We start from the raw sequence: 142,913 nt of genomic DNA, 5'->3' as shown, positions 1-142,913 counted from the left end.
CCATAGTTTTTTCCCACTAGACAGCCATCCAAAAAGAAAAAGGCCTTCAGCCAATTATTTCCTTACACTCTGAAGGGGTGAAATTCAGTCCTGTGCAGACAGCCAGGGCAAGGTCTGTGCATCACAGCGGGTTTAAGTGGCACTTCACTGCACAGGTACTGTGAGATTTCAGTGGCACAGTTTTCCTCCTGGATTGGAACAGCCGGCTGGAATCCTGCGAGGTACAGAGCAGAGAGAGGTTTGGGCCACAACGTTCACCTCAGAGGATGAGCTTCTGCAGACTTTTGGGATGTTCCCATCTGAGGAGGATGCTTTTGGCCAGCCCCAGTTCAGAACTTTCAGTCACCTCAACCGGTGATTCTCTGGCACAACTCATCTAAAGTAGCTGAACTTTTTAGGCCTTGCCCCCATCTCCGACAGCCCTTGCACCTCGCATTGCCCTCTAATAGCCCCGTCCCTTCTCTTGATCCCTGCCAAGCCGAAATACAGAGCCTAGCTCATGCTCCTCCTCTCTTAGACCCTCCCTTTACATGATCCTCCCCTACCTCTGACAGACTGCTCACTGTGCCCTTTACCCAGCTCCTGGAGGAATCATGGCTCCTCAGAACAACCTGGGAATGGGCGGTTCCTACCTCTGTGTGGGGTGCGTGGTTTTCCGTCTAAGCATCACTGAGAGCCAGCACATCTCGATTTCACAGGATGAGGCTATGGCTCCCCAAGCTGGGCCAGCTGCAGGCTGCATTGCTGTGGACAGATCCCAGACATTGGAAGACAGAGGGGGAGGAAGCCCCTGCTCATTTCCGGTTCAGAGATCCCCATCGAAGATGGGCCAAGAGGGGAGGAGAGAAGGAAGGGCAGAAAGTGAAGCTGCCTCTGTGGGGAGGGCACTCCTGTAAAACCCAGTCCAGTTCCCAGATCTCCTCCACATTTCCAGGTGTGACTTTGGAGAGGTCATTTCATCACCTTCATTCCCTGTCTGTAAAATGGGGGTAGTAGTCCCCCCCACAAGGAGGAGAAGGGAGGACAGTCCCATTGTCTGTGAGGGGCTCGGTCACTCTGGGCACGGATTGTGCCAGAGTGAGGGAAGGGACCCAGAGTTTGCTCCCTAGAGCCAGGGGAGGAGGATGGGATCAGAAGGTCATCCAAGGGGGATGGGTCAGGAACTGCTGCAACAGACCGGGCTTAGGGATTCGGTCAGTGCCAGGGACTTGCTACCTCCCTTCAGCAAATGGCTTCCCTCTTGTCATCAGCAGTCCGTATAATATCTGACTCCTTCCTAGTGTCCTCGAGGGGCTCCCTTCATTCTTCTTGAATGTAATGGATTTGTTGACCCAGGTCGATAGCTGGGAAGTTCGGAGAGGCCATTAGTAGTGTGGCATGAAATCAGTGGGAAATCTATAGTTAGCAAAACAAAGGTGTCATTGGCCTTTGGAAATTTGGAGCTGATCTGTCCTCTTAGCCGAAGGTACTCGTGCACAGAGGGATGAAGCTCGCCGTCTTGGTCAGGTGATCTAGGAGAGTCAGTTCCATCATGTGGCCATTTGAATGAGTGAAATTCTTGGCAATGGCTGCCATGGACGGAGCAGGGTCTTCAGAGGCCTGAGATGCCAAACAGTTAGGTGCGTGGTGCCTTGGTGAAAGCGCAGAAGTCACGTGAGTCAAGCTAAGTCTGAATTTCAGCCCACATCTGGCAGCACCAAACAAAGCAGGCCCTGGTGGTCATAGTAGATGCGTCTACTTCCATGATGAATGCTGTGCGTCAAAATAGATGCAGTGGTGAAGGCAATTCTGAGCTGTTTGCGGGTTTGTTGGAACTTGGATGACCAAACGAATGTGGCCATTTTGTGGAGGAGAGCTCTCGTGGGGTTTACTGGCTCTGAGAACCCTGGGCCGACGCAGCAGTAAAGCTGGTGAAGTCTAGGAAGCGCTGCTCTTCTTGAGGACTTCAAACTTTGTCCCATTTATGAATGGCTTCCACCTTATTTGCCTCAATCGTATCACCTTCTGGGGAGAGGATGTACCCCCAAAACTCTGTGGAGAGTTGGCTGGAGGTACGCTTTTCCAATTCTGTGTTGAGACCACGCTGCCAAAACCTCTCCAGGTCCAGATGAGGTGTGTGTGCTGCTCTGGATTCTCCGAAAAGAGGAGTATGTCACCTGAATAGATGACACTGCTCCCAGATACATCACTGATAAAGGGTTGCAAGGTCAGGGGACCTTTAGTTAGCTCCAATAGCATATCAGACAATTAAAATGTCCATAGTGTGTTTTGAAATCTGTCTTCCATTTGTCCCTTGCCCAAATGAGTGTTAGATTGGAAATCCTTGCAGATGAAGTTTGATGAAAACCTTTGCAGATTTCCTGGGAGCCAACAATTGTGAGATTCACAGCAGGGGGTAATGGCCTGGACTTGGACACTGGCTCTGGTTCTGCTTCTGCTTTGTTGATGGACTCTGATCTCGGTTTTGATCCTGGTGTGTCCCTGGATCTTGATTCTAGCACCAGTCTTAGCCTAGGTGCCATCCTGCACCTCGCTGCGACCTAGGCTCCTACCACTGGACCTAATTATCAGTTGCAGCATGTGACATCAGGTTGTGCAACTTTTTGCATAAAAGCAGGCTCTCCGCAAGTAAGTGGCCAGATCACTCCAGGTGTGAACCATGGCTTCACTACATGAGCCTGGTCCGGTTCTGCCCCTACTGGAGTTGTGCAATGGAAATGTAGGGGTTCCTTTAACCAACCTCCGTCCACCATTCTTGACTCGGACACCCGGCAGTACTATAAGGGTCCTACCATCAATCAAACCCTAACCCCCGCCTCTTGACCCCTTAAGCCCCACCCCTTGTCCCTTAGTCCCTCCCTTCTGTCACTGGAAGTCCCACCCCATGGGGGTGTTACTTCCGGGGTCAAGGTGACCACATGACCGGAAGCAAGGTGTGTCATGTGACCCCTCTAAGAACTCCTCCCACCACCCTCTACCAATCAGGATGGGTTTCATCCCGAAAGGACCACCCCGAGAGGAGATTTGACCAATCAGGGTGAGTTCCGGAGTGGGGTGACCCGTCCGGAAGTGGCTTGTGTGATGCCTCTAAGAGCTCCCCCCACCGCCCTCTACCAATTAGGATGTGTTTTGCCCCGATAGGACTGCCCCAAGAGGAGAATTTGACCAATCAGAGCGAGATCCGGGGCGGGGTGACCCATCCGGAAGTGAGCCGTACGATCCCACTAAGAACTCCTCCCAAAGCCCTCTGCCAATCAAAGTGCAGCACCATTACCCCATAAGTCCCAACGCCGGACAGAGGAGGCCATCTCTTACCAAGGACACGTGTTTTAGAAATCATGGAAAGGCTGCTGAGTGGAAACATGGACTCCTTCACTACCCCCGTGAGAACTTTGGACTTTGTTTTAGCCCCGAGGCCTCTCTTTGTCCACCCCCTTACAGGTGGAATGCGATCACGGCTTGGGGGAGTCACCGGCGGACAAGGTGAATGGAAAAGACGTCGCACAGGTAAATGAATGATTAAGAATCGACGGTCGAGGAGGAGGTGTAATGGGTTAGGAACTGGGGGTTGTGTAAATCTAAAAACAAGCAGTGGGGTGCTTACACTATTTCTTTTCTGAAAGTTTTAATGAAGCATCTTGGTTTGTTTTCAAGGAGCTGTATGTCTTTTAAATAAAAAAATAAATTGTTTGTGAGAACCTAGCTCTTGTGGGGGTTTTTGTGTAAAAGTGACCCATTTACAGCAAAAAGCTGAAATGTATGTTGTGGGAGGGGGAAAAAAATCCTAAAAAAATGTGCTTACAATAAAACAAACAGGGCTTGTTCAGACATGTGTTTGAGTACAATAGAGTGGCACTGAATGGGTTTAACTACACCTCCCCCCCTCACTGAATAGCCAGGGTGACTGCGATTACTTACCCTTGTTGCCATAGGGTTAAATTTGATGGGGGTGCACCCATAGTAAGGGGCGTGGGTGGGTGTGGATGGTGAGTTCTGATTAATATGAAATGAAATAAAACCTCAGGAATTCGCAGATGCGATTGGACAGTTTAAATATAACCCCTGGAGTTGGCAGAACTCTATTGGACAGTTTAAATATGACCCCAGGAGTTGGTGGGACACTATTGGACGGTTTAAATATGGCCCTGGAGTTGGTTGATTGCTATGGGTCATTCTTTCTAGAACCCCCCCCCCCCCCAACCTTTAAGCATGAAAGAAACATGTTTAATTAAAAAAAACCCAAGCCCCAAGACATTCATTGATATCTGCAAAGGGCCCCCCACTTGGAAATGGGTACTGTTCAATACTGTAAGAAGGCCCTACAGAAAAATTTATTTTAACTTACAGGAAAAAAAATAGCCCTGTTGTGCAGACAACTTGGTTCCCCCACCCCAGATCACAAAAGGGTGTGCTATGGGAGAGGTGCCTAAAGTCCTTAACGATCTATTCTTTCAGAGCTGTGGTGATTAAATTAACCGGCTAGCTACTATGTTGAAGTCTGTTTGAAACAATGGGCTAAGATGCTATAAAAAGCTCAGGTATGTTGGAGACTGTCCTTTTCAACAGAAACTTTCTTGAATGGCTGCTGGACTTCAGAAAGAGGTAAGGCTTGCTGTCTTTAACTCTGAAATGCCACTCTTTGCCCATGCTGTCTTAGGAAAATAATGGTGTCTAACTTCATTGCAGTGTGATCTGCTTAGCATGGAACCAGTAACTTTAAGCTGCAGTTCACCAACAGGCCAAGGTAAAAACCATTTTAACTATAGTTGTACTTAATACTGTTTTAAAAAACTTTAGGTATTACACAGGTTGTATAGGGATTTGGTGGCAATACTAACTACAATTTGTTCTTGTTCTTTAACCTGAAGGCCCAAACACACATGGGGGGGAACAGAACAAGCATGTGCTTGCAACACTTTATCCCATAGTGAAAGGGAACTTTTTTGAAATTGGCTTTTAAATGCGTGGGGGCGTTATTGAAAAGTATTTTTTTAAAAAATGTGCTGTTTTATGTGAGAGGGGGTCTGTGCAAGGCATAGGTGTAGGTTTTTTAAAAGTACTTGGTTTGTTTCAAACTAACAGGTTTTTTTACTGTGGATAATGTGATGTGTTTTTAAAATGGGTTTGAGGCAATTGGGGGAATAATACTAACTAACCCAAAGGCCCAAGCACACATGGCTGGGGGACAGAACAAGCATGGGCCATTTAAATGCATGGGGGGGGGGGGGCGGGGATTATTGAAAAGTATAGGGCTGCACATTTGGTTTGGTGTGTTTTATAAAGCTGCTGTTTTGTGTGAGAGAGGGGTCTGTGCAAGTCATAGGTGTAGGTTTTTAAAAAGTACTTGGTTTGTTTCAAACTAACAAGGTTTTTTACTGTGCAAAATATGTTTTAAAATGGATTTTAAAAGCAGTTTGGTTTTTTATTCTGCAAAATGAGATGTATTTTTAAAAAAAATGTTTGTGGGTTTTTTGTTGTTTGTTTGTTTGTTTTGTTTTCTTTTTTAAGTGGTAGAAATAAACTCAAAACCTGTGTTTGTTGTACAGCCTGAAATGGATTATTTGTTTTAAAGCTGTGACTTTTTAAATAGAAAAACACCTTAATGAATATTTTATTTTTTAAGTTTACAAGATGGTTTCATGTGTTTTATAATAATGTTGTTTGCTCCGCAGTATGGTCAAAACATGAGAGATCCTTAGACCAGAGGGAAAACAAGCTCAAAAGAAAAAGGAAAGAGACATCTGAAAAGGAAAATTCACCAGCATCAGTAATTGATGGATGGATGAAGCCCCATAAATATATTTTGCTTATTGGTTTGGTTGTTCTATGAGGTTTTGTATTTTAAGTAAATACATAGGTGTGGGTGAGAAGGATGGTAAAGTTCAGTTTTGTAAAAAAAATTTTTTTTTGTCCTCCCCGAGGTATTGCAACAACACAACCACAACTCCAGTTCCTTAGCGGCCACTGCCACACCAAACCCTGAGGAAACTGTGAGTGAAAACACCCACATTCACAAACCCAGAGCATGCGCTCTAGGGGCTCTGAAGGTGCGCAGAACCACACACATTCACAAACCCAGTGCATGCGCTCTAGGGGCTCTGAACGTGCGCAGAACCACACACATTCACAAACCCAGAGCATGCGCTCTAGGGGCTCTGAAGGTGCGCAGAACCACACACATTCACAAACCCAGAGCATGCGCTCTAGGGGCTCTGAATGTGCACAGAACCACACACATTCACAAACCCAGAGCATGCGCTCTAGGGGCTCTGAACGTGCGCAGAACCACACACATTCACAAACCCAGTGCATGCGCTCTAGGGGCTCTGAATGTGCACAGAACCACACACGTTCACAAACCCAGAGCATGCGCTCTAGGGGCTCTGAATGTGCGCAGAACCACACACATTCACAAACCCAGAGCATGCGCTCTAGGGGCTCTGAATGTGCGCAGAACCACACACATTCACAAACCCAGAGCATGCGCTCTAGGGGCTCTGAATGTGCGCAGAACCACACACATTCACAAACCCAGAGCATGCGCTCTAGGGGCTCTGAATGTGCGCAGAACCACACACATTCACAAACCCAGTGCATGCGCTCTAGGGGATGTGAATAAAAAATGAAGGACTGAAAACTCCTGCGATGCTGGAGTTTGTCAGGGAAAAAAGAGTCGCACGATTAACCTAAACACAAAGTACATGGTTCTGTTCAAAAACCCCAGGGATCAATGACAAATCGCTACGCTCGCTCGGCAAATGTACCCCGGCAAAGCTCAATTCTTTCTAGAAGCTTTTGAGGATGCTACCAAAAGACCTTATGGCTACCTGGTGGTGGATTTAAATCCTTCCACACCAGAAGCTTATAGACTAAGAACTGGTCTTTTCCCTCCAGACTGGCCGGCGGTTTATACTTTGAAAAGAACAACAGCCGGGTATAAAAAGAGATGAATTATTGGCAGGCCCCCTTTTAACAGCCGGGGCTGCTGACCGAAAACCTGTCTAGCTGCGTGAAGAGAAACCTGGGCCTTTTAAAATGACTTAGCAAATCGTCCCCGCAGCAAAGGAGGGCTATACTGTGTTAGGCCTCTGACGATGTAGTAGTGGCCATCTCAGAAATAGCGCTCAATACCTTCAAAGGAAACGTACCTTTAACACAGAATCAAGTGCGCGTGCTGAAAAAGAGACGCACGCTTATAAAAACTTTATGTAATAAAAGGGTTTCACTTAAAAGAAAGAAGCATCTGGTGAAGCAGTCTGGGGGGTTTATCGGCCCTCTGTTAAGTTTTGCTATCCCTCTGATAACGGGGCTTTTAACTAATCGATAATGGAGTATGCAGAAAAAATGTACCTGGTGCCCAGCCGCCAGTTGGAGCAATTAAGGGCTCTCCCTCTGGCAGAGGAAAATATTAGAACGACCGCAACTCGCTTACTGGATGCTGAAATGAAGTCTGTTCTTCAAAGAACTGACTTAGCCGAATACGAAAAGGCTAAACTTTACAGCGCCGGGCTTCAAAAGTACCTAATGTACGTGAAGCAGAACGATGCGGATAAAGGGAAAATAAGTCTGTTTCTACCAGAACAGGAACAGAGTGTAACTGCCAAACCCCCAGAAACACCAAAGACCTCAGACTCTGTTGCTCAGGAGGTGTTGGATCACGTGAATAAGCGTTATAAGAAAAATGCATTAGTATTGCTAAATAAACTGGGCCAGGATGAAAATATCTCTTCATGGAACGATAAAGGGGCTTTTGTGTATAAAAGCTCTGTGGCTAATGGTTCTAACATGCTCAACTTAGGCAGGGCCGTCACCCAGACGCGCTCTGTTCCTAGCAGACATGTACCTAAACGATGGGGCGTCTTTCTGAATGCCATGGCAGAACTGAACGTACCATCTTCCGTCATGGGCAGTGAGGTGTTCCAAAAGATCTATGTTGGCCGCAAGACCTCGACCGTCTCTTCTTAATCGTTCATTTACCTGAGCGCTGTCTTTTCCCTTCACCTTGTCCGCCGGTGACTCCCGCAAGCCGTGATCACATTTCACCTCTAAGGGGGTGGACGAAGAGAGTGCACCATGCTCATCGGGGTGTCTCACAAGCAGTTTGGTTTTGGGTTCGGGTTCCGGCATATGCATCAACGGCTGGGCCAAAGGGCTCCCCTCGGTCGCTCCCTCCTCCTCCTCGAACTGTTGCTGATGTAGCGCTTTCTCTGCGTATGGTCAAAGACATTTGGGGCTAAAACAAAGTCCAAAGTTTTCACGGGGGTGGTGAAGGAGTCCATCTTTCCTCTCAGCAGCCTTTCCACAATTTCTAAAACATGTGTCGTTGGTAAGAGATGGCCTCTTCTGTCCAGCGCTGGGACTGATGGGGTAATGGTGCTGCACTCTGATTGGCAGAGGGCCTTGGGAGGAGTTCTTAGTGGGGTCATACGGCCACTTCCGGACAGGTCACCCTGCCCCGGAACTCGCCCTGATTGGTCAAATCTCCTCTTGGGATGGTCCTTTCAAGACAAAACCCATCCTGATTGGTAGAGGATGGTGGGAGGAGTTCTTAGAGGGGTCACACGGCCCACTTCTGGACAGGTCACCCCACCCCGGAAGGCACCCTGATTGGTCAAATCTCCTCTCGGGGTGGTCCTTTTGGGATGAAACCCATTCTGATTGGTAGAGGGTGATGGGAGGAGTTCTTAGAGGTGTCACATGACACACCTTGCGTCTGGTCATGTGGCCGCCTTGACCCCGGAAGTAATACCCCCATGGGGCGGGATTTCCGGTGACAGGTGGGAGGGACTAAGGGGTCAAGGGGTTGGGCTTAAGGAATCAAGGGGGGGGTTAGGGTTTGATTGACGGTAGGGCCATTATACTACGGCCGGGTGTCCAAGTCAAGAATGGTGGTGGAGGTTGTTTAAAGGAACCCCTACATTTTCAGTCATTTCCATTGCACAACTCCAGTAGGGGCAGCACCGGGCCAGGCTCATGTAGTGAGGCCATGGTTCACACCTGGTGTGATGGGTCCCCTTTTGCATATGGATGGCACCTAGGCTAAGAGTGATGCTAGAATCGAGGTCCAGGGACACACCAGGATCAAAACTGAGATCAGAGTCCATCAACAAAGCAGAAGCAGAACCAGAGCCAGTGTCCAAGTCCAGGCCAGAGGTCGAAGCCGGGTGGTCAGACCAAAGATCATCCAAGTCCATGCCCAAGCCAAAGTCCATAGACACGCCGAAGGTCAAATCCGGGGAGTCAAAATCCGAGGGGTTGGTGAAGATCAGGAGGAGGAGGCAATGCTGGAGCGGGTGGGTGGAGGGACTGGAGCGAGGCTAGAGAAAGGCAAGGAAAATACTGAGCCGGGGTTCATAACCAAAATCTGGAGCCAAGAAGGGTCATGCCAAAGTCATAGCCAGAGACCTGAGTCAAGAGTCAAGCCAGAGGCAACAGCGAGGAAACCGGAGGGCAGGGCAGGGCAGGGTGGTACATGCGGGCGGGAATGAGGATGGCTTACTGGAGCCCTACAGACCCCTCACCGGTGGACTCCCTTCCTAGCAATAAAAGAAGGACAGCAGGATGACCAAGATGTCTCTGACCCTGGGGTCCAAGCCAAGGGGAGCTCCCATCCAGGCTATGTGCCAGGACCCCATCACCCTCCCTGTTCCTTTCACACTCACAGACCCCCTAGCTGGAGGGGAGAATAAAGGGCAGAAAGTGAAAGTGCCGCTGGGGGAAAGGCTCTAGGCTGGGACCCAGTCCACTTCCCAGATCTCCACCCAGGATTGTGTGACCAGGCCCACAGCCCTTCCTCTACGTCTCAGTTCCCACCTGCCAGATGGGGAGGATCCTTCCCTGCCCCAGACTTTTAGGGGCGAGTTTCATTCCTGGCTGGGAAGGGTTCAGATACCAGGTGGGTGGATTGGGCCCGAGGTGGGGGATGGTCAGACATTCGCTGCGTCAGGGGTGACACGGGCCCTGGGAAGGTCTGAGCAGTGACGACAGGGGAGGGGCTCCATGTCAGGCCACCCCTCCCAGACTGCAATGGCTATTGAGCATAACCCTTGGTTCTGCGGATGCTCTCATTTCTGGGCCAGCCCCACAGCCTGATTCTTCCGAACCATTATCTGGCCTGGCCCCAGCTCCAGGGGTCGGGGTGGGGCAGGGTGTTGAGAGTGAGGTGCTCAGCCTTGGTTTCTCTCAGTGCTGTGGGCTCTATGGCCGCTCCCCCCAGCCCTTCTCCCCCAGGCACAGTGAGACAGAGCAGTACCTGCGGCAGGGGCTGGGAGCTTCTGGTCATGTGTAGCGGGGGGGGGAGATCTTCAGGTCTGCCCCAGAGCACAGCCCCTCCAGTGCTTTGGGCACCTGGCGCATGATCTTGATCTCAAAGAGCTCATGCATCACATTTTCTGCAATCTCCTCCTGTTGCAAGGGAACAAGGATCAATCAGAGACTTGGACACCCACGAGAACGAAGGGTATTAACGGCACCGGGAGCCAGCAACATTTCCTCCCCACCCCTCCCCATGTCTGAGGCACGGATTCCCCCACCCAACCCCCGAGGAGAAATCTTGTCTCTTCTCTAGTGACTCCCATCCCCTCTCCCACCATTGTGGAATGAACTCCTGCCCCCACTCCTCTCAGTCCCCCCCGAGAGCTGTTCTACCTCCCAACCCAGCTGGGGCTTCAGCTCCGCTCCCCAGAATCCCCTCAGCCGCCCTCGCCCCCTCCAGCTGAGGGGGTGGGAGGCTTTGGGCAGTAGTGCCGGGGGGTGAGAGGAAGTGGACACCTTTCCCCAAGGGACCCCCAGTCCTTAACCTGATGCCATGGACAGTAGCTCTGGGGAATGGGGCACTTGAGCAGCCTCTGCTGACTGACTCGTCCAGTTCTCCCAGAGCAGGTGGGGGCTGTGATAACACGATACCAGAGCACTAGGAACTGGCCTGAGGCCCGGAGGGGATGGAAGGCTCACAGAGGTGGCTAGGGGAGTTGGCAGCCCCTAGCATGAGCAATGGCAGCGTGTCGTGTTGATGTGATGCCTGATAGGAAATAGCCTTGCTGGAGAGCTGGGTCTGCCCTGCTTTGAGCTGCTCAGGGGACAAGCTGGCACCTACCAATGGCACCTGCCTGGGTTCATCCTCTCCTTGCTCCCTGGTCAGCGCATGGGGATGGGATGGGAGTGATTTTCAATGGCCTGGAGGTGAAAGGCCCTGGGGTTCCCTCCCCAGTTGATCCCTCTTTGGTTACCTCGTCCCCTATCAGCTGGCCGGCTTTCCCCAGGATCGAGTATGTGAGCATCAGCCCAGGCTGGCTGACACGGATCTGGGGGTGGTCTATGGCCTGCAGCGCCGCCTGGAGAAAAGTTTTTTTCTGATCTTCCGTGAAGATCTCTCCAAAGACCTAAAACCAACAGAACCAGAGCCCTTGCAATGGCTCAGAACCAGGCTCCAAATCCCTCTGGTGGCTCACAAGGTGGAGAAGAGTCCTGGGGCAGCCAACCTTTGGGGTCCCATGGACCAAGGAACCCCCTTCAGTAAGAGGCTGCAGGCACTGAGGCCTCCAATAGCTCTTTCTGGAGCAGGATTCACCGCAGGTGCCATGAGATGCTGGGAATGTGTCTCCGCACTCTGAAACCAGCTCACCCAGACACTCTACTGCTCCCAGCAGCGATATCTCCTGCAGCTCACCAGCTAGAGGTGAGGGGTCTTTTAGATCTGGTTCATTCCCACGCCTCACCCCACTGACATTCCCAGGAGCCTCACATACTCTGCTGGAAATAAGTAGCAGGCTCTTGCCCTGTGTCCATGACACACTCACTGCAGGGGGAGACAGCTCCACACCTGAGCTGCTGCAATGCACCGGCAGAGAGTCCTTACCTCTCCCACCCTGGCCAGGTTTTTGTACCGCACACGCTCGGTGTCCTGGAGCTTGTCCTGGCACCACAGCTCTCTTCCCACAGTGATGTTGAGCCCTGGGGGAGAAAGACACACCCATTGGGGAGGTTTGGCATTCCGCTTTCACTGCCGCTTTCCTTCTGGGTGCACACTGGCCAGGGTCCTCGTGGCATCCACGGCCCAATGGAATCGCAGGGTCCATACCAGGCAGTTTAGTACCAGAAGGGGGATTTGTTTCAGTCATTACAGTAATCATGTGACCCTTAGAGTCATTGTGCTCTGGGAGTGGGTGCCTGTTAATGGTGGTGTCTAATACTGAGGACCCCCCACACCCACTGAAGTCAGGATCTGGCCCTGACTACCCAACTGGTGACACCCTACAAGCTTTGTGTCCATCCCCTGTGGTCCCTGCTCCTGCCCCTGCCCTCATGATGGGCTCTTTCCCTCCATGTGTCTCAATAGCTCCGTTCCTGTCCCCTCACGAGCTGGCTGCCCTGTGGGTGGGCTATTTCCCTGGGCTGGGGGACAGAGCCGGGCTCTGAAATAAAGCAGCCAATTTCCCTGGCACTTTCACACTCATCTCCCTAATTCAGAGAGAGGGGAAGAGAAAGAGTCATCATCTAAGGTGGGATCGGTCTCAGAGGAGGGGGCTTCTTACTGTAGGGCCCCATTGCCCAGCAGAGGGAGTCTCAAAGGAGGGGCCTTGTTTCTATTGGGGTTCCTCTTCCGCGCTACAGTGGGTCTAAACAGAGAGGCCTTAGTTCTATTGGCGTCCCAATGGCCAGATGGAGCTAGTCTCCGAGAGGCTTGTTTCCATGGGGTCCCATTGCCCAGCTGGGTTCTTACCCCTCTTCTGCACCAGGAGCCTGTGCAGCCCATGTATCCCAACCCTGGCTTGCTGGCTGATGTCGTTGGCTGGGTGGGCTACATGGAGACCCAGCTGCAGCACAAAGTCGCCTGCCTTGGAGAAGTCCGAGGAGGTCTGGTGGAAGGAGGAGGAGAGGGGAATCCATCAACATTCTCCCTTCAGCTCCCCAGCGCCCCTGGGCCAGAGCTCTACTCCCACCCCTCTGTAGGAGGCGCTGGGCGAGAGGAGCGAGAGCTCTCTGCCCCCAAGGGAGCTTGGAGCAAAGGGACCAGGGCAAAGGCCCTCTATGAGCACTCACTGCCTAGCTGCTCCAGAATAACAAGGACCCTGAGGCCAGGCACAAATCTGCCAGCCAGTGGCCTATGGAACGCAGTCCCTTGCAGACCCAGGGGGGACCAATTAGCCAGAGGATGAGGAACTTGACTCAAGCCCTGACTCTGCAGGATGCTAGGGTCAAAGGTCACTTACGTCAAATCCAGGCAGGGAGCTGGCAAATTCAAGCAGCGCAGCGCTGCTCCGTATGGCCCTAGCTCTCTCCCGGGCCCTTTTTGATTGGAGCCAGACATGGACGTGCTGCGGGAGAAGGAGGCAGGGGAGGGTCAGCGGTCAGGCGTACATGCTCTACAAACGAGCTTCTCCCACTCCCCATGGGGCTTAGACCTTGTGCTCAGGGTGGAATAGCTGACCCCTGGTCGCAGAGCTTGAAAAGGGGGTCCATGACACTGCCCACATCTTGCTGGGCACAAGCTCATCGTCTCTCCAGGCTGGGACAATGGTCAGTCTTGGGGCTGGTCCATTTGCCCTGAACCCCTGATCCATGAACAGCACGTCAGGATCAAGGCACATGCCCTGGACCCCAGACCCCAGCTGCACAGGCCTTGGTAGCATGGATGGAACGGCCGTGAGAACAATCCCTCCGGGAACTGCAGTGTCCCTAGGACAGAAGAGCTGATTCCCTGAGGCTCCTCCTGTATCTCAGGGTCTCCCTAGAGAGGAGCCAGAGACTTTTCTCAGAGGCCCATGTCCTGCATCTCACAGGGGTTTCAGTCTCTCAGTCCCCAGCCAGGCCTGGTGCTCACTGTTAGTGCTTAATGCAATCGGGCAGAGCTCTGGCTGACAGTCCCAGCTCCTTCCCCCTGCACTGGCAGCTCTGGGAAAGTGTGGCCGGCTGGGTCCAAGCTGGAAGGAAACAATGGAAATGTGGCTCTTCTAATCTCTCCTTTGCTGCCCTCCCACGGGGTTCAGGGGCAATTCCACCCCAGACCGTCCCACTCTACTCACCTCCAAGAGGTGCTGCAGCTTCTCCAAGCTGGGGGTCTCGGTCAGCAGGCCCCTGAGCATGATGTCCAGGCTCTGCGAATAGCTCTTGTGCAGAGCCTGCAAGAGGAGAGAGCACCCGCCAGTCAAGGGACATGGGGCCACACCAGTCAGGGGACAATTAGGAGGATTCTCTAGGAGCCCTGGCAAGACTCAAAAGGCACATCCTGGCCTCTCCCATTCACATCACTCCAGGGACACTAAGCAAAAGTTCATGGCCGGATGCCTGCTGCCTCTTCAATCCTTGCTCTTAGCAGTTCTCTGCGCAGGGCCTGGTACCCAGCAGACTATGGAACAGCCAAACTGCAGTGGGTGGGAAGTAGGATCCCCGGGAGAGTCCAGGCAGCAGAGCACAGAATGAGGAGAGGAGGAAAGTCTGGGATCAGCCACGGAGGGGTAATGCAATCCCCTCTGGAGGGAAGGGGCCCCCACTGCCAGTTTCTTGCGGGCCTGTTCCCAGCTCTGCTCACCCCTCCCCTATTCTCAGCAGCTCTATCAAAGTGAGGGAGCAGGGACCAGAGCCTGCTCCTGCTCCTGGGACAGAGAAGTAGGATCAGGACCTACCCGGAAGTGGGTGGTGTCGTTCCCAGTGCCCATGGTGAAGGTCTGGTGCAGAAGAGCCCGCAGGAGGCGAGATTCCAGCTCCAGGGACAGTGGCGGCTTCAGTTTGCTGGCAGAAGAGAGGAGCCTGTCGTACACTTTGCAGCACCAGCGTGGTGCTGGCACTGCCATGGACATGACCCTCTCCCCCACAGTGATCCCCTCCCTACGGCCACTGTAACCTTCCTGGAGTGAAATCAACCCCCCAGCCAGGAAAGAGGGGACGTTCCCGCCTCCTCTGCTGGGGGTGGGAACAGCCACAGCTGGGGGTAACCTAGGCGGAGGAGGATCTGTGACTCCCAGCTCTGGGCCCGATCAGCACCAGGGTTAGGGCAGCTGGACGGGAGGGTCCTGGTACCTGAGTTTGTAAACCGCGGCCATGGAGCTGGAAATGACGGAGCTCGGCTCTGCCAGAACAGGGAGATGTTCAATCAGCTCCTGGGAGACCCCAAGGAAACAAAACCGTGTGTGAGACCAGGCCCCGCAGACCCACAGGCACTTCCCAGGGAGGAGCCCAAAGTGCTCTGCAGAAACAGCCAGTGTCACCCCTACCCCCAACCAGCTGGGCCCCCCCATTCCTCCCATCCATCAAACTTCCTTCCCCCTCTCCCACCCAATTCCTCCCTCCCCTCCCCTCCCTTCCCCTCCGGGCTTACAATTCCCCACTGCCAGCTCCTGATCAGTGTCACAATTATCCCCTTCCCTGCTCCCCAGCCCTCAGCCCCAGGAACCCCTGTCCTCTGCTTCCCCCTCTGGCCCCACTAACGCTTCCTCCCATGTCTGGCTCCCTCGCCCCAGGGGCCGGGCACGGGGTCCCACTCACCGCAATGGTCTCCACAAGGGCCTCTTTGGACATATGGGGCTCCAGGGTGTCCCGCCCCTGCTGCTGTGCCAAGACACACAGACTCAGCACAGCATCGAGGAAGCGGAGCTGATTGGCCCTGTCCTGCACCAGCTAGGAGTGGGGTGGGGGGAGAGAGAGAGAGCCTGTTACATAGGGACCTCCCCGCCCAACCCAAACCAACTCCAGGGCTCAGGACCTCCATGGGGTTGGACAGGGAAAGCCGCCCCTTCCTGAAACCAGTGTTGCCCGGCACAGACCGGGGTTGTAACTTGGACAGTGTCTGCGGGGAGCGGAAACCTTGGCCTGTGTGGGACAAATGTCCCCACTTTGGGGTGCCAGATAACAGAGGAGACGTGTCCCCCCATTGGGGGTGAGGGATTCTCTGGGACAAAACCCCCCTGCCTGGTTGGGGATGGAACAAGGGGCAGGACGGACTCGGTGGCAGTGCAGCTGGGGGATTTTTGTACCTCATCTCTGCCCTGGAGGTACTGCTGGATCTCTCTGATGGTCTCTTCTTCAAGGGACACATCCTCCTCCTCCTCCTCGTCCTCATGGGCACTGGGGGGCTCTGCACCAGGGAGGGAAGGAGAAAGTATAATCCCTTCTGCTGCTGGGGGGATGCAGTGGACAGAGAAGGCTCCATGTTTCCCCCTTCTCTGTAAGGAGCCCCATGGCAGCGAGGGCCCCACCCTGCCCCTGCGAGAGACGCCCTCAGCCCCATGAGCCTCAGGGCCCCGTGGCAGTCAGCCCCCCCTCCCCCAACATGATCAGGGGAGGCTGGAGATCCCCAACTCCACCCAGCATCCCCTGCCGTGGGGTGTGGCTGTGCCCCCCCCCCCACTGGTGTTAGTGGGGCTCACATGGGTCAGTCCCGGCACCTTGGCGAGCCGATGGGCACAGGGTGTTACTAGTCCCCCACCGCCCCAGTCCCCCTCCCTTTCCCCTGGGTCTCTCCTCACCTGCAAAGAGGGAGCCTTCAACCTCAGGCCTGTGAGACTCCGCGGAGGAGCTGCTGGCCCCTCGGGAGTATGCGGAGCTGCAGGGGTTTGGTCCGCAGTTGCTCATCTCCTGCTCTGGGCTGGCAGGAGACTCCTGAGTGGCCAGGGTGGGGCTGGCAGGGGGCTCCTGAGTGGCCAGGATTGGGCTGGCGCAGGGCTCCTCAGGTGCCATGGTGGTGGGTGGCTGCTGCTGGGCCCTGGGGTGCAGCTCCTGGCTACTTGGCTTCCTCTGAAGGGAACCCCAGAGCTGCCTTGCCCGGCTCCTGCCCTCTCCTGGCTCCCTCCTCCGTAGCTGTACCAGGGGCCACCTGCATTTGGGCCCAGAAGGTGCCTCAGGGTCAGCTAGGGGAGCTGGTGTCGTCCACCTGCTCCAGCATGCCAGGCAGCTCCTCTCTTTATGCTGGCCACCAGCCTCTTCCCCGCCCGTGGGGACAGAGGGGCCGCTCGCCTCCTGGGAAAGCCGGATGTTCTTTCCCTCTGGCTCTGGAGCCACCTGCCCGGCCTTCCTTCTGAGCATCTGCCTCAGCCGCTCCATCCTGGAACTGAGTGGGGAGGAGCCATGAGTCTGGCTTCAAAGCAGCCTCTCATTAATGGGGCCTGCCTGCTCCCCTGCCCACCTCCCCTCTGCTGAGGCAATTCCTCCTCCCCACACATCCCACCCCAGGGCACAGGAACCCTCAACCTGGGGAACAAACTCTGCCAAGGGACGGGCTGGGAGCCCTATTGGTGGGATATTTCCACCACACTGGGGATGGCTCTGGAGAACTCCACTTACTTACTCTAGATGGGATGGAGCTGGATGGCAGATGCCTGCTCTTGGTCCTACCTTTACCCTCCTCCTCGATCTCCTGCACCCAGGTGGCCTATAAGGGGTGCTGCAGAATCCCCTGCCAGCAGGGCAGGGGGTAGAAGTCGGGAGATCGAAAGTGACTGTGAAAACAAGACAATGTTTTATTGCCAGGGGATGGATAAACTCAGGCGAGCAGCCAGGGATTCACAACACTGACCGACGGCCAGAAGGACACCTCCCATCTCAAGGTCTCCTAGTATCTCACGCACATTCCTGAAATGTGATGGCCCAAGGGCTCTAGGGGAGTGTCTCCAGCCCCACTGATGGAAACAGAGGCCTTGGCAGGAAAAGCCACTGCCTCAGGGTTGCACTGGGAGTCAGGGATAGAGCCGAGGATGGAGCCCAGGAGTCCTTTGTCCAGGCTCCCGCACTAACCGCTAGAGGAACACTCCCTTTCAGAGCTGGGAAGTGCCAGTCTCCCTGGCTCCGAGGGTGACCTGTTGTAGTGACTGACGCATTTGCTACTTGTCCCCCATCCAAAGCCAATAACACATCTCTGTGTTGGCAATCATGAGTTAGACCTTCTCAGCACCCCTCTGTCTCCCGCAGCTGTCAGGTATTCCTTCGATTATGGAGGCTTGGATGCTAACAGGACTGGAATTTGTTACTGGCTCACTGGGTGGTTCTAGCCAATGAGGATCTCAGTCTAGCCTCAGAGGCCCACACCCCCAGACACTAAAGATCAAGGTGGATTGATTTCATTCCAAATGTTTTGTATTTGTATTTTTGAGTTATTTTCCTAATGACAGATTGATTCTCATGAAATTCTAAGTGGTGGCTGATGACAGAACACAGAGCAATGGTCTCAAGTTGCAGTGGGGGAGGTCTAAGTTGGATATTAGGAAAAACTTTTTCACTAGGAGGGTGGTGAAGCACAGGAATGGGTTACCTAGGGAGGTGGTAGAATCTCCTTCCTTACAAGTTTTTAAAGGTCAGCTTGACAAAGCCCTGGCTGGGATGATTAAGTTGGGGTTGGTCCTGCTTTGAGCCGGGGGGTTGGACTAGATACCTCCTGAGGTCTGTTCCAGCCCTAGTCTTCTATGATTCTATGAATAGGTAACCATTAAAACATGCTGGTTTTGCAGGATACATAAGAACAAAAAGGTTAACTGAAACATTTTTTTTCATTTCAAACACACTGAGGTAAAGAAGTATCTCTAGTTCGTGCATTGAACTGATTGTTCCTGGTCATAAACCTCCTTCCAGATTTTAGAAGTAGTAGCTCACATCTCCTCCTCTCTAGCGTTTATTCATATATTACAAGAGGAAAAGAAGCTTTCATCCTTTTTCAACTCCCAATCAGTTTCTTAAATTTGAATGAAGTAGCTGCATCAACTGAAATGAAGAAAATATTCTTTTTGCACCTGCAGAAGAGGCTATTGCTGCCAAAATCTGGCTGAGTATTTCAACAACTTCTGCACCCCCAGGTGCTTAGGCAATGACTTCCAACAGTTCAGTGGTTTGGCTTCCTCTGAAACTTGGCAGCAAACATGGACTTCTTCATAGAGGTATTTATTTAAATTACTTTAATAGGCTAGAGCAACTATAGGCCTTAACATAGCTTGTCATAGTTTCAAATTTTATACTTGATTAGGTTTGTTTAAAAAAAAAAAACTTTTTAAATTTAAATTTAAAAAATCCAGTTTAAATTAAAAAAAATCTCTTTTGGGGGTTTTTGGTTCTGAAAAAGCCATTGATTGGTATTCCCCTTGATTTTAGAAGAACTACTTCATTTGAGAGAATCATAAACTGCTCATATTCTCTTCAAGGAGAGGAGGCAGCAGAATTCATCATATCAGTAATTTGTTGTGCCTTATTTGCTCAGTCTTAAACAAACAAGTGTACAAAACTCTAGTTAGTCTCTTTTATGTAGGCCCAGCTAAGAGGTGGTAGGAGGGGCAGGAATGCTGTCTCCATCCCTGAACCAGTATTAATTGCACAGGATATTGCCACAAAACCTACATTTTACTGCCAAATTGTCTAAGCCATTCCTCTTCTGCGCTTCCTGGTTTATAAGTTTCAAATCTACAAAACCTTCCCCTTGACCGTCACTGCCCAGGCGGTGCAGCAGGCAGAGGAACGCGAGCAGTAACACTGTGACCCCAGAGGTAACTCAGCCCCCCCGTCACTCACTGACTCCACTAACCCTGAGCATCAACCCGAAGCCTGCGGCCTGCCTTGGGCATCGCTCCCACGGAAACCTGCAGGCTCATTTACTGACTTATGCAAATCACCTGTGGAGAGTTAGCACTGACTGGCTGAATTCACTCTAAAGTCACAATGCCCTTCAGCTTACAGCACCAATGTAAGGGACAAGAGGGAAGGAGGAAGAGGGAAGCAAAATGGTCAAATTCCAAACGCCCCCAGCGAGTCACAGATTCATAAATTCCAAGCCCAGAAGAAACCACTGCAGTCTGACTTTCTGTTTTGCTTCGGCCATAGAACGTCCCTCAAAATAATTCCCATAGGAATTAGAGCAGATTTTTTAGTAAAACACCCAATCTTGATTTTAAAACAGGCCAGTTGTGGAAAATCCAGCACAAGCCTCAGCGAATTGCTCCAAACTCTGATGTTAAAAATGCTCGCCTTTTTTCCAGTGTGTATTGGTCTAGCTTCAACTTCCAGCCATTGTCTGCTCATAACCTTTATCTGGTAAAGTGAAGAGCCCATTAGTAAATATTTGTTCCCATAGGCTCACCGCTTAACCTTCTCAAAGGCCTGGTCCCCACTAAGCCCCCACTTCGGACTAAGGTACGCAAATTCAGCTACGTTAATAACGTAGCTGAATTCGAAGTACCTTAGTCCGAACTTACCGCGGGTCCAGACGCGGCAGGCAGGCTCCCCCGTCGATGCCGCGTACTCCTCTCGCCGAGCTGGAGTACCGGCGTCGACGGCGAGCACTTCCGGGATCGATCCGGGATCGATTTATCGCGTCTAAACCAGACGCGATAAATCGATCCCAGAACATCGATTGCCTGCCACCGGACCCTCCGGTAAGTGTAGACGTACCCTCAGGGCTGGTCCACACTGGGGCGGGGGATCGATATAGGAAACACAACTTCAGCTACGAGAATAGCGTAGCTGAAGTCGACGTTTCCTATATCGAACTAAAAGTACTTACTTCGGGTCCACGCGGTGCAGGCAGGCTCCCCCGTCGACAGCGCTTCCTCCTCTCGGCGAGCAGGAGTTCCGCAGTCGACGGGGGAGCGCTTCTGGGATCGATCTATCGCGTCCAGATGAGACGCGATAAATCGATCCCAGAAGATCGATCTCTACCCGCCGAATTAGGCGGGTAGTGTGGACCAGCCCTTAGATTGAGCTCCTGTAGTCTGTCACCACAGGGCAGGTTTTCTAATCCTTTCCTCGTTCTTGTGGCTCTTCTGTGAACCCTCTCTGATTTATCAGCATCTGTCTCAAATTGTGGACACCAGAAATGGACACAGTATTCCAGGAGTGGTTGCACCAGTACCCAGTACAGAGATATCGAACCTCTCTACCTCTACCTGAGAATCTGCTAGGACAGAGTCCCCTATCTTGTACTTAGAGCCTATATTTTTTCTTACCTTCTACACAGATGACGATTTCTTTAAAAAAAATCCACACTGATATGAAAAAAAATTCCTCAGAATGTCCTCCACAACAACCGTCTCTTGGTCCTCTGAGAGAGACCGCGAGATGAGACTTGCTGCAGCAAGGCTACAAGGGGTCTCCGAGGTTCCCCCTGCCCCGCATCCCTGTCCTGCCTGGCTGTTGTCAAGGGAGCTCTGTGAGGTCACCGACGCTCATCATCTTTGCCCAATAGGCTGAGTTCCTGCCAAAGGCCTTTGTGACGTCACTGCCACACTCATCATTCCCTGGCAGGCCTGCCCCTGGCCAGCCTGGTTGGATGTTTGAGCTGCACCCTGGATCTCCCCACTTGCTCATTATTGATTCTGGGGAGCAACCAGGCCACCTGGTAAAACAGCAGAGTCTGTTCCTTACCCCACACTGAGTTTATCATAGAGGCACAGATTGTGAAACAATTCCATCTCCTAATGTGGCCTCTATTTCACGGGCTATGAAATGTCACACACTTTGCACCATATTAAGCCCAATTCTTGTTGTGCCTTTCTTGGCTAGATCGAATTAGCCCTGCCCCATGATATCCAATCTCCCCGTCCTGCTGGGAGCCCCCCAGCCAGGAGCACCCCAGTAGGGGCCTCCTAGCTGTTTGTCTGCCGGGCTGGTGACAGGACTTCCTCTGCGTGGGGATATCAGATGCACCTGCAGAGGCAGTGCAGAAGTGAGTGCGCTGCATCAGCCCAGCGTTGGGCTCAGGGCTTTGGCCTTGGCAGCTTCTGCTCCAGTCACGTCTCTGGATGCCCGGACTCAGAGCTTCTGGCCCCCTGTGGCTGCAGCCAGTGCTGGGGAACTGGGCTCAGGACTTTTATGCCCCTCCCCACTCCTGCTGGCGCTCTGGGTGCCTGGGCTCGGGGCTTCTGCCCGGCATCTGCAGCTGGGGCTCGGGGCTTCCCTTGCAGTTCCTTCTGGGGCTCAGGTGTCCATTTTTCTAGATGTCCCGAAAATGGTAGGAGCCGAGGTGCTCCCAAGTAGTAGGTAGGAGCTGAGGTGCTCCCAACAGCAGGGACCCTCCTGCACATCTGGGAACCTCCTCTAGCTTCAGAAAGGTTGCTGGCTGCTGCCCTTGGAGCCCAGGTCTGAAGGCACCACACACGTGAGGGTGGCCATGCTGTGACCCCCTACAACAACTGCTTAACTCCCCTATTCTCCCATTTTGGTCGGGACCCCCATGGTTACAATACCATGACATTTCAGATGGAAACACTGGTCAATTTCAAGGCCAGAGGGTTTTTAAATTAGTCAAAGTGAGCCCTGAATTTGGTAGGGACCTGGCTATTATGGAAGTCCTAGCAGGTTTGCACTCCCGGTTCTCCTGAAAGGCCATTGAGAATTCATGCTGCCTGAGAAACTTCCCAGAATAAGCTACCAGGACTGAGGGGAAATGAAGGAAACCAACCAAAGCCTGAGCTAGGATGGCGAGCATTGATCCAAGCGGTGTTTGAACCCCTCCACCCCCACCTGCCTGCCTGCGGTGAAACGGACAGAGGGGCACTGATTTCTATTTGTGAACTTGCTAAAGACCATGGGCTTCAGCACAAGCTGTACAGCCCATACTCTGACCTCTTGGATAAACAGCAAAGTTGGCTTTTTAGAAACCTTTCCCCCCAGTGCTCTGCATCCACTTGGGATTGTGCCAAGCAGAGGCTGGTGGAGGGGAGGGGAAGGTAGAGGAGGCCATGCAAATGTTGTGGCGTCTGCACTTCCCCACAGACACACACACAGCAATGCATGGCATAATATCCAGGACAGTAAATTATTTGGCCATAACCTACAAAATCCTCAGTGTTGAAAGTACAATTTATCTAGAAAACAATGGGAGGGAGGGGTTAGAGAGTTGCAGTAACCACCTGGATTTCCAGTCTCTGGCCAGGCACATCCCCCTCTCCAGAGTTTTCACTGATATCTTCTCCAAACTGGTCCTCCTGATATAATGTGAGGTCACATCCTGGCCTTTAGGGACATTGGCAGGATCTTCACTGTTCCCAGCTGCAGCATCACCCTTGTTATCCTGCCTGATAAGGATCCCGCCAGGGCTCAGCTAAATGGCATGTGGCATGACAGGCTCTTTGCTGAGGGCCCTTGACAGCACCTCCACCCAAACCCCTCAACCCCAGCCCCACCCCAGAGCCTGCACCCCCAGCCGAAGCCCTCAGTCTCTCCCACACCCCAACCCCAATTCTGTGAGCATTCATGGCCCTCCATACAATTTCTATACCCTGATGTGGCCCGTGAGTCAAAAAGTTTGCCCATCCCTGGTCTAAGGCCACCGAATGTTCGCAGTTACATGGCCCATGATGCTCGCCTCCATCACTCACTGGTTAAATCTTCAAACAAGCCCCTTTGTGCTTTCTCCCATTCTGCCCCCCACACTCGGGAGGAGCTCCCTGTAAACATCAGCAAAACGACCTCCTCATCCCAGGGACTGTTTGACTCTTCAATTATTCCCATGTCCAGCAGGCTTGCCAGCTCCTTCTGAACCTGCTGCTGCAATGTACCAGTTCTGTGGGGTGCTTTGCTGGGTGCAGGTTGTGATCCCACAGTGTTAATCTTAGGCAGCTTTTGTGAGTCAGGCCTGGCCTGCTAGATAATACCTGGCAGTGACTTTGCAGCACAGTCATAACCTCTGTCTTTTCAGTTACGGTGACCTCTTCACACACCTCAATGCTCTCGAGTGGGATATCCCTGTGGAATTCAGGCATCAGATCCGTAAGGGGCTGTCTTACAATCCTCTGCACAGAATATCATCTTGACAACAGCTTCACTATTGTGATGCACTTTTAACAGCCCGAGGTGCATCCCTGCTGCAGGGCCTGTGTACATTGCAGGTAACAGCGTGACCCCTCCCTACCACCTCCGAAGGCCCCTCCCATCAGTTTTGCAATTTGTACTTTTCCACGAGGAGTAACAACTGCAGCAGATCACCTGCATCAAATGATCACTCACAAGGACAGCAGGACCCCGTTTATCCCATCTAATTGGGACCAGGGCCAGATTGGTTAACCAAAACTTCGGATAATCGGATGAATGGGAAAGTGCGAGGCTGCAGCGCCATCTAGTGACCATAGCAGATACTGCTCATTTCTGGACCTGTGTGTTCTGGTTGTTGGGTTAATATGGAGAACCGGATAATGGAGGGTCGGATAAACAGGGTTCTACTGTATTGTGCGCATACCATTCTTTCCGAGCTGCTTGGCTTTTAGTGAGGCTTCGCTTCGCTATTCCAATCATGGATTTAGGGAAACCTAATTTAGGCTCCTCCCTGTGAAAGGGAAAGGAAAAGTGAAGTGCTTCGATAAGATCAACCTTACCAGAATGAAATGGTTCCATTTTTTTCTGTTTCAAAAGGGCATTTGGCTTCAGAATTTTATTTCATTTTTTATGAGATTGTGTCTTTTATGTTTTGTGGCACACAAGCAGAGAAGTTAGAGAAAACATAAAATACTCCTGCTGGAAGTTCGCAATGTCTTGCTAATTTGTTTCTTAGGAGCCAGAACAATAATACATAACAACCCAAAAATCAGAGGGAGAGAACATAGACTACTGCCAATTACAGAGAGGCACAACTCACTGGGTACCTGCTGACTGACTGCTGCTAAGCCCTGATTGTGTGCTGCCCTACTGAGCTCCCTAGCATGCAAGCAGGTCCAGGAAACGTGCCCAAAATTTAAAGTCACAGTATTCAATTTTTAACACAACCACAAATACAGCAGAGCATCAAAATTTTCTGTTTTACAAGGTTTCTCCTTTTTTGGAACCCTTGCTTCTAAACATGCCATTCGGGATTTGAATCAAATTTCAGCTACTAATTATCATGTGTGTGGAATCATCATTAATGTGTATTCTGTGTAGTTATGTTGTTGGCTTCTTTAGGAAATTTGCAAAAAGAGGAGCACTGGGAAAGCCTGTCCCCCTCCCATCCCCCCCCCCACACACACATACGCACTGCACATTTGCTGCCCACTGGTGCTGCCTGAGCAGTAGCATTGTGACATCAGAGATAATCCACCACTCAGCACTCCCTCCCTCCAGTTCATTTTCATACTTGGGGAGAAGGCTAGCAACCTGTCTACCATGGCAACAGTTACCTTTGACAACTGATTGCCCCCAGAACATCATCACAGAAAGGAAGTTTGTAATGAAACAGGGCCAGATTTGGATAAGCAGGACAGCCTCCTGCTGTGCTCATTTGGGTTTGTACTGTGATAGGGTACAGTGTTTTTTTCGAAAGGGCAGTTGTTTGCTACTTTCCTTAGTAAGGGCTAGGTGAAAATAAGATGCAAAATTCCAGCTCTTTTTCTTGGATATTGTTTATCTGCTTCTTACACATTCAGGGTTATAGCTTAGAACTTTCACTGAAACAGAAGTTGCATAAAATGAGTTTTGTTTTAATACAGTTTAATTTAATTACTTTCAATACTCTGATCAATACAGCACTGAGTGGTGAAACAGGCATTGTCACAAAGATAACAATGGCAATCAAATATATAATGAAAACAACACATGAGTAAGAGCTTCATTGTTTAAACAGCACATAAATAAAATATTTTCTTTCTATTAAATACAAAGGAAATTAACAAACAAAAAACCCTTCATTTAACTTTACTTAAGTTTGCTTTCATCAATAAACTAATTAGGAAATACAAAGTCAAGGTTTTAAAAAGGATTAAAAGGTTACAAAGTTTTCCATTCTCAGGTTAGCAAATGTCCAAAGAAGTGTTGCCCTGGCACACTTAATTCAGTCCTCTTGTCATTTCCATGGTAATGCAGACTTTAATGACATGATCCCATATTTATTTTTCCACGGGACCCCTTCCTTATTCAGTGCACAGGATTGTCTGCTCTGGGGCTGTGTATTGAAGGAGTCTGTTGTCTGTAGGATCCCTGCCTCATTTATTGCAGAGTTAATGTTGCGTGGGCAATGCTCAGTCTGGTACTTCCTAACTTGAGAGTGCTTGACTTTGCAGCCTTTTAGTCCTTTGTGCATTTCCTAATTTTTATAGCTTACTTTACTGATGAGACCAACCTTTATGACAAAAGGATTTGGGTTTTGTGTGTGTGTGTGTGTGTGTGTGATGTATCCATTATTTATCTGTTCAGTGTCAATAGTATGTGCTTTACAAGACAGAAAAAGTAAGGACACTCCCTAATACAAAGACCCTATGATCTAAGGAAGACAGACACATACAAAAAAAGCAGGATATGTAAGAACTAGGAATTTCTTTCTTTCTTTCTTTTGATGAATAGTCAATTATTTATTAATTATTATTATTATTATTATTATTATTAAAGAAAGGGTGGTGGATTGGGGAACTTGCATGGAGAGGATGTTCCATGCAGAAGGAGCAATATGTAAACACACGAAGAATGGAATGGGAGAAAGAAACACTCATGGTATTGGTGCTACCTGTACTGGTAAAACAGAGAGGGAGGGAGGTGATGTAGAAAAGGACTAGATTTTTGATTATGGCCTGTCCCTGTAAATAGCCCCGTCATGGGATGGCTTGGCATTTTAAAAACTGGAGGCCTGAGCTCAGCCAACCCTAGCTGCTAAGAAGCCCCACCTGAACAGGGATCAGCTGATTCTCTTACTGATCAGCAAGGAGCTGAAGAGGAAGTGACCGAGAGAGTTGCAGGAGCTGCAGAGAAAGGAAGGAGCTGCAAGGACGGCTAGAGACAGAGTTTGGCAATAACCTTGGGGGAAAGACCCAGAGAGCAGAGACTAAGGCCAGCAGTGAAATTGCCTTATGCTGTTCTTCTCCTTTTGGTTTGTCTCTTGGAAAATAAACAAAACCCGTCTGGCAAGCCTGATCTGTTGTGAGTGCTGCTGGGGAGCCTGGAGGAGGGAGAGATGGATGGCAGGCTGCTGCAGAACCACTCAGACCATGAGGGGGTGCTTGGGAGGAGGTCATGAGCAGGGGAGGAGTGCGGGTTTGAGAGGAGACAGCTCTAGAACCAAGGCCAAAGGGGAACCCTGAACATGTGCACCCACCAGCTTTCCTGGTATTTCAAGTTCTAGACTCCAGTCTGGTCGGAAGGCGGCTGTTCAGAACCATCCATAAATCACATTTAATTCAGCTGTGAAGTTTCACAGGCATAAGGTCATGCTCTCAGAGTTCAAATAAATTGGAAAACCAGCATCATACATTGCAAGTAGCACCCTGGCCCGGCAAACAGGATGGAACATGGCAGGTACCATTGCTGGAGCAGATGCTGCATGCCAGGGACCAAGTCACGCTCTCCGCCGTGCTGTTACAGCCCCTTGGGAATCAGTGATGAGAATGATGTTAAACCTACTCCAGGCCATTCCACCAGCACAGTATAACCACACCCTGTCCTTCCCCTGGATTGCTCCAAGCTGCCTCCTATAGCAGGTGCTGGGTCGGGGAGGCAAGGGATGGGTTCTACATCAGGCACAGAGCCCATATCCCCCCAGTGGCAAAAACCTTCGCAAAACTTTTAAAGATAATGCATCTGCATGTGATTATCCCCTGTCCCCTAGAGAAATACACTGTATTTTAATGAGTCTGCCCATATCAGACAATTGGTGAAAGCGCAGAAGTCACGTGAGTCAAGCTAGGTCTGAATTTCAGCCCACATCTGGCAGCACCAAACAAAGCAGGCCCTGGTGGTCATAGTAGATGCGTCTACTTCCATGATGAATGCTGTGCGTCAAAATAGATGCAGTGGTGAAGGCAATTCTGAGCTGTTTGCGGGTTTGTTGGAACTTGGATGACCAAACGAATGTGGCCATTTTGTGGAGGAGAGCTCTCGTGGGGTTTACTGGCTCTGAGAACCCTGGGCCGACGCAGCAGTAAAGCTGGTGAAGTCTAGGAAGCGCTGCTCTTCTTGAGGACTTCAAACTTTGTCCCATTTATGAATGGCTTCCACCTTATTTGCATCAATCGTATCACCTTCTGGGGAGAGGATGTACCCCCAAAACTCTGTGGAGAGTTGGCTGGAGGTACGCTTTTCCAATTCTGTGTTGAGACCACGCTGCCAAAACCTCTCCAGGTCCAGATGAGGTGTGTGTGCTGCTCTGGATTCTCCGAAAAGAGGAGTATGTCACCTGAATAGATGACACTGCTCCCAGATACATCACTGATGAAGGGTTGCAAGGTCAGGGGACCGTTAGTTAGCTCCAATAGCATATCAGACAATTAAAATGTCCATAGTGTGTTTTGAAATCTGTCTTCCATTTGTCCCTTGCCCAAATGAGTGTTAGATTGGAAATCCTTGCAGATGAAGTTTGATGAAAACCTTTGCAGATTTCCTGGGAGCCAACAATTGTGAGATTCACAGCAGGGGGTAATGGCCTGGACTTGGACACTGGCTCTGGTTCTGCTTCTGCTTTGTTGATGGACTCTGATCTCGGTTTTGATCCTGGTGTGTCCCTGGATCTTGATTCTAGCACCAGTCTTAGCCTAGGTGCCATCCTGCACCTCGCTGCGACCTAGGCTCCTACCACTGGACCTAATTATCAGTTGCAGCATGTGACATCAGGTTGTGCAACTTTTTGCATAAAAGCAGGCTCTCCGCAAGTAAGTGGCCAGATCACTCCAGGTGTGAACCATGGCCTCACTACATGAGCCTGGTCCGGTTCTGCCCCTACTGGAGTTGTGCAATGGAAATGTAGGGGTTCCTTTAACCAACCTCCGTCCACCATTCTTGACTCGGACACCCGGCAGTACTATAAGGGTCCTACCATCAATCAAACCCTAACCCCCGCCTCTTGACCCCTTAAGCCCCACCCCTTGACCCTTAGTCCCTCCCTTCTGTCACTGGAAGTCCCACCCCATGGGGGTGTTACTTCCGGGGTCAAGGTGACCACATGACCGGAAGCAAGGTGTGTCATGTGACCCCTCTAAGAACTCCTCCCACCACCCTCTACCAATCAGGATGGGTTTCATCCCGAAAGGACCACCCCGAGAGGAGATTTGACCAATCAGGGTGAGTTCCGGAGTGGGGTGACCCGTCCGGAAGTGGCTTGTGTGATGCCTCTAAGAGCTCCCCCCACCGCCCTCTACCAATTAGGATGTGTTTTGCCCCGATAGGACTGCCCCAAGAGGAGAATTTGACCAATCAGAGCGAGATCCGGGGCGGGGTGACCCATCCGGAAGTGAGCCGTACAATCCCACTAAGAACTCCTCCCAAAGCCCTCTGCCAATCAAAGTGCAGCACCATTACCCCATAAGTCCCAGCGCCGGACAGAGGAGGCCATCTCTTACCAAGGACACGTGTTTTAGAAATCATGGAAAGGCTGCTGAGTGGAAACATGGACTCCTTCACTACCCCCGTGAGAACTTTGGACTTTGTTTTAGCCCCGAGGCCTCTCTTTGTCCACCCCCTTACAGGTGGAATGCGATCACGGCTTGGGGGAGTCACCGGCGGACAAGGTGAATGGAAAAGACGTCGCACAGGTAAATGAATGATTAAGAATCGACGGTCGAGGAGGAGGTGTAATGGGTTAGGAACTGGGGGTTGTGTAAATCTAAAAACAAGCAGTAGGGTGCTTACACTATTTCTTTTCTGAAAGTTTTAATGAAGCATCTTGGTTTGTTTTCAAGGAGCTGTATGTCTTTTAAATAAAAAAATTAATTGTTTGTGAGAACCTAGCTCTTGTGGGTTTTTTTGTGTAAAAGTGACCCATTTACAGCAAAAAGCTGAAATGTATGTTGTGGGAGGGGGAAAAAAATCCTAAAAAAATGTGCTTACAATAAAACAAACAGGGCTTGTTCAGACATGTGTTTGAGTACAATAGAGTGGCACTGAATGGGTTTAACTACACCTCCCCCCCTCACTGAATAGCCAGGGTGACTGCGATTACTTACCCTTGTTGCCATAGGGTTAAATTTGATGGGGGTGCACCCATAGTAAGGGGCGTGGGTGGGTGTGGATGGTGAGTTCTGATTAATATGAAATGAAATAAAACCTCAGGAATTCGCAGATGCGATTGGACAGTTTAAATATAACCCCTGGAGTTGGCAGAACTCTATTGGACAGTTTAAATATGACCCCAGGAGTTGGTGGGACACTATTGGATGGTTTAAATATGGCCCTGGAGTTGGTTGATTGCTATGGGTCATTCTTTCTAGAACCCCCCCCCACCCCACCCCAACCTTTAAGCATGAAAGAAACATGTTTAATAAAAAAAAACCCAAGCCCCAAGACATTCATTGATATCTGCAAAGGGCCCCCCACTTGGAAATGGGTACTGTTCAATACTGTAAGAAGGCCCTACAGAAAAATTTATTTTAACTTACAGGAAAAAAAATAGCCCTGTTGTGCAGACAACTTGGTTCCCCCACCCCAGATCACAAAAGGGTGTGCTATGGGAGAGGTGCCTAAAGTCCTTAAGGATCTATTCTTTCAGAGCTGTGGTGATTAAATTAACCGGCTAGCTACTATGTTGAAGTCTGTTTGAAACAATGGGCTAAGATGCTATAAAAAGCTCAGGTATGTTGGAGACTGTCCTTTTCAACAGAAACTTTCTTGAATGGCTGCTGGACTTCAGAAAGAGGTACGGCTTGCTGTCTTTAACTCTGAAATGCCACTCTTTGCCCATGCTGTCTTAGGAAAATAATGGTGTCTAACTTCATTGCAGTGTGATCTGCTTAGCATGGAACCAGTAACTTTAAGCTGCAGTTCACCAACAGGCCAAGGTAAAAACCATTTTAACTATAGTTGTACTTAATACTGTTTTAAAAAACTTTAGGTATTACACAGGTTGTATAGGGATTTGGTGGCAATACTAACTACAATTTGTTCTTGTTCTTTAACCTGAAGGCCCAAACACACATGGGGGGGAACAGAACAAGCATGTGCTTGCAACACTTTATCCCATAGTGAAAGGGAACTTTTTTGAAATTGGCTTTTAAATGCGTGGGGGCGTTATTGAAAAGTATTTTTTAAAAAAATGTGCTGTTTTATGTGAGAGGGGGTCTGTGCAAGGCATAGGTGTAGGTTTTTTAAAAGTACTTGGTTTGTTTCAAACTAACAGGTTTTTTTACTGTGGATAATGTGATGTGTTTTTAAAATGGGTTTGAGGCAATTGGGGGAATAATACTAACTAACCCAAAGGCCCAAGCACACATGGCTGGGGGACAGAACAAGCATGGGCCATTTAAATGCATGGGAGGGGGGGCGGGTTATTGAAAAGTATAGGGCTGCAAATTTGGTTTGGTGTGTTTTATAAAGCTGCTGTTTTGTGTGAGAGAGGGGTCTGTGCAAGTCATAGGTGTAGGTTTTTAAAAAGTACTTGGTTTGTTTCAAACTAACAAGGTTTTTTACTGTGCAAAATATGTTTTAAAATGGATTTTAAAAGCAGTTTGGTTTTTTATTCTGCAAAATGAGATGTATTTTTAAAAAAAATGTTTGTGGGTTTTTTGTTGTTTGTTTGTTTGTTTGTTTGTTTTGTTTTGTTTTTTAAGTGGTAGAAATAAACTCAAAACCTGTGTTTGTTGTACAGCCTGAAATGGATTATTTGTTTTAAAGCTGTGACTTTTTAAATAGAAAAACACCTTAATGAATATTTTATTTTTTAAGTTTACAAGATGGTTTCATGTGTTTTATAATAATGTTGTTTGCTCCGCAGTACGGTCAAAACATGAGAGATCCTTAGACCAGAGGGAAAACAAGCTCAAAAGAAAAAGGAAAGAGACATCTGAAAAGGAAAATTCACCAGCATCAGTAATTGATGGATGGATGAAGCCCCATAAATATATTTTGCTTATTGGTTTGGTTGTTCTATGAGGTTTTGTATTTTAAGTAAATACATAGGTGTGGGTGAGAAGGATGGTAAAGTTCAGTTTTGTAAAATTTTTTTTTTTTTTGTCCTCCCCGAGGTATTGCAACAACACAAACCACAACTCCAGTTCCTTAGCGGCCACTGCCACACCAAACCCTGAGGAAACTGTGAGTGAAAACACCCACATTCACAAAACCCAGAGCATGCGCTCTAGGGGCTCTGAAGGTGCGCAGAACCACACACATTCACAAACCCAGAGCATGCGCTCTAGGGGCTCTGAAGGTGCGCAGAACCACACACATTCACAAACCCAGAGCATGCGCTCTAGGGGCTCTGAATGTGCGCAGAACCACACACATTCACAAACCCAGAGCATGCGCTCTAGGGGCTCTGAATGTGCACAGAACCACACACATTCACAAACCCAGTGCATGCGCTCTAGGGGGTGTGAATAAAAAATGAAGGACTGAAAACTCCTGTGATGCTGGAGTTTGTCAGGGAAAAAAGAGTCGCACGATTCACCTAAACACAAAGTACATGGTTCTGTTCAAAAACCCCAGGGATAAATGACAAATCGCTACGCTCGCTCGGCAAATGTACCCCGGCAAAGCTCAATTCTTTCTAGAAGCTTTTGAGGATGCTACCAAAAGACCTTATGGCTACCTGGTGGTGGATTTAAATCCTTCCACACCAGAAGCTTATAGACTAAGAACTGGTCTTTTCCCTCCAGACTGGCCGGCGGTTTATACTTTGAAAAGAACAACAGCCGGGTATAAAAAGAGATGAATTATTGGCAGGCCCCCTTTTAACAGCCGGGGCTGCTGACCGAAAACCTGTCTAGCTGCGTGAAGAGAAACCTGGGCCTTTTAAAATGACTTAGCAAATCGTCCCCGCAGCAAAGGAGGGCTATACTGTGTTAGGCCTCTGACGATGTAGTAGTGGCCATCTCAGAAATAGCGCTCAATACCTTCAAAGGAAACGTACCTTTAACACAGAATCAAGTGCGCGTGCTGAAAAAGAGACGCACGCTTATAAAAACTTTATGTAATAAAAGGGTTTCACTTAAAAGAAAGAAGCATCTGGTGAAGCAGTCTGGGGGGTTTATCGGCCCTCTGTTAAGTTTTGCTATCCCTCTGATAACGGGGCTTTTAACTAATCGATAATGGAGTATGCAGAAAAAATGTACCTGGTGCCCAGCCGCCAGTTGGAGCAATTAAGGGCTCTCCCTCTGGCAGAGGAAAATATTAGAACGACCGCAACTCGCTTACTGGATGCTGAAATGAAGTCTGTTCTTCAAAGAACTGACTTAGCCGAATACGAAAAGGCTAAACTTTACAGCGCCGGGCTTCAAAAGTACCTAATGTACGTGAAGCAGAACGATGCGGATAAAGGGAAAATAAGTCTGTTTCTACCAGAACAGGAACAGAGTGTAACTGCCAAACCCCCAGAAACACCAAAGACCTCAGACTCTGTTGCTCAGGAGGTGTTGGATCACGTGAATAAGCGTTATAAGAAAAATGCATTAGTATTGCTAAATAAACTGGGCCAGGATGAAAATATCTCTTCATGGAACGATAAAGGGGCTTTTGTGTATAAAAGCTCTGTGGCTAATGGTTCTAACATGCTCGACTTAGGCAGGGCCGTCACCCAGACGCGCTCTGTTCCTAGCAGACATGTACCTAAACGATGGGGTGTGTTTCTGAATGCCATGGCGGAACTGAACGTACCATCTTCCGTCATGGGCAATGAGGTGTTCCAAAAGATCTATGCTGGCCGCAAGACCTCGACCGTCTCTTCTTAATCGTGCATTTACCTGAGCGCGGTCTTTTCCGTTCACCTTGTCCGCCGGTGACTCCCGCAAGCCGTGATCGCATTTCACCTCTAAGGGGGTGGACGAAGAGAGTGCACCATGCTCATCGGGGTGTCTCACAAGCAGTTTGGTTTTGGGTTCGGGTTCCAGCATATCCATCAACGGCTGGGCCAAAGGGCTCCCCTCGGTCGCTCCCTCCTCCTCCTCGAACTGTTGCTGATGTAGCGCTTTCTCTGCGTATGGTCAAAGACATTCGGGGCTAAAACAAAGTCCAAAGTTTTCACGGGGGTGGTGAAGGAGTCCATCTTTCCTCTCAGCAGCCTTTCCACAATTTCTAAAACATGTGTTGTTGGTAAGAGATGGCCTCTTCTGTCCAGCGCTGGGACTGATGGGGTAATGGTGCTGCACTCTGATTGGCAGAGGGCCTTGGGAGGAGTTCTTAGTGGGGTCATACGGCCCACTTCCGGACAGGTCACCCTGCCCCGGAACTCGCCCTGATTGGTCAAATCTCCTCTTGGGATGGTCCTTTCAAGACAAAACCCATCCTGATTGGTAGAGGATGGTGGGAGGAGTTCTTAGAGGGGTCACACGGCCCACTTCTGGACAGGTCACCCCACCCCGGAAGGCACCCTGATTGGTCAAATCTCCTCTCGGGGTGGTCCTTTTGGGATGAAACCCATTCTGATTGGTAGAGGGTGATGGGAGGAGTTCTTAGAGGTGTCACATGACACACCTTGCGTCTGGTCATGTGGCCGCCTTGACCCCGGAAGTAATACCCCCATGGGGCAGGATTTCCGGTGACAGGTGGGAGGGACTAAGGGGTCAAGGGGTTGGGCTTAAGGAATCAAGGGGGGGGTTAGGGTTTGATTGACGGTAGGGCCATTATACTACGGCCGGGTGTCCAAGTCAAGAATGGTGGTGGAGGTTGTTTAAAGGAACCCCTACATTTTCAGTCATTTCCATTGCACAACTCCAGTAGGGGCAGCACCGGGCCAGGCTCATGTAGTGAGGCCATGGTTCACACCTGGTGTGATGGGTCCCCTTTTGCATATGGATGGCACCTAGGCTAAGAGTGATGCAAGAATCGAGGTCCAGGGACACACCAGGATCAAAACTGAGATCAGAGTCCATCAACAAAGCAGAAGCAGAACCAGAGCCAGTGTCCAAGTCCAGGCCAGAGGTCGAAGCCGGGTGTTCAGACCAAAGATCATCCAAGTCCATGCCCAAGCCAAAGTCCATAGACACGCCGAAGGTCAAATCCGGGGAGTCAAAATCCGAGGGGTTGGTGAAGATCAGGAGGAGGAGGCAATGCTGGAGCGGGTGGGTGGAGGGACTGGAGCGAGGCTAGAGAAAGGCAAGGAAAATACTGAGCCGGGGTTCATAACCAAAATCTGGAGCCAAGAAGGGTCATGCCAAAGTCATAGCCAGAGACCTGAGTCAAGAGTCAAGCCAGAGGCAACAGCGAGGAAACCGGAGGGCAGGGCAGGGCAGGGTGGTACATGCAGGCGGGAATGAGGATGGCTTACTGGAGCCCTACAGACCCCTCATCGGTGGACTCCCTTCCTAGCAATAAAAGAAGGACAGCAGGATGACCAAGATGTCTCTGACCCTGGGGTCCAAGCCAAGGGGAGCTCCCATCCAGGCTATGTGCCAGGACCCCATCACCCTCCCTGTTCATTTCACACTCACAGACCCCCTAGCTGGAGGGGAGAATAAAGGGCAGAAAGTGAAAGTGCCCCTGGGGGAAAGGCTCTAGGCTGGGACCCAGTCCACTTCCCAGATCTCCACCCAGGATTGTGTGACCAGGCCCACAGCCCTTCCTCTACGTCTCAGTTCCCACCTGCCAGATGGGGAGGATCCTTCCCTGCCCCAGACTGTTAGGGGCGAGTTTCATTCCTGGCTGGGAAGGATTCAGATACCAGGTGGGTGGATTGGGCCCGAGGTGGGGGATGGTCAGACATTCGCTGCGTCAGGGGTGACACGGGCCCTGGGAAGGTCTGAGCAGTGACCACAGGGGAGGGGCTCCATGTCAGGCCACCCCTCCCAGACTGCAATGGCTATTGAGCATAACCCCTGGTTCTGCGGATGCTCTCATTTCTGGGCCAGCCCCACAGCCTGATTCTTCCGAACCATTATCTGGCCTGGCCCCAGCTCCAGGGGTCGGGGTGGGGCAGGGTGTTGAGAGTGAGGTGCTCAGCCTTGGTTTCTCTCAGTGCTGTGGGCTCTATGGCTGCTCCCCCCAGCCCTTCTCCCCCAGGCACAGTGAGACAGAGCAGTACCTGCGGCAGGGGCTGGGAGCTTCTGGTCATGTGTAGCGGGGGGGGGAGATCTTCAGGTCTGCCCCAGAGCACAGCCCCTCCAGTGCTTTGGGCACCTGGCGCATGATCTTGATCTCAAAGAGCTCATGCATCACATTTTCTGCAATCTCCTCCTGTTGCAAGGGAACAAGGATCAATCAGAGACTTGGACACCCACGAGAACGAAGGGTATTAACGGCACCGGGAGCCAGCAACATTTCCTCCCCACCCCTCCCCATGTCTGAGGGACGGATTCCCCCAGCCAACCCCCGAGGAGAAATCTTGTCTCTTCTCTAGTGACTCCCATCCCCTCTCCCACCATTGTGGAATGAACTCCTGCCCCCACTCCTCTCAGTCCCCCCCCCCGAGAGCTGTTCTACCTCCCAACCCAGCTGGGGATTCAGCTCCGCTCCCCAGAATCCCCTCAGCCGCCCTCGCCCCCTCCAGCTGAGGGGGTGGGAGGCTTTGGGCAGTAGTGCCGGGGGGTGAGAGGAAGTGGACACCTTTCCCCAAGGGACCCCCAGTCCTTAACGTGATGCCATGGACAGTAGCTCTGGGGAATGGGGCACTTGAGCAGCCTCTGCTGACTGACTCGTCCAGTTCTCCCAGAGCAGGTGGGGGCTGTGATAACACGATACCAGAGCACTAGGAACTGGCCTGAGGCCCGGAGGGGATGGAAGGCTCACAGAGGTGGCTAGGGGAGTTGGCAGCCCCTAGCATGAGCAATGGCAGCGTGTCGTGTTGATGTGATGCCTGATAGGAAATAGCCTTGCTGGAGAGCTGGGTCTGCCCTGCTTTGAGCTGCTCAGGGGACAAGCTGGCACCTACCAATGGCACCTGCCTGGGTTCATCCTCTCCTTGCTCCCTGGTCAGCGCATGGGGATGGGATGGGAGTGATTTTCAATGGCCTGGAGGTGAAAGGCCCTGGGGTTCCCTCCCCAGTTGATCCCTCTTTGGTTACCTCGTCCCCTATCAGCTGGCCGGCTTTCCCCAGGATCGAGTATGTGAGCATCAGCCCAGGCTGGCTGACACGGATCTGGGGGTGGTCTATGGCCTGCAGCGCCGCCTGGAGAAAAGTTTTTTTCTGATCTTCCGTGAAGATCTCTCCAAAGACCTAAAACCAACAGAACCAGAGCCCTTGCAATGGCTCAGAACCAGGCTCCAAATCCCTCCGGTGGCTCACAAGGTGGAGAAGAGTCCTGGGGCAGCCAACCTTTGGGGTCCCATGGACCAAGGAACCCCCTTCAGTAAGAGGCTGCAGGCACTGAGGCCTCCAATAGCTCTTTCTGGAGCAGGATTCACCGCAGGTGCCATGAGATGCTGGGAATGTGTCTCCGCACTCTGAAACCAGCTCACCCAGACACTCTACTGCTCCCAGCAGTGATATCTCCTGCAGCTCACCAGCTAGAGGTGAGGGGTCTTTTAGATCTGGTTCATTCCCACGCCTCACCCCACTGACATTCCCAGGAGCCTCACATACTCTGCTGGAAATAAGTAGCAGGCTCTTGCCCTGTGTCCATGACACACTCACTGTAGGGGGAGACAGCTCCACACCTGAGCTGCTGCAATGCACCGGCAGAGAGTCCTTACCTCTCCCACCCTGGCCAGGTTTTTGTACCGCACACGCTCGGTGTCCTGGAGCTTGTCCTGGCACCACAGCTCTCTTCCCACAGTGATGTTGAGCCCTGGGGGAGAAAGACACACCCATTGGGGAGGTTTGGCATTCCGCTTTCACTGCCGCTTTCCTTCTGGGTGCACACTGGCCAGGGTCCTCGTGGCATCCACGGCCCAATGGAATCGCAGGGTCCATACCAGGCAGTTTAGTACCAGAAGGGGGATTTGTTTCAGTCATTACAGTAATCATGTGACCCTTAGAGTCATTGTGCTCTGGGAGTGGGTGCCTGTTAATGGTGGTGTCTAATACTGAGAACCCCCCACACCCACTGAAGTCAGGATCTGGCCCTGACTACCCAACTGGTGACACCCTACAAGCTTTGTGTCCATCCCCTGTGGTCCCTGCTCCTGCCCCTGCCCTCATGATGGGCTCTTTCCCTCCATGTGTCTCAATAGCTCCGTTCCTGTCCCCTCACGAGCTGGCTGCCCTGTGGGTGGGCTATTTCCCTGGGCTGGGGGACAGAGCCGGGCTCTGAAATAAAGCAGCCAATTTCCCTGGCACTTTCACACTCATCTCCCTAATTCAGAGAGAGGGGAAGAGAAAGAGTCATCATCTAAGGTGGGATCGGTCTCAGAGGAGGGGGCTTCTTACTGTAGGGCCCCATTGCCCAGCAGAGGGAGTCTCAAAGGAGGGGCCTTGTTTCTATTGGGGTTCCTCTTCCCCGCTACAGTGGGTCTAAACAGAGAGGCCTTAGTTCTATTGGCGTCCCAATGGCCAGATGGAGCTAGTCTCCGAGAGGCTTGTTTCCATGGGGTCCCATTGCCCAGCTGGGTTCTTACCCCTCTTCTGCACCAGGAGCCTGTGCAGCCCATGTATCCCACCCCTGGCTTGCTGGCTGATGTCGTTGGCTGGGTGGGCTACATGGAGACCCAGCTGCAGCACAAAGTCGCCTGCCTTGGAGAAGTCCGAGGAGGTCTGGTGGAAGGAGGAGGAGAGGGGAATCCATCAACATTCTCCCTTCAGCTCCCCAGTGCCCCTGGGCCAGAGCTCTACTCCCACCCCTCTGTAGGAGGCGCTGGGCGAGAGGAGCGAGAGCTCTCTGCCCCCAAGGGAGCTTGGAGCAAAGGGACCAGGGCAAAGGCCCTCTATGAGCACTCACTGCCTAGCTGCTCCAGAATAACAAGGACCCTGAGGCCAGGCACAAATCTGCCAGCCAGTGGCCTATGGAACGCAGTCCCTTGCAGACCCAGGGGGGACCAATTAGCCAGAGGATGAGGAACTTGACTCAAGCCCTGACTCTGCAGGATGCTAGGGTCAAAGGTCACTTACGTCAAATCCAGGCACGGAGCTGGCAAATTCAAGCAGCGCAGCGCTGCTCCGTATGGCCCTAGCTCTCTCCCGGGCCCTTTTTGATTGGAGCCAGACATGGACGTGCTGCGGGAGAAGGAGGCAGGGGAGGGTCAGCGGTCAGGCGTACATGCTCTACAAACGAGCTTCTCCCACTCCCCATGGGGCTTAGACCTTGTGCTCAGGGTGGAATAGCTGACCCCTGGTCGCAGAGCTTGAAAAGGGGGTCCATGACACTGCCCACATCTTGCTGGGCACAAGCTCATCGTCTCTCCAGGCTGGGACAATGGTCAGTCTTGGGGCTGGTCCATTTGCCCTGAACCCCTGATCCATGAACAGCACGTCAGGATCAAGGCACATGCCCTGGACCCCAGACCCCAGCTGCACAGGCCTTGGTAGCATGGATGGAACGGCCGTGAGAACAATCCCTCCGGGAACTGCAGTGTCCCTAGGACAGAAGAGCTGATTCCCTGAGGCTCCTCCTGTATCTCAGGGTCTCCCTAGAGAGGAGCCAGAGACTTTTCTCAGAGGCCCATGTCCTGCATCTCACAGGGGTTTCAGTCTCTCAGTCCCCAGCCAGGCCTGGTGCTCACTGTTAGTGCTTAATGCAATCGGGCAGAGCTCTGGCTGACAGTCCCAGCTCCTTCCCCCTGCACTGGCAGCTCTGGGAAAGTGTGGCCGGCTGGGTCCAAGCTGGAAGGACACAATGGAAATGTGGCTCTTCTAATCTCTCCTTTGCTGCCCTCCCATGGGGTTCAGGGGCAATTCCACCCCAGACCGTCCCATTCTACTCACCTCCAAGAGGTGCTGCAGCTTCTCCAAGCTGGGGGTCTCGGTCAGCAGGCCCCTGAGCATGATGTCCAGGCTCTGCGAATAGCTCTTGTGCAGAGCCTGCAAGAGGAGAGAGCACCCGCCAGTCAAGGGACATGGGGCCACACCAGTCAGGGGACAATTAGGAGGATTCTCTAGGAGCCCTGGCAAGACTCAAAAGGCACATCCTGGCCTCTCCCATTCACATCACTCCAGGGACACTAAGCAAAAGTTCGTGGCCGGATGCCTGCTGCCTCTTCAATCCTTGCTCTTAGCAGTTCTCTGCGCAGGGCATGGTACCCAGCAGACTATGCAACAGCCAAACTGCAGTGGGTGGGAAGTAGGATTCCCGGGAGAGTCCAGGCAGCAGAGCACAGAATGAGGAGAGGAGGAAAGTCTGGGATCAGCCACGGAGGGGTAATGCAATCCCCTCTGGAGGGAAGGGGCCCCCACTGCCAGTTTCTTGCGGGCCTGTTCCCAGCTCTGCTCACCCCTCCCCTATTCTCAGCAGCTCTATCAAAGTGAGGGAGCAGGGACCAGAGCCTGCTCCTGCTCCTGGGACAGAGAAGTAGGATCAGGACCTACCCGGAAGTGGGTGGTGTCGTTCCCAGTGCCCATGGTGAAGGTCTGGTGCAGAAGAGCCCGCAGGAGGCGAGATTCCAGCTCCAGGGACAGTGGCGGCTTCAGTTTGCTGGCAGAAGAGAGGAGCCTGTCGTACACTTTGCAGCACCAGCGTGGTGCTGGCACTGCCATGGACATGACCCCCTCCCCCACAGTGATCCCCTCCCTACGGCCACTGTAACGTTCCTGGAGTGAAATCAACCCCCCAGCCAGGAAAGAGAGGACGTTCCCGCCTCCTCTGCTGGGGGTGGGAACAGCCACACCTGGGGGTAACATAGGCGGAGGAGGATCTGTGACTCCCAGTTCTGGGCCCGATCAGCACCAGGGTTAGGGCAGCTGGACGGGAGGGTCCTGGTACCTGAGTTTGTAAACCGCGGCCATGGAGCTGGAAATGACGGAGCTCGGCTCTGCCAGAACAGGGAGATGTTCAATCAGCTCCTGGGAGACCCCAAGGAAACAAAACCGTGTGTGAGACCAGGCCCCGCAGACCCACAGGCACTTCCCAGGGAGGAGCCCAAAGTGCTCTGCAGAAACAGCCAGTGTCACCCCTACCCCCAACCAGCTGGGCCCCCCCATTCCTCCCATCCATCAAACTTCCTTCCCCCTCTCCCACCCAATTCCTCCCTCCCCTCCCCTCCCTTCCCCTCCGGGCTTACAATTCCCCACTGCCAGCTCCTGATCAGTGTCACAATTATCCCCTTCCCTGCTCCCCAGCCCTCAGCCCCAGGAACCCCTGTCCTCTGCTTCCCCCTCTGGCCCCACTAACGCTTCCTCCCATGTCTGGCTCCCTCGCCCCAGGGGCCGGGCACGGGGTCCCACTCACCGCAATGGTCTCCACAAGGGCCGCTTTGGACATATGGGGCTCCAGGGTATCCCGCCCCTGCTGCTGTGCCAAGACACACAGACTCAGCACAGCGTCGAGGAAGCGGAGCTGATTGGCCCTGTCCTGCACCAGCTAGGAGTGGGGTCGGGGGAGAGAGAGAGAGCCTGTTACATAGGGACCTCCCCGCCCAACCCAAACCAACTCCAGGGCTCAGGACCTCCATGGGGTTGGACAGGGAAAGCCGCCCCTTCCTGAAACCAGTTACAACCCCGGCACAGACCGGGGTTGTAACTTGGACAGTGTCTGCGGGGAGCGGAAACCTTGGCCTGTGTGGGACAAATGTCCCCACTTTGGGGTGCCAGATAACAGAGGAGACGTGTCCCCCCATTGGGGGTGAGGGATTCTCTGGGACAAAACCCCCCTGCCTGGTTGGGGATGGAACAAGGGGCAGGACGGACTCGGTGGCAGTGCAGCTGGGGGATTTTTGTACCTCATCTCTGCCCTGGAGGTACTGCTGGATCTCTCTGATGGTCTCTTCTTCAAGGGACACATCCTCCTCCTCCTCCTCCTCCTCCTCATGGGCACTGGGGGGCTCTGCACCAGGGAGGGAAGGAGAAAGTATAATCCCTTCTGCTGCTGGGGGGATGCAGTGGACAGAGAAGGCTCCATGTTTCCCCCTTCTCTGTAAGGAGCCCCATGGCAGCGAGGGCCCCACCCTGCCCCTGCGAGAGACGCCCTCAGCCCCATGAGCCTCAGGGCCCCGTGGCAGTCAGCCCCCCCTCCCCCAACATGATCAGGGGAGGCTGGAGATCCCCAACTCCACCCAGCATCCCCTGCCGCGGGGTGTGGCTGTGCCCCCCCCCCCCCCACTGGTGTTAGTGGGGCTCACATGGGTCAGTCCCGGCACCTTGGCGAGCCGATGGGCACAGGGTGTTACTAGTCCCCCACCGCCCCAGTCCCCCTCCCTTTCCCCTGGGTCTCTCCTCACCTGCAAAGAGGGAGCCTTCAACCTCAGGCCTGTGAGACTCCGCGGAGGAGCTGCTGGCCCCTCGGGAGTATGCGGAGCTGCAGGTGTTTGGTCCGCAGTTGCTCATCTCCTGCTCTGGGCTGGCAGGAGACTCCTGAGTGGCCAGGGTGGGGCTGGCAGGGGGCTCCTGAGTGGCCAGGATTGGGCTGGCGCAGGGCTCCTCAGGTGCCATGGTGGTGGGTGGCTGCTGCTGGGCCCTGGGGTGCAGCTCCTGGCTACTTGGCTTCCTCTGAAGGGAGCCCCAGAGCTGCCTTGCCCGGCTCCTGCCCTCTCCTGGCTCCCTCCTCCGTAGCTGTACCAGGGCCACCTGCATTTGGGCCCAGAAGGTGCCTCAGGGTCAGCTAGGGGAGCTGGTGTCGTCCACCTGCTCCAGCATGCCAGGCAGCTCCTCTCTTTATGCTGGCCACCAGCCTCTTCCCCGCCCGTGGGGACAGAGGGGCCGCTCGCCTCCTGGGAAAGCCGGATGTTCTTTCCCTCTGGCTCTGGAGCCACCTGCCCGGCCTTCCTTCTGAGCATCTGCCTCAGCCGCTCCATCCTGGAACTGAGTGGGGAGGAGCCATGAGTCTGGCTTCAAAGCAGCCTCTCATTAATGGGGCCTGCCTGCTCCCCTGCCCACCTCCCCTCTGCTGAGGCAATTCCTCCTCCCCACACATCCCACCCCAGGGCACAGGAACCCTCCACCTGGGGAACAAACTCTGCCAAGGGACGGGCTGGGAGCTCTATTGGTGGGATATTTCCACCACACTGGGGATGGCTCTGGAGAACTCCACTTACTTACTCTAGATGGGATGGAGCTGGATGGCAGATGCCTGCTCTTGGTCTTTCCTTTACCCTCCTCCTCGATCTCCTGCACCCAGGTGGCCTGTAAGGGGTGCTGCAGAATCCCCTGCCAGCAGGGCAGGGGGTAGAAGTCGGGAGATCGAAAGTGACTGTGAAAACAAGACAATGTTTTATTGCCAGGGGATGGATAAACTCAGGCGAGCAGCCAGGGATTCACAACACTGACCGACGGCCAGAAGGACACCTCCCATCTCAAGGTCTCCTAGTATCTCACGCACATTCCTGAAATGTGATGGCCCAAGGGCTCTAGGGGAGTGTCTCCAGCCCCACTGATGGAAACAGAGGCCTTGGCAGGAAAAGCCACTGCCTCAGGGTTGCACTGGGAGTCAGGGATAGAGCCGAGGATGGAGCCCAGGAGTCCTTTGTCCAGGCTCCCGCACTAACCGCTAGAGGAACACTCCCTTTCAGAGCTGGGAAGTGCCAGTCTCCCTGGCTCCGAGGGTGACCTGTTGTAGTGACTGACGCATTTGCTACTTGTCCCCCATCCAAAGCCAATAACACATCTCTGTGTTGGCAATCATGAGTTAGACCTTCTCAGCACCCCTCTGTCTCCCGCAGCTGTCAGGTATTCCTTCGATTATGGAGGCTTGGATGCTAACAGGACTGGAATTTGTTACTGGCTCACTGGGTGGTTCTAGCCAATGAGGATCTCAGTCTAGCCTCAGAGGCCCACACCCCCAGACACTAAAGATCAAGGTGGATTGATTTCATTCCAAATGTTTTGTATTTGTATTTTTGAGTTATTTTCCTAATGACAGATTGATTCTCATGAAATTCTAAGTGGTGGCTGATGACAGAACACAGAGCAATGGTCTCAAGTTGCAGTGGGGGAGGTCTAAGTTGGATATTAGGAAAAACTTTTTCACTAGGAGGGTGGTGAAGCACAGGAATGGGTTACCTAGGGAGGTGGTAGAATCTCCTTCCTTACAAGTTTTTAAAGGTCAGCTTGACAAAGCCCTGGCTGGGATGATTAAGTTGGGGTTGGTCCTGCTTTGAGCCGGGGGGTTGGACTAGATACCTCCTGAGGTCTGTTCCAGCCCTAGTCTTCTATGATTCTATGAATAGGTAACCATTAAAACATGCTGGTTTTGCAGGATACATAAGAACAAAAAGGTTAACTGAAACATTTTTTTTCATTTCAAACACACTGAGGTAAAGAAGTATCTCTAGTTCGTGCATTGAACTGATTGTTCCTGGTCATAAACCTCCTTCCAGATTTTAGAAGTAGTAGCTCACATCTCCTCCTCTCTAGCGTTTATTCATATATTACAAGAGGAAAAGAAGCTTTCATCCTTTTTCAACTCCCAATCAGTTTCTTAAATTTGAATGAAGTAGCTGCATCAACTGAAATGAAGAAAATATTCTTTTTGCACCTGCAGAAGAGGCTATTGCTGCCAAAATCTGGCTGAGTATTTCAACAACTTCTGCACCCCCAGGTGCTTAGGCAATGACTTCCAACAGTTCAGTGGTTTGGCTTCCTCTGAAACTTGGCAGCAAACATGGACTTCTTCATAGAGGTATTTATTTAAATTACTTTAATAGGCTAGAGCAACTATAGGCCTTAACATAGCTTGTCATAGTTTCAAATTTTATACTTGATTAGGTTTGTTTAAAAAAAAAAAACTTTTTAAATTTAAATTTAAAAAATCCAGTTTAAATTAAAAAAAATCTCTTTTGGGGGTTTTTGGTTCTGAAAAAGCCATTGATTGGTATTCCCCTTGATTTTAGAAGAACTACTTCATTTGAGAGAATCATAAACTGCTCATATTCTCTTCAAGGAGAGGAGGCAGCAGAATTCATCATATCAGTAATTTGTTGTGCCTTATTTGCTCAGTCTTAAACAAACAAGTGTACAAAACTCTAGTTAGTCTCTTTTATGTAGGCCCAGCTAAGAGGTGGTAGGAGGGGCAGGAATGCTGTCTCCATCCCTGAACCAGTATTAATTGCACAGGATATTGCCACAAAACCTACATTTTACTGCCAAATTGTCTAAGCCATTCCTCTTCTGCGCTTCCTGGTTTATAAGTTTCAAATCTACAAAACCTTCCCCTTGACCGTCACTGCCCAGGCGGTGCAGCAGGCAGAGGAACGCGAGCAGTAACACTGTGACCCCAGAGGTAACTCAGCCCCCCCGTCACTCACTGACTCCACTAACCCTGAGCATCAACCCGAAGCCTGCGGCCTGCCTTGGGCATCGCTCCCACGGAAACCTGCAGGCTCATTTACTGACTTATGCAAATCACCTGTGGAGAGTTAGCACTGACTGGCTGAATTCACTCTAAAGTCACAATGCCCTTCAGCTTACAGCACCAATGTAAGGGACAAGAGGGAAGGAGGAAGAGGGAAGCAAAATGGTCAAATTCCAAACGCCCCCAGCGAGTCACAGATTCATAAATTCCAAGCCCAGAAGAAACCACTGCAGTCTGACTTTCTGTTTTGCTTCGGCCATAGAACGTCCCTCAAAATAATTCCCATAGGAATTAGAGCAGATTTTTTAGTAAAACACCCAATCTTGATTTTAAAACAGGCCAGTTGTGGAAAATCCAGCACAAGCCTCAGCGAATTGCTCCAAACTCTGATGTTAAAAATGCTCGCCTTTTTTCCAGTGTGTATTGGTCTAGCTTCAACTTCCAGCCATTGTCTGCTCATAACCTTTATCTGGTAAAGTGAAGAGCCCATTAGTAAATATTTGTTCCCATAGGCTCACCGCTTAACCTTCTCAAAGGCCTGGTCCCCACTAAGCCCCCACTTCGGACTAAGGTACGCAAATTCAGCTACGTTAATAACGTAGCTGAATTCGAAGTACCTTAGTCCGAACTTACCGCGGGTCCAGACGCGGCAGGCAGGCTCCCCCGTCGATGCCGCGTACTCCTCTCGCCGAGCTGGAGTACCGGCGTCGACGGCGAGCACTTCCGGGATCGATCCGGGATCGATTTATCGCGTCTAAACCAGACGCGATAAATCGATCCCAGAACATCGATTGCCTGCCACCGGACCCTCCGGTAAGTGTAGACGTACCCTCAGGGCTGGTCCACACTGGGGCGGGGGATCGATATAGGAAACACAACTTCAGCTACGAGAATAGCGTAGCTGAAGTCGACGTTTCCTATATCGAACTAAAAGTACTTACTTCGGGTCCACGCGGTGCAGGCAGGCTCCCCCGTCGACAGCGCTTCCTCCTCTCGGCGAGCAGGAGTTCCGCAGTCGACGGGGGAGCGCTTCTGGGATCGATCTATCGCGTCCAGATGAGACGCGATAAATCGATCCCAGAAGATCGATCTCTACCCGCCGAATTAGGCGGGTAGTGTGGACCAGCCCTTAGATTGAGCTCCTGTAGTCTGTCACCACAGGGCAGGTTTTCTAATCCTTTCCTCGTTCTTGTGGCTCTTCTGTGAACCCTCTCTGATTTATCAGCATCTGTCTCAAATTGTGGACACCAGAAATGGACACAATATTCCAGGAGTGGTTGCACCAGTACCCAGTACAGAGATATCGAACCTCTCTACCTCTACCTGAGAATCTGCTAGGACAGAGTCCCCTATCTTGTACTTAGAGCCTATATTTTTTCTTACCTTCTACACAGATGACGATTTCTTTAAAAAAAATCCACACTGATATGAAAAAAAATTCCTCAGAATGTCCTCCACAACAACCGTCTCTTGGTCCTCTGAGAGAGACCGCGAGATGAGACTTGCTGCAGCAAGGCTACAAGGGGTCTCCGAGGTTCCCCCTGCCCCGCATCCCTGTCCTGCCTGGCTGTTGTCAAGGGAGCTCTGTGAGGTCACCGACGCTCATCATCTTTGCCCAATAGGCTGAGTTCCTGCCAAAGGCCTTTGTGACGTCACTGCCACACTCATCATTCCCTGGCAGGCCTGCCCCTGGCCAGCCTGGTTGGATGTTTGAGCTGCACCCTGGATCTCCCCACTTGCTCATTATTGATTCTGGGGAGCAACCAGGCCACCTGGTAAAACAGCAGAGTCTGTTCCTTACCCCACACTGAGTTTATCATAGAGGCACAGATTGTGAAACAATTCCATCTCCTAATGTGGCCTCTATTTCACGGGCTATGAAATGTCACACACTTTGCACCATATTAAGCCCAATTCTTGTTGTGCCTTTCTTGGCTAGATCGAATTAGCCCTGCCCCATGATATCCGATCTCCCCGTCCTGCTGGGAGCCCCCCAGCCAGGAGCACCCCAGTAGGGGCCTCCTAGCTGTTTGTCTGCCGGGCTGGTGACAGGACTTCCTCTGCGTGGGGATATCAGATGCACCTGCAGAGGCAGTGCAGAAGTGAGTGCGCTGCATCAGCCCAGCGTTGGGCTCAGGGCTTTGGCCTTGGCAGCTTCTGCTCCAGTCACGTCTCTGGATGCCCGGACTCAGAGCTTCTGGCCCCCTGTGGCTGCAGCCAGTGCTGGGGAACTGGGCTCAGGACTTTTATGCCCCTCCCCACTCCTGCTGGCGCTCTGGGTGCCTGGGCTCGGGGCTTCTGCCCGGCATCTGCAGCTGGGGCTCGGGGCTTCCCTTGCAGTTCCTTCTGGGGCTCAGGTGTCCATTTTTCTAGATGTCCCGAAAATGGTAGGAGCCGAGGTGCTCCCAAGTAGTAGGTAGGAGCTGAGGTGCTCCCAACAGCAGGGACCCTCCTGCACATCTGGGAACCTCCTCTAGCTTCAGAAAGGTTGCTGGCTGCTGCCCTTGGAGCCCAGGTCTGAAGGCACCACACACGTGAGGGTGGCCATGCTGTGACCCCCTACAACAACTGCTTAACTCCCCTATTCTCCCATTTTGGTCGGGACCCCCATGGTTACAATACCATGACATTTCAGATGGAAACACTGGTCAATTTCAAGGCCAGAGGGTTTTTAAATTAGTCAAAGTGAGCCCTGAATTTGGTAGGGACCTGGCTATTATGGAAGTCCTAGCAGGTTTGCACTCCCGGTTCTCCTGAAAGGCCATTGAGAATTCATGCTGCCTGAGAAACTTCCCAGAATAAGCTACCAGGACTGAGGGGAAATGAAGGAAACCAACCAAAGCCTGAGCTAGGATGGCGAGCATTGATCCAAGCGGTGTTTGAACCCCTCCACCCCCACCTGCCTGCCTGCGGTGAAACGGACAGAGGGGCACTGATTTCTATTGGTGAACTTGCTAAAGACCATGGGCTTCAGCACAAGCTGTACAGCCCATACTCTGACCTCTTGGATAAACAGCAAAGTTGGCTTTTTAGAAACCTTTCCCCCCAGTGCTCTGCATCCACTTGGGATTGTGCCAAGCAGAGGCTGGTGGAGGGGAGGGGAAGGTAGAGGAGGCCATGCAAATGTTGTGGCGTCTGCACTTCCCCACAGACACACACACAGCAATGCATGGCATAATATCCAGGACAGTAAATTATTTGGCCATAACCTACAAAATCCTCAGTGTTGAAAGTACAATTTATCTAGAAAACAATGGGAGGGAGGGGTTAGAGAGTTGCAGTAACCACCTGGATTTCCAGTCTCTGGCCAGGCACATCCCCCTCTCCAGAGTTTTCACTGATATCTTCTCCAAACTGGTCCTCCTGATATAATGTGAGGTCACATCCTGGCCTTTAGGGACATTGGCAGGATCTTCACTGTTCCCAGCTGCAGCATCACCCTTGTTATCCTGCCTGATAAGGATCCCGCCAGGGCTCAGCTAAATGGCATGTGGCATGACAGGCTCTTTGCTGAGGGCCCTTGACAGCACCTCCACCCAAACCCCTCAACCCCAGCCCCACCCCAGAGCCTGCACCCCCAGCCGAAGCCCTCAGTCTCTCCCACACCCCAACCCCAATTCTGTGAGCATTCATGGCCCTCCATACAATTTCTATACCCTGATGTGGCCCGTGAGTCAAAAAGTTTGCCCATCCCTGGTCTAAGGCCACCGAATGTTCGCAGTTACATGGCCCATGATGCTCGCCTCCATCACTCACTGGTTAAATCTTCAAACAAGCCCCTTTGTGCTTTCTCCCATTCTGCCCCCCACACTCGGGAGGAGCTCCCTGTAAACATCAGCAAAACGACCTCCTCATCCCAGGGACTGTTTGACTCTTCAATTATTCCCATGTCCAGCAGGCTTGCCAGCTCCTTCTGAACCTGCTGCTGCAATGTACCAGTTCTGTGGGGTGCTTTGCTGGGTGCAGGTTGTGATCCCACAGTGTTAATCTTAGGCAGCTTTTGTGAGTCAGGCCTGGCCTGCTAGATAATACCTGGCAGTGACTTTGCAGCACAGTCATAACCTCTGTCTTTTCAGTTACGGTGACCTCTTCACACACCTCAATGCTCTCGAGTGGGATATCCCTGTGGAATTCAGGCATCAGATCCGTAAGGGGCTGTCTTACAATCCTCTGCACAGAATATCATCTTGACAACAGCTTCACTATTGTGATGCACTTTTAACAGCCCGAGGTGCATCCCTGCTGCAGGGCCTGTGTACATTGCAGGTAACAGCGTGACCCCTCCCTACCACCTCCGAAGGCCCCTCCCATCAGTTTTGCAATTTGTACTTTTCCACGAGGAGTAACAACTGCAGCAGATCACCTGCATCAAATGATCACTCACAAGGACAGCAGGACCCCGTTTATCCCATCTAATTGGGACCAGGGCCAGATTGGTTAACCAAAACTTCGGATAATCGGATGAATGGGAAAGTGCGAGGCTGCAGCGCCATCTAGTGACCATAGCAGATACTGCTCATTTCTGGACCTGTGTGTTCTGGTTGTTGGGTTAATATGGAGAACCGGATAATGGAGGGTCGGATAAACAGGGTTCTACTGTATTGTGCGCATACCATTCTTTCCGAGCTGCTTGGCTTTTAGTGAGGCTTCGCTTCGCTATTCCAATCATGGATTTAGGGAAACCTAATTTAGGCTCCTCCCTGTGAAAGGGAAAGGAAAAGTGAAGTGCTTCGATAAGATCAACCTTACCAGAATGAAATGGTTTCATTTTTTTCTGTTTCAAAAGGGCATTTGGCTTCAGAATTTTATTTCATTTTTTATGAGATTGTGTCTTTTATGTTTTGTGGCACACAAGCAGAGAAGTTAGAGAAAACATAAAATACTCCTGCTGGAAGTTCGCAATGTCTTGCTAATTTGTTTCTTAGGAGCCAGAACAATAATACATAACAACCCAAAAATCAGAGGGAGAGAACATAGACTACTGCCAATTACAGAGAGGCACAACTCACTGGGTACCTGCTGACTGACCGCTGCTAAGCCCTGATTGTGTGCTGCCCTACTGAGCTCCCTAGCATGCAAGCAGGTCCAGGAAACGTGCCCAAAATTTAAAGTCACAGTATTCAATTTTTAACACAACCACAAATACAGCAGAGCATCAAAATTTTCTGTTTTACAAGGTTTCTCCTTTTTTGGAACCCTTGCTTCTAAACATGCCATTCGGGATTTGAATCAAATTTCAGCTACTAATTATCATGTGTGTGGAATCATCATTAATGTGTATTCTGTGTAGTTATGTTGTTGGCTTCTTTAGGAAATTTGCAAAAAGAGGAGCACTGGGAAAGCCTGTCCCCCTCCCATCCCCCCCCCCACACACACATACGCACTGCACATTTGCTGCCCACTGGTGCTGCCTGAGCAGTAGCATTGTGACATCAGAGATAATCCACCACTCAGCACTCCCTCCCTCCAGTTCATTTTCATACTTGGGGAGAAGGCTAGCAACCTGTCTACCATGGCAACAGTTACCTTTGACAACTGATTGCCCCCAGAACATCATCACAGAAAGGAAGTTTGTAATGAAACAGGGCCAGATTTGGATAAGCAGGACAGCCTCCTGCTGTGCTCATTTGGGTTTGTACTGTGATAGGGTACAGTGTTTTTTTCGAAAGGGCAGTTGTTTGCTACTTTCCTTAGTAAGGGCTAGGTGAAAATAAGATGCAAAATTCCAGCTCTTTTTCTTGGATATTGTTTATCTGCTTCTTACACATTCAGGGTTATAGCTTAGAACTTTCACTGAAACAGAAGTTGCATAAAATGAGTTTTGTTTTAATACAGTTTAATTTAATTACTTTCAATACTCTGATCAATACAGCACTGAGTGGTGAAACAGGCATTGTCACAAAGATAACAATGGCAATCAAATATATAATGAAAACAACACATGAGTAAGAGCTTCATTGTTTAAACAGCACATAAATAAAATATTTTCTTTCTATTAAATACAAAGGAAATTAACAAACAAAAAACCCTTCATTTAACTTTACTTAAGTTTGCTTTCATCAATAAACTAATTAGGAAATACAAAGTCAAGGTTTTAAAAAGGATTAAAAGGTTACAAAGTTTTCCATTCTCAGGTTAGCAAATGTCCAAAGAAGTGTTGCCCTGGCACACTTAATTCAGTCCTCTTGTCATTTCCATGGTAATGCAGACTTTAATGACATGATCCCATATTTATTTTTCCACGGGACCCCTTCCTTATTCAGTGCACAGGATTGTCTGCTCTGGGGCTGTGTATTGAAGGAGTCTGTTGTCTGTAGGATCCCTGCCTCATTTATTGCAGAGTTAATGTTGCGTGGGCAATGCTCAGTCTGGTACTTCCTAACTTGAGAGTGCTTGACTTTGCAGCCTTTTAGTCCTTTGTGCATTTCCTAATTTTTATAGCTTACTTTACTGATGAGACCAACCTTTATGACAAAAGGATTTGGGTTTTGTGTGTGTGTGTGTGTGTGTGTGATGTATCCATTATTTATCTGTTCAGTGTCAATAGTATGTGCTTTACAAGACAGAAAAAGTAAGGACACTCCCTAATACAAAGACCCTATGATCTAAGGAAGACAGACACATACAAAAAAAGCAGGATATGTAAGAACTAGGAATTTCTTTCTTTCTTTCTTTTGATGAATAGTCAATTATTTATTAATTATTATTATTATTATTATTATTATTAAAGAAAGGGTGGTGGATTGGGGAACTTGCATGGAGAGGATGTTCCATGCAGAAGGAGCAATATGTAAACACACGAAGAATGGAATGGGAGAAAGAAACACTCATGGTATTGGTGCTACCTGTACTGGTAAAACAGAGAGGGAGGGAGGTGATGTAGAAAAGGACTAGATTTTTGATTATGGCCTGTCCCTGTAAATAGCCCCGTCATGGGATGGCTTGGCATTTTAAAAACTGGAGGCCTGAGCTCAGCCAACCCTAGCTGCTAAGAAGCCCCACCTGAACAGGGATCAGCTGATTCTCTTACTGATCAGCAAGGAGCTGAAGAGGAAGTGACCGAGAGAGTTGCAGGAGCTGCAGAGAAAGGAAGGAGCTGCAAGGACGGCTAGAGACAGAGTTTGGCAATAACCTTGGGGGAAAGACCCAGAGAGCAGAGACTAAGGCCAGCAGTGAAATTGCCTTATGCTGTTCTTCTCCTTTTGGTTTGTCTCTTGGAAAATAAACAAAACCCGTCTGGCAAGCCTGATCTGTTGTGAGTGCTGCTGGGGAGCCTGGAGGAGGGAGAGATGGATGGCAGGCTGCTGCAGAACCACTCAGACCATGAGGGGGTGCTTGGGAGGAGGTCATGAGCAGGGGAGGAGTGCGGGTTTGAGAGGAGACAGCTCTAGAACCAAGGCCAAAGGGGAACCCTGAACATGTGCACCCACCAGCTTTCCTGGTATTTCAAGTTCTAGACTCCAGTCTGGTCGGAAGGCGGCTGTTCAGAACCATCCATAAATCACATTTAATTCAGCTGTGAAGTTTCACAGGCATAAGGTCATGCTCTCAGAGTTCAAATAAATTGGAAAACCAGCATCATACATTGCAAGTAGCACCCTGGCCCGGCAAACAGGATGGAACATGGCAGGTACCATTGCTGGAGCAGATGCTGCATGCCAGGGACCAAGTCACGCTCTCCGCCGTGCTGTTACAGCCCCTTGGGAATCAGTGATGAGAATGATGTTAAACCTACTCCAGGCCATTCCACCAGCACAGTATAACCACACCCTGTCCTTCCCCTGGATTGCTCCAAGCTGCCTCCTATAGCAGGTGCTGGGTCGGGGAGGCAAGGGATGGGTTCTACATCAGGCACAGAGCCCATATCCCCCCAGTGGCAAAAACCTTCGCAAAACTTTTAAAGATAATGCATCTGCATGTGATTATCCCCTGTCCCCTAGAGAAATACACTGTATTTTAATGAGTCTGCCCATATCAGACAATTGGTGAAAGCGCAGAAGTCACGTGAGTCAAGCTAGGTCTGAATTTCAGCCCACATCTGGCAGCACCAAACAAAGCAGGCCCTGGTGGTCATAGTAGATGCGTCTACTTCCATGATGAATGCTGTGCGTCAAAATAGATGCAGTGGTGAAGGCAATTCTGAGCTGTTTGCGGGTTTGTTGGAACTTGGATGACCAAACGAATGTGGCCATTTTGTGGAGGAGAGCTCTCGTGGGGTTTACTGGCTCTGAGAACCCTGGGCCGACGCAGCAGTAAAGCTGGTGAAGTCTAGGAAGCGCTGCTCTTCTTGAGGACTTCAAACTTTGTCCCATTTATGAATGGCTTCCACCTTATTTGCATCAATCGTATCACCTTCTGGGGAGAGGATGTACCCCCAAAACTCTGTGGAGAGTTGGCTGGAGGTACGCTTTTCCAATTCTGTGTTGAGACCACGCTGCCAAAACCTCTCCAGGTCCAGATGAGGTGTGTGTGCTGCTCTGGATTCTCCGAAAAGAGGAGTATGTCACCTGAATAGATGACACTGCTCCCAGATACATCACTGATGAAGGGTTGCAAGGTCAGGGGACCGTTAGTTAGCTCCAATAGCATATCAGACAATTAAAATGTCCATAGTGTGTTTTGAAATCTGTCTTCCATTTGTCCCTTGCCCAAATGAGTGTTAGATTGGAAATCCTTGCAGATGAAGTTTGATGAAAACCTTTGCAGATTTCCTGGGAGCCAACAATTGTGAGATTCACAGCAGGGGGTAATGGCCTGGACTTGGACACTGGCTCTGGTTCTGCTTCTGCTTTGTTGATGGACTCTGATCTCGGTTTTGATCCTGGTGTGTCCCTGGATCTTGATTCTAGCACCAGTCTTAGCCTAGGTGCCATCCTGCACCTCGCTGCGACCTAGGCTCCTACCACTGGACCTAATTATCAGTTGCAGCATGTGACATCAGGTTGTGCAACTTTTTGCATAAAAGCAGGCTCTCCGCAAGTAAGTGGCCAGATCACTCCAGGTGTGAACCATGGCCTCACTACATGAGCCTGGTCCGGTTCTGCCCCTACTGGAGTTGTGCAATGGAAATGTAGGGGTTCCTTTAACCAACCTCCATCCACCATTCTTGACTCGGACACCCGGCAGTACTATAAGGGTCCTACCATCAATCAAACCCTAACCCCCGCCTCTTGACCCCTTAAGCCCCACCTCTTGACCCTTAGTCCCTCCCTTCTGTCACTGGAAGTCCCACCCCATGGGGGTGTTACTTCCGGGGTCAAGGTGACCACATGACCGGAAGCAAGGTGTGTCATGTGACCTCTCTAAGAACTCCTCCCACCACCCTCTACCAATCAGGATGGGTTTCATCCCGAAAGGACCACCCCAAGAGGAGATTTGACCAATCAGGGTGAGTTCCGGAGTGGGGTGACCCGTCCGGAAGTGGCTTGTGTGATGCCTCTAAGAGCTCCCCCCACCGCCCTCTACCAATTAGGATGTGTTTTGCCCCGATAGGACTGCCCCAAGAGGAGAATTTGACCAATCAGAGCGAGATCCGGGGCGGGGTGACCCATCCGGAAGTGAGCCGTACAATCCCACTAAGAACTCCTCCCAAAGCCCTCTGCCAATCAAAGTGCAGCACCATTACCCCATAAGTCCCAGCGCTGGACAGAGGAGGCCATCTCTTACCAAGGACACGTGTTTTAGAAATCGTGGAAAGGCTGCTGAGTGGAAACATGGACTCCTTCACTACCCCCATGAGAACTTTGGACTTTGTTTTAGCCCCGAGGCCTCTCTTTGTCCACCCCCTTACAGGTGGAATGCGATCACGGCTTGGGGGAGTCACCGGCGGACAAGGTGAATGGAAAAGACGTCGCACAGGTAAATGAATGATTAAGAATCGACGGTCGAGGAGGAGGTGTAATGGGTTAGGAACTGGGGGTTGTGTAAATCTAAAAACAAGCAGTAGGGTGCTTACACTATTTCTTTTCTGAAAGTTTTAATGAAGCATCTTGGTTTGTTTTCAAGGAGCTGTATGTCTTTTAAATAAAAAAATTAATTGTTTGTGAGAACCTAGCTCTTGTGGGTTTTTTTGTGTAAAAGTGACCCATTTACAGCAAAAAGCTGAAATGTATGTTGTGGGAGGGGGAAAAAAATCCTAAAAAAATGTGCTTACAATAAAACAAACAGGGCTTGTTCAGACATGTGTTTGAGTACAATAGAGTGGCACTGAATGGGTTTAACTACACCTCCCCCCCTCACTGAATAGCCAGGGTGACTGCGATTACTTACCCTTGTTGCCATAGGGTTAAATTTGATGGGGGTGCACCCATAGTAAGGGGCGTGGGTGGGTGTGGATGGTGAGTTCTGATTAATATGAAATGAAATAAAACCTCAGGAATTCGCAGATGCGATTGGACAGTTTAAATATAACCCCTGGAGTTGGCAGAACTCTATTGGACAGTTTAAATATGACCCCAGGAGTTGGTGGGACACTATTGGATGGTTTAAATATGGCCCTGGAGTTGGTTGATTGCTATGGGTCATTCTTTCTAGAACCCCCCCCCACCCCACCCCAACCTTTAAGCATGAAAGAAACATGTTTAATAAAAAAAAACCCAAGCCCCAAGACATTCATTGATATCTGCAAAGGGCCCCCCACTTGGAAATGGGTACTGTTCAATACTGTAAGAAGGCCCTACAGAAAAATTTATTTTAACTTACAGGAAAAAAAATAGCCCTGTTGTGCAGACAACTTGGTTCCCCCACCCCAGATCACAAAAGGGTGTGCTATGGGAGAGGTGCCTAAAGTCCTTAAGGATCTATTCTTTCAGAGCTGTGGTGATTAAATTAACCGGCTAGCTACTATGTTGAAGTCTGTTTGAAACAATGGGCTAAGATGCTATAAAAAGCTCAGGTATGTTGGAGACTGTCCTTTTCAACAGAAACTTTCTTGAATGGCTGCTGGACTTCAGAAAGAGGTACGGCTTGCTGTCTTTAACTCTGAAATGCCACTCTTTGCCCATGCTGTCTTAGGAAAATAATGGTGTCTAACTTCATTGCAGTGTGATCTGCTTAGCATGGAACCAGTAACTTTAAGCTGCAGTTCACCAACAGGCCAAGGTAAAAACCATTTTAACTATAGTTGTACTTAATACTGTTTTAAAAAACTTTAGGTATTACACAGGTTGTATAGGGATTTGGTGGCAATACTAACTACAATTTGTTCTTGTTCTTTAACCTGAAGGCCCAAACACACATGGGGGGGAACAGAACAAGCATGTGCTTGCAACACTTTATCCCATAGTGAAAGGGAACTTTTTTGAAATTGGCTTTTAAATGCGTGGGGGCGTTATTGAAAAGTATTTTTTAAAAAAATGTGCTGTTTTATGTGAGAGGGGGTCTGTGCAAGGCATAGGTGTAGGTTTTTTAAAAGTACTTGGTTTGTTTCAAACTAACAGGTTTTTTTACTGTGGATAATGTGATGTGTTTTTAAAATGGGTTTGAGGCAATTGGGGGAATAATACTAACTAACCCAAAGGCCCAAGCACACATGGCTGGGGGACAGAACAAGCATGGGCCATTTAAATGCATGGGAGGGGGGGCGGGTTATTGAAAAGTATAGGGCTGCAAATTTGGTTTGGTGTGTTTTATAAAGCTGCTGTTTTGTGTGAGAGAGGGGTCTGTGCAAGTCATAGGTGTAGGTTTTTAAAAAGTACTTGGTTTGTTTCAAACTAACAAGGTTTTTTACTGTGCAAAATATGTTTTAAAATGGATTTTAAAAGCAGTTTGGTTTTTTATTCTGCAAAATGAGATGTATTTTTAAAAAAAATGTTTGTGGGTTTTTTGTTGTTTGTTTGTTTGTTTGTTTGTTTTGTTTTGTTTTTTAAGTGGTAGAAATAAACTCAAAACCTGTGTTTGTTGTACAGCCTGAAATGGATTATTTGTTTTAAAGCTGTGACTTTTTAAATAGAAAAACACCTTAATGAATATTTTATTTTTTAAGTTTACAAGATGGTTTCATGTGTTTTATAATAATGTTGTTTGCTCCGCAGTACGGTCAAAACATGAGAGATCCTTAGACCAGAGGGAAAACAAGCTCAAAAGAAAAAGGAAAGAGACATCTGAAAAGGAAAATTCACCAGCATCAGTAATTGATGGATGGATGAAGCCCCATAAATATATTTTGCTTATTGGTTTGGTTGTTCTATGAGGTTTTGTATTTTAAGTAAATACATAGGTGTGGGTGAGAAGGATGGTAAAGTTCAGTTTTGTAAAAATTTTTTTTTTTTGTCCTCCCCGAGGTATTGCAACAACACAACCACAACTCCAGTTCCTTAGCGGCCACTGCCACACCAAACCCTGAGGAAACTGTGAGTGAAAACACCCACATTCACAAAACCCAGAGCATGCGCTCTAGGGGCTCTGAAGGTGCGCAGAACCACACACATTCACAAACCCAGTGCATGCGCTCTAGGGGCTCTGAACGTGTGCAGAACCACACACATTCACAAACCCAGTGCATGCGCTCTAGGGGCTCTGAACGTGTGCAGAACCACACACATTCACAAACCCAGTGCATGCGCTCTAGGGGCTCTGAACGTGTGCAGAACCACACACATTCACAAACCCAGTGCATGCGCTCTAGGGGCTCTGAACGTGCGCAGAACCACACACATTCACAAACCCAGAGCATGCGCTCTAGGGGCTCTGAATGTGCACAGAACCACACACATTCACAAATCCAGAGCATGCGCTCTAGGGGCTCTGAATGTGCGCAGAACCACACACATTCACAAACCCAGTGCATGCGCTCTAGGGGCTCTGAACGTGCGCAGAACCACACACATTCACAAACCCAGAGCATGCGCTCTAGGGGCTCTGAATGTGCACAGAACCACACACATTCACAAACCCAGAGCATGCGCTCTAGGGGCTCTGAACGTGCGCAGAACCACACACATTCACAAACCCAGAGCATGCGCTCTAGGGGCTCTGAATGTGCACAGAACCACACACATTCACAAACCCAGTGCATGCGCTCTAGGGGGTGTGAATAAAAAATGAAGGACTGAAAACTCCTGTGATGCTGGAGTTTGTCAGGGAAAAAAGAGTCGCACGATTCACCTAAACACAAAGTACATGGTTCTGTTCAAAAAGCCCAGGGATAAATGACAAATCGCTACGCTCGCTCGGCAAATGTACCCCGGCAAAGCTCAATTCTTTCTAGAAGCTTTTGAGGATGCTACCAAAAGACCTTATGGCTACCTGGTGGTGGATTTAAATCCTTCCACACCAGAAGCTTATAGACTAAGAACTGGTCTTTTCCCTCCAGACTGGCCGGCGGTTTATACTTTGAAAAGAACAACAGCCGGGTATAAAAAGAGATGAATTATTGGCAGGCCCCCTTTTAACAGCCGGGGCTGCTGACCGAAAACCTGTCTAGCTGCGTGAAGAGAAACCTGGGCCTTTTAAAATGACTTAGCAAATCGTCCCCGCAGCAAAGGAGGGCTATACTGTGTTAGGCCTCTGACGATGTAGTAGTGGCCATCTCAGAAATAGCGCTCAATACCTTCAAAGGAAACGTACCTTTAACACAGAATCAAGTGCGCGTGCTGAAAAAGAGACGCACGCTTATAAAAACTTTATGTAATAAAAGGGTTTCACTTAAAAGAAAGAAGCATCTGGTGAAGCAGTCTGGGGGGTTTATCGGCCCTCTGTTAAGTTTTGCTATCCCTCTGATAACGGGGCTTTTAACTAATCGATAATGGAGTATGCAGAAAAAATGTACCTGGTGCCCAGCCGCCAGTTGGAGCAATTAAGGGCTCTCCCTCTGGCAGAGGAAAATATTAGAATGACCGCAACTCGCTTACTGGATGCTGAAATGAAGTCTGTTCTTCAAAGAACTGACTTAGCCGAATACGAAAAGGCTAAACTTTACAGCGCCGGGCTTCAAAAGTACCTAATGTACGTGAAGCAGAACGATGCGGATAAAGGGAAAATAAGTCTGTTTCTACCAGAACAGGAACAGAGTGTAACTGCCAAACCCCCAGAAACACCAAAGACCTCAGACTCTGTTGCTCAGGAGGTGTTGGATCACGTGAATAAGCGTTATAAGAAAAATGCATTAGTATTGCTAAATAAACTGGGCCAGGATGAAAATATCTCTTCATGGAACGATAAAGGGGCTTTTGTGTATAAAAGCTCTGTGGCTAATGGTTCTAACATGCTCGACTTAGGCAGGGCCGTCACCCAGACGCGCTCTGTTCCTAGCAGACATGTACCTAAACGATGGGGTGTGTTTCTGAATGCCATGGCGGAACTGAACGTACCATCTTCCGTCATGGGCAATGAGGTGTTCCAAAAGATCTATGCTGGCCGCAAGACCTCGACCGTCTCTTCTTAATCGTGCATTTACCTGAGCGCGGTCTTTTCCGTTCACCTTGTCCGCCGGTGACTCCCGCAAGCCGTGATCGCATTTCACCTCTAAGGGGGTGGACGAAGAGAGTGCACCATGCTCATCGGGGTGTCTCACAAGCAGTTTGGTTTTGGGTTCGGGTTCCGGCATATCCATCAACGGCTGGGCCAAAGGGCTCCCCTCGGTCGCTCCCTCCTCCTCCTCGAACTGTTGCTGATGTAGCGCTTTCTCTGCGTATGGTCAAAGACATTCGGGGCTAAAACAAAGTCCAAAGTTTTCACGGGGGTGGTGAAGGAGTCCATCTTTCCTCTCAGCAGCCTTTCCACAATTTCTAAAACATGTGTTGTTGGTAAGAGATGGCCTCTTCTGTCCAGCGCTGGGACTGATGGGGTAATGGTGCTGCACTCTGATTGGCAGAGGGCCTTGGGAGGAGTTCTTAGTGGGGTCATACGGCCCACTTCCGGACAGGTCACCCTGCCCCGGAACTCGCCCTGATTGGTCAAATCTCCTCTTGGGATGGTCCTTTCAAGACAAAACCCATCCTGATTGGTAGAGGATGGTGGGAGGAGTTCTTAGAGGGGTCACACGGCCCACTTCTGGACAGGTCACCCCACCCCGGAAGGCACCCTGATTGGTCAAATCTCCTCTCGGGGTGGTCCTTTTGGGATGAAACCCATTCTGATTGGTAGAGGGTGATGGGAGGAGTTCTTAGAGGTGTCACATGACACACCTTGCGTCTGGTCATGTGGCCGCCTTGACCCCGGAAGTAATACCCCCATGGGGCAGGATTTCCGGTGACAGGTGGGAGGGACTAAGGGGTCAAGGGGTTGGGCTTAAGGAATCAAGGGGGGGGTTAGGGTTTGATTGACGGTAGGGCCATTATACTACGGCCGGGTGTCCAAGTCAAGAATGGTGGTGGAGGTTGTTTAAAGGAACCCCTACATTTTCAGTCATTTCCATTGCACAACTCCAGTAGGGGCAGCACCGGGCCAGGCTCATGTAGTGAGGCCATGGTTCACACCTGGTGTGATGGGTCCCCTTTTGCATATGGATGGCACCTAGGCTAAGAGTGATGCAAGAATCGAGGTCCAGGGACACACCAGGATCAAAACTGAGATCAGAGTCCATCAACAAAGCAGAAGCAGAACCAGAGCCAGTGTCCAAGTCCAGGCCAGAGGTCGAAGCCGGGTGTTCAGACCAAAGATCATCCAAGTCCATGCCCAAGCCAAAGTCCATAGACACGCCGAAGGTCAAATCCGGGGAGTCAAAATCCGAGGGGTTGGTGAAGATCAGGAGGAGGAGGCAATGCTGGAGCGGGTGGGTGGAGGGACTGGAGCGAGGCTAGAGAAAGGCAAGGAAAATACTGAGCCGGGGTTCATAACCAAAATCTGGAGCCAAGAAGGGTCATGCCAAAGTCATAGCCAGAGACCTGAGTCAAGAGTCAAGCCAGAGGCAACAGCGAGGAAACCGGAGGGCAGGGCAGGGCAGGGTGGTACATGCAGGCGGGAATGAGGATGGCTTACTGGAGCCCTACAGACCCCTCATCGGTGGACTCCCTTCCTAGCAATAAAAGAAGGACAGCAGGATGACCAAGATGTCTCTGACCCTGGGGTCCAAGCCAAGGGGAGCTCCCATCCAGGCTATGTGCCAGGACCCCATCACCCTCCCTGTTCATTTCACACTCACAGACCCCCTAGCTGGAGGGGAGAATAAAGGGCAGAAAGTGAAAGTGCCCCTGGGGGAAAGGCTCTAGGCTGGGACCCAGTCCACTTCCCAGATCTCCACCCAGGATTGTGTGACCAGGCCCACAGCCCTTCCTCTACGTCTCAGTTCCCACCTGCCAGATGGGGAGGATCCTTCCCTGCCCCAGACTGTTAGGGGCGAGTTTCATTCCTGGCTGGGAAGGATTCAGATACCAGGTGGGTGGATTGGGCCCGAGATGGGGGATGGTCAGACATTCGCTGCGTCAGGGGTGACACGGGCCCTGGGAAGGTCTGAGCAGTGACCACAGGGGAGGGGCTCCATGTCAGGCCACCCCTCCCAGACTGCAATGGCTATTGAGCATAACCCTTGGTTCTGCGGATGCTCTCATTTCTGGGCCAGCCCCACAGCCTGATTCTTCCGAACCATTATCTGGCCTGGCCCCAGCTCCAGGGGTCGGGGTGGGGCAGGGTGTTGAGAGTGAGGTGCTCAGCCTTGGTTTCTCTCAGTGCTGTGGGCTCTATGGCTGCTCCCCCCAGCCCTTCTCCCCCAGGCACAGTGAGACAGAGCAGTACCTGCGGCAGGGGCTGGGAGCTTCTGGTCATGTGTAGCGGGGGGGGGAGATCTTCAGGTCTGCCCCAGAGCACAGCCCCTCCAGTGCTTTGGGCACCTGGCGCATGATCTTGATCTCAAAGAGCTCATGCATCACATTTTCTGCAATCTCCTCCTGTTGCAAGGGAACAAGGATCAATCAGAGACTTGGACACCCACGAGAACGAAGGGTATTAACGGCACCGGGAGCCAGCAACATTTCCTCCCCACCCCTCCCCATGTCTGAGGGACGGATTCCCCCAGCCAACCCCCGAGGAGAAATCTTGTCTCTTCTCTAGTGACTCCCATCCCCTCTCCCACCATTGTGGAATGAACTCCTGCCCCCACTCCTCTCAGTCCCCCCCCCGAGAGCTGTTCTACCTCCCAACCCAGCTGGGGATTCAGCTCCGCTCCCCAGAATCCCCTCAGCCGCCCTCGCCCCCTCCAGCTGAGGGGGTGGGAGGCTTTGGGCAGTAGTGCCGGGGGGTGAGAGGAAGTGGACACCTTTCCCCAAGGGACCCCCAGTCCTTAACGTGATGCCATGGACAGTAGCTCTGGGGAATGGGGCACTTGAGCAGCCTCTGCTGACTGACTCGTCCAGTTCTCCCAGAGCAGGTGGGGGCTGTGATAACACGATACCAGAGCACTAGGAACTGGCCTGAGGCCCGGAGGGGATGGAAGGCTCACAGAGGTGGCTAGGGGAGTTGGCAGCCCCTAGCATGAGCAATGGCAGCGTGTCGTGTTGATGTGATGCCTGATAGGAAATAGCCTTGCTGGAGAGCTGGGTCTGCCCTGCTTTGAGCTGCTCAGGGGACAAGCTGGCACCTACCAATGGCACCTGCCTGGGTTCATCCTCTCCTTGCTCCCTGGTCAGCGCATGGGGATGGGATGGGAGTGATTTTCAATGGCCTGGAGGTGAAAGGCCCTGGGGTTCCCTCCCCAGTTGATCCCTCTTTGGTTACCTCGTCCCCTATCAGCTGGCCGGCTTTCCCCAGGATCGAGTATGTGAGCATCAGCCCAGGCTGGCTGACACGGATCTGGGGGTGGTCTATGGCCTGCAGCGCCGCCTGGAGAAAAGTTTTTTTCTGATCTTCCGTGAAGATCTCTCCAAAGACCTAAAACCAACAGAACCAGAGCCCTTGCAATGGCTCAGAACCAGGCTCCAAATCCCTCCGGTGGCTCACAAGGTGGAGAAGAGTCCTGGGGCAGCCAACCTTTGGGGTCCCATGGACCAAGGAACCCCCTTCAGTAAGAGGCTGCAGGCACTGAGGCCTCCAATAGCTCTTTCTGGAGCAGGATTCACCGCAGGTGCCATGAGATGCTGGGAATGTGTCTCCGCACTCTGAAACCAGCTCACCCAGACACTCTACTGCTCCCAGCAGCGATATCTCCTGCAGCTCACCAGCTAGAGGTGAGGGGTCTTTTAGATCTGGTTCATTCCCACGCCTCACCCCACTGACATTCCCAGGAGCCTCACATACTCTGCTGGAAATAAGTAGCAGGCTCTTGCCCTGTGTCCATGACACACTCACTGCAGGGGGAGACAGCTCCACACCTGAGCTGCTGCAATGCACCGGCAGAGAGTCCTTACCTCTCCCACCCTGGCCAGGTTTTTGTACCGCACACGCTCAGTGTCCTGGAGCTTGTCCTGGCACCACAGCTCTCTTCCCACAGTGATGTTGAGCCCTGGGGGAGAAAGACACACCCATTGGGGAGGTTTGGCATTCTGCTTTCACTGCCGCTTTCCTTCTGGGTGCACACTGGCCAGGGTCCTCGTGGCATCCACGGCCCAATGGAATCGCAGGGTCCATACCAGGCAGTTTAGTACCAGAAGGGGGATTTGTTTCAGTCATTACAGTAATCATGTGACCCTTAGAGTCATTGTGCTCTGGGAGTGGGTGCCTGTTAATGGTGGTGTCTAATACTGAGAACCCCCCACACCCACTGAAGTCAGGATCTGGCCCTGACTACCCAACTGGTGACACCCTACAAGCTTTGTGTCCATCCCCTGTGGTCCCTGCTCCTGCCCCTGCCCTCATGATGGGCTCTTTCCCTCCATGTGTCTCAATAGCTCCGTTCCTGTCCCCTCACGAGCTGGCTGCCCTGTGGGTGGGCTATTTCCCTGGGCTGGGGGACAGAGCCGGGCTCTGAAATAAAGCAGCCAATTTCCCTGGCACTTTCACACTCATCTCCCTAATTCAGAGAGAGGGGAAGAGAAAGAGTCATCATCTAAGGTGGGATCGGTCTCAGAGGAGGGGGCTTCTTACTGTAGGGCCCCATTGCCCAGCAGAGGGAGTCTCAAAGGAGGGGCCTTGTTTCTATCAGGGTTCCTCTTCCCCGCTACAGTGGGTCTAAACAGAGAGGCCTTAGTTCTATTGGCGTCCCAATGGCCAGATGGAGCTAGTCTCCGAGAGGCTTGTTTCCATGGGGTCCCATTGCCCAGCTGGGTTCTTACCCCTCTTCTGCACCAGGAGCCTGTGCAGCCCATGTATCCCAACCCTGGCTTGCTGGCTGATGTCGTTGGCTGGGTGGGCTACATGGAGACCCAGCTGCAGCACAAAGTCGCCTGCCTTGGAGAAGTCCGAGGAGGTCTGGTGGAAGGAGGAGGAGAGGGGAATCCATCAACATTCTCCCTTCAGCTCCCCAGCGCCCCTGGGCCAGTGCTCTGCTCGCACCCCTCTGTAGGAGGCGCTGGGCGAGAGGAGCGAGAGCTCTCTGCCCCCAAGGGAGCTTGGAGCAAAGGGACCAGGGCAAAGGCCCTCTATGAGCACTCACTGCCTAGCTGCTCCAGAATAACAAGGACCCTGAGGCCAGGCACAAATCTGCCAGCCAGTGGCCTATGGAACGCAGTCCCTTGCAGACCCAGGGGGGACCAATTAGCCAGAGGATGAGGAACTTGACTCAAGCCCTGACTCTGCAGGATGCTAGGGTCAAAGGTCACTTACGTCAAATCCAGGCAGGGAGCTGGCAAATTCAAGCAGCGCAGCACTGCTCCGTATGGCCCTAGCTCTCTCCCGGGCCCTTTTTGATTGGAGCCAGACATGGACGTGCTGCGGGAGAAGGAGGCAGGGGAGGGTCAGCGGTCAGGCGTACATGCTCTACAAACGAGCTTCTCCCACTCCCCATGGGGCTTAGACCTTGTGCTCAGGGTGGAATAGCTGACCCCTGGTCGCAGAGCTTGAAAAGGGGGTCCATGACACTGCCCACATCTTGCTGGGCACAAGCTCATCGTCTCTCCAGGCTGGGACAATGGTCAGTCTTGGGGCTGGTCCATTTGCCCTGAACCCCTGATCCATGAACAGCACGTCAGGATCAAGGCACATGCCCTGGACCCCAGACCCCAGCTGCACAGGCCTTGGTAGCATGGATGGAACGGCCGTGAGAACAATCCCTCCGGGAACTGCAGTGTCCCTAGGACAGAAGAGCTGATTCCCTGAGGCTCCTCCTGTATCTCAGGGTCTCCCTAGAGAGGAGCCAGAGACTTTTCTCAGAGGCCCATGTCCTGCATCTCACAGGGGTTTCAGTCTCTCAGTCCCCAGCCAGGCCTGGTGCTCACTGTTAGTGCTTAATGCAATCGGGCAGAGCTCTGGCTGACAGTCCCAGCTCCTTCCCCCTGCACTGGCAGCTCTGGGAAAGTGTGGCCGGCTGGGTCCAAGCTGGAAGGACACAATGGAAATGTGGCTCTTCTAATCTCTCCTTTGCTGCCCTCCCACGGGGTTCAGGGGCAATTCCACCCCAGACCGTCCCATTCTACTCACCTCCAAGAGGTGCTGCAGCTTCTCCAAGCTGGGGGTCTCGGTCAGCAGGCCCCTGAGCATGATGTCCAGGCTCTGCGAATAGCTCTTGTGCAGAGCCTGCAAGAGGAGAGAGCACCCGCCAGTCAAGGGACATGGGGCCACACCAGTCAGGGGACAATTAGGAGGATTCTCTAGGAGCCCTGGCAAGACTCAAAAGGCACATCCTGGCCTCTCCCATTCACATCACTCCAGGGACACTAAGCAAAAGTTCATGGCCGGATGCCTGCTGCCTCTTCAATCCTTGCTCTTAGCAGTTCTCTGCGCAGGGCCTGGTACCCAGCAGACTATGGAACAGCCAAACTGCAGTGGGTGGGAAGTAGGATTCCCGGGAGAGTCCAGGCAGCAGAGCACAGAATGAGGAGAGGAGGAAAGTCTGGGATCAGCCACGGAGGGGTAATGCAATCCCCTCTGGAGGGAAGGGGCCCCCACTGCCAGTTTCTTGCGGGCCTGTTCCCAGCTCTGCTCACCCCTCCCCTATTCTCAGCAGCTCTATCAAAGTGAGGGAGCAGGGACCAGAGCCTGCTCCTGCTCCTGGGACAGAGAAGTAGGATCAGGACCTACCCGGAAGTGGGGGGTGTCGTTCCCAGTGCCCATGGTGAAGGTCTGGTGCAGAAGAGCCCGCAGGAGGCGAGATTCCAGTTCCAGGGACAGTGGCGGCTTCAGTTTGCTGGAAGAAGAGAGGAGCCTGTCGTACACTTTGCAGCACCAGCGTGGTGCTGGCACTGCCATGGACATGACCCCCTCCCCCACAGTGATCCCCTCCCTACGGCCACTGTAACCTTCCTGGAGTGAAATCAACCCCCCAGCCAGGAAAGAATGGACGTTCCCGCCTCCTCTGCTGGGGGTGGGAACAGCCACAGCTGGGGGTAACCTAGGCGGAGGAGGATCTGTGACTCCCAGCTCTGGGCCCGATCAGCACCAGGGTTAGGGCAGCTGGACGGGAGGGTCCTGGTACCTGAGTTTGTAAACCGCGGCCATGGAGCTGGAAATGACGGAGCTCGGCTCTGCCACAACAGGGAGATGTTCAATCAGCTCCTGGGAGACCCCCAAGGAAACAAAACCGTGTGTGAGACCAGGCCCCGCAGACCCACAGGCACTTCCCAGGGAGGAGCCCAAAGTGCTCTGCAGAAACAGCCAGTGTCACCCCTACCCCCAACCAGCTGGGCCCCCCCATTCCTCCCATCCATCAAACTTCCTTCCCCCTCTCCCACCCAATTCCTCCCTCCCCTCCCCTCCCTTCCCCTCCGGGCTTACAATTCCCCACTGCCAGCTCCTGATCAGTGTCACAATTATCCCCTTCCCTGCTCCCCAGCCCTCAGCCCCAGGAACCCCTGTCCTCTGCTTCCCCCTCTGGCCCCACTAACGCTTCCTCCCATGTCTGGCTCCCTCGCCCCAGGGGCCGGGCACGGGCTCCCACTCACCGCAATGGTCTCCACAAGGGCCTCTTTGGACATATGGGGCTCCAGGGTGTCCCGCCCCTGCTGCTGTGCCAAGACACACAGACTCAGCACAGCGTCGAGGAAGCGGAGCTGATTGGCCCTGTCCTGCACCAGCTAGGAGTGGGGTGGGGGAAGAGAGAGAGAGCCTGTTACATAGGGACCTCCCCGCCCAACCCAAACCAACTCCAGGGCTCAGGACCTCCATGGGGTTGGACAGGGAAAGCCGCCCCTTCCTGAAACCAGTGTTGCCCGACACAGACCGGGGTTGTAACTTGGACAGTGTCTGCGGGGAGCGGAAACCTTGGCCTGTGTGGGACAAATGTCCCCACTTTGGGGTGCCAGATAACAGAGGAGACGTGTCCCCCCATTGGGGGTGAGGGATTCTCTGGGACAAAACCCCCCTGCCTGGTTGGGGATGGAACAAGGGGCAGGACGGACTCAGTGGCAGTGCAGCTGGGGGATTTTTGTACCTCATCTCTGCCCTGGAGGTACTGCTGGATCTCTCTGATGGTCTCTTCTTCAAGGGACACATCCTCCTCCTCCTCCTCGTCCTCATGGGCACTGGGGGGCTCTGCACCAGGGAGGGAAGGAGAAAGTATAATCCCTTCTGCTGCTGGGGGGATGCAGTGGACAGAGAAGGCTCCATGTTTCCCCCTTCTCTGTAAGGAGCCCCATGGCAGCGAGGGCCCCACCCTGCCCCTGCGAGAGACGCCCTCAGCCCCATGAGCCTCAGGGCCCCGTGGCAGTCAGCCCCCCCTCCCCCAACATGATCAGGGGAGGCTGGAGATCCCCAACTCCACCCAGCATCCCCTGCCGTGGGGTGTGGCTGTGCCCCCCCCCCCACTGGTGTTAGTGGGGCTCACATGGGTCAGTCCCGGCACCTTGGCGAGCCGATGGGCACAGGGTGTTACTAGTCCCCCACCGCCCCAGTCCCCCTCCCTTTCCCCTGGGTCTCTCCTCACCTGCAAAGAGGGAGCCTTCAACCTCAGGCCTGTGAGACTCCGCGGAGGAGCTGCTGGCCCCTCGGGAGTATGCGGAGCTGCAGGGGTTTGGTCCGCAGTTGCTCATCTCCTGCTCTGGGCTGGCAGGAGACTCCTGAGTGGCCAGGGTGGGGCTGGCAGGGGGCTCCTGAGTGGCCAGGATTGGGCTGGCGCAGGGCTCCTCAGGTGCCATGGTGGTGGGTGGCTGCTGCTGGGCCCTGGGGTGCAGCTCCTGGCTACTTGGCTTCCTCTGAAGGGAGCCCCAGAGCTGCCTTGCCCGGCTCCTGCCCTCTCCTGGCTCCCTCCTCCGTAGCTGTACCAGGGGCCACCTGCATTTGGGCCCAGAAGGTGCCTCAGGGTCAGCTAGGGGAGCTGGTGTCGTCCACCTGCTCCAGCATGCCAGGCAGCTCCTCTCTTTATGCTGGCCACCAGCCTCTTCCCCGCCCGTGGGGACAGAGGGGCCGCTCGCCTCCTGGGAAAGCCGGATGTTCTTTCCCTCTGGCTCTGGAGCCACCTGCCCGGCCTTCCTTCTGAGCATCTGCCTCAGCCGCTCCATCCTGGAACTGAGTGGGGAGGAGCCATGAGTCTGGCTTCAAAGCAGCCTCTCATTAATGGGGCCTGCCTGCTCCCCTGCCCACCTCCCCTCTGCTGAGGCAATTCCTCCTCCCCACACATCCCACCCCAGGGCACAGGAACCCTCCACCTGGGGAACAAACTCTGCCAAGGGACGGGCTGGGAGCCCTATTGGTGGGATATTTCCACCACACTGGGGACGGCTCTGGAGAACTCCACTTACTTACTCTAGATGGGATGGAGCTGGATGGCAGATGTTTTCTCTTGGTCCTACCTTTACCCTCCTCCTCGATCTCCTGCACCCAGGTGGCCTGTAAGGGGTGCTGCAGAATCCCCTGCCAGCAGGGCAGGGGGTAGAAGTCGGGAGATCGAAAGTGACTGTGAAAACAAGACAATGTTTTATTGCCAGGGGATGGATAAACTCAGGCGAGCAGCCAGGGATTCACAACACTGACCGACAGCCAGAAGGACACCTCCCATCTCAAGGTCTCCTAGTATCTCACGCACATTCCTGAAATGTGATGGCCCAAGGGCTCTAGGGGAGTGTCTCCAGCCCCACTGATGGAAACAGAGGCCTTGGCAGGAAAAGCCACTGCCTCAGGGTTGCACTGGGAGTCAGGGATAGAGCCGAGGATGGAGCCCAGGAGTCCTTTGTCCAGGCTCCCGCACTAACCGCTAGAGGAACACTCCCTTCCAGAGCTGGGAAGTGCCAGTCTCCCTGGCTCCGAGGGTGACCTGTTGTAGTGACTGACACATTTGCTACTTGTCGCCCATCCAAAGCCAATAACACATCTCTGTGTTGGCAATCATGAGTTAGACCTTCTCAGAACCCCTCTGTCTCCCGCAGCTGTCAGGTATTCCTTCGATTATGGAGGCTTGGATGCTAACAGGACTGGAATTTGTTACTGGCTCCCTGGGTGGTTCTAGCCAATGAGGATCTCAGTCTAGCCTCAGAGGCCCACACCCCCAGACACTAAAGATCAAGGTGGATTGATTTCATTCCAAATGTTTTGTATTTGTATTTTTGAGTTATTTTCCTAATGAAAGATTGATTCTCATGAAATTCTAAGTGGTGGCCGATGACAGAACACAGAGCAATGGTCTCAAGTTGCAGTGGGGGAGGTCTAAGTTGGATATTAGGAAAAACTTTTTCACTAGGAGGGTGGTGAAGCACAGGAATGGGTTACCTAGGGAGGTGGTAGAATCTTCTTCCTTACAAGTTTTTAAAGGTCAGCTTGACAAAGCCCTGGCTGGGATGATTAAGTTGGGGTTGGTCCTGCTTTGAGCCGGGGGGTTGGACTAGATACCTCCTGAGGTCTGTTCCAGCCCTAGTCTTCTATGATTCTATGAATAGGTAACCATTAAAACATGCTGGTTTTGCAGGATACATAAGAACAAAAAGGTTAACTGAAACATTTTTTTTCATTTCAAACACACTGAGGTAAAGAAGTATCTCTAGTTCGTGCATTGAACTGATTGTTCCTGGTCATAAACCTCCTTCCAGATTTTAGAAGTAGTAGCTCACATCTCCTCCTCTCTAGCGTTTATTCATATATTACAAGAGGAAAAGAAGCCTTCATCCTTTTTCAACTCCCAATCAGTTTCTTAAATTTGAATGAAGTAGCTGCATCAACTGAAATGAAGAAAATATTCTTTTTGCACCTGCAGAAGAGGCTATTGCTGCCAAAATCTGGCTGAGTATTTCAACAACTTCTGCACCCCCAGGTGCTTAGGCAATGACTTCCAACAGTTCAGTGGTTTGGCTTCCTCTGAAACTTGGCAGCAAACATGGACTACTTCATAGAGGTATTTATTTAAATTACTTTAATAGGCTAGAGCAACTATAGGCCTTAACATAGCTTGTCATAGTTTCAAATTTTATACTTGATAGGTTTGTTTAAAAAAAAAAACTTTTTAAATTTAAATTTAAAAAATCCAGTTTAAATTAAAAAAAATCTCTTTTGGGGGTTTTTGGTTCTGAAAAAGCCATTGATTGGTATTCCCCTTGATTTTAGAAGAACTACTTCATTTGAGAGAATCATAAACTGCTCATATTCTCTTCAAGGAGAGGAGGCAGCAGAATTCATCATATCAGTAATTTGTTGTGCCTTATTTGCTCAGTCTTAAACAAACAAGTGTACAAAACTCTAGTTAGTCTCTTTTATGTAGGCCCAGCTAAGAGGTGGTAGGAGGGGCAGGAATGCTGTCTCCATCCCTGAACCAGTATTAATTGCACAGGATATTGCCACAAAACCTACATTTTACTGCCAAATTGTCTAAGCCATTCCTCTTCTGCGCTTCCTGGTTTATAAGTTTCAAATCTACAAAACCTTCCCCTTGACCGTCACTGCCCAGGCGGTGCAGCAGGCAGAGGAACGCGAGCAGTAACACTGTGACCCCAGAGGTAACTCAGCCCCCCCGTCACTCACTGACTCCACTAACCCTGAGCATCAACCCGAAGCCTGCGGCCTGCCTTGGGCATCGCTCCCACGGAAACCTGCAGGCTCATTTACTGACTTATGCAAATCACCTGTGGAGAGTTAGCACTGACTGGCTGAATTCACTCTAAAGTCACAATGCCCTTCAGCTTACAGCACCAATGTAAGGGACAAGAGGGAAGGAGGAAGAGGGAAGCAAAATGGTCAAATTCCAAACGCCCCCAGCGAGTCACAGATTCATAAATTCCAAGCCCAGAAGAAACCACTGCAGTCTGACTTTCTGTTTTGCTTCGGCCATAGAACGTCCCTCAAAATAATTCCCATAGGAATTAGAGCAGATTTTTTAGTAAAACACCCAATCTTGATTTTAAAACAGGCCAGTTGTGGAAAATCCAGCACAAGCCTCAGCGAATTGCTCCAAACTCTGATGTTAAAAATGCTCGCCTTTTTTCCAGTGTGTATTGGTCTAGCTTCAACTTCCAGCCATTGTCTGCTCATAACCTTTATCTGGTAAAGTGAAGAGCCCATTAGTAAATATTTGTTCCCATAGGCTCACCGCTTAACCTTCTCAAAGGCCTGGTCCCCACTAAGCCCCCACTTCGGACTAAGGTACGCAAATTCAGCTACGTTAATAACGTAGCTGAATTCGAAGTACCTTAGTCCGAACTTACCGCGGGTCCAGACGCGGCAGGCAGGCTCCCCCGTCGATGCCGCGTACTCCTCTCGCCGAGCTGGAGTACCGGCGTCGACGGCGAGCACTTCCGGGATCGATCCGGGATCGATTTATCGCGTCTAAACCAGACGCGATAAATCGATCCCAGAACATCGATTGCCTGCCGCCGGACCCTCCGGTAAGTGTAGACGTACCCTCAGGGCTGGTCCACACTGGGGCGGGGGATCGATATAGGAAACACAACTTCAGCTACGAGAATAGCGTAGCTGAAGTCGACGTTTCCTATATCGAACTAAAAGTACTTACTTCGGGTCCACGCGGTGCAGGCAGGCTCCCCCGTCGACAGCGCTTCCTCCTCTCGGCGAGCAGGAGTTCCGCAGTCGACGGGGGAGCGCTTCTGGGATCGATCTATCGCGTCCAGATGAGACGCGATAAATCGATCCCAGAAGATCGATCTCTACCCGCCGAATTAGGCGGGTAGTGTGGACCAGCCCTTAGATTGAGCTCCTGTAGTCTGTCACCACAGGGCAGGTTTTCTAATCCTTTCCTCATTCTTGTGGCTCTTCTGTGAACCCTCTCTGATTTATCAGCATCTGTCTCAAATTGTGGACACCAGAAATGGACACAATATTCCAGGAGTGGTTGCACCAGTACCCAGTACAGAGATATCGAACCTCTCTACCTCTACCTGAGAATCTGCTAGGACAGAGTCCCCTATCTTGTACTTAGAGCCTATATTTTTTCTTACCTTCTACACAGATGACGATTTCTTTAAAAAAAATCCACACTGATATGAAAAAAAATTCCTCAGAATGTCCTCCACAACAACCGTCTCTTGGTCCTCTGAGAGAGACCGCGAGATGAGACTTGCTGCAGCAAGGCTACAAGGGGTCTCCGAGGTTCCCCCTGCCCCGCATCCCTGTCCTGCCTGGCTGTTGTCAAGGGAGCTCTGTGAGGTCACCGACGCTCATCATCTTTGCCCAATAGGCTGAGTTCCTGCCAAAGGCCTTTGTGACGTCACTGCCACACTCATCATTCCCTGGCAGGCCTGCCCCTGGCCAGCCTGGTTGGATGTTTGAGCTGCACCCTGGATCTCCCCACTTGCTCATTATTGATTCTGGGGAGCAACCAGGCCACCTGGTAAAACAGCAGAGTCTGTTCCTTACCCCACACTGAGTTTATCATAGAGGCACAGATTGTGAAACAATTCCATCTCCTAATGTGGCCTCTATTTCACGGGCTATGAAATGTCACACACTTTGCACCATATTAAGCCCAATTCTTGTTGTGCCTTTCTTGGCTAGATCGAATTAGCCCTGCCCCATGATATCCGATCTCCCCGTCCTGCTGGGAGCCCCCCAGCCAGGAGCACCCCAGTAGGGGCCTCCTAGCTGTTTGTCTGCCGGGCTGGTGACAGGACTTCCTCTGCGTGGGGATATCAGATGCACCTGCAGAGGCAGTGCAGAAGTGAGTGCGCTGCATCAGCCCAGCGTTGGGCTCAGGGCTTTGGCCTTGGCAGCTTCTGCTCCAGTCACGTCTCTGGATGCCCGGACTCAGAGCTTCTGGCCCCCTGTGGCTGCAGCCAGTGCTGGGGAACTGGGCTCAGGATTTTTATGCCCCTCCCCACTCCTGCTGGCGCTCTGGGTGCCTGGGCTCGGGGCTTCTGCCCGGCATCTGCAGCTGGGGCTCGGGGCTTCCCTTGCAGTTCCTTCTGGGGCTCAGGTGTCCATTTTTCTAGATGTCCCGAAAATGGTAGGAACCGAGGTGCTCCCAAGTAGTAGGTAGGAGCTGAGGTGCTCCCAACAGCAGGGACCCTCCTGCACATCTGGGAACCTCCTCTAGCTTCAGAAAGGTTGCTGGCTGCTGCCCTTGGAGCCCAGGTCTGAAGGCACCACACACGTGAGGGTGGCCATGCTGTGACCCCCTACAACAACTGCTTAACTCCCCTATTCTCCCATTTTGGTCGGGACCCCCATGGTTACAATACCATGACATTTCAGATGGAAACACTGGTCAATTTCAAGGCCAGAGGGTTTTTAAATTAGTCAAAGTGAGCCCTGAATTTGGTAGGGACCTGGCTATTATGGAAGTCCTAGCAGGTTTGCACTCCCGGTTCTCCTGAAAGGCCATTGAGAATTCATGCTGCCTGAGAAACTTCCCAGAATAAGCTACCAGGACTGAGGGGAAATGAAGGAAACCAACCAAAGCCTGAGCTAGGATGGCGAGCATTGATCCAAGCGGTGTTTGAACCCCTCCACCCCCACCTGCCTGCCTGCGGTGAAACGGACAGAGGGGCACTGATTTCTATTGGTGAACTTGCTAAAGACCATGGGCTTCAGCACAAGCTGTACAGCCCATACTCTGACCTCTTGGATAAACAGCAAAGTTGGCTTTTTAGAAACCTTTCCCCCCAGTGCTCTGCATCCACTTGGGATTGTGCCAAGCAGAGGCTGGTGGAGGGGAGGGGAAGGTAGAGGAGGCCATGCAAATGTAGTGGCATCTGCACTACCCCACAGACACACACACAGCAATGCATGGCATAATATCCAGGACAGTAAATTATTTGGCCATAACCTACAAAATCCTCAGTGTTGAAAGTACAATTTATCTAGAAAACAATGGGAGGGAGGGGTTAGAGAGTTGCAGTAACCACCTGGATTTCCAGTCTCTGGCCAGGCACATCCCCCTCTCCAGAGTTTTCACTGATATCTTCTCCAAACTGGTCCTCCTGATATAATGTGAGGTCACATCCTGGCCTTTAGGGACATTGGCAGGATCTTCACTGTTCCCAGCTGCAGCATCACCCTTGTTATCCTGCCTGATAAGGATCCCGCCAGGGCTCAGCTAAATGGCATGTGGCATGACAGGCTCTTTGCTGAGGGCCCTTGACAGCACCTCCACCCAAACCCCTCAACCCCAGCCCCACCCCAGAGCCTGCACCCCCAGCCGAAGCCCTCAGTCTCTCCCACACCCCAACCCCAATTCTGTGAGCATTCATGGCCCTCCATACAATTTCTATACCCTGATGTGGCCCGTGAGTCAAAAAGTTTGCCCATCCCTGGTCTAAGGCCACCGAATGTTCGCAGTTACATGGCCCATGATGCTCGCCTCCATCACTCACTGGTTAAATCTTCAAACAAGCCCCTTTGTGCTTTCTCCCATTCTGCCCCCCACACTCGGGAGGAGCTCCCTGTAAACATCAGCAAAACGACCTCCTCATCCCAGGGACTGTTTGACTCTTCAATTATTCCCATGTCCAGCAGGCTTGCCAGCTCCTTCTGAACCTGCTGCTGCAATGTACCAGTTCTGTGGGGTGCTTTGCTGGGTGCCACCTGCCAGATGGGGAGGATCCTTCCCTGCCCCAGACTGTTAGGGGCGAGTTTCATTCCTGGCTGGGAAGGGTTCAGATACCAGGTGGGTGGATTGGGCCCTAGGTGGGGGATGGTCAGACATTCACTGCGTCCGGGTGATTAATAAGAATAAGATTACATATTATATAATATATAAGAATACATATATATGTATATTATAATATATTGTATGTTGTATATATGCATGTACAATAAGGCAAAAGCCTAGACATATAGTGAGTCAGTGGCAAAGCCAGTCACAAAGAAACATGAACTGTTTGGCTTTAACAAAGGAAGAATTATGTTTTTATTCATCTGCAGAACCCCAATTTCTGCACAAAAAACTGCAACAAGTACATAGGTCCCTGTTCACATGTCAGAATTAACTGCTATAACCATACTCTGGGACTGCTGCTAGTTCAGTGCAACTAATCAGACAGGGAGAGTACAGAACTTATTTTAATTTAGAATTACAGTTGTACAGTTTCCAACAGCAGATCACAGAAGCAACGCAGAGCTGACTCGAATTCAATGTTGTGCAATTATACTGCCACCCGCGTGCTCTTCGACAACATCTTCAAATCGGAGATGCACTTGGCAATACTCTCCTTCTCCTGCAAAAGGAAATGGATAGACTTTCACAGGCCTTGAAACAACACAGGGAAGAGAATCATTTGCATGCACAATGTGTGCACACCAGCCATATTCAGATTTTGCTGGGTAAAAATTGAAGCCAGGTACAGAAAGGATCTAGTTCCAACTCATACATGATTAATAATTTGCACAACCATCTAAGAAAGTCATGGAGATGGAAATCCAAATATTGGCCTATGTTCAAGCATTAGCAAATGACAATCAATCTAGATGATTAAAATCTGATCCTACAAAACAGTCAGCCTGCACAATTCACAGGAGACTGCAGGATGTTGGCAAATGTCAGGCCAACCTATCTAGAGGAACAATAAGCTTTGGGAAGAGTGAGTGGATCCTCCAAAGTGCAGGCAGAACTGACTGAGGAGAGATGACAGCGTTATGTAAATGAACTCCCCATCTAGGTCTACCCATTTTCTTCACCTCCCAGTGTGGAGACAGTCCACTGAAGCGACTTTAGCCCTGTGAGGTACCAAGGAAGGGAAATCTGCAGGTGCTCTAGTCCCATCAGTCATCTTAAAAATCCACATTTAAACATCCATGCTTTACATCAAGGGATGCTGCAAGGAAGTACCCCAGCCTCCTGGGCACACCTCCCACCCACAAGCCTACCATTGTGCAGGAAAGTATTCTCTCAATTGGAGTTACTGGGCCTGATTTTCAGAAGCAATCAGCAACCACAACCCAAACAAAATCAGGAAATGCTGCAAGCGCTCAGCATTTCTGGAAGAAGAAGGGGAGGGGGAAAGAAAAAAAAAATCAGATCCCATTGGTTTTGCTCAAAAAGTAGAAATGTGCCTTGGGTGCTCTGGAAGCCAGCCAGAGAAGAGTTAGACAAAGAAGTACTAGTCATGTTTGGCCAAAGATGTCAGGCAGCTGAGGAAAACGGTATTCTGTATTAGGACACGGGAGGCACAGTGAACTGCTAGAAGCTCAGAAGCTTAAAGTACCTGTTGAGGAGTGATGCTCTGGACGACGTTTTTCTCTATCCAGTTGATCATGTGATCTTGTTCCTTACGACGTGCCAGTTGCTGTACAGCAATTTGATAGTCTAGCCGCTTCTTCACTTCATTGTATACAGTGAGCAGCCTTTCTCGGTAGTTAGTCTCTAGCAGCATAGCAATGTTATTCTAGTTAGAGAAAAGATGCACTTCAGTTTTCCATTCTGACTTTTCTGACCATCTTATATTTCAGATTTAAAATTTTTATTAAAGCTAATGTTAAAAAATTATATAATACACAGGTTAAGAAAAGTATGTCTGTACATCTGGGTATAGTGTTTAGATTACCCACAGATACAAAGTGTGTTTTAAAAGTCGTAAGATACATCAGCAATAATCCATATTTAGATGAATACATTTAATAATACAGTTTAGATATTAGCATCCTAGTATTCAGATACATCAATCCTGAAAAGTTATACACAGAGTTGGTTGTGGAAAGCAAATATATCAACGAGTGAAAATTATCCCTCAGTAGTTGAGAATTTAGGGTAGGTTGTCCATTAGAAAATACAATCCATCCAGAAAGTATTTAAGTTACTTTCCCGACCATGCTTCTCATTGGCACTCCAGCTTATCCCTCCCTGGTATTGCCAATGTCCAGTGATGTGTTCTAGGTAGATGTCCCTCGACCACTACACTCACAGGTTGCTTTTCAAAGGAACCTAGAGTATGTGTGTTCATTCACAGATGGAGGCACAGAGAAGTTAAATGACTTCCCAAGGTCTCAGAGACAGGAACTGAACCCTAGAATCCCAATTCTATATTATATGCCAAGGCTATAGAGCCTGTCAAAAGCGAGAGTCACACTATTTAAATATCAGTAGTATTAGTTAAGTGGATATGGTATTTTTAAAAATGGGCAGCATTTTTAGGCTTTTCAACTGAGAATGTCTTTATACTCAAAATAAATAAATGGCAAAAATCTAGCATAATCCAGCTCTACACAGGAGCTCTCACCATAATGTTCTTTTAAAATAGACCGTGTAATTTTCTAGCTTTAAAAAACTGGAAAAAATGTCACATCAACACCCACATGGGTTATCAGCGGGGTTGGAACCTTTAGATCCACAATACAGACCTCTGCCACTGGAGCTTCGGGAGTGGCAGCTACAGTAGTAGGTGGCACTCTTTAGGTGGACCAGGACTAGAGGAGGATGAAACACTTTGCCAGTGGGTTTCACAAATATTTGGAAAGGAGATGACAGACCGTTCCCTGCCCCTCTGAGACACCTCCTAACCCATCCCTGTCCCACTCGTCTCTCTTCTTTACCCCCCAGAATCTTCGTCCCATTCCCCACTCTTCAGGCTTCTTAGCCCATTCTCCTTGTCTAGACAGTTCCAGTTCGTTCCCTGGCCCTCAGCCCCTCATCCCTCTCTCCTTCCCTATGTTCCTCATCCCATTTCAGTATTCCATTGCCCCCAGCTTCTTGTCCTAGTCGTCCCCCTGTGCTCAAGCACCTCATCTGATCTGTCACCACTCCCCCTTTTACCCAACCAACACTCCATCCTGTGGAAGCAGAATTAAAAGCAGGGTAAATGTTTTAGTCAATTTAAGGATAAAGTGAAAGGTAGTCCTAGCCCTAACCCTAACCACACGAGAGTTGTAAGAAATGCTGTTTCTCGCCTCGCTTCTTGTCTCGCTTTTAGTTAATAAGGATGGAATGCTGATTTAAGCAGAAACCTTAAGATAAGGTAAAGTCTGGAGGGAGTTTGTATAAACAAAGGATAACCATTAGCCGTTGATGTATGTAACAGGAAGGTATAAATACTTGTCTTATATTGCTTGTAGGGGGAAGATCTGCCTAAGGTCGGGGGGACCCCCGTCCAACTGAAGTCTTCCCTTGCAATTGCTCGTAATAAACTATCTCTGACTTGTTGCTAACAAACACAGAGTAAGGACTTGTTTTCTTCCACAATCCCAATCTACACCCATGCAGGTCTGGCTCTTGTCCCTTCTTCATTCAAATTAGGCAGCTTCCTCCTCCATGCTGCCTGGGCCCAGGACAGCACAAGATAGTCTCCCTGCTCTCAGTTCAGGTGCTCAGACCAAACACTTCCACAGCAGCCCAAAGCTGCAATTGCCAGGAAAGTCCTGCTTAGCCCTATCCTGCAGCATGGATGAAGTCTTTGAGAAATTTAGCAGCTAAACTCTAAGGAATCTCTATTGATCATGTGTGAACTGTGATCTTTCAAAGGATTACAATTTGGCCAAATTTGGGACGGTTCACATGGACTGCAAAAGCAACAGCCTCAACACAGAGGCCTCCCACTGCCAAATTTCAAGTCTCTGCTCCATAACTTGCAGGTTCTAAAACTTCTCAAATGAAAGGTCGCCAGAATGTTTTAACAATGTATTTTTCCCTAGCTTCATTTTCCAGAAACGAACCATTTTCAAGGAAGATTAAAAAAAAAAAAAAAAAAAAGCCTGGGGCAGATACCCAAGATGGAAAAATTAAAGCCTGAATAATTCTGGTAAAGTTACATGCAACTGAAAATAGGGTCTTATAATGGGAAATGTCATATAACTTCGTTGTCTATGTGACCTGCCACACCTAATGTACACATAGTCAACGTTTGCTGCTTGTTAAGTACATAGAGACACTCAGGGTCTGTGGTTATGAGGGCTACGTAACTATGTAAAAAGGTATTTGTAAAGTTATAGTTGTAATAACGTACCCGCTTGGCATCAAAGAGATAATTGCGGCCTTCAACCCTCCATTGCTCCTTCTTTTCCTGTTCAATCATTGACTCGAAGTGGTTGATTGAATCATTTTTCACAGCTAAAGCTTTGGCAACTCTCTCCTGAAATAAGAAGGAACTTTAAAATCCAGACTAAAACGTAAGGAAGAGAAAGATCAACTGCTGATCTGATTGTTCAAAACTGCATCGTCTCCTTAAACTGTAACTTATCAGGTCTGAAGGTGAAGAGGGGCAGCCAAGAACAGTAATTGCCATTGAAGTTGCCATGTTTAAAGCTTAAGCCTGGTCTACACTTAAAAAACATCCATAAATGCAGTTTTACCAGCACAGATGAGTTTCTGTCAGTATAACTTATTTCACTCAGGAACCCAATATCAGAAAAATGCTTGCCTTGTGGCTTATAAGGCCTTGTGTACACTGGAAAAGGTTTACCGGTACAGCTATACCTGCAAACAATCCTAGGGCAGACGTAGCTTATTCTGGCAAAGACGTTTTTACTAGTAGAGCTTATACCGGGTTACCCAACTGAAATAAGCTACATCAACAAAAGCATTCCTATGCCAGTATAACTCAGGTGTACAGTATGAGTTTACTTAGGCCAAGACTAGAAAGAAGCTATAGTTATACCAGCAACCCTTTTCTAGCATAGAGAAGGCCTTTGCAGAAAAGAACCAAGGAACACATGTAAGAGTATAGAAATAAAATGGCATGCCCCCAAAATATGAAGAATGAGTCAACGAGGTCTCTAACTTCCAGACTAAACACCTCCATTTCATTCTGAAGTAGATGCAATAAAGACTGCAATGCACTGGCTTCACAATGCACCTACATGGTTTAGTTATTTCTAAAAAAAACCCCACACCAACTAAAAAGCAGCGAAGTTTGAAAGTCAGAGGCTTATGCTCCCCAAGCATACAAGTCACTGCTGAAAATGGGACTTAAGATGCTTTTGAAAAATGTTACTCAAATTCTACATATGGATATTGATTCATGACACCAACTATAAATGCATACTTTGCCCTCAGCCCTTTAATTTTAGATTGACACCCCTGACAAAATACCGTAAAATAAGCATTTTGCAAACAGGTGGCTTTTTAACATGCAGGACAGTCAAGTTCTGGCTCCCTTAGCCAATAAGGTCTGGAAGTACTGTTCTGATGAGTTTCATCTATTTCTTCAGGATTAGTAGGCTATCAGTCAAAATGCAAGAACACTCAGTTGCAAGACAGTCACTACTGTACCCAATTCTACATCGAACCTGCCCATGAATTTAGATTAAGTTGCCTACCCTGTAAGATTTATTTGGCAGAGCTCACCTAGTGTAGAGTGCCATGTAGGCTTTCAGCACTGTACAAAGAGAACCATCATTAAAAAAAGCCATTACTTTTCTTCAATATTAGAAGAACTGGTGAACTTTTTTTTTTTTTAAACACGCAACTGAACACCTGGAATTGTTGCATTGAGAGTTAGTGTCAAGTTAGATTATGTTCTCTTTTTTCTCTCTTTTTTTTTCTCCTTACCTCATTGAGCTTATCAGCAAAAGCTGCTACATCACCCCCATATTTTTTAACTATATAGATGAGGACTCCCACTATGCAGGCACCTGCAATTGTTTCATGGTTGATTATATAGATTTCCTTGGAGAGAAAGTAGCACAGTAGCCCAGTCCCCAGCACATAGGGCCCTAAAATAGATAAAAGGATACTGTTTTAAATACATCACTTGGAAACAGACCCATTCCAAGTTCAGTTGGCTGAAAGCAGAGCTAGGCATTTTAATTTTTTTAAGTTGCATAGGAATATTGAGGGACTTGTCACTCCTCTCCAAAAAAGGACGACTCAGGTAGAAGAACCAGATAGAGGAAACTCCATCTTACACCATTCCCAGAGATATACTGCTATATGAAGACTTCCAACACCAGAAAGTAACCATGGAATGCCTAATATGTTATCTGTAGCCTCTGCTGCCCTCTCAGCATAGGGCATTAACCTCCATGTTTAGAAGTTACTGGGAGCCAGGAGCTGCAAAAACTTTTCTGCTAATCAGGCCCATCACACACACTTAGGACTTATCCTTTACCGAAAGCTAAAGTCTGTAAGGTGCCCTCTGATCAACTCCCCCATTTGCTTCCCAGACTTCAAAAGAGTTGAAGGTTCTCAGTATCTCAGAGGGAAACTTATTTCCATACAGGATCAAGCCCATAATTAGTGCAATATCCTAAACAGAGTGTGTTCTTTCCCACCACAAAAGCAAATTCATCATCCACATCAACGTCAAGTTACTCACACCAGTAAAACCTAAACTTTTCAGACACTTTGCCTGACTTGATGGCCATAGCAGGTGTGCAGCACCAATAATCAAAATGAAACCCACAAAGGTACAACATACTAACCTGTGACTCCTGTTTTAGGATACAGGAATTGGAAAAATTCCTCTGGGATCAACCCATGACGAACTTGCCCTCCTTCCTCAGGGAGAGGTGGTAAAGGAACCAAGCAGTGCTGACCTGTGTGAAACGGTCTAGACGCATGCAATACACTATGAGTAAAAAGAGATTTTCTGTGAAGTGTATTCCTTTGCGCACACACACAAAAAGTCTCAAATGAAGTTAGGACACTTGTTCTTATATGCGGGCCCCAAAATCTTTTCAGTTATACAGAAGTCAAAACTGTATACCAAACGTTCAAAATAGACTTTGGTTAACGCACATACAAACTTACCCTTGGTAAACATCTATTTATTTGCCTAGATTGGGTAGATTTTACCCAGTTTCACATAAGCAAATGGGCACACATGGAGGTTGCAGGTATATGGAGGGAAAAAAAGACCTTCATGATCTTGTCTGAAGATTCACAGCAGAGGCTTCTTAAATGAGAAATTGTAGCAAATCTATACTTCTACAAGAACACTTTTCAGTCCTTTAATTTTCCACTGAAGGATTTCAAGATGCTTAACAAAAAATTATTCTTACACATGCATAAAGGAAGCAAATTCTATTACCACAATTCAACAGGTAAATAGACTGAAAAAATTAGGTGACTTGCTCATGGTCCAAACAAACTCAAGCATCCCAACCTCCAGAATCCTGATCATATTAAAAAGTTTGATTAGAAGCTACCTGAGTGTTGCCAAAGCAGGGCGGAGAATAGCACTCAAATAGCTGCCAGAAGGTAGTTCAAAATATTAGGGCCTGATGAACACACAAAGTTGCACCATTCAAGCTAAATGTGTTATTTTATACCAATTTAAACTGGTCTAACTTTGTTGATAGGTTTGAGCTGAAATAAGCCTTTTGATATTGTATTTGCTGGTACCTGTAATAGGCAGAAGCTAGCTAAACCAACATAACCAGTTTGGAAATTACCCCCTCTATAAAATGCCTGGAGATCTACTCACAGAAAGTGCAATATAAAAACTAGACATCATCATCATCATCACTCCAGTAAACAGATACAATAGTGTATACACTCATTGGTTGAATTAAGCTGGCATAGGAGTTAAACCAGCACAACCTCAGTGCTTCAGCAAATGCTTCATCTAACCTAAAGAGGGATTCACAGAAGCAACTTTAGCTCCATGCCGAGGTAGGTCATTTCTAAGCAGCCAGCAACTCTAACCCCCAGCCCCAGGAACAGGCCCCCGAGAGTCTTAATTCCTAGCCCCCCTTCTCCCCACTAGACCCCACTAGAAAGAGAACCCCGGAGTCCTGCCCCCCCCCCGAAGAGAAAGAGAACCCCGGAGTCCTGCCCCCCCCCCCGAAGAGAAAGAGAACCCCGGAGTCCAGCCCCCCCCCGAAGAGAAAGAGAACCCCGGAGTCCTGCCCCCCCCAGCCCCCCCCCCCCGAAGAGAAAGAGAACCCCGGAGTCCTGCCCCCCCCAGCCCCCCCCCCAAAGAGAAAGAGAACCCCGGAGTCCTGCCCCCCCCAGCCCCCCCCCCAAAGAGAAAGAGAACCCCGGAGTCCTGCCCCCCCAGCCCCCCCCGAAGAGAAAGAGAACCCCGGAGTCCTGACCTCTCCCCCCCCCCCGCCCACCCCGAGGAGAAAGAGAACCCAGGAGTCTTGACCTCCCCTCCCCCGCCCGAGGCAGGGCCAGAGCCCCGGCGCCTCGCCCGGGCCGCACTTACCCCACGGAGAGGGAGGGAGCCAGGCTCTTCAGCGCCGCCGGAGCTGCGGGAGGACACAGAGCGATCAATGCAGGCGTTCCCGGGCCCGCCCCCGCTGGGCCTCCCCAGGGGACGGGCCCCACTCACCGGCGCGTCCCCCCAGGCCTCCCCCGGGGACGGGCCCCACTCACCGGCGCGCAGGCCCAGGCGGGACAGCATTGTCGGCAAAGCTGCGGCGCTGCCCTCTCTGTCCCGGTGACCCCGGCAGCGGCGGCAGCAAGATGGCCACGGAAAAAATAACCTCGCGAGAGGAGCTTAGGAACGCCGAACATCTCGCGAGCTGTGGGGGCGGGAGCGGTAAAAGTGTCGCGAGAAGAATCGTAATCTCCTGTAATTGGGCGGAGGTTCTGGGAAATCTCGCGAGAGGAGCGCCGGGGCGCCGGCAGGGGGCGTGGCCCAGTCGGGGTGTCCCGGGAGCAGCACGTGGAGGCTGCCGGTGTCCGTCTGCTCGTGCCGGGGGGTGGGAGTCGCGCGCCGCCGCCATGCAAGAGCCGGAGCAGCCCGACGGGGGGGCCTCGGGCGAGCCCGAGTGGAACATCCCGCCCAACGCGCCCGCCTGCATGGAGCGCCACCTCGACGGGGCCCACTACCGCCCAGGTACCCCAGCGACCTCTGCCCCCCCAGGGCAAGTCCTTCCCATGCACCCTGCCCTGCGCCCCTGGAGCATTGTCCCACGCTGTGCCCCCAGGGCACCTCTTCTGTCCTGAGCCCGAACCCCACTCTGGTCCGTGCCCCTCCGCATCCTGTCCCAGGCACACGTGAGCCCCAGAACTTCCCCGGGTGATCCCAAGCACTGCGTTCTGGGGGATCCGGAACATCATCCGTCCCTGGTGGGAGACAGTGCATCACAGCTACTGCCCAGTGATACTCACCATGCAACCTCCTGGGATACACTGCAGCCAAGTGTTACCCTCCTGAGAGTGGGCTTCTGAACAGTCTCACACCCAGAGAGAGAGCCCCTGGGTTGTCTATCCCTGTGCCTCTCTTGGGACCTTGCAGGGCTCTACAGTTTTCTCACACCTGCCTACAGTGCAACCGCTGGGCATTGCTACCCCATCCCCCCAACATCTGTTCATTCAGTGCAGGTCTCAAGGACACCATTCATACCCCCACAGAATTTAGAAATGGAATAGAAAAATCTACGCTCCTGAGTGACACGGTTAAAGTGACCTAACCCCTAGTGTAGACAGTACTAGTTCAATGGGAGACTTCTCCCATCGACCTAGCTACCCCTTCTCTGGAAGCTGGAGTACCTACGCTAATGGGAGAAGCTCTCCTGTTGGTGTAGGTAGTGTCTTTGGTGACACGGTGCACCTGCACCACTGTAGCATTTTAAGTGTAGATAAGCCCTTATTTAGCATGTGTTAGCTAAGTCAAACCAAAACTTTTATCGGCCAAGATGATGCTTTAGTTATGTTAACCTAGATAACTTGAGTTCTGTATTGTGCTTTACGTATAGGCTCAGTATATCAGGAATTGTGGGATTTAACTCTCTCTCTTCTTTTTATCTCGTTTCCAGATGGAGCTCTTCTCCTGGGTGCTTCTAGCTTGAGTGGACGTTGCTGGGTGGGTTCCATTTGGGTATTTAAGGATCCAGAACGGGCCCCTAATGAAGGCTTTTGCTCTGCTGGGGTTCAGACGGAAGCAGGCGTAGCGGATCTGAAATGGGTAGCGGATAAAGGAATACTAGTGGCCTCAGATTCTGGTAAATTAAAATGGATTGAATTTTTGTAGCTCTGTAGTTTGTCTGTAATGTGTGAGCATGATCAGTAGTTGGCCTCCTGCAGATCAAGGGAGTTGTCTGGGATGCCATATGGAAGGAAGTGGACAACATGAAGGGGACCAGCTCAGTGGTCCGTATTGAACAGAAGTGGGAGTGTTTGTGGGATTAAAAACTTTTCATAATTTTAATTTTTTTTTAAAGCAAACATCGTGGGCATGCAGATTGGTCAACAACAATTTGCTCCTGTTTGAAATGGCAGGGGAACATGTAAAAAACAGACTTATATGTACAGACCTACAATGCAAAATCAGATGTACTGCTGGATTCCAGCCCCTCGCCCTGGGCTCTCAGCGGAGACCGTGACAATTCTGAACCTTTGTAAACAATGCCTGAGCACAGATTTGGAATTAAGACACCTGAAACATGTTCCTGGCCCAACTGTAAATCCATGGGCAAGCCATGTCACCGCTCTGTGCCAGTATTCCCATCTGTAAAATAAGAATAACAATAGGGACTGTCTTGTTTGTTCTGTTTGTACAGCACCTAGCACTATGGGGTCCTGGGCCATGCCTGGGGCTCCTAAGTGCCATGAGTAATAATAATAATTTATCTCAGAGGGATGTTCCAGATTCTGTAGTTTAGGGTTTTCTGTGACGCTCATCACCATAATATTGAAGCATTGTTAAGGTTTTTGATTGCATGTGTTGTAATGTGCTTTGAAAATAAAGACCACTGTGTAAATGCTACCTAATATTCTTAATACGATCATGGTGGCATTTTTGAAAACTTTCTTGCACTTTGTCTCTGTTAATTGATTTGTCTATGGGGGTATTTCCATTTAGATCCCATCTAGTTCGCCGCAGGGCCCTTCTGGGTAATGAGTGCTCTTGGGAAGAGAGCATCTTCTCCCCCAGGGTTTTGTATTGTTTCTTGGTTGAACCCTCTTGGTAAAATGGTTGGCTTTCCCCGTTTTCCTTTAGGTGCTGTGGAGCTCTGGGAGTTGGATGAGAACGAAACTCTAATAGTGAACAAGTTTTGTAAATATGAGCATGACGACATTGTGACAACAGTGAGCGTTTTCACTAACGCCACTCAGGCGGTTAGTGGCAGCAAAGACTTCTGGTTAGTTTCCTTTGCATTCCTGCTTCTCTGTCTCTTGTTTTGAGTGAATCATCCCTCGCTCTTCCTAACTGGTTGTGTTCTTACCTGTAGCGTGAAGGTTTGGGACATCCCACAGCAAACAGTGCTGCACTCTTACAGAGGTGAGTGCCAAATTGACTTACGGATTTTGCTTCTCCTATTCACTTCTAGGAGCTGCTTTGGGAGTCTGGACTTCAAATCCAGCTGTTCCCGATCTAATAAAACGCACACTGCTCTTCAGAGCTGATATATGCAGCATCCTGGCTGGTGACCACACTATAATCTTTGACCCAAGATTATTTACTTTGGATTTCTTGCCACTAACCCCAATTGTATTTATCCTGATTATAATGCATGATGCTCAGCTTTCAAGGAAAAATTACAGTACAATATATTTCAAGTGGACAGTGTTTATGATTTAACACAATTTATAAAGTTGTCTGTTTTGTGGGATTATCCGTAGGAGGTTTGTAGGCTTCCTAGAATTTTTCTAGCCCACATCTTTCCAGGGATGTGAGTCATTTCCCTCGCTCTCATTTCTTCCACCAAACATCATACTGACAAGTGACAGTTCTCCTCTCCCCCCTCGGTGGATCCATTGTATGGTAATTGTGCTGGGCTGAAAATATTTCTCCCCTAGAATTTTATATTTATTACTTTCTAATGCAAGTTTTTGTGAATTTAGAGCTGATGGAAGATGGTGGTGTAACATCCCTCCTAGCCACAGCCCACGTAGAGGCAGTGCAAGTGAGCCACCCAGTGCCCCTCTTTGGCTAGGTGTCGCATCCAGCCTTGATCCACATTCCCAACCTTTCAGTAGCTTTATCCTTTTTTTCTTTTGATAGCTCATTCCAGCCCAGTGACATGTGTGGCCTCTTGTCCTGGTAAGGATACCGTGTTCCTGTCCTGTGCTGAGGTAAAACTAACTCTGTCTCCAAATCTCTATGGTATAAATCTGATTTGGCCTGTGAACTCTGCAGTTAAAACATGTATTTACGTTTTCAATAAGTAGCACATTGTGTTTTTTGTCATTTTGAAGCATTCCAGTTTGGCACATTCATTGGTCCATAACTTACAATGATAATTTGTATTGACTACATTGAAATATGCTGTTGGCTAGCTCTGTAGTTGTTAAGGCTCAGTCTGTACTGAGGGTATATCTACCCCAGTTTAAACTCTCTTATTGCAGATCACAGCACCAGAGTAATGCAGAGGTTGCACTGGTCTGAAATCAGGGTAGGCTGCATTGGTGCACTACATCTATACTGGAAGTGTACACTCGTGTAGCTACCATGATACAAGTATCAGAGCGGTAGCCGTGTTAGTCTGAATCTGTAAAAAGCAACAGAGGGTCCTGTGGTACCTTTAAGACTAACCGAAGTATTGGGAGCATAAGCTTTCGTGGGTAAGAACCTCACTTCTTCAGATGCAAGTGAGGTTCTTACCCACGAAAGCTTATGCTCCCAATACTTCTGTTAGTCTTAAAGGTGCCACAGGACCCTCTGTTGCTTTTTACCATGATACAAATAATCTCAGTTTAGAGAGACCTTAAATCTGGGGTGTGGGAGGGAAAAGACGGACTTATAATTAAAGGATGGGAAGTGACTATACAATTGCAAAATATATTTATGAAAATATACGTAATAAACTCTGCTTTTAGCAGTTGTCACAATTTGAAAGAAAACCCTCTTGTATGAAATCATCTGAATCAAAATATTTATGTATGTTATCAGAGTATTGTGATTCAAATACACAATATTGCCTCTAACTGATAATACTTAGCAGTTACACAGCAGTACTTACCCTTTGAAATGCTATACAAACCCTCTGATGTGGTAGGTAAGTGTGACTGTCCCCATTGTAGAGAAGGGGAACTAAAAGCACAGAGTGATTTATCCAAGCCCATGGAGAGAGTGAGTGGGAGAACAGAGATTACTACTCCTGATTCCCAGTCCAAAGCTTAATTCATTGATGTGATCTGTGGAGGCACAGAGTTCATAAAACCTCTTCTTTTTTTCCCTCCATTAACTTTGAATTTATAGGATGACAGAATTTTACTGTGGGATACCAGATGCCCCAAACCAGCTACTCGAATTGGTAAGTCTGTGGATATACAATACATGGAATTTTCTGGGGGAGAGGGGGAGGAGATAAACTTGCAATGTTTCATTCATTAAGTTTGTATTGTTCTACTACCACATAGAATTTATCTCAGCCAATGATAGTGCTAGGATGAAAGCACAAAGAAACCAGTCATAAAATAGCATCACATAAGTACAACAAGTTTAAAAAAAAAAAATCTTAGCCAATCAGCAACTGAGGGTGCTAAAATAACATGGGAATATCTGAGCTCACAGTTCTCGTCACACTCAGCATAGTTTCTTTCTTGACAGTTTGCAGTGCCTCTGCTTACCTCCCTACCTCAGTTATGTGGCATCCAGAGCAAAGTGACACATTTGTTTTGGGTAAGGAGCTATCTTACTATTAACTGATTGTCATTATCCAGATTACACATTGTGACTAAATGCTCTTTGTTCTCTGTTTGATTTTTCCTAATAATCCCGTTCTCCTTTGTTCTTTTAAAGGTGATGAAAATGGGACAGTTGCTCTTGTAGACACGAAGAACCCAGACTCCGCTCTAAGTTCAGCTGTGCACTCCCAAACCATCACTGGGTTTGCATTTTCTACACACAGGTACTGATGTTATGGTGGAATGAGGCAGTTTAGATGCTGATAGATAGACCTTGTTGGCTCTCAGAACTAAAGCAATTGGAAGTACTCTTGGCCACAGCCTTTTGTAATAGGCAATGTGTAAAGTTGATTTGAAGTGCACAGGAATTGGTGTCCCATGTATGTGTAAAGTCCATTCACCTTGCTGCTCTGTCTACTGTCTTTCCAATGCTCTGTGTATATATTGCACTCTAACAATTCTGTCCTGTTCTTAAAAAAGAAAAAAGAAAAAACCCTCTGAACCAAGAACCACATGGGGAAAGATGTTCATACTGCTCTGCACTAAGGATGGGTCTAGCAGTGTATATTTGACTCCAGAGTGATGTGGAAGTGCGTGTCAGTAACACTTAGGCCACTTTGAATCATCTTGTACCTTCATTTCTTTTCCTTTATGCAGTAACAGAATGTTGCCTGTGAATACTGATTGACATCTATAAGATATTCATAGATATGAAAGTATTGGTCAAAGAAACTTGCGCAGATATGGGTTATAATATTGCCTGGTAGTCTTTGTTCACTTCATTAAGAAGCATATGTTTCATATGTTGTTTACTTTTGAACTTTCAGGTATATATAGTAGTTTTAACATCAGTCTTTCTTTTACCCTCCAGTTCGCCCCTTCTGGCTTCAGTTAGTGAAGACTGCTCGGTAGCTGTTCTTGACTCTAGCCTTTCAGAGGTGTAAGTACTAAATGCAATTAATACTTGGTGCATTTTGAAATTTTAGTCATTAAATGATCGTTAAGTGTGTTTTATATGCAAAAGAGGTCGGGTTTTTTGTTTTGTTTTTGTAGTACTGCAGAAATGGATCAAATGCACTCTCACATATTTATAGGAATGGACTTGGCTGGGGGAAATAACAAAGCAACGCTAGAGCCTTTTTTGAACTGAACGCCTGTTTGGGGATCAAGAAGGGGGTAGATGATAAAGAAGCTTATAGCATATTAATCATCAGGATTTTGTTACTGAACACTGCCTGGCTGTGTGAGTGTTGGGATTTTCCAGGAATGACAATGCAGCTAAGTAGTAGTTCGTAATGTAAAGTAACGCGGTGGGGCCATTAAAATATTTTATCTGTCTAATCCCGTTGTATGTCTTCTGCTTTTCCCAGTTTCAGAAGTCGCTCTCATCGAGACTTTGTGAGAGGCCTATCGTGGTCTCCCTTGAACAAGGCCTTGCTCTCTACAGTTGGATGGGACCATCAAGTTTTACACCACACAGTTCCAACACAGACTACTGAAGCTGCTGGGAGCAACAGTGTACATGACTAGTTTTATAAACTCACTGGTCCAGATTTATCCCCGGTATAACTCCACATGTTATGCACCAGGGATGTATATGGCCCATTGCCTGTCTCAGAACTTATGGCTTGCAACCAAGAAGGCAGGTCCTGTAGCAACTTTGCATTAGGCACGAGCTAATTACAAAAACAGCCCCTTGATGTAGAGTCCAGATTCACCTGTGATAAAGCTTTAACATGTTGCACCAGAGAATTCTGATTTCAGGCACAAGGAATTGCAGGGAAGTGGGCAATTAGGTAAAAATAAATAAATAAAACCATAAAGGGTTTGGCTTTTATTCTTCTTGGCATATCAAACCACTTACAGAAGTAGCAGAATAGAATTCTCCTGCCAGTTAAAAAGTTTGGCAGTCTTGTGGGGGCCTTGCCTGAGTTGGGATTATAGAACAATGAGATTAAGAGCAATGTAAATTAACCCTGACAGATGAACAGGAAACCTTGGTTCAATATTTATAGCACAGAAAGGCTCCACCATTACTGTCATTCATGCAACCTCCGGTGCAGTTAGGGATGCTCTATCTTCCCTCTGAGTGTGTGAATCCCATAAACAGGCACAGAATCTGCTAGTCTATACTTCTGTCCTGTGAATGGACATCTGAACGTTCAGTAGTCAATAAGAGAGAAGATGGAGATCTGTGCTGTTCAGCAGGAATGCCAAGCGCAGCTCCCACAGTTGTCCAGTGCACCCTTTGAGTGCTTTCATGGTGAAGTATTATCTAGGGAGAACTATGATCTGGGCTCTCCAGGATGTGTGTCTATATCAAAGATGTTTGTAGTTTAGTTGGCTGCATTATATTTGACACTAAGGGCATGTCTATACCCTCCGGAGCGATCAATCCAGCAGGGGTCGATTTATCGCGTCTAGTGAAGACGCGATAAATCGACCACCGAGCACTCTCCCCTAGACTCCGGTACTCCACCAGGGCGAGAAGCGTAGGCGGAGTCGACAGGGGAGCGTCAGCCGTTGACTTAGCGCAGTGAAGACACCGCGGTAAGTAGATCTAAATACATCGACTTGAGCTACGTTATTCACATAGCTGAAGTTGTGTAACTTAGATCGATTTTCCCCTCTTCCCACTCCTAGTGTAGGCCAGGCCTCAGTGGAGCCCTGAAGCCACAGCAAGTTACCACTGGGGCTTTCCCAGGGTCAAAACTTCAGCTTCCTTGCTTTGCAGATACTTCACTTAAAGGGTTGAAGAGATGAAGAAAGCTGAGGGGAAGAGCTCCCTTGTTACAGTTTGGAGTCAGAGTGAAGATTCTGAAAGCTCAAATTACTTGTTTCTCTTCTGAAAGTCACTGTGACCAGCTGCTGCTGGTAGCTTTTCATAAAAGGGTGACTTCTGTTGTACTACTTATGTTAAGTGGCTTTTTGTGCTGGGGAGCGGGGCATACGCCCCAAATTCCTAGTATTTGCTTTGCTTGTCCTTTAGTATTTTTGTAACTTATTGCATAACGTTTTTAAAACCTGGCTGTTTCCTTTAAACTACAATATGGTTTTGAAAAACTCCACTGCTGTGTGTGTTGCCAGCTGCTGTTTGGATATTTTGTCCACAGTATGGTTCCTGCCCCCACCTATTCCTCTCCACAATTTAAGCAGGCCATGTATTATGAGGCAAATAGACAGAAAGTACCTGATTGGAAGCCACTTCCCTTCTTCTTAGTCTGTAACATGCTGTTCTGTATGAGCCAAGAAATCAAAATGAAGGATAAGGTTAACATCATCTGATTTCCTATACAGATTATATCATAGCAGACCCAAATTGTGCAGTGCCCACAGTTAATTTGCAGGCAGGTAGATAAGTTTCCTTGTGTATTTTTTTTTTTCATTTATTCATTTATTCATTTAAAACTAACTTGGCTCTCATGAATTCCAACATAGTGCAATGTTTCACAGAGAACACATGCTGATCCGGTTCAGTGCAGTGTATTCAAAAGTGAAAGTTATAAAAGCAGACACCTTTCTTAAGAGCTATTTTAAAGTAAAAGAAGAGGAAAAACCTTGTACTTATTATCATGGACCTCTGTGATACTGTAGTGAGAACGGAAACAAGTCTTGTGCTGTTTACATGTGAAATGGGTGGATGTCTTTGAAAAATGGAAGGCAGCTTTTAATAAATCATAGTTTTAATTTCTAAATGGGTACAGATTCACTGGGACACTTTCTTCAAAGACTTGCATTATTTATCTTGCATTCGCTCCAAAGAGTAAACCTGGAGCCTATAACTTGCAAAGAGGGACATGCAATATATTTGTCTTTTGGTCCTGGATGTGAATTGCAGAACCTTTTTCTTGGTAGAGGCCTGATCCAGCAAAGTACTCCTACTCAGGAAAGCATGTAAAAACATGGAAGCTACCACTGAGGTCAGTTATCCTCAGGAAGGATAAAATTCATCCCTGTGCAAAGTGGCCAACATACGGCCTTACGCATTACTGGTCCCCTGAACAGGAGTGAATTTAACCTTAAGTGAGGCAGACTCTCTTTACTGCAAAGATATATTTGTTGTCTCCAGTTCCCCTCAGCCCAGAATCCATGACAAGCTGCTATCATCCTATGGTATTTTTTAATGAGCTTCCACTTAAGACGGCTCTCACATTTTGCAGTGGGATTGGCGCAGCTGTTCAGTATCACATTTCTCTGCCCATGAGCACTAATCCCCAAAATGTCAAAACCCATGGATATTTTAAAACCAAATGCTGAAACTAATGGAGTCTGTAACTCCCATGGCATAAGTGAAACTACTCGCAATGAAAAGGTGGGTGATGCTGAGCTTCAGGCTCAGTGGGGCTGGGTGTGTGTCCGAAGACCCCTAAGACTGTACTGGTTTTATAAAATTGTATGTTGTCAGATCAGTATTCAGTGCTTCTGTTAATGTGCCAGTAGCGCACAAACGCTTTGCTCTTCCCCTTCAAACTTTTTAATAGTTTATTCTGAATGCTAAGCTTCCCTGCTTCCTACCACATGGGGGCAGCAGCTATCTATTTCTGATTGGGTTACCTAATGAGCTTTTGATTTCATAGTTGAGAGCAGCATGAAAGAATTTTGTTTCTTTGAAAGTTGAGCCGTTTCTTTTAGGTAAATGAGTATCTGCCAGGATCATTATGCATTAAACCGGTAGGGTCTTCTCCATCAGGATATTTCAGCATAATGGGAAATGAGACATTGCAGTTGGAAAAAGCCATTATCTAGCTAGTTTAAAAAAATCTAAAACAAAGTTGTACATAGTCTTCTATACCCAGTATTGCGCTGCTTTCATATAACGATTTCTGACGGTTGAATATAAACCCTCACTTTCTTTAAGGAGAGAAATATCTCATCTTTCAGCCCTATCCTTATTTTTTTATTATTTATACTGTGGAAGAATCTAAATGGCTCAATTAAAATCTAAGCCTCATTGTGCTGGTGGAGGAATACATACTTTCCACCCTAAGGAGATCACATTCTATGGCAGGGGTAGGCAACCTATGGCACGTGTGCCGAAGGCGGCACGTCAGCTGATTTTCAGTGGCACTCACACTGCCCAGGTCCTGGCCACCGGTCTGGGGGGCTCTACATTTTAATTTAATTTTAAATGAAGTTTCTTAAACATTTTAAAAACCCTACTTACTTTACATACAACAATAGTTTAGTTATATGTTATAGACTTATAGAAAGAGACCTTCTAAAAACGTTAAAATGTAATACTGGCACTCGAAACCTTAAATTAGAGTGAATGAATGAAGACTCGGCACAGCACTTCTGAAAGGTTGCCGACCCCTGTTCTATGGCCTTAGGGATGCATGTGTTGCATGCAATAGAGTGCTCATTGATAACTGAACTGGTAACTTAATTGGTTAACAGAAATCTTAGTGCTATAGAATATGAAACAATAAGTTATGTTGATAACTCAGTTGCATAGTGTTAAAATGTACAGAGGTATGTTTCATTCAAAGTATGTTTATACAGTGCTTTGGGTAACGCTAAGTGCTATATAGGTGCTTAACTAAATTATTTAGGAACAGATGGAACATACAATGGTATTTTTGTCATCTCTAAAATGGCTTTTTATCTAACTTGCTCATTCTGCCCCTGTAATTTAGGGGACTGGCAGGGTGTGAGTGTGAGGGGGGGGGGCAATTCACTTGTATATCCCTTGATGCTAACAAACATATTTTGCAAGTATTGCCAAAGCACAGCTATCAGATCTGGATATAAGTCAAGACAGGAGCTGTGCAAGGTGATTTAATGCTCACCTGTGTATTCATTTGTCCATAATGGGTAAATGTATAATTCTAGAAAGGATTGAGTTTATTCCTCATACAAAAGAGGTTGAATCCCTGCTTTAAGTGCAAAACTTGACTCTGCCTTAGCTGGAGTTTTGACTAATGCCTCTCTAATAACTGTTTAGTGCCTAGTTCCCATTGAAGATAATGGGAGTTCAGTATGCATAGCAGCTGCAGAATCTGGCCCCAGCTAACTTAAATTAAGTCTGTAAGCCCTGTTTCAGTTGTTATAAACCACTGTTTGCCTTTGGAGAACCAGTGGATCCTGGAGAAAAAATGGAAGAATGAATAATTTAATTATCCATTTACATCTGTTCCTTTTCTACAGGGCTAGTTTTTTATATGGAGCATTCGGCTCCCATTTAGGCACCTAGAAAGAATGGTGTTGGCAGCGTTCTGGAGCCAGCATGCTGAGCTCTGGGAAGATCCAGTCACTTATTTTGGTGCTCTAATGGCAGATGAGCTCTCTTGAAAAAGCTGACCAGGAATGCCAGGCTAGTGTAAGAACTAACTTACATGCAGTGGGCTGCATAGATTGTGTAAAGAAAAAGCTTATTGTGTGTTAGAGGAGACTTGTGTTAAGCAAGTTCACCCACCCTCTGCCTACAGTTGTCTCGGCCAGAGAGCTTCCACTGTGTTTTGTTTTTAATTGATACAGCTGTTAACTTTAATCATTTAAACTGGAATCTTTATCTCCAGAGATGCTGGTATTTTTGGCCCTGGAGTGAAATCTGGCGTGTAGGTCCGTTCTTGATAGCTTTGGAGACAAGCATACCTGGATGAGCCATTTTGTTTGGCTGGTGGTGGTTTGACTTTTGCTTTCTATTCTGACTCATGTGTACTTCTGCCTCTGCAGTTAGTTCTCTGCCAAATGTTGAATGAGTGTTTCTTCAGTAAATATCTTTCTAAATGAAGGGAGCAGCAAACAAGTTCTTCCCTGCTCACATTCCATTAACCCATTTTGCACAAAGATGTCATTGGCTATTAGTATCCATCTTTCAACCAGTTTTACAAAGCTTGTGCGTCAGAGCTTCTAAAACAGACATCATTTCTTATAGTAATACGATCTAGGAGCCCTACTCATGGACCAAAACCCTATGGTGCCAGATTCTGTACAAAGACAGAACAAAGAGAGCCCCAAAGAGCTAAGTAATAACAGCCTGAGGTAGCTATATGCTATCTGCACTGTACTTAAGGGAACAAGCTTAAAACTATTATTTTTCTGCACCGCAACAGACTTCTCAATAGTCTGAAGTAAGTCTGCTGAAGGGATCTAAGGAAATTCACACAGATGTAACTGACTGATGTAAACTGCAACCGTGTAAACTCCATTTGACATCAGTGTACGGGATCTGCTTTAGGGATTTGCACCAGTGTGATTACAGCTACAGCCATCCGTGTGTGAGAGCTTCCTTAACCTAGGCAGGGCCTTAGAAGCACTTTAAAAAAAGGGGGGGTGGGGAGGGGCATGGACCATAAACCCCAATTTATGTAGGAGCCATTTGTAAAAAGGGCTGTGGAAAGTTAGATTCATTGATGTCTCCACTATTAGACTCATTCGCACACTGATCTTAGTTTTTGGTGTGCCTCCCAAGTTGAGTATTCATTTAGGATTTCTTATATATATATATTCTGCACTTCCCGAGTAAAGAGTCCGGGTCTGTAACCAGAGCTGAATGAAAGAAATGCAAATGTGTATTTAATGTGGAGGAGTGGAAAGAGGGAGGCTATGTTTAAAACAAGCCTCAGTCTTGTCTCATTGTAGTGTGAGTAATGCAAGCATTTTCCATTTTAAAAGACACTCGTGTTAGGACTTGCAAATGCATATGTGAGTTTCAGTGCTAGTGAAAGAAGCTGGACTGACAGCTCTAAAGACTAGAGTCCTATGATTCTATAGAACAAGGGTGGTATAGAGTATAAATAAGCTTCCCTGCCCAGATGTCCTAGCCAGAACTAGAGAGGGGGCCTATAGAAGGACAAAGGCAGTTCACTGTTTATACCCATTCAGTCCTTGGACTCTAGTGCCCCTGCTACAGAGGACAGTACCAACTGCAGTGATGTTTTGTTATGGACAGTCAGCTGGACTGATCCATAGACAGATGGTGGTAATTATACAGAGAGGCTGAATTTGTTACCTAGAAATGAAAGGCTCTTTTGTCCTTTACCAATGGCAGGAGACAGGCAATCCCTACCACCCTCCTTTTTTCTCCTTAAATCTTAAAGTTGAGGGAGATTATGCTTTTGCACCAGATGTATCGGGAGCAGATTGTCTCTAAAACAACATTTGGATAACCAAATAAGTCAAACAAGGTTTTATTTAATTAGACAACCAAACATAACCCAACCCTTTCAAGCAAAAACAAAAGTGAAACACATTTAATGAGAGAGAGATTGCACAGTGTGTGACATTTTAATACAGTCTATAAATAAAAGCTTGTTATACATTTTACAAGCAAAAATATCCGTTATACTACCTCCAGTGTAGCTTATGTGTAAAATACTCATTTGCTGGGAATAACTACAGTTCTGATAAATGAGTGACCAAGTTTTCATTAAAGTTAAAGCAAATCGTTTAAAAATACTAGAAGGTTTTAAACATCAGGTTAATATGGACTATAAACCACTTATTCATTTTGGAAGCGACCTATATCAGTGATTTATATACAGTGACCAAGCATATATAACCATTAATTCATCTGGGTGATTTTATATTAAAAAAGCAAACAAAGACTGAACACCATTATTGAATGTAGAAAGCTGGTGAAAATTGCCAAATTAAGAGCCCTGGAATTAAAATAAAGTCCTGTGTTGATCTACAGCACAGTGCAAACTACACGTGCTGTCCTGTTAAAGCGCTTCCATCCTGACCTGGAGGCACCTGAGTCCTTCCCTAAAAGTCTCTCTTCATTGCCCATCTGGGTTTTGCCCCCTGCTTATTCTGCCAATAACTCGCATAGTGATTTTTTGCAATGTGGCAGCTCTCCACTGGGAACCAGTCCAAGCACCAAACTGAAGCTCTCCTTGTAGTCTACAGAGTTTTGCCATTGAATTCAGAGGGAGCAGGCATTCAGGAAGTAGAATATAAATCACACTACCCTCCCTACCCACATTTATAATAGTGAACACAAAATCCCACTTGAATTAACACTGGCTTGAATTAACCACCACAGACACCATTTTATTGTTCTCCAAGAAACTGTTTCATCTATTTATAAGGGTAGGTGCCCATATTAAATTAAAATGGAAGTTGTTTTTCTAGTCCACAAAATAAACTAATCTGTTTTATCAATATGAACAATGTAACTATTTAATTTATCATATACCAAATTTTTGATGGAAGTAAAACCTTCCCAGACTACATAAAATAGCAATACAAATTGGTGTATCCAGTGGGACTGCGTGAAATACAAGCAACAAAATTCAAATGTGTCAAAAAAACAATATTTCAGATTTTGTGTTTTCATAATAGCAGGCTAATTTTACAGGGTTTTGCTTGGAAAAACCAAAACCCAAAACAACCTAGGCCCATTCCTTAGTGAAAATGGATCATTTATGAGCAAAGCTTCAATTTCCCAAGCTTGTTTTTGAACAGTTTTGACGGGAAAGTTGGCATTCACAATTTCAGGTTATTAGAGGTCAATGCCAGAATCTTAGTTTGCAAAAAGTTACATTAAGCAGCAAAATCATGCCTGTGTGAAACTGAAAATGGTGGAAAAAAGTGCATTGCTTTACTCACACATGTTATCCCATAAACTTCCAAAAGAACTAGGTACAATATAAAAGTTGCATGTGTTCTTAAGTATTTGCAGGATTGGAGCGCTAGTACTTTTGGCAACAACTTACAATATAGAGAAAATTATTGCTTCCATCAGTACCCATTCATTTTATTTTTAAACACCACGCTGGCATTTCATGTGTTAGTTATTGCATACCACCTGGAGTAAGCTTATTTGGAATTGTGTGTCATATGTGTATTAGGGGAATTGAATTTCAGCTATTCCACTTATCATATTTGCATTCTCATTGTATTTGTAGCAAAGTAGAAGTCCAGAATACTTAAATTTATATCCACTGTATGGGACAACTGTGGAATAAGGCCAGAAGTTAAGTCATTAGTATAATGAATTACAAATAATGGTACACTTACTATCAATTTACAACATGACATTCATACCAAAAAAAAACTTGTTTTAAAAAATTGCATAGTGTAAGCCAAAGTTTTTCACTTTTCACTTAATGGTAAGAGTCCAACAGCAAAAATAAAAACCTTTTACATATACACACACACTACATGGGAAAAGCTTCAGTGAACTAAAAAGGTATTGCATATATGTGAAAATAAAAAGTGCTTTAAATAAAAAATGACTAGTGTCTCAAAGTGCTTTTTGTTTGATGTCCATAACTAGAAAATATGTTCTACATGTTTTTACATTTATTTTACAGTCATTTTAATTGAGTTTATTTTGATGCATACTAGATTTTTGTTTTGTTTATGTATCTTTTACCAACTAAATTAGCTCACCAAACTTTGGTTATGTAAAATGAGATATCCCCGTGTGTGTGTGTGTGTTTTATATATATATAGGGAGAGAGAGACTCAAGTCCCCTGTTTACCTACAGTTACTTTCATGGCTCCCATCTCATTTGGATAACCTTTGTTTGACTGTAATTCAGACAGATATTTGAACTGGAAGAGGGCAGACACAGTGCAGCATGCTTGCCTGATGAGATGGTAAGAGTGCATCCATAATACATTTACAGAAATAGATAAAAAACAGACAATGCTATAAACCACTAATATTTTACTAATGGCACACTACAAAAGACAGTGTGTCAGCTACTTAAGGACTATATTAAAAATTAGCTGACCCCAAAGTAGGCTAAAACTAAAACCACATCCTTTATGAGACATGAATGTATAGGAAACAAGTTGCTTAACTGTTTGGAATGGGGCATTTAAAGGGGCATTCTTCTGAGGGACAAGAGAACTGTAAAACTCTACACAGTTTGTAAGTCACAGTGATGTCCATTAGTATGGACAGAATTTAAGGATAATTATCACTTAGTGTCTTCCATCTCCAAAGCACTTTACAAACCTGAACCAGTTAATCTTCTCAGCACTCCTCTGAGGCACGTGGTCATTAGCATTAGCACCATTTATAAAAGAGCTAAATGAAGACAAGACATTAAGGCCCAAATTTTCAGCAGTGGCTTTTAAATGTGCACACCTCCATTTCTGGCTGCTCAGTGAGAGAGCACAAAGGTGATTTTTTCCCAGAGATGCTGAAGCACCTACAGCTCCCATGGACCTCAGGGGTCAAGACAGGCCCTCAAAAATCAAAAGCCACTTTTGAAAACATGCAGGTAATTGGCTTGCCCAAGGCTAATGAGGGAGTCTGTGGCAGAGCTAGGATTAGCTTCTAGGAGTTCCAGATCCTCCATCCTCTGCTCTGATCACGTCTCTCACTGTTCTGTTAAAACTCCCTATTTCTACATCCCGTTTTTAGCATATTTGGATTCAGACACCTTCCCCTTGTCATGCAGGTTCCCAGTGGAGTTTTTCCCCCCTTCCAAATAGATTGCATTTAAAGTAGGTTTAAAACTGAATTTAACAAAAGAAAATCACTAACGAGTAATTTTGTATCACATGCTTTTAAACAGCATGCAGGGCATGTTCTTTCTTTTACATTTTAAAAGCCCTAATAGGCTAGTGCATTTACCTAATGGTCCTGTGGGGGGGGAGAGAGAAGGCATTCCCCCAAGACAACAGTGTAGCAACTGGGCCTCTCCAGTAACGACTCTCCGTATCTGTTTTTTGAGAAGGGTTTTAGTCTCACCCTCGCCCCCAATAATTTGCAAGCAGTGCATTTACAGGATTCTCTGGGAGCCATGGCAGACCCTTATGCTCCTACAGAACCACTCCTGGATAGACTTCATCATTAATGACACGTCAAGGTCCATCCTGCGTCACACCACGTTGGAACAGGCTTGTGGGGTTTATGTAACTGGAGACAGCAAAGCAGCCTCCTGAACCAACTTATCGATGGCTACCTTGGTACGTGTAGGAAATCGGCTGCCGTGTCCCAGGCCTGACAGTGAAGGTGTTCACAGGAGAACTGTACTGTGGGTTGCCCTGGGTAGGCCTGAAGGAGGAAACAAAGGAGGAAGTCATCAAAAGCCATGGAAGCCATTTATAAAACAAAGCAGCAAGGCATCCAAGAGGGGTAGGGGCAAGCATAACTGTGTTCCTGTAGTTATATTTTATTCTGCACCCAGGGAGAGCAAGCTGTAGTTCTCTCCAGTGCTTGTTGCCATAGTATCCAACAGCCCAACTCTGAAGACAGGCATGCAGGGACGGATTGGCTAGGGCAGTTCCAGCCATAACTACTCTGCCATCTGCATGGCTTGTACCAGTGGGCACACTGTGCCTTTAAGTGTGCACCATTCTTTTATCTGACGGTGCAACAAGACGTACCTACAGCGCCCCAGGCAAAGGAATCCCTCTGCTCGTATTTTAAATCTGCTTCAAAACACGCTCTAATTAAAACCGATTCAGGAGCACGCTCCTTGGGAAGCATATGTCACATGGAGGGGACACACCTCTCCCTGCTTTGCCAGCAGAAGGGTCTCAGGATTCCGGGAAGAAGCTGGGATAAGGCTTGTTCATAGTGCTGTTTCTGGCTTGTATCTGTATTGCGGCGCCGCCCAGATGCCCCAATCATGATTGAGACCCTGTTACTAGTAGGCATAGTGCAAACGTGGAGCAAGACATGGTCCTGTTCCCTGCCCTGCCTGGCCTGCCCTTCAAACAGACTGCTTCAATTTGGGGATATTTTCCCCTTAAGCAAACCCTCCGCACCCTCCAGAACAAGTTATAATTAGAGATGGCTGAGGGGGCTGTGCGTGGAGCCAGACAGTGCCTGGGTCAGAGGGAAAACCAACTGAAAGTCAGGCCTAGGACTGAGGTGGAAGGAAGAATCAGGTCTTGGGTTTGAGTTAGAGAGAGCACCAAAGATGTTCTCAAAAGACGTCAGTTGCACCTGAGCCAGTACTGGGGGAGAAGCCTCTTCCTCTCTTGGATGTGACCCAGAATGAGAACCTCAGATATGGGTTCAGACCTGGGGATTCAAATCGGACACCCCTCCAGCCCCCCTGTCCTCGCAATAAGTGGAACGTACCTGCTGGTTGCTGCTGCACTGGCGGCAGAGTAGTCCCCATTCTGCCCTTTATACTTGGCATTGTTCATGGTGTTGCTACAAGACATGGTTTTCCCAGGGGGCTCCAGTGACATCCGCCTGCCCTGCGTGCTGCTGGGGGCACTCCTGTGGGTGGAGCTGACCCGGCGCATCCCCTCTGCAGCCTGGGAGCCATACCCCACCATGTTGTGGCCATAGGTCACGGGTGTGCTAACGTTCCTGGAGGATGTGGATGTTCTCGTGTAGGACCTATCGGGTTCAGACACGTACAGGCGCTTCTTGATCAGCGGGCGGCTGTCTGCACTATAGACAGGAGGGCCAGTGGAGTAACTGCCACCTGGGTAATGTTGACTGAAGCCGCTATTCCTCGTACCGCTGTCTGGGGCCATTTTGGAGGGCAGGACGTAACTGTTGCCATAGCCGTAGCTTGGACGTCGGATATTCTGCTGCCTTTCCCAGGGTTGGCTGTAATCTGGGAAACTGCGGTCTCTGCGGCTCTCTGCCACGTTTGAAGAAGCTTCCTCGACCCTGTTGGCGTCATTGCTGAACTCTGGTGGTGGTGGGATGATCTCGAAGTCAAGCTTCTCTCCATTTTCTTCCTCCTCCTTGGGCAAGGAGCTACGAGGTGAAGAGACAGCGTACAGGGGAAGGTCAGGTTTGGGGGACAGGTCTTGTGGTCTCAAGTGTCTGGACTCCAAGAGGCCTTGAACTAAACTGGAGGCACCAAACCTGTCTGGCTTGGAAAGGCGCTGGGACTCCCCAGCGCTAGTTTTCTGCATGCTCTGGCTTTGCTCAGAAGTGCTGGAGAATGACAGTGGTTTGTAGGCTCTCTGTCCTGGTTCCGAGAAGCCCAGTGCCTTGCCTTCAGGTGTGACCATCCTGTCATGCTGCTTTCCCTCCAAAAGGGCAGGTGACTCCTTCGGCGGGGACTTTGGTACCACTACAAAGGAGTAGGGCTTGGACTCACTGTAGTAGAAGTTGGTCGAGCCAGATTCTGACTGGCTGCTGCTGCCACTGCTGAGTTTCTCGGATAGCTTAACGGGAGGCTTTTTGGACAAATAACTGTTCTGGCGGGAGGCAGATTGCCTGCCTCTTTGGGCCCGCTGTTTTGCAGCCAGGAGGAGAGCCATTGGAGAGCCTTTCTCCACCTTTTCTCCTGTGACTGGGTGGATCAGGGCATCGTCATCCTCCTGGTCTGCATTCATGGAGGAAGAGGATGGCTGTGAAGGCACCCGTGGCTTCTCAGCAGAGCACAGGATTGTGCCTCTTTCTGCATCATGTTTGTTTGTACTGACTGGCCCCTCCTCCACAGTTTGGGAGGGGGTCAGAGAGGATAGACTGTCTGTGGAGCTGGTCTTGGCCCGATGGGTCTTGTATTGGACGAGAGAAAAGTCTGTGTATGGCCCAGAGGTTTGTGTGGGAGAGGTAGCCTCTATAGAGGAGGGTGAAGAGGAGGCTAGAACAAAGAGTTGGTCCTTTGGTTTCCGAGGTGGGTCTGGAGACTTCCGAACATTGTCAGACGGCGGGTATCCCGGAACAGGGTTTAAGTTCTCCAAAGTCTTATTACTGGTGAGGGCACTGGGAGTCTTACGATCCTCCTGTGTCTTCTCAACTTCCACTGAAGCTGCTGTGGGTGGGAGCTGATTGGCAACAGGTTTTGGCAGCCTGGAGTCACCAGAATTTGTCTGGCTGCTACCAGAATTCAGGGTAACTCTGTTTGTGCCTGGACTGTGTCTGTGATTTGTAAGTCCTATTGGTGGTTTACCTTCCTTTGTTGGGGAGAGTAGTGCTTCCAGCTCGTTCCTGAATTTCATAACACTGTTTGCTTGCGTGTTGGTGGGTTTATTGACTGGAGCAGAGAAAACCGAGGAGGAGTTCTCTTTTGCAGTGAGTGAATTAGTAGGTATCTTCTCTTTCCTCTCACTTTCCCCCCCTGCTGGTAACTGTGGATCCTTCAAAGTAGGTTTAGCTTGTTTTGACCTAACAGAGCTAAACCTATCATTGCTAGCATGGTCAGTAATACTGTTGGTAGGTCTGGCAGTTATGGGTTTATCCAGCTGTCTCTCCTCCCTTTTCGAAGAAGAGGACAGCAGAACTGACAGTTCTTGCTTCAGCCTATTTAGATTACTGGGTTCCTTCCAGTCATCATCAGATGATGTGTAGTCTGGGGAGGGCACGTCCAGTTCCTCCTCTGCAGTAGGAAGCTCAGATTTTGGACCTAAGTCCTTTTCAGCTTTCTCCAGCGGGACCTTTGCTGCCTCGGACAATGAGGATCGATCGCTATTAAAATTAGTCCCTTTGCCAGAGTCTGACCCTGGTCTTGGGCTCGCGGGTTCTGTGATTTGTCTGACGGGCTTTGTTACTATCTGCCTATCCAAGGTAGATTTCTGCTCAGCTTCTCCAACTAAGTGCACCTTTGCTGCAGGTCTTATGGTAAAGCTCGGCGGAAGGGGAGGGCGGGTGTGAGGCTGTCTGGAAATAGGCCCATCTCCCTCACCGGAATCTTTTTCTTCCATGGAAATGGATGAACTTCTCACTGGGGCAGCGGGAGGTACTTTTAATGATCTGGGGAAAGTTAGGTGAGGTTCTGGGGTGGACTTGGTCAGCGACTCTTCCTTCTGGTGAGAGGTCGGTGGAGTGGTGACAGTGAGAGAGGAGGCGCTGGCATTTTCCCTGGCATCCGTCTGCCTCATGTTCAGAACCGTTTCTGATTTCCACTTGGAGACGCCGTTTGAGATGGGAGTATGAAGTGTGGGAGGCGCTGGAGGGGGCAGAGGCGGCGCCGGGGGCACCACAAAAGCGAGTGGAGGTGCTGGAGGAATGAAATCCGGAGGGGACAGCGGTCTGGAAGAAGATACGGTTGAAGACGAAAGCAGGGGCGGAGCCACGGATGGCGGAGATGCTGCCGTTGGAGGTAGTGGTGGTGGCAGCGGCGGTGGAGGTGCCGTGCACGGTGGAGGCAGTGGTATTTCCATTGGTGGGGGTGCCATGGAGGGTGGAGGTGGGGGTGGGGCCATTGGAGGTGGTGGAGGAATATCATTGTCCAGATAGTCCCTCTCGAAAGCCTTTGGCCGCAGGTCTCCAACTGAATTGTACAGTCTGTAGTTTCCATTGATTTGGGGCCTAAGACCTATGGGAAAGAACATTGGTATTAAACACATTGCACATTGGCAAGGTCCATACAGAGAACATCTCCAGCAAAACTGTCCTTCTAAGAAGAGCCAAGTGTCACCCAACCAGCTGGAAGCATTTCATTTAAAACAACCTGATTAAAAATGATTTTAGCAGCAACACAGCTGTTGCAACTCACTCCTTAATAGCGCGCTTGCGTTCAATACATCTTTAGGAGATGCCCAGAATAAGGGCCTGATTTTGCAACTAAAATCCCAGGGGCAGACCCTAATGAAGCAGGTATAGCTTGTACCAGGCTCTCTATGGAGTAGATGAAATATACTAATCTCTAGGTCTTTAATCTTGAGGGTGCACAGCACCCTCAACTCCTGTTGACTTCACTGGCAGTTGAAGGCACCTAGCACCTCCTTAGGTGGCCTGGATAATACCTGTAAACCTTTCAGCCCAGGTGGAATGAGTCATCTGAAGAGCCTAGTTCATAATTATTCTAACATAAGAGTTATATCTCACCACTAAGAAAAAAATGGATTGAGCCTTTTCTTAAAAACAAGTTGAGGTTAATAGACAAGAGAAGGTCTCTTGGCTTCTTTCTGCACTGGGAGATCCTGCAATGTATTTTGTGCTCATTTGGTCATGAAAATTAGGAAGGAATTAATAAAAAAAAAAAGAAAAGACATTGTAGACTTCTATCAGATACTTCCATAACTTATGGAATTTTGATTGGGGTTCACGAGTTTTAAGTTAGCGATTGCTACTAACTTATTTTGTATTGTACTCTCCCTCGGTGTGTCTCTGTCTTTTCCGATGCACTGATTTGCATATAAAATATATGAAACCAGATAAACTGGGTCCACAAAGGAAACAACTAGAATGAGATTGTTTCAGGACTCCCAAGACATTATGTAATACTTGGCAGAAAAGCATATTCAGTCTCCTGACTTCTTATTATCACAGTCACTATCTAGAGTCAAGACAAAATTTAGTTACCTCCTATGCTTCCTACAGAATAAGGGAACAAATTAAGCAACCAAATTTCCATGTCAACAATGGAATAACTTTATATATGTTTAAAAAACTCTTGATAGTTGCCATGGTTGCATCACAGAAAAAACTAACCCAACATGCTTTGCAGGTGTTGGCTTCATCTGATGACAGCCTCTCGTAACTGTGTTTCAGTCCTTTTCCCTAAGGACACTTGGAATCCTCCTCAAGTCAGCCAGCAACTGAAAGCTTACTCAGTTTGTGTGGAAACACAGGAGGCCAGATCCTGATGCCTTGGTATATTGTCTTCAGCCAAACTAGTTGCATGATTAAGGAACGGTGACGGCAACATAAGCAGATCTGTGCATTAAAGCCATTTTAAGGGCTTTGAATACCTCAGCAGAGAGGACACCTTACCTAGAGATGCTTTTTCTTCAAAGCCCTCCGGCACAAAAGGGGTTGGCACAGCCACTCCATGTGTCTCCTGGGTGTTCTGAAAGGTTTAATAAGTGGATGGTAAGAAAACTCACAACTGTATATACACAACACCTAGAACAAAGGGGTCCTGATTCATGACTGGGGCTCCAAGGCGCTACAACAATACAAAATAAATAATAAATAATAAAAAACACCTCAAATACCATGTGTATAAAGTGCTGGGCATGAGTTTTACCCATGTTAGGTCATCTGAATCTCAGCTTTCATTTATATATGTTCCTAGGCCTCCTGGTTGTGAAGAAAAGCTTGAAAACATGACTTGACTGTAACCCGTGCAGACATGTCTGCCTGCACGTGCAGACAACCTCCCACCGGGAGCTACCAGCTATTGCCAGAGAGCTACCACCATTGGTGCACCCACTGCTGGCATGGTGGCCTTGGGAAGCACCCCTGTTGGGAGTGGACTTGGCACTCCAGATTGCCTTATTCCATCTCTACTGGACAGGGCAGGGCAGGGGTGAAGATAGTCTCCACCAAGCATTGGCAGTTGCTCACCAAAGTTGACGCGCAGAGGACACTAACTCACTAAAGAAATGGCATGAATTCTGTGGAGGGGGCTGCGGCATTCAGCACAGCCTAACAAGTTAAGTGCCACTGACACTGCCCTCCACCCCGCAACCCTCATGGGTTTGCATTCCTCTCCCTAGTTAGCACTGAGGACCCACTGTGAAACCCAGCTGAAATTGCTGAGTCAACTCTTTTTGCATCCGCACTGCAAATTTGGAAGCATTTTGATGCACAAGCAAAACAGGCACTGGCCCATGTGCCCAAATCTTAGTGACCCTGCTGAGCTTCAGGCTTGTGGAGCTGTCTGAAGCCAGGGCCATTTCAGGTCATTTGGGTGCAAAAATTTTGTTCAGCTCCAGTTCATGCCATTTTTCCGAGAAGCGGCCTCATTCGTGGCACTTTCAACTAGGCTGAAAGGCTGAACAAGGGCCTCCTGTGCCTCCCAAACACAAACAGCCCAACCTGCCCCTCCAGTGACTCACTGTGACGATCATTCAGCAAAAGCGTTTAAAGGTTTTGCTGCTCGCTAAACATACACTAATGCGTGAAAATTACAGACTAAACCCTGTCAGGACTGGAACTCTAATTCCTGGACCAACGCTTTACTCAGCAGTTTTGAGCCTCGGCTGCACCTTTTCGAGACTTCATTATAGACATTCCAGGCTCAATTCCTTCTTCGCCTGGCACCGTGTGCAGTCACCTACACCTTGTGCAAAGTGCTACCAAATCAGAACAGTGGTGTTAGACACCCACTTTGCTGTGACGGCACAAAGTGCTGGACAAGGCTGAATTGGGCCATTCTGTACAGAGAAATTTATACCAGTCAGATGGTTCCTGTAACAGGAGTGCTCTTTATCGATAGAAAACATACATTGTTAACAGATAAAGAGCCAGCAGCTAGAGCTCAAGAACAGATAGCACAGTTCCTGGGTTTTGTAGGACCCATAAAATGTGGTGTTGTGCACTGCCAACGGCTTCTTCTAGGCAGCTCTTTACAGTCCTTTGTGCAAAGAGAATTTTGCCCTAAGAGCAGTTTCCACCATTGCACAGCGTGGCTGCGTTTCTTATACAAACCCCTGGATAATGCTGTAGCCAGTGCCCTTTGCCTTTCGTTTGGCAATATTGTTACTTTTGCAAGAGATTGCAGTAGGGTTCCAAGGTCCCACTGGCCAAAGTTTCAGTTTAACACATAATCTACTCCACCATCATAAACACGTTGAGAGTCTAGATTAACTGGCTGTAAAGGCACTGGGTGTAAAAAGAAAGCAGTGTGGGATAATTTAGGAACACAGGAATTTCCAGAGCAGTGGCACATCTAGCCCAGTCTGTTGTCTCGGACAGCGGCCAGCACCAGCTGCTTCAGAGGAAGGGGCAAGAACCCCGTGGTAGGCAGTTATGGAATAACCTGCCCACGGGGAATGCTTCCTCCTGACCCCCAATAGTTAGAGGTTGGCTTGTGCCCTGCAGCATGAGGGTTTGCATTTCTCATTGCAGCCATCAGGGGATTTTTCTGCAACAACAACAGCCTCTTGGGCTGAGATGGGGCTGGGGGTGGGGGCACGGTGGCAAAGCAGCGACCCCTCCCAGTAGCGTCCAGCTGTTGCTCCTGGCTGCCTTGCTGGCTGCCTTGCTGGCACCACCAGTTGGGAGGCTGGGGGGAAATCAGCGCCTTGCACCACGCAGCCTCCTGGGGGCTTTGCAGACACATCGGGCCCAGTGTGTGTGTGCTTAGCAGGCTTCAGGTTTCAGCCCCTGGGCTTTGGCTCTGGGCTTTCAGCCCAGTGCGGTGGGGTTTGGGCTTGGAAAAATTGTCAGAGTGGCCACCAGCAAGGGTTAGTGGCCACACCCTGAGCCACCAAAAAAATTGTTCTAAGAACCACATACCCTATTAGAGTCAAAAAGAAACATTGCAATTGTTTGGGTTGTGTTTTCCGCACCACCTGATAATTATACAGCGAATACATGTTACTAAAAATATCTTCCTTCCTGGATTGTACACAGATCCAGAACATTGCTGGCTGTAGGTTGAAACGTGACCATTGTCCTGCAATTTCACACACACCTTCAGACACTTGAATGCTTAGGATTCTCAACCCCACCCACTCTGAGTGTTGCTAATATGTATCAAGGATGGGGTTTTTGCAAAAGCTGCCTTGGCCTGGATTCATGAATGCCAGGCTGGCTATTTACATTAATGCTGCCAGGAAAGGGGACTATAATATTGCCCAACTCACTAGAGTGCTATTAAGCTGTCTCACTCAGGGGTTGAATTTTATGTCCCAGAGAGATCACACTCAGCAGCAGCAGGTAGGATGGGAAGGAACGGCTGACTTGTTAAAACACTCCCTTTTAGACTGTGTTGGGAGCAGCGTGGCTGGGCTCCAGAAGAAGCAGTGATCAGAAGTGGCAGAGGAACCCGAGAGGATCTCCCAGAGAGAAGAACATAAATGAATATGGCAAATAGCTTCCCCACCCCCACGCTCACCCAGAGTTTCCTGTCAATTCTTGACAAAATGGAAAATGCAGATGTTCCCTCACTGTGTGCTTTACGGAGTCCCAGTCACAGCCTTCAGTGCCTGCCCTAAACTGATCATGACACAGTCAGGAGACCATCCTCCTCAGCCCCAAAATGTATGTCAATATTCAATTGACCGGGCACATTAACAGTGGGGAACAGGTTGGCTACTTTTAAGGCATCAGGTATCAATAGGGTTACCATCCGTCCGGGTTTCCCCGGACATGTCCGGCTTTTTCAGCCTTAAATGGCCATGGGGGGGATTTCTAATGAAGTAGAAATGTCCGCAAAAATAACAGGAGTACTTGTGGCACCTTAGAGACTAACAAATTTATTAGAGCATAAGCTTTCGTGGGCTACAGCCCACTTCTTCGGATGCATATAGAGTGAACCATATAAATGTCCGGGATTTCCCCTCCTGCGGAGTTCAGCGCGGCTGATTGGACGCCTGGCCTGATTGAAAGCCGCTCGCAGCCACTAGGGCCTCTAGCAGCCAGAGTCCCTCCCCCTCCCCCCGCTCCCTCCTCCCCCACAGAGCAGCGGGGCTGTGTTTAATTCCACGTGGAGCTCGCAGTTCTCCCTCTGCCGGGTGAGCGGGGGGAGCAGGGCAGGCGGGGGGGGTGTGTGTGTGGGGAGCAGGGGGCACAGAGGCTGCAGGGGCGGTGCAGAGGCTGCAGGGCGAGTGGGGAGCAGGGGGCACAGAGGCTGCAGGGGCGGGGGGGGTGCAGAGGCTGCAGGGTGAGGAGGAGCAGGGCAGGCAAGGGCATAGAGGCTGCGGGGCGAGTGGGGAGCAGGGAAGCACTTAGCAACCCCCAACCAAGATCAGAGCGGGAGGGAGGAGAGGGAATGCGGGGTGCTCAGAGGAGGGGGCAGAGTTGGGGCAGGGACTTTGGGGAAGGGGTTGGAATGGGGGCGGAGAAGGGGGCGGGGCTGGGGCCCCGTGGAGTGTCCTCTTTTTTAAATGTTTGAATATGGTAACCCTAGGTATCAACCTCTGTCAGAGGCCGACTGCCAGGCTAGATGGACTTCTGGCTGTTCCCATGCAGGACATTCTGTGGTTCCTGGAGATACCCAAGATAATGGGAGGGAACATTTTGGGCAAGAAACCTTAGCTTTTGTTGAAGGGCTAAGGAGAACAGAGGGGATAAGGAAGCATTTCAGGATTTCTCCCCCTTTGCCCTTGCCCAGCGGCACCTCTCCAGCTGAAGCTGTCAGGCCATGACTTCAATAGGATTTCCTTGAGATCTGCAACTTTGCCAGCAAAAGCCAAACAAAGAGATGTCTAAAGGCATTTCATACAAGGTCACATGGCCTTCTCTGGTACAGCCATGAAAGCATAAGGGAGGCGACAAATAGAAAACCAGCAATTATTGAATCTCAGGAGTGCAATACACATAGTAGCTTGTTAACAAGGAAATAGAGTGATTTCTAAGCATTCATTTGCCCCTGCATTCTGAGAAGTGCATATGTCACACACTGGATTACAGGGACACACCCTTACAGAAATGAACAAGAGGAAGGCCTATATTTTCAAGTGTCCAATAACTGTGGGTGTCCAATTTTTTGAGCTGTCAAAATGAGATGTTTAAGGGTCCTGTCTGAGCACCTGCTGCTCCCAGGGAATTCTTTTGGAGTTGTGGTTGCTCCGCACATCTCAAAATTAGCCCCCACAATGTCACATGTTTGTCTTCCAAAAATGGAGGAAGCCCAAGTCAGTGGCCTCTCTTGACAATGCTGGCCATAGCAACTGCATGTATTTGCTAGGCATGTGACTAGCTTTACTCAGCCTCCCTCTGACTCATGGTGAGGTGCTTCTACTCTCCTGAGTGGTTCGCTTAGAACCAGCATTTCAGGTTTGAGGAGGTTTTCTGTGCGCTGAGCGCCCTGCTTGGGATGAGCATTCACTGGCATGCAAAGGCGCTCCTTCATGAATGTGGGACAGAATTAGGCCGTCCCTCTCCAAGGAAGCTTCTCTCACCCTTCAAATGCTGATGAGAGAGCCCTGCCTGACTGTACTTTGCCCGGTTCCACGATCTCCTATCACAAGGACCTACACATCCTTCATTTGGAATGACTTTGGTGCGTCTCATTGTGGTTCCCAGAGGCAAGAGTCTGTAGCAAAAGATGACCCGACCACTAGCCCCCGTTTGTGGCAATCTCAGAGAGGCCGAGGGCTGACTGAGCTCCCTCCTAATCCCTCTTGGTGGCTCCTCCAAGTCAGGGGTGAGGCAGACCAGGAAAGCTTTTCCTGCCCCTTCCGCTGCTGCCCCTGCTTGGTGGTTTTAGCTAGTGTGCTTTGATCTCTAGGGCTGTCAAGGCAGCACCTTGCACTGGCAATGAGAATGGAGGAAGTTGTGCAAGGTGCAGGCTGTTGATCACTGAAGAAAGAGCCACTGCTTCCAAGAGTACATGAGTTGCAAGTACCCTCTCATTAAAGTGCCTACTGGAAAACATTGCCCCTGGTAGCAAGGCCACTGCTGAATGCTATAAGGGTTCATGTGGGAAGGAAGTTAGTCTTGCAAGGGAAAAATTGCAAGAGAGGAATGTTGAAGAGCTCTGGGCACAATTCCAAAGCAGGGTGTACACAAACCCTAAGCCACTTTCAATATTGACTCACGATCGCATCTACGTCAGCCTAGCAAAGCCCTGGCAATGCAGAATGTCAGTTGCTGTGTGAAAAGAAGGGGTTGTAGATTAGTAAATTGCTTATGTGATGTGTGTTACAGCAAGGCCTCAGGAGCAGGAGAGTGGGTCTCCGCTCCATTCATTTCACATCACAGCTAGAGCTGGGTGAAAAAAGGCAAGGTTATTATGCAAAGAAAAAAACATGTTTAAATTACATTTTTCATTTAATTCAAATTTTTTCTATTAAAAATTTCAAAACAATTTACTTCTACCTTAGTGGGAAAACCCCCTACTCTCCCCCCGGCGCCCCAATTGGAAAAAAAAAATTGAAGAGTGTGAGACATTTCCCCTGCAATGTCAAAAAATGAAGTTTTTCTGCAAAAATTTCAGTCACTAAACCCCCATTTTTTGGAGGAGAACTTCATTTGCCAGTGTTAAGAATCCCCATTCCCCTTCTCCCCTCCCCTCCCCCCCCCACACCCGGCAGGGGTCATGTGACACCGTGTAAGCATGCGTTCCACCAGGCCTCCCTGCTATAGAAACACTTGGGCCAGAAGTACCTCTACACTGTTCTGCTGTGTATGTGTGGGATGCAGGGAAGTGCAGCCGACATTCAGTAGGCAGGAAAGCTCTCATTTCTCTCTGATGCCAGACAGACCGAGTGACAGGGTAGCAAAGCAGGGAGGCAGAGACGCTACTTGAGGAGCTTACAGGGCAGGTTCTCACTGCCTGCAAAGGCACAGCTGGGCTGCCCTTCTTTTTAGCCTTCTCAGTGACTCATTCCTTTGGTTTCTCCATTTATAGTTAACCGTTTATTTTTAAAAAGGGAATTCTGAGATTGCAGAGAAGCTAGGAAGCATCAGGGGGGAGGGCAGCAATACCATGACACTTGTTGGAGGATGAGGGACTATGTAAGCTTGGAGTCTGACAGCTCCCCTCCTGTAGCCAAATAGCACACCATGGGGAGGTGAGAAAGTTGCATTGTTGAGGCTGAGTAAGGGGATGGCGCTGCATGTTTATTCCAAAGGACATTTGTGCTGCAGAGACCTATTCATTCCCCCTTCCCTGCTTCTCTTCCCCTAGTAGCCCATTTCAAGCAGAGGCAGAAGGCCGGCTGTACCACAAGCATGGATCTCCCCTGGAAAATTGACCGCACGGGGTTCCCATGCTTGTTCCTTCTCTTTGATTCCATACAAGATACAAGTTCTAAAACGTTTTTCAACTAAAAGCCAGCCCTGAAAACTCAGTCTGAGCTCTCCCAATCAAGCAGGGTTCTCTCTCTCGGTTGCGATAAGCTTTAAGAAACGTTCTGCAGGTAAGTCATGCCTTCAGTGACACCTGTGCAGCTCCATTGCTTCCTTATTATTCCTTCAACAATACCTGTGTAATCCCACAGCCTCCTAATTGTTCCTTTAATGACACCTCTGCAACTCTATTGTCTCCTAATACCCATAACAACACCTGTAAAACTCCATTAATATTTATGCAACCCAGTCGCTGCAGTGCACAGGTGTAATAACTGACTGAAATTTTGTAAATGTAGCTATGCTGATGAGGCACAAGAAGCAACAGAATCTGGCTCATTCTCTCTTAGCGATGTCAGCTCTTCAGGGCTAAGAATGCAGGATTTGCATGACCAGACCAGTATCTGCTAAGGACAGTATCCCATGTCTGGTATATTACATGCAGTTCAGCTACCCTGTCTCCGTAATACACCTAGGCAGTTGTGCCCTATTCCACACTCCTTATGGGACTCGACCCTTGGGAAGGATCATCATGTGGGGAAAAATATACCCAATTCTCATAGCAAATGGGGAGATTTTACTGAATTTGCAAGGAGTACTCTCTCCTTCTGATTCTGGAGATAGACTCTTCTGGAGATTTTTAGGGGATCCCCATATCTAGCCCTGCTAACTGTACCTCCTAATTTCAATGTTAGCCTCCAGTTGCTATTTAAGTGCTGATAATCCTGTCAGAGAGAGTCCCTGTCCCAAGGAGTTTCTATAGAAGGACCTGTCTAGAGGTCACGTAAAGGTATGGGAGAACTGTCTGACAGTGCAAACAAGCGAAACTGATGCACTGAGAGCAAAAGCCCAAGAGATCCCAGGGAAAAGCTCTCAGCCTCACCCATCATGGAAGAGCTCCAAGTCACAGGCATAGAGGAGCAGCTACCCTTTGTTTTTGGTGCACTCCCTGACTTTGATGTTAAGCAGCTGTGGCAGAGCTGAGCATGTATGTGGCTTGGTACACAGGGAATGAAACAAATAAAGAAGCTATTTCCATGGGGTTAATTCAACCTGACGTAGACATACCAGTCTTTCCTCCCTCTCAACTCTGTTAGTTACATGCTCACCTTAAGAGCGAGGATGGCCAAAATTATGACGACCATCTTAATGCAACCTGCGTTATACAGGGGAGGAGGGAAGGAGCTGATGAAGAACCCCCAAGTGGCATTTGCTGAATTTGGGCCGATTCTAATACATGACTCAATTTTTTAATCAGGACAGGAGTTTTGTCTGCATCCTGTCTTGGGCATAGTCTGAGGCTCTGGAATGAACTCAGGACCATCACAAACCTTCTCCAAGTGCCACATGTATTCCTTTGACCTGCCTTCTCTAATATAAACACATAACAATGGGTATATTTATTTAACAACAACAAAATTCACCACACGTCTACCAAAACATGACACTCCACTGCACACACTCCTCCTCTTGGAGAAAAGATGAGAGAAACAACAACAACATGTGACGGATGTGTAGTCACGTTGCTTAATGCACTACTGGAAGGCACTCAGATAAAAACCTATCTAGAATAGAACAGAACAGTGATAATTCTTTATTCAAGGGTTATGTCCCGCTCACAGCAGCCTAGAGGATCGTTCAAAATAGCCTGCAAAAAGGGTCTGATTCTCTAGGTTTTTAAAGTAATTTCTACAATAGTTTAATCCCTCTGAATTCTGTAGGGTTCTCCTATCACACACTGGGAGGAGGATTTGCTTTTGGAGCTGGCAGGCACTGAGCCACACACTGACCCATAAATATCATTGGGTGTAAAGTCCTGCTATACCACATCAGGACACCAACTGCTCCATTGTTCTATTCAGCTCAAGGGGGTTTTGCTCATTTATAGCATCCCCGCTTAGAGCTTCGCCGATTTCCCTTTCCCCACTTCTGCTTCATGACCTCACTTTACTAATGAGGATCTCATAACTGAGCTAACGAGAGGGCATTACCAGTAGCAGTGAAATCAGAATACTGTACTCACAACGACAAAGAGTCCTGTGGCACCTTATAGACTAACAGAGGTATTGGAGCATAAGCTTTCGTGGGTGAATACCCACTTCGTCAGATGCATGCACAAAGTGGGTATTCACCCACGAAAGCTTATGCTCCAATATGTCTGTTAGTCTATAAGGTGCCACAGGACTCTGTCGCTTTTTACAGATCCAGACTAACACGGCTACCCCTCTAATACTTGTACTCACAACCTGATTCTGATTTGTTACCAACACATTCAGCCTTGTTTTTGCATCAGAAATGCTAATGCAGTTTACCAAGTTCATGACCAGTGTAACTTACCTCACCTCACAGCTTCCTACCTGGCTATTTTGCCTATGTCCCTCATAAACTATGGGCTCAGATCAGATTTCAGTCCCTGCCTGTACCTATCATCATTAAAAAGTGGTTTTGCTTCCGATCTGATTTTCTTTCTGCATATAGATGATAAGAGATATACCGGGCACCACACCAATCTAGCTGGTTCTAAACACCATTTGCTAGAGTGGCAGAGCAAGCTCCTTTGACCTTGTACCACCGGTGCAGTTAGACCCCTGCATTTCAGGGCCGCCCAGAGTGGGGGGCAAGTGGGGCAATAGGCCCCGGGCCCCACAGGGGCCCTGCGAGCCCTGGCCGAGAATCCCTTCCCTGGCTACTCACCCAGCAGTGGTCCGGGTCTTCGGCGGAGGGTCCTTCAGTGCTGCCGAAGACGCGGAGCAAGTAAAGGACCCGCCGCCGCCACAGACTCGGAGCGCCGCCCGGTGAGTACAAGCGCCGCAGCGGGTGGCGCCTTTTTTTATGTCCGCTCCCCCGCTTTGCCCCAGGCCCCCTGAATCCTCTGGGCGGCCCTGATTCAGGAACGTAATCAGGCATGTGGAAAATACTCACGAGGGGCATGAAGGTCAGTAACGGTCGGACTCTTGGCCGAGGCTTAAGCGTTGCTGTTCCAGAATCAGTCACTGTAGTAACGCGATTATCCTCATAATACAATTCAACAACATCACCTAAAAATAAGGAGAATAGAACCTGTGAGACAGGAATAAAGCTAACTGCTGTTAAAACCAAACACCGTCATATAAGAAGGCCTGGTCTACGCTAGGAGATTAGGTCAAATTTAGACGCGTTAGGTCGATTTTATAATGAATGCGTCTACACAACCAACCCTGTTCTGCCAACCTAAAGGGCTCTTAAAATCAACTTCTGTACTCCTCCCCGATGAGGGGAGTAGAGCTAAAATCGACCTTCCTGGGTTGAATTTGGGGTATTGTAGATGCAGCGCTGTGCAATTTGATGGTATTGGCCTCCGGGAGCTATCCCAGAGTGCTCCAATGTGACTGCTCTGGTCAGCACTTTCAACTCCAATGCACTAGCCAGGTACACAGGAAAAGCACTGGGAACTGTTGAATTTCATTTCCTGTTTGGTCAGCGTGGCGAGCTCAGCTGAACAGGTGACCATGCAGTCCCAGAATCGCAAACGAGTTCCAGCATGGAGCGAATGGGAGACACTCGATCTGATTTCTGTATGGGGAGAAGAATCTGCGCAGGAAGAACTCCGATCCAGCTGAAGAAATGCTGATATATATGCCAAAATCGCACAGGGCATGGTGGACAGAGGCTATACCAGGGACACACAGCAGTGCCGCATGAAAATAGGAGCTCAGGCAAGCCTACCAAAAGACAAAGGAGGCAAACAGTGGCTCTGGGTCAGAACCCCAGACATGCCGCTTCTATGATCAGCTGCATGTCATTCTCGGGGGGGGACACCCTATCAGTACCCCAACACTCTCTGTGGACACCTGGAAATTGGCAACCTCACGCAACATGGATGAGGATTTTGTGGATGAGGAAGAGGAGGAGGAGGAGAATACGCAGCAGACAAGCGGAGAATCTGTACTCCCGGGCAGCCAGGACCTTTTCCTCACCCTGGACCCAATACCCTCCCAGGGCATATTGTTCTCAGACCCTGAAGGTGGAGAAGGCACCTCTGGTGAGTGCACATTTGTAACGACACTACAAGGGTTAAAAGCAATTGTGTTTAGTGTTTGATTTGCCCTGAACAAATGGGATGCATTCGCGGCCAGTACAGCTACTGGAAAAGTCTGTTAACGTGTCCGGGGATGGACCGGGAATCCTCCAGGGACATCTCCATGAAGCTCTCCTGGAGGTACTCTGAAAGCCTTTACAGAAGGTTTCTGGGGAGGGCTGCCTTATTTCGTCCTCCATGGTAGGACACTTTACCACGCCAAGCCAGTAGCAAGAGGTCTGGAATCATTGCAGCACAAAGCATGGCAGTGAATGGTCCTGGGTTTTGGTCGCATTCATGCAACATTCGGTCTTTATGTTTCTGTGTCAGCCGCAGGAGAGTGATGTTATTCATGGTCACCTGGTTGAAATAGGGGAAGTTTTGTAAGGGAACAGTAATCCCGTCTGTTTGGTGATCCCCGACACATTAGACCCCGGGCATGCTGGGCTGTTTGCGCTTGGCTAAAAGGGATCACTCCGTAGAATAGCCACACAGGCGGGGGGAGGAGGAAGGAGTATGTTGCACACCCACCCCAAAACCCCAGGCCCTCCTTTTAAATGGCAAACCCAACCAGCATTGGTTGCTATGGGAAAGGAGGGCGCTGCAGTTTGAAACCATTCCCACATATTATGAACGCAGAAGAAGCCAACCCCACGTACCCTTTGGCTTACCATGGCTGCCTGGAAACCGAATTCTGTTGCCCAGCCATGCGTGATTCATAGATTCATAGATTCTAGGGCTGGAAGGGACCTCAAGAGGTCATCGAGTCCAGTCCCCTGCCCTCATGGCAGGACCAAATACTGTCTAGACCATCCCTGATAGACATGTATCTAACCTACTCTTAAATATCTCCAGAGATGGAGATTCCACAACCTCCCTAGGCAGTTTATTCCAGGGTTTAACCACCCTGACAGTTAGGAACTTTTTCCTAATGTCCAACCTAAACCTCCCTTGCTGCAGTTTAAGCCCATTGCTTCTTGTTCTATCCTTAGAGGCTAAGATGAACAAGTTTTCTCCCTCCTCCTTATGACACCCTTTTAGATACCTGAAAACTGCTATCATGTCCCCTCTCAGTCTTCTCTTTTCCAAGCTAGACAAACCCAGTTCTTTCAGCCTTCCTTCATAGGTCATGTTCTCTAGACCTTTAATCATTCTTGTTGCTCTTTTCTGGACCATCTCCAATTTCTCCACATCTTTCCTGAAATGCGGTGCCCAGAACTCGACACAATATTCCAGTTGAGGCCTAACCAGCGTAGAGTAGAGCGGAAGAATGACTTCTCGTGTCTTGCTCACAACACAACTGTTAATGCATCCCAGAATCACGTTTGCATTTTTTGCAACAGCATCACACTGTTGACTCATATTTAGCTTGTGGTCCACTATAACCCCTTGATCCCTTTCTGCCATACTCCTTCCTAGACAGTCTCTTCCCATTCTGTATGTGTGAAACTGATTGTTCCTTCCTAAGTGGAGCACTTTGCATTTGTCTTTGTTAAACTTCATCCTGTTTACCTCAGACCATTTCTCCAATTTGTCCAGATCATTTTGAATTATGACCCTATCCTCCAAAGCAGTTGCAATCCCTCCCAGTTTGGTATCATATGCAAACTTAATAAGCATACTTTCTATGCCAATATCTAAGTCGTTGATGAAGATATTGAACAGAGCCGGTCCCAAAACAGACCCCTGCGGAACCCCACTTGTTATACCTTTCCACCAGGATTGGGAACCATTAATAACTACTCTCTGAGTACGGTTATCCAGCCAGTTATGCACCCACCTTATAGTAGTCCCATCTAAGTTGTATTTGCCTGTATTTGCCTAGTTGGTGATGTGTCACCATACTGGCAGGCGCTCAATATAAAAGGCAAAATGCGATCTTGTACCTAAAACACATGTGCTGTCTGCTGTGAATTTCTTGATTCACTGTGAAAGAGTCTCCCTTTTGTTCTCAGAAATGTATCTATGCTATGGCGTCTGCAGGGATAACCCAGGAAAAAAGGCGCGAAATGATTGTTTGCCGTTGCTTTCAAGGAGGGAGGGAGGTGAGACTGACAACATGTACCCAAAACTACCCGCGACAATGTTTTTGCCCCATCAGGCATTGGGAGCTTAAACCAGAATTCCAATGGGCAGCAGGGACTGTGGGATAGCTACCCACAGTGCACCACTCCGTGAGTTGATGCTAGCCACGGTATTGAGGACGCACTCCGCCGACCTAATGCACTTAGTGGAGACATGCACGATCGACTTCTATAAAATCGACCTAATTTCGTAGTGTAGACATGCCCAAAGTGGTGTGGTGAATCCTAGGTCATCTCCCTCCCATTACTAGGAGAACTCCATCTGTTTGGATAAGAAAACTCAAAGTCTGATGCTTAGCCGGATCTCTTGGGTTGAAGATGCCATGAGAACAGGCTTATATACGCTTTCAGGTGTTTGGGGAATCCTCAAGAGAAGGAGGGTCCTTGGTTCTGATACTTGCTCACTCCGGTCCATCGGAACCTCTCTATAGGTACTTTAGGACATGATGCACGTCAGCTTCTGTCTGACTGTTCCTTAATAGCAGGGGTTTCAGTCTGTTGGTCAGCCGGTGAATGTAGAACTAGTTCCCCACTTGCTTAGGGGCTATGTTTACTGTGTGGATCAGCTTTCTGGTACCATGGGGAAAGGTGCCTAAAGAATCACCATCATTAGAGCTAAATGGAAAATGTCAGCAAATTAAATGGGGAGGAAGAGCCAGAACGAAATCGTTTGCAAAACGTTGTTTGCGCTTTTCGAACCAGCTCCAGTTGCAATTAATTTACAGTGGCCAGGGCCCTGATCCTGCGAACACACGAGTAGCTGTTTGTATGGACTAGGCCCATTGAACTCAGTGGAGCTTCCCAGGTGTTCAGCAGTAAGACACCATCTCCAATGTCCGGTATGTGCTCAGTGCTCTATGTCACAGGGTGTTATATCCGCAGATTAAATGAGCTCTTGTTATAGGAAATAAAAGAAAAAGTCTTAATAAAAACAGGCAAGGAGAGAGCATCTGAGCCTAAAGAACACAGATTTATTAGAGCATGTGGGTCTGCGTTAGTGGGTTATTTTTACTGCTGTTCAGTATTAATAAAGGTCTGTCTCAGGTGGACCAGACTTATAAAGCTGGCATCTGATTCACCCTTTGGGAAGGAGGGAGAAGATTCAGAAAGGACTGGAAGAAAACAGATGATTGTGCAGTGAGACTGTCTCTGACAGTCCCTCAGGCCCCCTCCTTATGTAAAGTAGTTTGGCTGGTTTCATAGCTGGATCAGTGGCTGGCAGTAGCACACAGACTGCAGGGCTTGGCTGATAGACAGTGTCTGTCTTCTCTCTTGCTGGTTAGCAACCAGATGGATTTGGGGGTGACCGAGATCAATTGATGGCCTCTCTTTCTACCTCTGCCACAGAATCCCTGCTGAATCCTGACCTACTACCCTTGGTGCCTGTCCCCATCTGGACAGTTGCATATTCCTACAGGCAGGGCAGTGGCCTCCAACATGTGGGCTTTGCTGCTGGTATTATAGGCTGCTGTAGCTCTACAACAGATCCCCATCGTTTAGTTGTGCAGCAGAGAGGGACAATGGGCCCTTAGTGTTGCTCAGTAGTAGTATCCCAGCTCCCTGGGCTTGGCAGCCTGCACCAGCAGCTCCTCTTCTCAAGCTGCTTACAGCAAACACCGAACAAAGCAGCAAAGGACAAGCAATCTGCAGCGTCTCTCTCCCACCGAGCTTTAATAGTAGAGCCTGCAGAAGGAAGGGGCACATGCAGTGGCTTTGCAAGCAGCCACGAAGCTTTCCTTCCGGCACTTTCCTTTACTGCCCAGGCTGGGAGGGGGCTTTGGAAATGTTCAGAGGTAATAATGCCTTTGGTTGGGTCAACAGTGGGGATTGAACCTGGACCTTCTAACCTGGCTGAACCATAAGGTTGGTGTCAGCAATAGCTGACTCAAACTCTTTACATGGTCCAGCTACAAAAGGGTGACGAAGGGTATGTCTACACTGAAAAAAACAAAAACCACCCACTAAACCCATGGAAGTGAGTCTCAGAGCCCGTGCCTGCAGACTAGGGCTCACAGGGATCATGCTACGGTGTTAAAAATTGCAGTGTAGATGTTCACACTCCAGCTGGAGGTTAGGTTCCAACACCCATCCCCCGTCGCCGGGCTTCCAAGCCCGAGCTGGAACATCGACACTCAAGTTTTTAGTGCTATAGCATGAGCTCTGTGAGCCTGAGTCAGCTGAGACATATTCGGAGACTTCTTGCTGCTACCGCAGTTTTTTTAAGTCTAGACGTACCTGAAGACATGAGTCCGCCATAGGTTAGACAGACACAAATGTCATTGATTAGGTAGGGTGAGGAGTGAAGTTAAACCTCCGCCCAAAAGTGTCTAATCAATGCAAGTAGCACTAGATTGAACTTACTGAGACTCTTGTTGGGCATTCAGAGATGTAGAGCCAAATTCTGCTTCCACTTACTCCCAGTTTACCCTAGGGCTGTCTCCAGGGGATTTATGGCTGTAGCAAAGCAGTACTTGGCAGTCAAACTATCAATCCACCTCCATGCATCTCTCTTCTTCTAAATGAATCACTTTGCACTAGGGGGATAAAGTGGGAACATGCCCAAGCCATATTTCAGTTGTTTACTGTAGGGGGCTTAGTCAAATAATGAAAACAAGTAGAACACATGCCCAGACATAAATAGCTATTCAACAAAATGCTTCTTTAGTCCCTGCGAAATCCTTGTTCCTCTTGTCATCAAATTCAGAACTCAGCTGTTCCAGTGCTTCCTTCCACTACATATTATAGCAACACAAAGGAGGATCAATAACACTAACAAAAGACACGTTGAGTCTTCAAAGTACCTTACAAATAATGAAGCCTAAAGACACCCTCTGAATTAAATATCATTATCCCCATTTTACATATGTGCATGGCAGATAGTTGACATGACTTGGCCCTGACCTCTGAAGGTGATGGAATAGAACTGATGAATTCCCAGTCCTCTGCTTTTACCATTGGACTACACCTCTCGTCCGATTGTTCTTTCTGACAGTAAATAGAGCCCATAGTTTACTTTAATGATGTTCTCTGTGGCTGATTAATAGCATGAATTAAAAGGCAGAGGCACCAAAGGTGTAAACCCCACCTTTGCCAGAAGGATAGCTACTGAATAACTTGCTACCAAAAGAATTAAAGCAAAGCAGGAGAGTTTCAAAAAAAAAAAGGGGGGGGGGGAAGGCATGTAAAATAGAGATAAAAATGGAATAAATTCCCACATGAAAGAGTCCACACCCATTGAAATCAATGGGAATTTGGTACTGGTTTCCATGGGAGGGAGTTCATTAAAGTATAATGTAAATAGCATTTTTAATTTGGGAGCATGATGCTCACACCTCAGTGCAGAGGAATCCAAGGTTCAAATCTGAGGCATGGGAGGACCATTTGATGGTTTCCTTTAATTTCTGTGGATTATATGGCTAGAAAACTAGGATTGTGTGATCCATGCAAACAAGTGAAAGGGATAAGTTGCATTTTTTGCTTGAAAACCTCATTATGGTTTTCATTCAAGTAAGAATCTCTTTTTATAAAGGGGACACCTATTTATTTGTCTTGCCAACCAGTTTATGTCTGAGATTGTTCAGATTGCTGGTTGCCATTGTAGCCCTGCCAACAGGTGGGAATGACACCCATTCTCTGCATCTCTGTCATGTCTTCCCAGCCTAGTTTTCCTCCTGAATGACTAAATCAATCGACGTGAAGCAACAGATAATCTCATGCTCAAAGGTCCCTGACGCTAACAGTCGGAGACATGCCCCAGATGGTTAGCTGGAGGAAATGTGATCCAGCAAAACAGATTGTTTGTGTTCTCAGGTCTCTGTTGTGGAGTGTGATTTGCATGCAATTGGGATCATTAATGCAATCCTCAGAAGTATATATAAGCAGAAGGGAGAAAGCAAAACATACCTATCTTTCGAGAGGAACAGAAGCAAGGAGAGTGTCAGTTTTGCAAGAACCTATCTACTAGTTCTGGGTTTACAAACGAGAAACACATGAAAAAAAATGTTAATTTTCATCAAAAATTTAGATGACATTTGTCAATTTTATTTAGTAAATGGAGGGGGGGGGGGAGGGGAGGAGGGGAAATAATTTCCTGACCAACCCTGTTATTAATGCATCTCTGCTGAGCTTGGATTTTGGATCCATACACATACACTTCTCCTCTCTTTCTGAGAATGTCTCATGGCAACCAGGTGGCCAAGGACGAAAAGGAGACTGAACACCTGGGAGAGCTAGCAAGAACACCACATCAGTCTTCGTTTCAACACCTGCATGGGCGAGCCTGAGTGCAGTGAGTCAGCCACAAACGCCATCCCGATTAATAAGACAAAAAACTCAGTCAGCTTGGCTGATTGCATTTCCCTAACCGCGTCCATCACAGGCACAAGGTTAGCAGGGATGGCTTGAGAGCAGTCTGATGGACTCCAGCAGCATGCGCTTTTCAGGCTGACGCTCAAGAGTTGGATGAAGTCCTCCTGGGTTGAGGAAAAAGTTGTTCCCAGAGAACAGCCTTCAAGAGTGGCAGTGTCACCACCCACCACACCATATCACCCAGCGACAGTACACAGGCTAGAGCGCACTGTGCTAAATGGCTGTTTATTTCCATTGTTATTCCAAGCTGCAACAAGGACCATTGGAGGGAACGCACGCACATCTGAGGTCCTTAAAGAGCAGAACTTCCCATACAGGCCAGTGTTCAGGCCCAAGAGCGTGACATTGGAGCCTTTTACTGAGTTTTATAAAAGTTTCTAGTTGTGACTCTCACTCAAATCTAATGCAGCTTCACAGAGCTTTTGATTCAAACAGTTCAATTACCGTATACACTCGTTCATTAGCCCATTCGTTTATGAGCCGACCCCCCCCAAAATGGATAGGTAAAAATAGCAAAAACTGTATGATCCTTTCATAAGCCGACCCTATATTTCAGGGGTTGGAAAACTTTGGCTCCCGGCTCGTCAGAGTAAGCCGCTGGTGTGTCAGGATGTTTTGTTTACTTGGAGCGTCTGCAGGCATGGAGCCCCTCAGCTCCCTGTGGCCGCGGTTTGCCATTCCCAGCCAATGGGAACTGCGGGAAGTGGCACACCTTACCCTGGCGGGCTGTGTGCCAAAGGTTGCCGATCCCTGTATTAGATATTCAATTCAATGATTCCATAGAGTTTAAAATCATCAAATTTTGGTGTAGACCCGTTTATAAGCCGACCCCTGCTCTTTGATGCATCACTTTTTTACCAAAAATATTCGCTTATGAACGAGTATATATGATAATTTAGTAGAGAGACTGAATGGTCAAGGGGCTCCAAAATCACGTGATCTTTAAATTGAGCCAGACACCAACTGCAGCCAATAAGAGGCTGGATTACAGACCACAAAACTTTGCCCCAAGGTTATTAAGAATTTGCAGGCTTTGAAGCATCTTTAAGAAAGGAGCCTGAATGCTTTTGATGAAAAAGGAGGGGAGGGGAAATGCTTGTACTTGTATTTTCCTTGACAGATAAATAGGATTTGCCTGTTAAAAGACCACCAGCAATAAAAGTTGTAGTTAAATGTATGGAGATATACCTATCTCATAGAACTGGAAGGGACCCTGAAAGGTCATTGAGTCCAGCCCCCTGCCTTCACTAGCAGGACCAAGTACTGATTTTGCCCCAGATCCCTAAGTGGCCCCCTCAAGGATTGAACTCACAAGCCTGGCTTTAGCAGGCCAATGCTCAAACCACTGAGCTATCCCTCCTGTCATAGTTGAGCAGCATTCTCCCCTGACCTTCCTCTCCAAATAAATGCATGAGCTATATTTTAAGACTCCATGGGAAACAGTTAGCCCTTGGATTGTACTTTGGGCACCTTCAGATATATAGTGTTTTCTGGAGACATTTGCAAATGTGACACTGCCTTGTTTTAAGAGTATCCTGCGTTTTAACTAACGCTCTCCTAAAAAGACTGTACTGTACCAGAGAATCAGTTACGTGACTTGACAGAGGCTACTCACAATTCGTAACGTATTGTAATTTCAGTGGTTGCATCACCTATGGTAGCTGTGGCTGTAAAGCTAGTGTAGCCCTATCTGAGGGAGGGCATGGCATTAGGCACTAAATTCAGGAATCTCTGAGTCAGTCACACGCAAAACCTACTCCCTTTTCTTGTTGCTTAACCTGTGTTTACTTTGCAATATATCTGATGCAAAACTAGGGTGGGGATTAGCATAAGCAGTGAAGCACCTTGTAGCATATGAAACTATGCAGTAAACGTTCAAAGAAAGAGGCAAGATACAGGGCAGGGCTTTGATCGGGCAGCACATACTGTTGTCAGAAATCAAAATTCAACTAAATCTGCACCTAGACTGCTTAGCAGTGAGGCAATAGCAGGCCTGGGATAAATGCACTGATAAGTCTGACCATGCTGGCTTGAAAAACTCTATTTAGTATCTAAACATCCTAAATAAAGTATTACAATGCAAGAGCTACTAAAGGCCTGATTCTGCAACCCTTCTTTGTTTGAATAGGCTTCCAGAACTCATGGCTCTCAGCCTCTGCGCCAATGTCCCTTGTGCCTCCGAGGAACCCCATTGACTTGGAAGGAGACAGTTGCAGGGCTGAGGCCTGATTTTGTAATTAACCAAATGGACTGCCACTTTAAAACAAACACCCACCACAGGAAAAATACTTGAGTTCCTCTTTGGATTTATAGCAATGATTAGAAGGGAACCATTTTTGAATAAAGTCTCATGACACTTTTAATAGTGCCTATTGTCCTCATCTGAATTTCCCCAGCCTAAGGTCTGGCTGTAATCCCTCTGTGTATCTTTAGCTGTGTAGCTGACACACTGATAAAAGTTAAATAAACAATACTTCCACCCCTGAATTTACAAACATTTATTGGAATCTAAAAATCCAATCCAATAAACATTCTGTTATCTGTAATTTGGTTCAGCTCTAATAATATGTATCTGGCACTATCCCACCTAAGCCTCCAGGGTGTTAAATCTACAACGAGATACAAATAAAATCCACAGAATAAACAGACCTGACACCCCACAGTTCCTCAAAAACAAATTACCTACAAAACACATGTCCAAAAGCTCATTTAAAACCCAGAAAAGAAATGCAGGTCAAATGTGTTAGCAAAGACTAGAACAAAGCAAGTCACAAACCACATTCTTCAGAGATCTGAGAATCCCTTATCAACTCACATATTAAGCCAGATTTCCCAGTTTTTGTTAGCTATTAAACTTGTTTAGAAGCCTTTTTATTTTCCTTGACTTTACAGAGTTTATCACTTGCTGCTCGTTCAGAGGATCACAGGTTCAAACATGTTTCCTTTTAATCTGCTCAGTTCTAACAAATACCTCCCATAGTTTCCCAAACTGCATGAATGATTAATGGGGCTCTGTCTAGCAGAATTCATACTGTCCACACCAGAGCTCCCCAACAAGGCTATTGCTGCTCCCCCCATATCTAAACTAACCGGTCACTGCTTGGATTCAAAGCAGGAGGCTAATCAGGCCAGGTAGCACTTTGAAAGGGTGATTCAACTTCTTTACTGCCTTTCTCCTGAAAGCCCAAATAAAGAAAGATACTAACCGGGACCACCTCTGCCCTCAGAAGTGACCTCTTGCGTGAAGATCCAGGGTGGATTTGTGGCATAGAGGGAAGTGTTGTTGGTGTTGTTGGCATGTTTCTTCCCAAAGAGTTTGCTAAACGTCCCCTGCACAGACTGATTCTTCTTCATCTTTGCTCAAATCCCCTGCCGTGCTCTGCTCAGGTCTCCAATGTTTCCTTTAGCAAGACATATTTCCAGTGTGCCCTGTCACCACCCAGCTGAAGCTAAAACAGGTGTTGGTCTGCAGAGCTACCTTTTCGGCTGCTTTAAGGGTAAACACCTGAGCAGGTAGAAGGCTGGCTGCTCTTACCTGGCCACACCCAGCAGCAGCTCCAGGCTTGGTCACATTCCTTCCTTCCTGCTACAATGAGCCATTGTTAAACTCGGCCAATCTCTAGTCCCTGCTGCTCAGGGATGTTTCGTGGATCTCTCCAAAACACTGTGATACCCACCAGACGATCCATAAAGCTGCTCATCTGCTCTTCTCTGGTCATGATAAAAACATTGACACTTTACATTCTCCCTCCTGTTTTTCAGAGACAAACTAACAGCAAAAAGTGTTAGTCAACTAGTGACTTTATTTCACAGCTCACCACATCTTTTATCTGTCTCTTCTAATAAGGAGACACAAGGCTGGGGCACTGAAAAATAAATACTAATGCATAGCCAGTCATTTCTGTGTGGTGCTACTGTGGATTAAATATCTTGGTCATCAGTAAATGTATTTCTAACTAGTATATGCATTGAGTCAGGGTAGCAGAAGCACGTACTTAGAGTCTGTGATTTTTCTCTTTCGATTGTTACTTCCTTCTCCTTGGCCCTCCTTTGCTCCCCACTTATCTGTTTATTCATCTGTTACATATAGTCTAAAAATCCTGGAGTTTGATCCAAGAATGTATTTGCTCCCTTGTTTGTAGAGTGCCTCTTGTAATGGGACCCTAATCCTGTTTGAAGGCCTTAGATGCTACTGCAATAGAAATAAATAACAATTGTCTTAGGACAACTAATCAGTTTAATCATTTTGCTCCATCATGTATTTTCCAGAATGCAAATTGGCAGCTAGATTGTAGCTGGTGTGCTAATAGCTAAGAGCCTGATCCTGCAAGCTGATACATACTGGTGGGCAGGGCCCCTGTGCCTGTGCAAAGACCTGATGCCTTCCTTCAGTGGGACTGTGTCTAGACAGAAGAGTCTGTCTGTGCAGATTAGTTTATAGGACTGGGGCCTAAATCACAGTCTAAGAGCTAGTTAAAGTTTATGGAATTTAACCCCAACTATAAAAACATAAGAACTGCCATGCTGGGTCAGAGCAATGGTCCATTTAGCTCAGTACCCTGTCTCTGACAGTGGCCAGTACCAGAGCTTCAGTGTACAGGAGTGTACAGAACAGGGCAATTGGAGTGATCAACCCTTGTCTTCCCCTCCCAGCTCCTGGCAGTCAGAGGTTTAGGGTCACCCCAAGCACGGGGTCGCATCCCTGACCATTTTGGCTAATAGCTATTGATGGACCTATCCTCTATGAACTTATCTAGTGCTTTCTTTGACCCAGTTATACTTTTGGCCACCACAATATCCCATGGCAATGAGTTCCACAGGTTAATTGTGCAGTGTGTGAAAACGTACTTCCTCTTGTTTATATTAAGCCTGCTGCCTATTGATTTCCTCATGTGACCCCATTCTTTTTGTTTTTTGGGAAAGGGTAAATAACGCTATATAATTGATTTTTCTCTTAAGTACAAAAATAGGTATCCTTCCTTGAATTAATCTCTAACATTGCAAGATATTTTATATGTGGCGCAAAACAATATTGCGAGTTAATGAATAATAACTTCAGTTAATTATAAATCTTGGTAATTCCATAGCATTTTATGCCTTCAAAAACTCATTCAAACATTAACTAACTCTGAAAACAACGCTGTGAGGTGATGAATGAAAGTATTATCTTCAGTTGTACTTCCAAGTCAGCTACTAGGGTCAAAATGTATGTAGATGTCATTACTATAGTAAATTAGTAAATTTTGGAGATGTTGCCACCTGTCAGCTCACCTGTCCCACATTTTTACCTTGCCATAAATTACAAAAATATTAGAGCAATAGATGCAAAAGCCTTTCCAGAGTTTTGAATTTAATCTCCCAATGAACGAGTACCAATGTAATACTCTGAAAATGGAAATCCAACCCAACAACAGTGTATTCAGAACTGCCAAACACCACTGAAATGGGGAAAAAACGAATCTTATGTCCATGGCAAAATGGGGGTCATATTAATTGCTGTATTAATGTAAATGTCTTTCTCATCATGGACCTTTGTTTTTGTACTTTTCTGGAAAAATTGATTAATGGGAAAGAAAAACAGAAACCTTTGGCAGTGGGACCTCAGCCCCTCACTGCAGACCTTTGAGTCAGGAAATAAAACCTAACTTCCTATAGTTACCATTTCTGCATTATGGGTTATAGTTGTGCTCAGTGTGGGGCATGAAAGAACCAAAGGAAGGGATTCATAGTAGCTATAAATTAGGGCTCAGATTCTGTTGCTTCTCTTACTCATATTGAGTAATCTCTTCCTCCAAGATGAATCCTCCTGAAGTCCAATGGGTCTCCTCTCAGAGTAAGCTACTACTCAGGGTGAGCAAGGGTGACGCACAGTCTTTTTAACAGCTCTTTTCAAAAATGTTTCCATTTGTGACAAACTGAGGAACCGATCTGGCCAACCTTGACACCTATGATTAACTTCATCCATGCCTTGAGTTCTCCGGGACCACTTGTGCACAAAGTTATTCTGATGTTCCATCTGGGCCTAAGTCAAGGTCAAAGTAAGGGAACAGTATAGCTTGCAGGTATGACAGGTAATAAGATAGAAGCTGTAAAGAGACATTTTTCATAAGGGAGGGTTTGTGGAGAAAACAATGTTGGCTCTTTGCCAGGGCCCTCCCTTCCTGCACCCCAGATGCTTAAAGAAAATCTCCAGGTACCTCCCATGACCGGAAGTCAAACCAAATGAACACCCCCCCACTCCAGTACCTAGTAATGTCAGCTTAATTTCCATCAGGTGTAGGGTAAATGCAAAGATATGTACATTATAAGCAAACAGAACACTGTATCTTTGTGAAATATGCAAGACATTTGGCAAGTGCCACCTGGTATTTGCAATGTTTGATCAAACCAGTTTAACCAGATACACGTATATAGACAAATTAACTCAAGGAACGGGGGGAGGGAAGAGAGGAGCTAATCAACAGAGAAGCCAAGAGAATGATATAGAGTGAGAGAAATACACAAAGCTTTTGAGAAGAGCTGTTCCATGAAGGCGCTATGGCCACAGTCAACATCACTGCCCAGTGTTGTTATTGGTTAGTATTAAAGTAAGATTCAACTCACTGGCACCCGTGTTCAGAAAAGGTGCTTATATACCTCAGTGACGAGGGCCACGTAGGAACTGGATAGAGAAAGGAAATCAAGGGCAAAATTTCAATGGGCTTCAATGGTGCCATGCTTTCACCTAGGCTGGATAAATGACCAGACTTGGTCTCATTCACATAGATGTACGTATATGTTGTTGTTTTACATGTAAGGGCCCCAACCTGAGTCTCTCTTTTCCCTTCCCAGTTGCAGGTAGAAGGCCTACCCAAGCCAACTCATACATCCCCGCAGGAGGTGGGACCAAGGGGGATAGCGGTGGGTGCTTGAACAGACTGCAGCGGTTTCAAAGGCCCTGGGAGATCAGGAGGGGGAAGGTGGCACAGCAGCCCCTACACTTCCCACCGCCCCACCCCACCAACAGCCAGTAACAGTTGGGGAAGGAGGCGATAAAGAGAGACAAATTCCTCTCAGCATAAGGGTATGTCTTCACCAGTCTTTTTTACTTCCCCTGAACTTATTGCTAACTAAGGAGAGATACTTAACCGTCTTATAAAGGCTGTTGTGCACACACACCACACACCCCCATAGTTTGCTCCAGACTACAAATATTTGTTCTTTACCCCAGGCTCATCCCTAGGCTAGACTGGGCGAGGTCTGGGGAAGAGCACTGGGGAACGTTTGCAATGTGCTTGAAGGCCTCTGATAGGAGGCGACAGAGAGTTGGGATTTATAGGGTGAGATTTTCTAAAGCGCTCAACTTTTGTCCTAACTCCAACGGTTTTTCAATGGGAGCAGGTAGGCCAACAGTGTGTGGCCTTGTGGAAATCCCACCCATATACTGTGCTGGTGGGTGGTTTGTGCCTTAGACAGTGAGCAATGCAAAATATTGGGATTGTATATAGCTTGGCATGTCACTTCAAGTATTCTGCGCTTCTCCAAAAACAAAGGGCCAGGTACAAGCAAGATATTATTGCTACTTTGGAAACCATTGTAATTTCTTCATGCCAAGTCATTTTCCTCACAACAAAATCCTGTCTTGCTGTCCAAATAAGTTTGTTGAAAATGCACACATTACTGTTTCTAAAAACAGAAGTGGAAACAGTTGACCAAACACAGTACTTGCCTGTGTGTTCCCCCTCTTTCCTTCTCTGTTTTTATTGCATGAAAGTAAACACATGTGACTTATGAACTAAGTAAATACTAAGCCAAGAGTAGCAGAGAGAGTTAGACACTGATAACGAAGAAAAGCACAAAGCTGAGGAAGGAAAACTCTGGCTCTCTGGAAACCCCTTTCAGTTTAGAACCTGTCCATCAAGTTTTCTCTGAGCTTCACAGGGGCTTGGGAGGGGTATCACTGCTGATTGACAACTGCATTCTGCGGCTGTCAAGCTGTCGACTTTCTGCTAGTAATTATTTTTCTTTGTCCAGCAGTTAAAAGTTGTTCACTGTCTCTAGGAGCACACCTGATGCCTGTTATGTGCCTAACAATGTCCATTATCTGCTGTAGGAATTGCTTCTTTTGTGCTTAAAAAAAAAAAATCAGCAGCCGAAATGCGGGTTGTGATGCCAGCCTTGTAATTTGAAGGAACAGTTCCACTAACCCAGGCAATAAGGGGGCCAGCAGACAATGGCCTGGCACATTTCCTCCAGTGGAGGGCAGTGCTTTACACAAACACATTCAAATGTTTAAAATTAGGCACCTACATAAAAACAGTCTGATTTTAACATGGGAGCTACAGATGCTTAGCACTTCCTTCTGAGTGGATGGACATTTGCATTTAGGTGCCTATCTGAAGGAACCCCTGTATGACCTCCACCTATCCATCCCATCGTATATTACGAACCGCATCTATCCTTACATAATGACATTATCCTTTTAAAGCAGGTCTATTTGTGAGCACCACAGCTGTCAACTGAGATATTTAGAATTCCAACAGAAACAGCACACACATTCCACACACGCAGCACGCCACCAAGGTCCTGATTGTTAGTCAGAAATCAATGCTACTAGGAAACAAATGATTTAGGCTGCCAAAGACAACACTCTAGATATATGAGTTTTCATTTGGCATTCTAGTAGCCAGTGATGTCACTAGCACTCCCAATTTGCCAAACATCTGCCATAACAGGGGCATGCCAGATTCCATACAAAAGTTTGGTCTATTTCCTCAATGAGTTATTGTAGAAAAGGCAGGTGTATGTTTGTGTCATATCTTAAAGCAGAATACTTCGGCAGGTTCCGTAACTCAGGAACACAAGCCTTCTATGAAATACCTCTTATTGCATGAAGTGAGATATTCATGCAATGAAGTGACAAGAAACTTTGCTACCTGGTGAGGAGCTCGTGTAAATAAAATATGTAATCCACTCCTGCAGAGGTGTAGTCCCTCTCTTCTCAGATTGAGCTATAAGAGGTTGAGGCTGTAGCTCATAGACAGCCAAAGAACAAAGTGATTGTTGAGGCAGTGGGAGCATTATCAATGTCATATTTCATAGGTGTGACATCAAATCTATAAATATGAGTAACAAGCAAAACAAAGCAGCAAAGAGTCCTGTGGCACCTTATAGACTAACAGACGTATTGGAGCATGAGCATTCGTGGGTGAATACCCACTTCGTCGGATGCATGTAGTGGAAATATCCAGAGGCAGGTATAAATATGCAAGCAAGAGTGAGTCAGGCATATTTGCTTGCTTCCATATTTATACCTGCCTCTGGATATTTCCACTACATGCATCCGACGAAGTGGGTATTCACCCACGAAAGCTCATGCTCCAATACGTCTGTTAGTCTATAAGGTGCCACAGGACTCTTTGCTGCTTTTACAGATCCAGACTAACATGGCTACCCCTCTGATACTTAAGCAAAACAAAGAAATTTGAAATTTACAAGGGATTATAAACTAAGGTCAAATCCTTGGAACATTGACTTAAGTGACTTTTTTAAAATTCAAGTGAACAGTATAAGTTAATAAACATTAATGTACAGATTACTTAATATATACATACAATTATATAGACTTGTTAATGGAGATAGATAATATAGTGCTTTGATGATGTCAAGACATCAGAATGGTATGCTAAGTATTCATATCTGTATTAAATAACAATTTCTTAATGTGCCTGAATTTTGAATAATGAATGAGAACTTCCATGAAAACACTGGAAATTAACACAGTCTGGCACTGGCCAAAAGTATATCAAAATTTGGAAAAATGACTTGTTTTCACAGCGAATTTTTTACACAAAGAAGATTTTCACTTTCATGCAGTGTTAGTGATTATTAACTAGTCAGGCATAAAATAGGGTCTGTTATAATTTTGCAAAGTATTATTTTTTATCACAGGATGAATTAGTCATTTAATAATAATATGTTTCTGATATGTATATTCTTGAGTGATTTTGTTGAATTCTCTATTCTTATGAAAGTAAATAGCTGGTGTCACTTGAATAGATATGTGTACAGAGTTGGCATCGATGAGTTGGCACATATCTATTCAAGTGACACTATCATAGGACCTAATCACATCAGCCACGCCATCAGGGGCTCGTTCACAAGCACATCTACCAACGTGATATATGCCATCATGTGCCAGCAATGCCCCTCTGCCATATACATTGGCCAAACCGGACAGTCTCTACGCAAAAGAATAAATGGACACAAATCTGACATCAGGAATCATAACATTCAAAAACCAGTGGGAGAACACTTCAACCTCTCTAACCACTCAGTGACAGACCTGAAGGTGGCAATTTTGCAACAAAAAAACTTCAAAAACAGACTCCAAAGAGAGACTGCTGAACTTGAATTAATATGCAAATTAGATACAATTAACTTAGGTTTGAACAGAGACTGGGAATGGTTGGGTCATTACACTAATTGAATCTATTTCCTCATGTTAAAATATGTTAAAATATCTTCACACCTTCTATGGGTCATCTCGATTATCACTTCAAAGGTTTTTTTCTCTCTCCTGCTGATGATAGCTCATCTCAATTGATTGGCCTCTTACAGTTGGTATGGCTACTCCCACTTTTCATGTTCTCTGTATGTATAAATATTTTCATTCTGTGTGTTCCATTCTATGCATCCGATGAAGTGGGCTGTAGCCCACGAAAGCTTATGCTCAAATAAATTCGTTAGTCTCTAAGGTGCCACAAGTACTCCTGTTCTTTTTGCGGATACAGACTAACACGGCTGCTACTCTGAACCTGTTATTACTTTAATTCAAATCTGGTTCATCACTGATAACATCTGAAAGACCCCTTTCCTCAGCTCAGGGATGCTTCAAGAAAAGATCGATATGGGGTTGGGGGGGGGAATCATTCACCCAGAATTATTCACTCAGTAAAAAGTGCATTTTCCTTAAAAAAAAAAAAAGTCTGTAATCAGCATGGCAGCTCCACACAGATACACAAGTAAAGAGTTTTGTGCTGAGCAGTGCAATGATATTACTGCCAATGGTTCTCTATTCTTACAAACAATCCTTATAGGATTGTAAAGCATTGTAATGCTGTGCTGTTCCTGCCTGGTCATTGTGCATTGGAAGAAAGTGAACTCTTCTAGCACATGTGTCTGACAAAGTGTTGAATACCCACGAAAGCTTATGCTCCAATACATCTGTTAGTCTATAAGGTGCCACCGGACTCTTCGTAGCTTCTTCTAGCACTGTAGTTTGGAAGGGGAGCCAGGTTCTTTCATTAGGTGTTTGGTTCTCTTGTTTTCTCCTAAATAATACTTGGAATGTAGACAGGGTCCCTTCCTTCAAGCTGGTCCAAACAGGCAGACCCCTACATCCACCCAGGAAAGTCAGCCCCTCACCAATAATTTGGTTGGCTTAAAACCCACTATATATTAAAAAAAAACTGGGTACTTTTTATGTCCCTTCCACTTTCTGGGCCTTTAAGGTGCACACTGGTCAATTTTTCAGGCTTTTTCTCTGTAACTGTGAGGGCAAAAAGCAGGTTACTTTGAGGAATGAAAGCAGAGATTCACGGAACTCCAGGAGCTGGGGCTTTAGGAAAAACTTGAAATATCAATAACTGTCGATACATTGGCAAGAGCTGGGGAGGCTAGAGCCCAGCTGGAGTCCCGGGGACCCTGCGCAGATGCCAGGCTCTGCCCAGACAAAGTAACTCAGGGGATTAGGACCTTCATATTCACAACAGCCCCTGATAATGGCCCCTGTCCCCATCAAAGTCTATTCCCTTTGGAGCCCCGGGGGGAAGCGAGCCGGCTCGGGAAATGGGAGAGAGGGATTCACCTCCTCCTAGGCCGGGCTCTGTCCCTAGGAAGAGGCGTGCGCTGACTCCCCAGCCCTGCTCTCCCTTTTGGGCGCAGGGAGGCCAGGAGCCCGTGGGCAGAGCTGCCCCCAGCTGACGCCTCGGTCGAGTCACAATGGCCCGGCCCGGCCCCGCAGCGCCGCGGGCTCCCGAGCAGAGGGCACCGGTCACCATGCCCCCAGCGGCCGCGGCAGCACCAGGCTCCGCAAGCCGCTCCCCAGCGGCTTAGAGCGGCGGCAGCCCACGTGCGGAGCTGTCTGGCGGCGGGATGACGCAGCCGGGGATCCCCGCAGGGGGGATTCCCTCGCAGGTAGGAGCCCGCCGGCTAATGGGCTTAGCAGCAGGCAAGGGAGGGGCGGCTGCTGCTGAGTAGCGGCGCGGCCAGCGGCGGTCTCCCGTCGGCGCTGGCAGGGCCCTGCCCAGCCCCGTTCCCCACCCGCTGGGCAGAGCGCCCAGCGTAGGGGGCTGGGAAATCCACGCCCCCAGGGAGGCGGGGATGGTCAGGGCAGGGGGGGCTTCCCCCAGCTGTTTACTTTCCTGGGGAGAACAGAGCATTCAACAACATCACTCAAGAAAGTACCTGCGGGAAACTTTAACCATCCTGGGAGAGGTGCCACAGTCCTGTCAAAGCAGAGACTTCCCCATGGCAATCCCCAGCAGAGCACAAGGCGCTAGCAGCCTGGAAATGGACTTCTAGCCCCATCACTCCACTTTATCCATCTAGCACAGCGCACGTAGAGCGGGGAGTCAAAGTTTCAAAAGCATCTAAGTGACTTAGGAGCCTAAATTCCATTTTCCAAAGTGACTCTGGCTTTGTCTACACACTGAAGTTGCCCTGTCTTAACTATACGGGTAGTAAGTACTGTGTAGCGTGGATGCAGTTATAGATATAAATGTTTCCATTGGTATAAAAAAAACAAGGAGTCCTTGTGGCACCTTAGAGACTAACAAATTTATTTGGGCATAAGCTTTTGTGGGCTAGAACCCACTTCATCAGATGTATAGTTTATCCTTATATGGGATGGGGAATATATGATACTAGTATAATCACCTTTGTACTGGTCTAACTGAGCCTACACCAGGGGTTGGACTGGTGTAACTATTTACGGTAAAATGCCCACTCCTAGCTGAAATGGCTGTTCTGGCACAAAATCTATGGTTAGATTGGGCCTTGGGTACTCAGGCCTAGATTTTGAAAGGTATTTGGGCATTGCTGCACTCAGCGTTGCAAAGCCAAACTGATTTAGGAACCTAAATTGCATTTCCAAAAGGTATTTAGTCAGTTGATGTGATTGAGGCTCCTAAGTGTCTAAATCCCTTTTGAAAACAGGACCCAGGTGCCCAAGTCACTTTGGTGATTTTGAAAATTTTATCCTAGGTGTTTTACCGATGAATTTGAGGAAAGGTCCCGGCCTTGAAGAGCTTGTCATCTAAACAGACTCACATAATGAAATGTCAACATATACATACACTACATGGATCTAAATCCTCCATCCACACCCTGCGTTTGGTCCCTGCACATCCATCTCTACTCCTTCTCCCCTTCCTCAGCCCTAACTCCAAATATTCAACCTGCTGCAGCACCCCCTACCATGCTGGCAGCAGTGACTGGGTCATGCTGGTACTCTCTGCGGGTGTTATCTTTCCCTATGAATTGTGAGAGGGGCCTCTTTTTTACATGGATTACAGCAAACCGTGACACATCAGGGCTGGCAGAGACACTGCTAATGTGCTAAACAGCTGGCACAGTTAATGTAAGGCGGCTCTGGTCCCTTCAAGGCCATCTCATGTCATAACGATATTTATTGATTTATGACCTTCCCCTGAAGCACCTGGTGCTAGCCACTGTCGGAGGGAGACGGACTGGACTAGATGGACCAGGGTAATGCAATTCCTGTCATCCCTTAACCTCATCTCAAAAGTGCACATGCATGGGCGGTAGTATTGTGCATGGTTACTGATGTGTATGTATGTCACCTGCTGTGACCAGCTATAGAAAGAGTCACAGGAAACCAGCTGGATAACATAGAAAATACAGAGAGTTTGGGAACACTCACTTGTTTGCTGCTTTGCTAAAAGCTGTAATGTGTGTGGGACTCACAATTTTATCTCCAATCTCATAATATCTGGTGTTTTTCTTGAAATCCCAGCTCCTTGAGTCATGTAATGTCATGAGAATCTCAGCTTTCATTAAAAAAAAAAAAGTTTCTAGCTTTCAGGGTTACAGAGAGAAGCTTGAAAATATGATCCAGCTGCATCTTAAATTAAATTAAATTAATGGAGATATCCCATCTCCTAGAACTGGAAGGGACCTTGAAAGGTTATCGAGTCCAATCCCCTGCCTTCACTAGCAGGCCCAAGTACTGATTTTGCCCCAGATCCCTAAGTGGTCCCCTCAAGGATTGAACTCACAACCCTGGGTTTAGCAGGCCAATGCTCAAACCAGTGAGCTATCCCTCCCCCAGTTCAGAAACCAGAAAGCACATAAAAAGTACTGAAACTTCATTTTTAAAAAAATGTATGATTTTTAAATCACTCTCATAATTTTTGGAGCCTAACACATGATTTTTGAATCCGTCGGGTGGACAATACTGGGAAGCAAAAAGTCTCCTTTATAGTCACCACTAACTGCTCCAATGTCCCTTGCATTTAATTTTCTCCACAGTCATGTCTTTTAGATAAGGACTATAATAGATGCTGAAGTACTTATTATCTGATGCTGTTTGTTTAAAGGATGTGGTAATTGCCAGCAACATCTTTGGTATTTACTCATCTCAGGCCTCCCTCTGATGCACTTAATGTACTTGAGCAAGAGGTGAAAACTATAGTGGAGATGAGCAAGCAAATAAAGTCCCAATTCTCCAACTGGGGCCAAATTTTCAGAAGTGCTCAGTACACAACATGTACCCAATGTGTTGGTACCCAAGGTGCAAATTTTTAATAGTGATGGTAATTAAGTACTAGAACAATTCCCTAAAGTTGTGGTGAATTCGCCATCATCTAGAGTCTTTAAATCAAGTTTGGATTTCTTTCCAAAAGATACACTCTAGCTCAACCAGAAGTTATGGGCTTGATGCAGGAAGCATAGAAGGTCAGACTAGATGCGGATTGTGGTCCCTTTTGGCCGTAAGATCTATACATCTACAAAAGGGCTGAGATGACTTCTCTGGGATTTGCACTTCCAGAAAGTTTAGAGTATGTCTATACTGCAGCTGAGAGGGAGCCTCCCAGCCCAGGTAGGCAGACTTGAACTATATTAGGTCGAGCTAGCATGTTAAAAATAGCAGTAGGGATGCTGTGACTCTGATGGAGAGTCAAGCTAGACAACTGACGGGGGCAGATGGGTGTAAGAGCCCAAGTTATCCCGAGCTATAACGTCAACACTGCTATTTTTAGTCCACTAGTTTGAGTCCTGCTAGCGTCAGTCTGTCTACCGGCGTTGGGAGGCTCAGTTCCAGATGAAGTATAGACGTACCATTAGTGACTTCAGACTCAGGGCTTAGAAATGCAAGCCATCCTCTTTAGCTGGTCTATAGGGAGCAATTCTGCACATTCCAACGGAGGTCTGCTATCATCTCTAACTCCTATCACACACCTGGCACCGGGGACACTGCCCGCTTGGAGACTGTCATTCCCAGAAGTAAATGCCGTTGTCCCAAAGTCAAGACAGTTCAGAGTGGGAAAGAGGTGCCAGTAAATCATGTATAAAGCCTGTTGTTCCATAAGGCTGGAACGTGCTGACCTCTCGCTTGCAAGCTGCAGCTAGGTCTGATCCAAAGCCCAGTGGAGCCAATAGGATTCTTAACCTTGACTTCAATGGGTTCGGGATTAGGCTCTTAGAAAGCAGATAAACTTCTGAATTTTAGTGGCATCCTGAGAATATCTTAGAGGGGAAGATTTTCTCTCTTCCCCCCACAGCCACCACCAAGTGGAATCCTGCTGCCACAGTGCAGATCGAAGCACTAGCCATTGGGGAGGATCAAGGAGGCACTGAGCTAAATCTGAGCATCTCTCAGAGGCAGATGGAGGATCCCTGAAGAAAAGGGTCCTGCAGTGAGAGCATTAAGGCCTCTGGCAGCTGGCTGTCTGGGGAGTGGGTGACAGTAGGCAATGTAATTTACATAATCATTTTACTGATCTTCCTGTTACGTGATTAATAGGTTTATGACCCAGTGGTCAGAGCCAGATATACAGGCCGAAAATAGATCAGCTGAATAAGCCAGGGCGTCATGGAAACCTCTTTACATGGTTAACAATAAAGCTAGGCACCAAAGATTTTGTTTAGGATGCACAACTAATAATTGAACAGGGACAACTTGGTTCCCATTTGACCTTTCCAAGGATCACGGGCATCCTCAGTGAAAAGCAGCATATCCCAAGCATCTCTAAGTGCTGGTTAAGTAACGAAGGTAAAAACATAATGTCCCTGCTAAGAAAGCCTTCAAATTTTACTTCTGAGAGATGTTTGCACCTTCCTCAAGTGACCTGCGTTTTCCAGCCCTACGCGCATTTAAATCCTATTGCTGTTTTCATTCTTTCAGAGAATTGAACACTAGCCCAAGGTGCTGCACTGACAGCACTGCAGTGCTCTGCTGACCCACAGAACAGATACAGCATGGGCAAGCTTTCCCTGTGTCACCACATTGGTATGCATCAGCATAGAGGGATCACCTTTAGGGTTGAGAGAGGCATTTATGGCCTGTGTGGTCCCTGAATACTAGCAGGGCTTCCAGTTGGTTGCAGTTCTCATGTCAGTGAGTACCCGATCCGTTAGGAACTGGTCTAGGACCACCACCTAGTTGTTGATTAGCCTCTGAAAAATGAGTCTGATAGTAGCAATATCTGGTCAGGACTGAATTCAGGCAGCTGACCTAGGGATGAAGGGCTGTCCTCTCCCATTTCCAATCTCCCGAGCTCTCCTGCCACCGGTGCACTGACTCCTGTTCAATAGTATCCATCCGGGGTGTGTTTGTCATAAAGCTGGGTAAAAAAGATCTGTGAAGAGAGAATGAAAATCTTTGGGGGGGGGAGGGATGACAAAAGACTAAATTCTGTCAGCAGAGAGACATTGTTGCATGTTCTGTTTTACCTGGATGAGGTGCACTTATATGTGAATCTGTTCACACTATGTACTGTAAGAATCCCATGGTTTCATAGAATATCAGGGTTGGAAGGAACCTCAGGAGGTCATCTAGTCCAACCCGCTGCTCAAAGTAGGACCAATCCCCACACAGATTTTTGCCCTAGATCCCTAAATGGCCCCCTCAAGGATTGAACTCACAACCCTGGGTTTAGCAGGCTAATGTGCAAACCACTGAGTTATCTATCCCACCCATCACTGGGCATAGAATTGAGAATCTTTTGTGCTAAAGAATTACGCCCTGACCCTTTAGTCTAGCACCCTAAGGATAGCTCAAACTACATGAACAGAAGTGCTCTCTGTGATCAGGCTGGTATCACCTCATTCTGCAAAAAGATCATGTCAGTGCAAATTTGGAAGGTGGTGTTTCCACAGGGGATATGCTCAGCTGGAATAAGATGGTGAACTGTATGGTGTCATTGTTGGCTCAAGACACAAGGAACATGTAGCTCTCTATTGATTACAGATAAGATTTATTGATTCATATTTTCCTCTCCATCTTTTGCATATTTGTGTGCAAAATAAAAATAGACCCACTGATGGATGTGCCAAGGTCGTGGCTAGGGCCTGCAAAGAACACGTCATACAAGTAGCACAGAAATGCACGGCCTGGCAAGACATCAGGAAGCCAGTGAGCAGGCACAGCAGTGTGATCAGGGAGTTGCTGAGAGAGCTGTGCAAATAATTTAACTGATGGTCTCACTTCACTGACAGTTCCAAAAAAATCAAAATAATGGTTTGGTTCTGCTCAAAGTGAAAGTGATTGTGTGTGTGTGTGTGTGCAAGGTAGGGGAATTTCTGGCAAATTGAAAGAGTCGGGAAAACCTTGGCTTCAGATGAAGCATTTCATGTTGGTCATTTTTAACAAAAGCAAAGAGCAACATTCATTAAACTGAGGGGTGGTGCCCCGTTGTAATCTGTAGCCCACTGGTTAGGTCAGCTGGGACCTGGGAGACCCAGTTTTGAATCACTGTTCTGGACCAGGAACTTGGAATACCCATCTCCCACATCCTATGTGAGTGCCGTAACCAGTGGGCTATGTACCTGGAGTGGGGATCTCTACATCTGTTCTGTTAAAGTTGTTCCACTTTGTATAAAATACATGAGTAGTTATTTGGACAAAGAAAGTGCGAGTGACTCTGGGGCATTCACCTTTATCCTAGTCCCTACTCCAATGAACATTTAATTATGTACAAACCCAGAACAAAAAGACAGTCCCTGCCCCAAACAGCTTGCAATCTAAGATAAGAGACAACAGCTAGACACAGACAGACAGATGGGGAGCACAAGAAAACAGTTTGATAGCTCTTTATATCCAGTTTGCAGTGGTGCAAATGACTGCAAAAGGAGCAAGGTTACAGAGAATCAAGTCCTTGGGATCTAGTTTTATGTTTGGTATGTGAATTTCCTTGGTATATTTTTTCTTTATTAGTAGTATTTGTAAAGAGATGCTGTCAAGTTAAAAATAATACATTTTCTTTAAATAATCCGCTACGAGCAACACCTCAAACGCTCATTAAGGAATTTTAAATGGCCAGATTTTTAGCATTTATACCAGTTGTTGACTGTTTGCTGTTCAGTGTAACTAGACTGGCCACTTTCACTACTGGGCCTGATCTGTTTCACTTTCCAGTTCTCACGCACTAGCGCAGCACCATTATGTTTGGGTAGATGATAGAGAGAACATGAAACTCCTACAATTCTGTGCAGGAACAAAAGGATTGCAATGTCTCTTTGTTTGACTTTTCTTTTCACAGGTCAATGGGGCTCTGAAACCAGGAGCTCCCATCAAGGCCTGCAAGAGATCAAAGGGAAGAGAAACAGCCAAAGTGTTACAGGATTTTCCTTGCCCCCTACGCACATCCAAGGATCAGTCGTCTCCAATAGGCTATCGTAAGGACCAATCTTTAGCCTCTATGTTTGTTCCTTTCGTCGTACACCCTGGGAGTCATAAGCCTGATTCACTCAAGTTTGTCTTCTATAAATCGAATTACTCTA

The 142,913-nt window shown here is 48.3% G+C and overlaps 3 protein-coding genes across 3 annotated transcripts; 1 reads left to right on the top strand and 2 right to left on the bottom strand.

The window, feature by feature from the left end:
- Positions 1 to 75,310: 75,310 nt before the first annotated feature.
- On the bottom strand, positions 75,311 to 83,834 carry ATP5PB (ATP synthase peripheral stalk-membrane subunit b). Its single transcript, XM_065403053.1, has 7 exons — positions 83,681 to 83,834; positions 83,511 to 83,553; positions 81,781 to 81,926; positions 80,909 to 81,072; positions 79,365 to 79,490; positions 76,635 to 76,814; positions 75,311 to 75,647 (listed from the first exon to the last, which is right to left on the bottom strand). The coding sequence occupies exons 1-7, from the start codon at positions 83,706 to 83,708 to the stop codon at positions 75,576 to 75,578; spliced, it is 759 nt and encodes a 252-aa protein (XP_065259125.1). The 5' UTR covers positions 83,709 to 83,834; the 3' UTR covers positions 75,311 to 75,575.
- A 197-nt stretch (positions 83,835 to 84,031) lies between these two features.
- WDR77 (WD repeat domain 77) lies at positions 84,032 to 90,670 on the top strand. Its single transcript, XM_065404078.1, has 10 exons — positions 84,032 to 84,146; positions 85,069 to 85,254; positions 86,253 to 86,394; positions 86,485 to 86,534; positions 87,258 to 87,328; positions 88,455 to 88,509; positions 88,806 to 88,877; positions 88,998 to 89,106; positions 89,754 to 89,822; positions 90,253 to 90,670. Exons 1-10 carry the CDS (start codon positions 84,032 to 84,034, stop codon positions 90,410 to 90,412), a joined length of 1,029 nt encoding a protein of 342 aa, XP_065260150.1. The 3' UTR covers positions 90,413 to 90,670.
- Positions 90,671 to 100,738: 10,068 nt separating this feature from the next.
- C4H6orf132 (chromosome 4 C6orf132 homolog) lies at positions 100,739 to 127,262 on the bottom strand. Its single transcript, XM_065402542.1, has 5 exons — positions 127,115 to 127,262; positions 116,322 to 116,437; positions 106,428 to 106,503; positions 101,880 to 105,027; positions 100,739 to 100,844 (listed from the first exon to the last, which is right to left on the bottom strand). Exons 1-5 carry the CDS (start codon positions 127,260 to 127,262, stop codon positions 100,739 to 100,741), a joined length of 3,594 nt encoding a protein of 1,197 aa, XP_065258614.1.
- Between the last annotated feature and the right edge of the window lie 15,651 nt (positions 127,263 to 142,913).

The sequence above is a fragment of the Emys orbicularis genome, chromosome 4 (genome assembly GCF_028017835.1).
Source record: "Emys orbicularis isolate rEmyOrb1 chromosome 4, rEmyOrb1.hap1, whole genome shotgun sequence".
In the NCBI taxonomy this organism is placed as follows: domain Eukaryota; kingdom Metazoa; phylum Chordata; order Testudines; family Emydidae; genus Emys; species Emys orbicularis.
This window is presented reverse-complemented; position numbering and strand designations above follow the sequence as displayed.

What these genes read in the sequence shown, in the direction of transcription:
- ATP5PB (XM_065403053.1), bottom strand. Translation starts at nt 83,708, where the DNA reads ATGCTGTCCCGCCTGGGCCTGCGCGCCG. An exon ending in CCGCCTGGGCCTGCGCGCCG is followed by an intron (nt 83,554 to 83,680) that starts GTGAGTGGGGCC and finishes GTCCTCCCGCAG; the next exon opens with CTCCGGCGGCGCTGAAGAGC. An exon ending in TTGCTGATAAGCTCAATGAG is followed by an intron (nt 79,491 to 80,908) that starts GTAAGGAGAAAA and finishes TTCTTATTTCAG; the next exon opens with GAGAGAGTTGCCAAAGCTTT.
- WDR77 (XM_065404078.1), top strand. Translation starts at nt 84,032, where the DNA reads ATGCAAGAGCCGGAGCAGCCCGACGGGGGGGCCTCGGGCGAGCCCGAG. An exon ending in AGTGCTGCACTCTTACAGAG is followed by an intron (nt 86,535 to 87,257) that starts GTGAGTGCCAAA and finishes TTCTTTTGATAG; the next exon opens with CTCATTCCAGCCCAGTGACA. An exon ending in GACTCTAGCCTTTCAGAGGT is followed by an intron (nt 89,823 to 90,252) that starts GTAAGTACTAAA and finishes TGCTTTTCCCAG; the next exon opens with TTTCAGAAGTCGCTCTCATC.
- C4H6orf132 (XM_065402542.1), bottom strand. Translation starts at nt 127,262, where the DNA reads ATGAAGAAGAATCAGTCTGTGCAGGGGACGTTTAGCAAACTCTTTGGG. An exon ending in TGAGGGCAGAGGTGGTCCCG is followed by an intron (nt 116,438 to 127,114) that starts GTTAGTATCTTT and finishes CCTTATTTTTAG; the next exon opens with GTGATGTTGTTGAATTGTAT. An exon ending in AGTGCAGCAGCAACCAGCAG is followed by an intron (nt 100,845 to 101,879) that starts GTACGTTCCACT and finishes TTCCTCCTTCAG; the next exon opens with GCCTACCCAGGGCAACCCAC.